General features: G+C 40.4%; 1 protein-coding gene and 1 long non-coding RNA gene across 17 annotated transcripts; one reads left to right on the top strand and one right to left on the bottom strand.

Moving 5' to 3' along the window:
- Positions 1 to 2,915: 2,915 nt before the first annotated feature.
- LOC310888829 lies at positions 2,916 to 10,164 on the bottom strand. Its single transcript, XR_014576195.1, has 4 exons — positions 10,132 to 10,164; positions 7,754 to 7,825; positions 4,640 to 7,670; positions 2,916 to 3,615 (listed from the first exon to the last, which is right to left on the bottom strand). It is a non-coding gene; the product is annotated as an uncharacterized lncRNA (long non-coding RNA).
- A 6,863-nt stretch (positions 10,165 to 17,027) lies between these two features.
- Positions 17,028 to 97,958, top strand: VWA3B (von Willebrand factor A domain containing 3B). 16 transcript variants are annotated; one of them, XM_083815854.1, is made up of 29 exons: positions 17,342 to 17,469; positions 19,424 to 19,510; positions 21,166 to 21,390; positions 23,480 to 23,574; positions 25,962 to 26,212; positions 27,960 to 28,116; positions 32,099 to 32,268; positions 34,172 to 34,293; positions 40,502 to 40,618; positions 44,161 to 44,348; positions 45,015 to 45,169; positions 47,083 to 47,221; positions 48,624 to 48,755; positions 51,869 to 51,967; positions 53,671 to 53,853; positions 55,168 to 55,295; positions 56,775 to 56,962; positions 57,950 to 58,087; positions 59,183 to 59,222; positions 59,337 to 59,493; positions 64,051 to 64,166; positions 68,627 to 68,677; positions 72,033 to 72,252; positions 78,160 to 78,280; positions 79,419 to 79,543; positions 80,388 to 80,525; positions 81,044 to 81,141; positions 85,673 to 85,914; positions 90,044 to 97,955. In XM_083815854.1, the coding sequence occupies exons 2-29, from the start codon at positions 19,471 to 19,473 to the stop codon at positions 90,277 to 90,279; spliced, it is 4,071 nt and encodes a 1,356-aa protein (XP_083671980.1). In that variant the 5' UTR covers positions 17,342 to 17,469; positions 19,424 to 19,470; the 3' UTR covers positions 90,280 to 97,955. The 16 variants fall into 16 exon arrangements, 14 of the variants coding, with proteins under 14 accessions (XP_083671977.1, XP_083671980.1, XP_083671979.1 ...); XM_083815855.1 differs by having other exon boundaries at positions 17,370 to 17,469; positions 18,054 to 19,510; XM_083815861.1 differs by lacking the exon at positions 90,044 to 97,955 and adding an exon at positions 86,732 to 89,950 and having other exon boundaries at positions 17,345 to 19,510.
- The last annotated feature ends 16,744 nt before the right edge of the window (positions 97,959 to 114,702 follow it).

Raw genomic sequence — 114,702 nt, 5'->3', positions numbered from 1 at the left:
CTGCTGGCTTTCCAGGAGGATGATTAACCTTCCCTTCCATTTACTGGTGCAGTCCTGAATCATTACACGGTGGAACAGCAGGGCTAAACACCCTGCCTCAGGAGCATAGGTATGAGTGGAGAAAGTGCCACTCATCTCCCCAGCATCATGGTCTCGCCTCGGAGAAGGCAGGGAGAGCCCTCATCTGCAGTCAGGGGCCTGGTACACGGAAACAGCATGAAAAGGAACTGGAGTTCACTGTCGGCTTTGAACCTAGCAGAGAAATTATCTATAGAAAAGAGTGTCCCAGGCTGCAGTACATCTTCTGCTTCATTCTCCATGCTGGAGAGGCTGCAGGAAGGTTTTATGGCCACACAGTTGTACCAGAGACATGGTTCTCTGCTGCTTGGAAATTGACCTGGGACAACTACAAAACACACCATTTGCTGTATGGCAACAAACCACCAGCTAGGGATCAAACCTTAACCTGTAATTGCATCATATTATTTTTTTTTTCTTTTGGTTAAATAGTTGGTAGTCAGTTATTACTCTGAAAGATCAGTAATACTCATATGATGACAGTTGCCTAATGACACAGAAATGCCAAGTTTCTTACTAGCTGCTCTGTTGCACTAACAAAAAATGTACCTCAACATATAAAAGTCCAAAGTGGGAAATGATGTAAACATCACTAACTCGTGCTCTGGACTTGCTTCAATCACTGCCAGCGCTCACAGGTTCTTTATGAGTTACAAGTTTTTGCTTGAATCCCAGCTTGAATCATGCGATTTTTGAGATTTTTCACTCTTGCCGTTCTCCTCTCAGAGGACTAGGTTGGCAGCCATCATGGAAGTATTTGGAGCTGTAGTCTTGCTGAGGTCTGAAAAAAAAGAGAAAGCAAACAAACCCACCTTATGTGTGTATATACATACACTTGCATACACCCATGGGTATGTGTGTACATGGTATGTATGGGTGCGTCCACGTCTATCTGTCTGAACGGAGGGAGGGAAAGAAGGAGAGAGGGAAGGAGAAGGAGAAAGAGAGGCGTAAATGTAATTTCTAATAACATAATTTCTAACCCCATGATCTTTGGGAAGGCAGGGATTTCACTTTCTGGAAGGCAGTCACTGGCAATGCCAGCCCTCTAAAAACAGAACATAATGAAAGCCTGGAGGTGCATGGCCGGTTTGGAGAAGTCTCGGCACGCTGCCCCAGGAGGTCCTTTCTCAGATGGTGCGCGTAGGGCCGGATCTCGCAGGCGCTTGCTGCCCTTGGGCAGCTTTTCATCTGGAGGTGGAGGTTATAGGAAATCGCAAGCTACCGGCACAAGAAGAGCACAGGAGCTCCATCTCTTCCAGCGAGGGATCCCAACACCCTGGTATGGTGAAGGTTTTGCCTGCACTCAGTTTTCTCACTCGTGGAAGCCAAGTTTGCATCATGCTATGTGAGGTCAGAAGCTAAGGATCCAAAAATTATATTCTTCCTCATGAGTAAGCTCTAGCATGATCTAGGATGACTCATCAAGTTACAGAGTTGTAAGGCCAAGCCATTTATGAAAACATGCTTTTAAATACTGGCTGAGTTTTCCGAGGAGGAAATTTTGTACTGAAAAGCATGAAAAATTGCATCCAGTAAGTGTTGAGTGTTTAAATATATTGTTGGTCAAGATTTGTAACTCCACATGCTATAGACTTCCTTCCTTATTTATTTTTTCTATATGCCAAAATAAATTTTAAAGAACAAAAGAAAGCCAGCAAATATTCTTACCACCCAGTATATTCAGACTTTTTAAATTAACTTGTCAGGCTTGGTTTTTACCTTGCTCCTTCTGTGGCTATGACAAATTATATCTTCCAGATCTGATTATTCATTAAATGTCTGCTGTGAATTTCATGCTCCCTAATGCCTAAAATGCAGTGCATGTTTAATGGAACTAAGAATTAAAGCATGTTTCTTAATTTTATTTAATTTATGTCTTAAAAACACAGAATTTAAATGCCAAGGACGCTACAGAACACATCAATTAACAGTACTGAGCTAATTAACTTTTATAATAATTTTTTTTGATTGCAGTACATAAATTTTCAGACCTGAAAGAAATGAATGGACAGTTTATTAATGATATTAGCTTAGGTTTGTTTTGATTTCAGTGATGGGAACATTTCTATTCCACTTTTGAAATAAATAATGAGTGACTGTACACATTGCATTCACCAGAAATTTCCAATGATGACATTAAACATTATTTTGGAGTATTGTTTCCCACTGCTTCTTCAACGGCATAACATGGTCTTTGGAAGCTCATTGCAGGACTCTGAAGACATGAACATCTCACTGCTGTGCTATGGGGATTTTGCTCTCCTGCCTTAGGGGAGCAGGATCAGAGTTTGGGTTCTTGGTAGCTGATGCTCAGAAACCCAAGCCCAACACATGCATGTCTATGGGAAGATTCCCCAGATACCTATGGATTCTGCAGTACAGCTGTGTTGCACAAATTGCTGTCTGTACATTATTTTCAGGTGCCTGTTTTGCCACAGAAAGCTATTTTATCCTTTCTGTTGCAAAGATGACATATTGCACTTCTTTTTTTTTTTTTTTGGTTTTAAATGAACTATTGTCTCTGAATGGATGACTTTATTTTCTCTGTTCAAGGCTATAAGAGAACCTAAAGCACAACCTTGTGCAAAATTTGCATGAGAAATTATTTGTAACATGCAGACAGCCAGCGCTCAACCATACTTATCAGAAATCCCCTCCCCTTTCAACACAGCAAAAATGTAAAAATAGGTCTCAGTGTTCAGAGCCTGATGTTATCACTGCTGTCTTCATCAGCTGCAGTCTTGTCATTTATGACAGCTGAGCAGTTTGCACAGCACAAGTCTTTACAGGCTGAGAATACATTGAGAGAAATGCAATATTTGTGAAAACGCCATTAGACTAATAAGCAAGAAGGAAGACATGGTGTGAAAAACAAGTTTAATGACCAATGCAAGCATCCCAGACTCATCCCGATAAATCATTTCTACTGTCTTAACTGGGATGGTAAATAAGCCCTGGATGGACAATTTGCCAAAGGTTGCATCTACTTCACAAGTAACCTCAAAATCCAAATGAAGCATTTTTCCGAAAGATATTTTCTGCTTCTGCTACAGCTACCACAGGCTGTGTTAAGAAGACCTTGCTGACTCTTTCTGAAATGAAAATCAATAAATCTTTCTAGGCAGACACTTGTCAGGAAGATTAAGATTTAATTTCAGTAGGCTACATTTCTTGCAGCCCTTTCATCAATGATTTCTGTGATGATACTTTTTCTCCCCTTTCCCCCCCTTACAGCTCTGTAGCACTTTTCTCCGTGGCATCCTTTTCTGCATGGAAGAAGCCTCCTGAAGTAATCTCATCCTCCCGTAAAGCATTTTCCAGTTCCTCTTTTGCGCTGGTGCTTGCCAGAGAAGAGCTGCTCCTTCACAGCTCAAGGAAGGCACTTGTAAAACAGGAGTTACATTAAAAGGGTAAGAAACTGTAATTGTTTTCTGCATGTTTGACAGTCCTCCCCTCTCCAAAGCCACTGTCGTGCTTGTTTTCAGATTCTAATCTACGAAGGGTACTTCAGGTAGGACATGGAGCACTAACAACCTGCGGGAGCCACCGTAATGTAAGCGTTAATTAAACATGTAACTGTACCAATGCGCACGCCCAGGTTACATAACCCTCCCATCTCCTGCAGCCTTGCTGCTGCTTGGCTTTCTTCTGCACTTGGCAAAAAATAGCCGGGAAATTCCTTGTCCTGCTCTGCGAAGCTAGCCCATGCAGCTGCCAGTAGTCACATGAATAAAATATTGGATAGCTGGATTCCAATTTTACAGTCTGAGATGGAAAGCCCGGTTGTAGCTCTAGCAGGCAACAAACCCTGTCTGGCAATAAAATAATCCTTAAATGCTAGATCTCCATCAGCATCGGATTGAAGGGGCTCCGGCTAAAGCACTGGCTGGCATTCACCACCTCCAGTGTGAATTTTGCCACTGAATTTATGAGGAAAGGAACTGCAGGTAGAGGTGGTTTCAATTGAGAGAAATCAGGTAAAAAATCAGCAGTTTCTGCGACTCCTGGTGTGGCCACACAAGCCCCTCACATCTATGCATTTTCCTGTGCTCGTGGGAAAGGCAATGGGCAATGCCCTAATTCGATGCAAATTAAAGGGATTTCCTAGCAAAGGATGGTAATTTGCACAGCACTGCAGGTATGTGAAAGTGCTGAGTGGTAACCTGGGAGCAGCGAGAGAGGAAGACCTCCGCTGAGGCAGAGCTATAATCACCTCGCGCTTTCAGTAATTGCGAAGAGCCGGCTCTCTTAAGTAACGTATGATTTTTTATAAAATCTATTAAATTCCTACCTCGTGGCCATTTTCTCCAGCCATTTATACCAGCCCTTGTTATCTCCTGCCATCATGAGCAAGCCTCAGAAACGAATGCAGTTCCTACAGCCCTGCTTTCATGAAACTGATTGTGGTATAGAGAAACCCTCTATAATGTATAAAAAAGAGTGAACTGCTCGTAACAATGTAATGAAATGGGCTGTGGACCCAGCTTTCCCTCCAAAATCTAAACCAAGAATCATCTTACACACACAATACCTTGCCTCAGAGCAGACTCTCACGTACCTTATAGTTGATATTCCATGCCATCAGGTGCTCACAGCTATCCCCGTTTCCTTTTTCCAATGTTTTTCAGCAGACTGATCAACTAGGCAAGTTCTCAGGAATAGAAATATGCCTTTATTTATTTGTAATAATTATTTAGCTTCTTCACTCTCAAACATTAAACTCTTATAAAGCTTCCTTTTGTCACTACTGTGGGTGTAATAGAGCATGCATCAAAAATATACACATATATCAACAGTGGAAGCATCAAATAGTGCACAAGAAAATTGTAGTTAGCTTAAAATTACATTAACATCTTAATGACATCTGGAAAGTTCCTCAGAAATATGCTAAATGAACCCATCACCGCGCTTCATAAAGTTTTGCCTGCAAAGTGTTTTTATGGAGGCTTAGTATCAGCATTAATTCCCAGGGCTGGTCACTTTTATGTTAGTTTTACCGAGTACATGGAGATGAGCGAGAACGATGACATAAGAAAACCATTAACATTCTCAATGGGAAAGGAAATAATAAAAAATCAGGTCTGCTGTTTTCACTCTCCTTCAGAAATGCTACAAACAAAAGAGAACATGCAGGTCTATACCCCCGTAATTAAAAAGCATTTAATTATAAATGCATAATTTGATGAATAGTTTTCAAAAAATCTGCCACTGATTTGGGAATGAATAAATAAAAACAAGAATACTCTCTGGTGCCCTTGTCTAGCACATTCCATCTTACTGTGCTTTGCAGATATTAACTGGAGAGTAAATCTGACATCAGCCTGAGATGAATGTAAGCGTGTTTCATTCCCATTAGCGAGAGGGAAGCAAAAACAAAGAGGGGTTGGGTGATCTGCATAGAAATGTCCCGATACACATTCCTTTCCTTCCTATGTGAAGTCAAAAACAATGAGCTGAAAAATAATGTCTGAATTGCACCTGCACGTACATCACGTGTTTGTCAGCACACTATTTTTTTCTGAACGTTAGCACCAGCCAAGCCATACAACAGGCCATGCATATAATGTTATTTTTATATATGCAAAAGTGCAAAGTAATAACCTCTTTTTTTTGATATTACATTTTAAACTACAATGTGCTTATATATTTACCAAACATATCTGTGAGAAAGGAAAACATGCAATGAAAAAGATCAAAGTTACCCAATTTGATCTGAGTAATCAAATCAAATAAAAATTACAATCAAAATCAAGTCAAACCAAAATTGTTTAAATGCTATAATACCTATGGCTGTCACAACAAAGGATATTTTCATCTTACAGAGCAAAATATTCTTTAGTTTTAGGAAAAGTAAAGCAGGTGTTCATATAGAAGAAAAACTGCTGGATGTCATTTTGCATGTTTTCAAAAATCTGAAAGCTATTTCTCTCAGGGAAGAAACAGCCTATGGCTGAGTTAATCTTCAACCAGAAAAATAACACTCTCCTTCAGTGAAAGTTTGGATCCTTTTTGCATACCTGGAATGAATGCTCACAGTTAGCAGTTGACCCCCAAAAGGTAAAGCAGGAAAAATGAAAGGCTCAACTTTCATCTTTTATTACCGACTGCATTACAAAGTTGATTGTTTGTCACCAGTATATATGAACCAGTTAGACATTTACACTTCTGTAGCATAGACAGGATACCAGTATTTAACTCTAAAAGGAACAGGGTGTGAAAAATAGAGTGGAGAATGCCTGAGTTCCTTTCTCAGGTAGGGAAATCTGTATTGTCACTGCAGACTGCTTTTTCAGACTTGCTATATTTCACTTATGGAATTACAATGATGTTTTTTGTTATTACAAGAATGTTTTACTGAACAGCAAGTAAAAACAGGGAGGAAGAAAAAAAGTGTGTGTTTTTCTGCATCAGAATGGTGAAGTACCTGAAGATGCTAATAGGCTATGCTGACTTCTTTGTTTTTCTGTCAAAAACATTAGCCATCCCCTGCCAGTTGCCTAAATCTCTTTCCCAGAAAATTCATATGATGTATTTATGTATTCCAAGCATGAATTTCTTCTGAATGATGGAAATTACAGGACAAGGTAATGTCCCTGCCCTGTAAATGCAGCATCAAAGCAAGTGCAGCATCAAAATAAGCTAAAAAGAAGACTGTTGGAGCAGTGCAAAAATAATTCCTTTTTGCTTGCTACACATACAGATCCTTTGAAGAATGATGGCTGCAGCAGGGGTGGAACATGTGTGTGTCTTGCTCTGAACTCTTGGGCTCTGTGTTCAGCTCATCAGTAGTAATCACTCGGTTCAGTGTGTTAAACTGAGGCTAGAGACTGGGGCATCCTGGCTCCTGGTTTCCAGGATGCTGATAACATCTTTCAAAACTAGATACTTTCTGGCAAAATTCTGGTGCTGCTCATTTACGCTTTGTGTCCAGAAGCGGAGTGGGGGTTGTTAGGGCAGTGAGATTTGTTCTATTTCATTGAACCCACCCTGGGAAGACCCAAAAGGGGAAGACTGACAAAGTCTCTGATAAGACTCTTGACAAAGGAGTCAATTAGAGAGGGCAGTTTTCTGCAGCAACTCCCTCAAAGAGCTCCTTGTTTGCTCTTGGAGGCAATAGCATTTTCTATGTTTACTATTGTCGTAGGATGACAATATCAGAAACATGAAGCTACTCAAAAGTTGTCGTGTATCTGTCACCCTGTGCTGCTTTAAATACTTGTAAACAATTTAGCTAAAAGAATAAGATCTGTGAGCGTCAACACCATTTTGATAGTTGGCTACATTTCAAACTGCTTTTGGTACTAATTTTTATGACTAAACTAAAAACTTCTTTGATGTCGAGACCTCTCATTTTATTGTCACAGGCCACTAACCACAGACATGGTGTGCAATCACAGCTTTATTTAAATATTCCTTTGCAATACCACTACAAGACAGAATTTAACTGCATCTGAAGCCCTGGTAGATGGCTGCAGGAAATGGAGCCTGATGGGATTCCTGTTTGCAGATGTGTTGTACGGGGTACACCAGGCATCGCTTGATGGCACAGGTTTTCTCATTGAAGTGGATCTTTGTTACAGGATTCACAGCTTTTAGGTGCAAAAGGGTGGATGGCCTTGTTACAGTGTTTCCTTAAGCAAAGCAGAATAAAAAAAAACACAAAATATATTACCTCTGTTGAAAAACGAGCATCTTGGTTTTCAGCACGGTCTTTCAGATAGGTTCTCTCCTCCTTATTTCTTTCCTGAAAGAAAAAAGTGCTTTGGATAATATTTGAGTAATGATAAACCAATACTAAACTTCTATGAATTAAGAAACAAGACATGAAGTTATTAATTTTATGGATGAGTAACAGCTGAATCACAGCTGACTTGAATTGGCAGACTTTTAGAATTTCCATTCCAAGTGAAATTCCAAAATAAAAAGTCATTTCAAAATGAAAAGGAAAAACTTCAAGATTTCCCATGGAAGGAGATTTTTGGCCTTTTTTCCAGGACAACATTCAGGATGACATATTTGTTTGTTACTTGCAAATTTTTCCTTAAGGTCTTTAAACAGCCTAGAGCTTTGGCTCTTTACCATGCTGTGACGTGGGAAGTGTATGAGCAAGGAAATAAAAAAAATCTGATTTCCTCAGATTTTTGGATTGCTGAGAAGCCCAGATCTTGGAAGCCCTGGAAAAAACTTAACGTGAGCATCTCCTTTAGAACCTGGCGCTGGGTTACTGTGGGATAATTCGTGGGACGACACAGACTAATCACGAGGGCCTTGTCATTTAAGCACTCCAATTACTTTTTTTCTGCAACAGCTTCTGCTCCTGTCCACATCCCACGGCACATTCCAGGACTACCACATTAATTGGAAGTCTATTCCTGTGCATGAAGTGGACTTTAATTAGCACCTAAGGGGCACATGCTGCTGTCTTGACTCAGGTGGCACGGAGACACACCTCTGAGTGTCTCCATCACAGCCTGTGGGGCTGCTCATGAGAAAGAGGTGTCCTAGCCTGGGTGAAGGCTGGCTGGGATGCTCCAAGCCACCTGGATGGGACAAGAGGCTCCCCTGACTCGCCAACATTCAATGCTGTGGCCTGGGGCCCTGTAAAACAGCAGTTGCACCGACCCTTCCAATTATTTTGATCAAGTAGTGAGTAATATGAGTGGCTCCAAATTTTAAGTCTGTGAGCAATGTAGGAACACTGTAGAAATTGGGATTGTAGGCAGTCTTGTAACAAATTAATAACTTTGACTATTATGTGACTCATCCGTAAAATAGGCCCCGAGTTATGAAGACACACACCAACCGTGGGGGTATTATGGAAAATTGAGACTAATGTGACATAATACTACTTCAATTACAATAGAAGGACTGCAGCTGGAAAGATGGGAGAAATGGGAGGGACCATAGCTCCACTGATTCGCCTAATTACACCCCCACACCCTGTTTCCAAAAGCAGGGTGCAAATCGGTCTCAGCAAGGTACCAGCACCTCCTGCCAGCCTTCACAGCCTGTACAAGGTGGCGTAAAACATCCCCTCCACCATTGGCCCTCTACTTCTTCCTCCTCATCATCTGTGTGTGCTGAGAACCCTCACCTGCAGGACAGCAGGCACGGGTGTCCCTCAGTATGGTCACCTTAGTGGTCAATGTGCGTCACTGTCCTTGTCACGACAGGTCAAACCCTACGTGATGATCCAAGAAGGAGGGACCTGGCCCAAGTTATACATCACCCGGGCAGCGTCCCAGCTGTGCTGGCTGTCTCTAAGAGACACATCCTGCCCACGGAGACAACTTCAGATTAAAATGTCGGCATGTACTTCATGAAAGTTGTTATCTATGAACTACTTCATGACTTTAATACATACTAGTGTGTGTGGTAAAATACGTCGTGAAGAGTAGTTGAGAATTATCTTAATTGTGCTCAGATGGGAAAAATAATTACAGTGTACTGAGGCCACTGATCTCTCCTGAAGGGGCTCAGTGGTAGTAACATTTCTTAAAGGGCTTTAAAGTGAGGAGAGAGCTGATATTATTTAGACACAAAGTCCTGCCTAAAAATATCCCAAGCAACATGTCCATCACAAACATAGCACAGATATTTATGAAAAGTAAAAGGTGAAAATCATGTGTCTCTGTTGTTTAACACATTTCCTTTCCTGTATTATCAAAATGGTGTGCCGGATTTTATCAACACCAAATCTATGTTATATTGTTAAAAGACAGTATAATGTTTTAAAATATAACATCAATAGTTTTAATGTCTCCTGTAGAATCTGGTAAAACTCATACAACATGAGGGGACTGCATGTCCGCCTGTTGTGGTTTAACCCGGCCGGCAGCTAAACACCACACAGCCGTTCGCTCACCCTCCCCCCTCCCTCTCTGGGATGGGGGAGAGAAACGGGAAAGTGAAGCCGGTGAGTTGAGATAAAGACAGTTTATTAAGACAGGAATATAATAATAACAATAATAATAATAATAGTGATAATGATAATAGTATTAACAATAATAATTTGTAAGAAAACAAGTGATGCACAATGCAATTGCTCACCACCCGCTGACCGATGCCCAGCCTATCCCCGAGCAGCCGGCCCCCCACCCCGGCCAGCCACCCCTATATATTGTTTAGCATGACGTCAGATGGTATGGAATACCCCTTTGGCCAGTTTGGGTCAGCTGTCCTGGGTCTGTCCCCTCCCAGCTCCTGCTGCACCCCCAGCCTGCTCGCTGGCAGGACAGAGCGAGAAGCCGAAAAGTCCTTGGCCTGGTGTAAGCACTGCTCTGCAACAATTAAAACATCAGCATGTTATCAGCGCTCTTCTCATCCTAATCCAAAACATAGCACCCTACCAGCTACTAGGAGGGAAAATTAACTCTGTCCTAACTGGAACCAGGACACTGCCGATGAAAAGAAAACCAATCCTTAAATATTTTCCTACACATTACACATTATTTCATACAGAAAAAGTATCTAGTATATAAGTGTCCCAACATTATTTCATACAGAAAAAGTATCTAGTATATAAGTGTCCCATGTACATCCTACTGGGCAAAGATGTCATCTGTGATATATGCCTTTAGGCCAAATAACCCCTAGCCTGAACTAATGTAGAGAAATTCACCCACTGCTCAAAGCACAGGCTTGGTCAGAAAGAAGCTCAGTGTAAACGTTTTCAGGAGCAGTATTTATCATCTCTTGGTGACTGTTACACTGCACTGACAAATGGAAACAAATCGTTTTTTCCCCTTTAATTGCCAGTCCCACTATCTTAGCTTAAGATGTAGGAGTCAAGTCTGAGGTCAAGGACCACAGGGAGAACGCAGAGCACCGTACAGGAAAGCAGGCTCCGATCCTACCGAAGCGCATGAAGGCACCTCTGCCCCAGCTAGTACACAGGTCCAAGCCCACTCATACAGGCAGACTTGCCAGTCACTCACAACCTTTCCAAAACTGCAAACATCCCCTACCTGGCAGGGGTGTACACCTAGCTGGGGCAGACAAGGCATGCTTGGGGATGCAGCTGCCTTGCTCTGCTGACTTCTCAGCAGGTCAGGTGATGAGCTGTGATTAGTCACCTATTTCATCCATGACTGGAGTCACCTGAGGCAAATCCCCGTCCTGTGGGGCTAAATGACCAGCAGCATGCCACCTGCAGGCCTCACTTCAAAAAGTGAGGCTCCAAAGGTAGTCTTTTTGATACCACCATGATATTATACTCCGTGTAAGCAAATAACTCCATTTAGCTTAAATAATTTTTCAAGTCGATACGTTCCCCTTTGCTGTATGTTTAGTGGTTGAGGACCAGACAAGTCCAGATCAACTTTATCTAAACTGGAAAAAGCTGCTTTCACTGCTCTCCGAAAGAAGGTGATCTTGGTAAAACTTCCAGCCTGGCCGACACAAGAGCAGCTCGCTGAAGTTTCATTTGTACACGTGCAGTGTTGAATTTGTTGTTCTTTAATACCGCCCACCTTGCAGAAGGGTGCTTGCTTTCCTCCGCAGCTGCCTCCTGCTCAGCCTCGCACCTCCTCCACCTGCAGCAGTCACCGCTCCGGGGGCTCGGGCCTCAGCACACCCCTGCTACAGTTTTGGCAGTGGTACAATAACATTGCAATATCTCTTGTCTAGGCTTGATTAGAAATCTTAACATGCCCGCTTTGCTGTTGCAGTAAAGTTCCTCTGTTAAGTGCTATGCAAGGTGGGCAACCTTTAAATAAAATATTTGTTTTTAACATTTAGTGGTCCCTTTCTTTCTGGCACTCGCTGCTGTCGCAGGCTTAATCACTGTAAAAGGGATTTTTAGTGAATGCACATTACTCTACAGAAGGCAGATAACGTGACATAAATATATGTAACACACTGGCAAGCACTAAAGAAAAAAAAAGCGGTAACAGAATTTCTTGTGCATGCATTGATGGTTTAATTTGAGCATGAATGGCAGGGTCACAGCACAGCTAGATTACTGTGGATGCAGTGTGGCTCCAGGTATTTACTAGTAAAACAGCCTGGCTTTCATAAAGGCTGTTTTCATTATGAATGAATGTCCTTTAAGTTGGATTCAGCCTCTAGATACTACCAAAAAATTGCCTCCAACCTGGCTGGAATCCAAGGGACTCTGATGCATCTTGATGGCTTTGTCATACATGACCTCTCTCTAACCTTTCACACCAGATGCTGCCAGTAAAATTTCAGTGTTTTTTTTTTCTTTTTTTTTGATGACACACACAGCATTTGCACAGTTCTCACTTATTATTGCCCTGCACTGAATCAGATGGTTTCCGTAAACCACCTTATGACTATCGCTTTTGCTCCCTAGTGCTTATGAACAGCCAAACCTTCCCTTACTGGAAGAAACAGTTCATTCTCTATCTTCCCATCGCATAATGAACTTTTAACTTTGGCTTCTCCTAGTATACTCAGTTTGCTAAATTATTTGCTAGCTTTTGAACATTTCTATAGAATGTTAAATTTTTGACCTCTCCTGGCACCCAAATAATCCAAGCCACTTCATTATAAACTTCTGTCACTATGTGTATATGAGCTGTGCCCCAAATGTCTCTCTACATTCAGTATTGTAAAATGAGTGTAAACTGGTGTAAAATGAGTGTTTGAATCCAAAGTAAATTTTAATAAATGTCTTCTTTGCTCTTATTCCAACTCCTCCATTGAAAGTTTTCCTTCCAATGTAAATTAATCTACTTCCTCATTCCTTCTCTCGCTCCTCTCTCTTTACCCCTCTCCATCATCTTTTAGTTTATATCTTGCATTTATCATTGTTGCATGTCTGTTCCTAAGCACAGATGACTGAGCAGGACCTCCTCAGTCACTTTGGTCCTAAATGTTTCGCTTTTGTATCAACCACCATCTTAAAAGAGGACAGTGTCCCACTGATACTCCAGCTTTAAGTCTGTTCCAGGTCCTCACTATTGCCACATTTGGGAACTTTGTTCTGTTTTCTAAACTAGATTTATCAATGTCTACCTTAGCCTCATCCATTAGTATGTTGTACCAGAACTGGGAAAAACAAACAAACAAACAAAACAACTTATTTCTCACTTCTGCCCTCTGTGCTTCCCAGCATCTTTATTTGCTCTGACTTTCCACATTTCTTACTAAACTGTTTCTAGACTACTGGTGCCTATGATGTTCAAAGCACTTTCCAGATCTTCCAGAGTAGACATGCTTCCAGAGTAGACATGCTTTGTCCTAGGCGTCCATAACGCAAAAGTTACTAGCAGGCAGATGTTAGTTGAAGCAGGTGGGGACTTTCTATCCATGTCAACTGGAATCATCCTGTGAGGGAAAGATGGAGATGGGAAGACAAAGGAGAGACAGACAATGGCAAACATGATGAGGCATGCTTTTCTTATTCCTTGCTGGAATAAGAAATCCGTTCCCTTTCTTCCACTCACCTTTAAAAGAATGCCTTGGTTTGCAGACAAGGAATAAACAAGACTTCAGAAAGGGGAAGAAGCACATAACTGACCAGGGACTTGGGGACGAACTGTGACAGCCTCTCCTTTATTTGACAAGGCAGACAAGAAGCACTTCCATGCAGCTCACACCTCATATTCTTCCTTTCAGCACAGCCCTTCCAGTATGGGCACTGCGCCTGCTAGGTTGCTTTTGTGCTTGTGCAAGCAGGCTGCCTGGGAAGAAATGTATGTGATACAACTAAGGCAAGATTGCCCTAGGGCGGTGAGGAACCAGCAGCGTTTGTATCTTTCATCCTTCATTCCAGAAGATGCAAACACTGTGGGTGCCAGAAAGTGGCAAACCTAGATGTGCAGCACCTTTCTTAAACACAAAGGTTGTGGAGCACTGCTATCTTATGTCATTGTTTTTGTTTGTTTGCTTGCTTTTTAATTCTCATTTATTTGTTCTGCACTGTCCCAGGTGCCTTTGCCTCCTCGGTGACAAACTCAGCACCATTAGCACCCGGCCATGCTGCTGGTGGGAACTGGAAGACAGATATCTGCAAGAAAGGAAAAGCTTTTGTTTCCTGTCCATTTGGAAACACTTCTATTTAGGTATAGATCTAAAGAAAATTAAAAAGCAGAAAAAAATAAAAGCCACAAAATGTCACACACATCTTCAGCAACCACCCTCCTTGCAGTACCACTCAGGTGCTCCTACAGCATGGGACACAGTTCATCCAGTGCACCCCAATTTGTTATGCAGATTGTGCATACGTCTTTACATATCACTATGCCAGCCCATCCCTTCCCCATTTCCCTATTACGTGTAGCCAAGTCTTTAACACAGATCTCAATTTTACAGCCTGAAGTCTTCCTTCTCCCTGACATCGCACATCAGTCACAGGCCGCTGAGCCCCCTCCTGTCCCTAGCTTTGTCCCCTGAAGTTTTAGTTTATCCCCACTTGCCCTTTCCCATGCCTTCTTTCATCCTCCACTCTCTCACTAGACAGTCTCATTTTTTATCTTCATACCACCTCCGTACCATGTCTTCATCCACTTTTTTTAAGGAGGTGCTTAAAGGGTGAGAAAAAGTTACAGCTGAAAGGAGTATTTAAAATACTGCACACCTCTGGCTTGCTTTTTACATTCTGCCTGTGCCTGATAAACTGTATTTTCAGTGTATGCATTTTACATAGCCAGCACTGTAAACAATGTATAGACAGCATTAACTCAGCTTCAGTCCAACTTGCTTTTATTTTTTTCCTTGCCCCTTGTAACTGATTCCTGCCTCTCTTTGAGAGGGAGTCAACAGGAAGTATGACACTGCAGGTCAGGATGTGTGACAGCCTTAAACTTCCTGGTGAGGACCCATTCCTCACAGTATCATAGCCGTATGCATCAGTGCCATGAGCATCCTTACTAACCCATCCTGAGAGACTCCATCTCTTTATTCATACAATAGCAGTTATGCTGGGTGAACCACTAAAGAACACTAGTATTTATATGTTTTAATTTAAAAAAAAAAAAAAAGGAAAATGCTAAAGAGGGCTTTTTTGTTTATTTGTTTTTAAGTATGATGAGACTGGAAGACAGAAAGAGACTGGATTATCTTTTGATTTTGTTTGAATAAAGTCGTCATAAACACCATGCAAACAGTTCCATGTTGTAAGCACTAACATAAAGGAAATGCTGACAATGCTGATTTTCAGCCACGAGAAAAAAAAAAAAAAGATAGAATACTTTTATTGGTAGGCAAAACGTCCTAAAGTAAGGACAAAGTTATGCTCCCTAATGCAATCCCAGTACGTGTTACATTGCAGTCGCTAACGAATGACATAACGACACGCATTCCACCCATCTGTATCACTGCGTCATTCAGCCTAAAGGTCAGATGACAGAATGGCTCAGTGGTTATTTTTATCACCCCTGTGCAAGGAGTGAGTTCCCACTTCACAGTTACTTGGATCCCTGCCTCCTCTATTATCCAGTCTTGCCTCATCCAGCCGGCAGCATCTGGAGAACTCATTCCTCCTCCTCCTCAGCGTCAGCTGAATGGTGAGCAGCAGCCAGGGCAGGGCTTCCATGCAAACAAGGAGATACGCTTATCTGATGTGCAGAGAACATCTTATTTTCCGGCCTAGGAAGAACATTACCTACAAACCACAGCAAGTGGATCAGGAAACCTGCCGGAGCTACGAGTCACTTTGCATTTGCCAGCCTTTGTCCCTGGGCCGTGTCAGGCTCTTGTACAAGCTAAGGAATGTTTTCTTGCAACCTGTAGTGTTTAGGGTAGCCAAGCCCAGAGTGAAGGTTTTTGGCAGATTTCTTGCACAGACAGTTACAGCACATATAATCACTTCATTTTAACCCATAATTAATACATTTACAGACATTTAGACATGAAGATAGACTTGCTCATTTTGTATAATGTAGAAGAACCTACCCAAGCAAGTCATTTTTGGTGTTTGATAAAAAACTTCCATTGCTGGAAGCAGCAAAACAAACCAAGAGATTGATTTGATTGATTTTAGGGCGCCTACTTGTAAACCCATTGCACTTGCACTTTCAAGAGAAATTTTAAAAGCACCCTCCCAAAGCTCTGGGTCTGTAAAGCAGCTTGTGCTACAGCAGTTGCAGTGTCTGAGCTGATCCTGAGAACGTTCATTACACTGTTTTTAATGATCTAATGGGAAGCTGTTTCATGGCTGAGAAATAAATGCCTTTTCTATACCTCAGGGGAATAGTTGTGCAATCAAGAACGACTCGTCGTGTCCTGGCTCGTCTTTAAACCCTTGCTTCCAACTGTATGAGAAACTGAAGCTCTGCTTCCAACCAGAAAGTAGCGTCGGCAGCCGAGCTGCGTGCCTTATAAGGCACTTTTCTTTCCTATCTCTGTTTACGACGCCATCTCACAAAGCTGAAGCCAATGCTTCGGTGTGCACAGAGTAGCCCTGGCAGTGCGCTTGGGTGTGGATTTCCATCTGAACACGGGTACAGAGATAAGGCCGATCAGTTGATCCTCCAAAGTAACCTATCTTTTACTGCTTTGTGATTGCATGGCAAACAAAGGCAGAAGAGAGAAAGTGTGCACTTCTGTGCTGTTTGTTGCTTTCACGGAAACTGTGCTCACAAACATTTGCAACCCAAACGCGGTGTATATGACACGTGTGTTTCTGGCTTTCTGGCACGAGCTGGAACTTTTTAATAATGAGCTCAGGTTTATGATACACATTTTTTTGTACATTTTACTACACTAGAATATTTTTTAGGCTACTCCAGAAGCATGCTAATTCTGCTGCAGCATGTGTACAGTTATGCTGGTTTGAACAAAGGACATGTGGGTGCTTTTAGTATAGATATCGCCAATTGCTCAGTCTAAATTAAGAATTAACAAGAACACATGACTCTGACCCACTAAACATAGATTTCTGCGACTCTCCCAGTTCGTGTATGTACTTTTGGTCCCTACAACACCGAACGCGCTTTGTTGTTGTGGCATCTGTCAGCAATTAATTTACTCAGCATTTTCCTCTCTGGCCATAGGTCGCAGCCGCTCCGTGCACCCGCTGCGGCTGAAAGCTTTTCTTTGTGCTCAGTCTCTGCCTGTTTGACGTACTGTAGCAACCCCAGCCCACCCTTCCTCCTGTTTTGGGACACCTCGGCACGGCGGCTCAATAAATAAACACACACACCCCACGGACGCAAGTTTTGGAGCCTGAGGGCCCACAGCAGCGTTTATTGCTCGGTGACCCGCGTTCGGCGCCTGGGTGCCGGGGAGCAGGAGTCGCTCCCCGGCCTCTCCCCGCTGCCTGGGCGGCCGCATGGCTCCGACACCGGGTGCAGCAGCGCCCGCCGCCCGTCGGGAGGGCCCCGCGGCGCGGGGAGGCCCGGCCGTAGCAACCGGGCGGTCTCCAGCCCAACGGCGGGGCGGCGGCGCCGCCGCTTCCAAGCGGGTGGCTGCCGGAGGCAGGTGAGGGCCGCGGGGAGAAGGGCGGGTGGCAGCGCGGCCTCGCTGCTCCCACTGCAGGCTTAGCCCTGAGCGGCCGACCCCAAGGCCTGGGCCCCACGGGCAGTGGGTTCCCTGCCCCACGCAGTGTGCCTCGGGGCACGTTTGGCGTGGCAGTGCTGGCCACTGACATGGCTGCCGGCAGCTCTGGGTGGCACAGGCTTCACCCCATGCCCTCAGCTCTTCCTCTGGCCCCAGGGTGGTTTTGCGACGGCACACGCTGCTCTGTTTCCACAGAAATCCCAGCCTGGCGCTGGGTGGGCTGGCAGTGGTTCAGAAAGCACCCAGGGGCTCACCCTGAAGCTCCCACCTGTGTGGGAGAGGTCGCGGGCTCAGCAAACACCGTGCACCTGTGACAGGCGGGGTGCACCTTACAGAAGGTTGGCTGCGCTGGCCAGGGTGGGGAGGTGGTGGTGATTGGACAAACTGGTGCTCGCCTTTTGAAAATAGTGTGTTTTGGTTCAGGCATTGGGCTGACCGCTTTCCTGGCTGCCATCAGCTTGCTTGCCTTTCCCACACTTGAGGTAAATTTGCTATTTCCGTTGAAGCCGCTCCATCTCCTTTCCAACGTGCCTTTTCGTACGGTGCCAGCACTTCCCATACAGACGCTGTTCAAGCGGCTGGGAGCGGCACTGGGCAGCGAAAGCACAGGAAAATCTGCTGCCACACCTCTGGGCATCTGGAGAATGAGATGGCATCTGGGATTAGTTCTCCACCTGAAGCGTGTGTCAGCGGTTACCACGAGGGCACAGCGGTACTGCTTCTGCGCAGAGTTAGAAACTGCACGAGTCTCATTGCTCGCTACCGGCGGGCGCTGTCTGCCTCAGCTCCTCTGTAGTAAACGTGCCTTTTTATTACATTAACACCAAGTCCCTGCCACAGGGGTGTTCATCTGCTAGCAGGCATCTTCTGCTGAATGCTTGGGTGTTAGGATGCAGAACGCACTCCTGTTTTTTTAATGTCCTCCCTGCCTTTCATACCATTAATATCTTCCTGTATGAGGAGGACAAAGAACAGAATGGTTTATGTATTTCTGTATGGGTATTTAAACTCATGTAAGAGGAATAAATATATCTGCAAGAGGAATAAATAGCGTGTTCAGTTCTGCAAAGAAGAAAGAGGGAGGAGGCCGTCTGTTCTGGTGCAGTCCTGTTATTATTTTATCCCATTTTTGCTTTTCCCATAGGAAAAACTGCTTGATGACAATAGCTAGCAGCTGGGCTGTTGGTGATTCATAAGTATCCCTCATTCATTTGTCTTATTCATTAAAAAAAGAACCAAATGAATGGCAAAATGTGATGTCTTAAAGCGATACACGCAGCCAACATATGCTACCTTGCTTCCTCTGGCATTTTGTTTTCTATTCATATGTTTTGTTTTAGTCACAGTTGGGCCTTATACCACATACATATACATATATACAAGCATAATGCTTTTCCTTTGTGAATCATCTTGTAGTCTTATAGGCAAAGTTATGAATCTCTTCACAAAATTGTGTCTCAGATACTCCCAGGTTTAGTCATAAATTGGATTATAGCAATGGTAAGGTATAATGCAAAGCAATAATAAAATATAATACAACTGTCTGACAGTAGGCCAAAACACCACACTCATTTTTGTGTGGAAACTTCCACGTTGGCTCTTTTTTAATGGTAACTTACAGGGATAGAAAGGAAATCATATTACCAATATCCCCATTTCTGAGTATGAGGGGGTCCCTGTCAAATCTGATTTCACCCTTTCTTGACAGGGGAGGTAGCTACCCTTTTTAATTTATACTATTATTTTCCTTGAGAAAAATCTTGACCTCAATCTTCTGCCGTTTATTATTGCCTGGGCTTGCACATCTGGTCTCCAGTTCATATTGACCTGTTCAGGGGAGTATTTTAGATTATTTTTTTGAATAATAATTTCTCAGGTTTTTAAGAAGAAAGCAAAGAGGAGTTGTCAATCAAGAGATTCATCATGACTGGCAATCCATTTAAGAGACTTGCCTGGAGTGACTGTGAGTATTTCAGGGCTGCTTTTACGTACATTCCATGTTATCCTGGATAACGTGCAGTTTAATTTGCTGAATCGTGGTGTGCATACTGCTAGCTGTGTACGAGCTCTTCTGAAGCTGTGCCAGTCTCTTGTGCTGTGTATGGGGTGCTGTGCTGGCTTTTTTATCTGAGGAGGAAACTGGGAATGATTGTTCAAGTGACTATAAACAGTGCCTGACTATATATGAAGCCCGAGCAGCTGCAAACCTTCACCTGTGTCTCTCTAGAGTTAACATCTGTCATTGCTGCTTCTGCACTAAGAGGAGGAGGAAGGCTGGTAAAATGCCAGCCCCTACAGGCATGCCAGCCCAGCACCCTGCTTGTAGGACTGCTGACTAGGGAAGAGCTGGTGCCAGCCTGCCCCGTGCAGAAGGCTACTGTCACTGAAAGATGATTTCTGAGGATACATTCTCATTTCCTTTATGTATGATTAACCGAGGAACAAATCTGTCTAATAAACATGTGTAGCCAGGTCGGTTGTTGTAGTATTTGATCTCAGAGACAGCAGAGCTCTGATCATATTCCATACCAGACTGAAAGCTATTTTTAGTCATTACAGAACAGAACCTTTCTTTATATTTTGGACCAATTTCATCCACTCAGTATATTTACATTTCAGCTGCTTACAGTATATGGGGAAGTGAAGGGCTGGAATACTGTAAATAATGTTGATTCTGGGGAAAATGGGCAGAAACATCAAACGTCCACAGAAAATAAACTTAGATACAGCAAGGATATTTAATTGACTAGCACCAGCTTAGCTCATGAAGAGTATTTTGGGAATGAACAGGAAATACCAAAGTTCTCCTAAAACCTCTATGCTGAGGAACAGAAGCATTACTGTTGTCATCACTTCCATTTCTGCCCCAACCACTCTAGGCTCTGGTCTGCCTCTGCTCCCTGTTTCAAGTGGAGCTAGCCCAGCCAACTGTAAATCTGTGCAGGCTTGCATTCTTCTGTAGAACTTAATATAAAAATGGACCTTCATGGCCAAGATTTGCTGTGCATGCACATCATCCATCACAGCCTGGAGCAGATGCTGCCAGTACCATTGTTTGCAGTTACGGACACTGATGTGGGGTGAAGGAGTTTCACCAGCCTTGCAATAAAATCAGGGTCTGTTGCTGGCACTGCCATTGCTCATGATAGAAGTTGAACGTATAATTGCTAAGAGATCCTCATTTATTGAATAATGCTTCTAATGTGTCTGTAGTGGTTGTCTGACAATCTTCAGATGCCTCTTAGGAGCTCTGATTCCCAAAGTGTAGGTGAGATGTCTTAGGAGCTGGAAGAAATGTCATTTGGCAAACTGGATTTAGCTTTGTCTGGGCTTGGATCTCAGCATACAAGAGATATTTTCTTCAATAAATTGAAGGTGAATACATATGGATGAAAAAAAAAAAAGGAGGTGTAACTGCAAGCAGATATGTAGAACTGAGAGCAGATTTCCAGACTAAGAACATTACTCAGTAGAATAAAAGAAAACAAGAAGCAAGCTATATGTATACAGAGTACTGTGGTGTACTGGTAAAGAAAGGAAAGAATTCAAGTAAGTCTTTTTTTTTTCCTTTTTTTTTAAGTGTAAATGTTGTTATCCGCTCATTTCTCTCTACAACAGATGCCTTTGATTCAAAGCACAGAAAAGATCATACAAACTCAAATTTTCACGAGGACCACAAGAAGAAATCAAAAGAGAAGGAAAAGAGTCTGACAGTCAGTCAGTGGGACATGGATGTACAGCCCCTCGTTTCATCTTCTGAATGGCTTCAGTTTCATGGGCTCAAGAGAAAGAAATTGACCCTGTCCCAGATTTTGTCCCAGATTGGATTTCAGCACAGGAAAGGTATTAGAGAAATCAATAATCAAATAATAATAATAGGAAAAGATGTAGAATAGTCTGTAGTGCTCATTTTGCACCTCGGTGTCCTCAGAGGAAATATTCACATTGTCTGTTATCTTATGACAATGGCAGAAAGGGAAGCTGTATCCCCAGTTTCTGGCATTGCCAGTTCAGAGAACTGTGAAACTCCACCTCCTTTTGATCTGAGGACTCGGGATCTGAGAAGGGCTTTTCTTACTGTGTTGTACTGTTGTGTCTTTACCTGAGGCTCCAGTTCAAGTCCTCCACAATTTAACTACAGCTGGGAAATAACTTGCAGTGCTGAGGCTGCTAGTCTTTTGCCTGCAAATAACACACCATGAGACCTCTGCCCATTTTTAGATCGCAGATATGTGTACACTGTGCCATAATCTGAAATCTGCTAGTTAATCATCTGGGCCTGTTAATCAACCTGTTCAGGAATAGTTTATTATTTCCAGGGAGCCAGCTTTGAGGAAGAAGTTAGATTTGATTAGAATTCAGGCTGCTTTTTGTGCAAAGTCAGGCTATAGAAAAATGTTCTTTTGCAGTTATCTGACAGCTGGAGGGGAAGAGTTTGCTAATAATTATTAATCACTGCCGTAGTAGTGCTTTGCAGAGCATGGTAAGATACTCTTTTCTTTGAAGAGTTTACTGCCTGAGAAGTCGGAATTGTAATGTATTGCAATTGTTCTAGGTTGTATAATTTAAGATTTCAGCTGGCTTGTGTCCATGGGACATTCAAGGATCAACAGTGCAGATCCTGGAATCCTGTATGCTGTAGATGAAGAAGAAGAAGCTATTAGGCAAGGTTAATGTTGTTACGGTGTAATTGTAGGAGCAGAACGTACTAGCTTAGCAGGGCAGCATGCTGTACAGAGTAGCTGCTTTGTGACGTTGAATATTCCCACCCCTAATGTTTTCCTATCAGTGGAACTGCCGGAGAAGATTTCTAGCTACTGAAAGAGCAGAGTGCAACCTTTTCCTTAGTTGCACCCACTTCTGCACCCATTTAGTTGTGTAAGAGAACAGCATTATCTGTTCCAGATTTTGTATTTTGTTTGATGGACAAATATTTGCAAGTCCTACTGTGAGGTAAATGAATAATACGGAAGTTTAATTGCCTAAACCTTTCCTTTATTAAAGTCCCATGGAGCTTTTTTGCCTATAAATAATTAAATGCATTCCCCCCCCCCCCATTTCTGATTAAACTGGTAGGGAGCAGCAAGAGCAGGGCTGCTCCAGGAGGGGAAAGTGAGCTGGGAGGCAAAGGGGACCACAGCCCAGGCAGTGCCCTGCCTGACCAGGATGCAATCCCGCAGCATCTGAGCACAGCAGGCAGAGCAGGGTGCTGGCAGCAGCGTCCGCTGACAATCCCAGGCAAGGTGAGGTGATGAACCAGGTCTAGGGTCCAGCCAGGAAGTGCAGCCAGGAACAGCTGGAGATGAAGCCAGAGACAAGCCTGGAGACAAGGCCATAACGTAGGGCTGAAAGGTCTGACCAGGAGAGAGGTTTACCAGCAGGACTTGAAGCGGGCACACCTGCAGCATAGCTCAAGCAAAGACTGGGGGCCCAGGCCTGAGCACCCTGCGTGTGGAAACCACGGGTGAGAGTGATAGGGGCCACCAAGGCCAGCTGTTGCCCTCAGGGTCTTAACATAAACAGAGCCAGAAAAAAATCATAATTTGATATCATTAGAATTTCCCTCAAATTTCTTAATGTCCGGAGATAAGTACAGATGCATGAGCCTCACACATGGGTAGTGTAGTGTACACGTCAATCTGAAAACTATCTGTTTGAAGGACACATGCACTCTGCAATGCTTACTACTAAGGGAGAAGCTCCGACTCATTCAAAGCTGATACATCCAAAGAATCCTCCTCATTCCTCTAAAAATATTTTACTGAATTTTGATTTTACATTTCTGTAAAATAGATTTTGACATACTGAAGGCAAAGTATGTGATAAGAACAAGATTTAATCTCCTTTGAGTTGCATGTATTTTTGAAAAACAGAACATCATGAAAGTAATCCTTATGATTAACAACTTGGCCTTTTGTAACCTTTACTGTAGATTATGTGACCACTTTGGGAAAACTTGTGGCTTCTCGGTATGCAGACGGTCTGTTTCCTCAGTACATGAGAGCACAAGATGGCAGCGTGTATAATGTAAGCGACTGAATTGTGGTAACCTCCCCATGCACTTAAAAGTTGTTACCGCTGTAGCAGAATGATATGACTAAAATGTCTCCCTATGACAAGAAATACATACATTTGTTGTATAAGAACTTTATCTTTTGATCATTTTTTTTCCTGTTCTGTCAAACTATTACTGATGACAATCAGCAGTAGGGAAGCTATATATATATATATATTTTTTTTTTCCTTGTAAAGTCTTACACTCTTGCCTTGGTGCAGCATTGCAGTAAATCTTTCCAGAGAAGGCTGCAGTTTCTAAGCAACATTTACCCTGTCACGAAGGAGGGAGCACTTAAAAAGAAGATGCTCAGCTGAGTTTAAAAAAAAAAAATAGTTGTAGTCGATAAAACAAATAGGGATGCTGAAATAAGTCGACATAATATGCTGTCATTGCTGATGCAAAGCACTGCTTTGCTCAGTGCCAGTGGGTCACAAAAGGCTCAGCCCGTCTATAGAGACGGCTGGCTGGATCTCTGCCCAGGCTCATGTTCTAAGGAATGTCTTGGTAACAGCTGCTGGCTGTCCCATTGTTGAGAGGATGGATCCTGACTGAAGAGATACGCATTTGAGCTAGGAGGGGAGAGAGTCAATTCGTAAGGGATTTTACAAAAACACATGGCTTGTCATTTTTTTCTGATAACTAGAATCACTTCTGAGGCACAAGGCATAAAAATAGGAAAAGAACCATTTCAGGGAGACTTATTCCCTCTTTTTTTTTTCCCCATGTGATTCTGTGTGAAGTATCTACATAATGTCATTTAATCTAGGATTTGTTTGGAGCATGTGAAAAGACACTTGTGGTAGCCTTAAGGTAGCAACGCCACTATACAAGATCTGGTGAGACCTCCCTTAGAATATGGTGTACGATATTGTATACAGTTACCATAGTGTAAGAGGAAGCAATTCATACTAGAGCAACTGCTGGGAAGAGCTAGCAGGATGAATGGCAATGGTGCTGATTTTGTAAGAGAGCTTGGCTGATGTTGATGTATTTAGGTAAGACCAAGAGATTCTGAAAAATGATAGTCTTACTGCCCTTAAATGCCTAGAGAAAGGCAAGTTGCAGGCATAGAGAGGAGCTATATTTTTCTATGCTAAAAGGCATGAGGTCCAAGAATAAACTTGTGTGAACTGCCATGAATAAAATGAGGGTGAACAGTCAGTTTTCCAGGCCTCAGAGAAATGGGAATCTGGACTGGCCAAGTAGAAGTGAAGGGGTGGGGCAAGAAAAATGCTTTATTTTAAGATGGAGTTTGATCAGTGTAGTGCAATAAGCTATTTGTATGAGTCTGGCTGTGATAGGAGGAAACTGGATTTTCTAAGTGCTTCTTCCCAGGCTGCCGTTCCTTTGGCAGACAGCCTGATACTGTGTGTCTGGGAGGCACTTTACAGGGCCCTAGCTGACATTAAAGAACAGAGGAAAACACATACGAGAGGAAGAAATGTGCAGGCTGACTCTGAAAATTTCTTCTCACTGAGAAATGTTCTTGTTTAAAAACGTTTGACTCTCCAAGGTTTTTTACTAGTCCTGGAAAGGTAGCTGGATGTAGAAGGTGGCAGGTAAATTAGCTTGTGTGGATCAGAGATATTGGGGGTATGTAAACCTGCAGAGAGTTTTTAAACCCACAGATCATTTTACACAGTGAATCTGCGTAAATATATATATAATGGAGATGGTCTCCCGCTTTTCATTTTAATACCGAATCTATGTTTTTCTTAATTTACTGTTAGGGCATGAGACATTTTAGTTGCTGATTGCATTTGCCTGAACTAAATTTGCCTAAGTCCCTACCCATAAATAGTTAAGCTGTAATGTTGGGCATTGTTAACGAAATAATAGCACAAATAGGAAGCCTTTTACATTTCCTTTCAAATGCTAAAGACAAGGTGGAGATTGAAGTGCCCCAGAACCAAACCGTTCACTCCCTTGTATCGCTGTTTAAAATTTTAAGAGCTAGTCAAAATTCTAGTCTAAGAAGGTACAAAGTGCCTGTGTTCCTGTTTGTTCATCCATCTGTTCTGCGGCCCTTTCTCCATCCTTGCCCCTGTTCAGCTCACTCTAATTGCTCCAGTCTTGAGACAGACAAGGCAGACAACCCACTGGCACTGTCCCATGCTTGTACAAAAAGATTATGAAAGGCAATTAGGACAAAATGCAGTGTCTTTTCTGTTATAGCTCAGATGCGTTTGTCGAGTATTTGCTCCTGCAATAGTGGAAGAAAAATGGGTTGTTTTCACTGCTACCTTGGCTGACATATCTGGCACTTGCAAACCAGCTATTGCAGCTGTGCTAAGCTTGGGGCTTCGTTTGTGTTGTTTTGATGTTCAGTTTCTTTCTCTCCCTTATTTAAATAAAGCTGACAGCCAAAAAAGAACTGATTCTTCATTTTGTGGATTGTCTAATGGGAGCTATTGAGCTCTATCGGCAGCGAATGGAATGGTTAACCAGTGAAAGCCGGCTGATATTTGGAGTGATTCAAGAACAGTGCATTGTCGTTGTTTTGGATTTTGGCACTGCAGCCCCAACTGAATTCGATGTATGCCGTGATGCACTTTCCATGGTTCTTGTGGAACAGGTGACCCAAATTGCCAAATTTAACCTCATTCGGTAAGCAGAAAGAGCACCATGAGAACAAAAAGGAGTCTCGTGTCATACAGACGTGTGTTTGGATGATGTGTTTTCTGTAGTGCAAATTGTTATGATTTGTTTCACGGTAATACCTACAATACCTATCATGGTAATACCTATACTTCCACCAAGTCTCACCCACAGCAATGCTGAGCTTGCAACTTCCATTTAACAGAAAACCGTTGTGTTACCCTGAGGAACGGATAAAGGCTAACAGAAACCAAATGTTGATATATGCCTTCTGCAAATGTAGGAAATGTAGAAAGATCAGGGACACTTTGCAACAGCAGTAATGCTCTTCGGTAATGCATCTAAGTATTACAGAGTAAAACAGTGAGGTCACGTCTGACCGCCTAGGCGTTCTTGTGTCTTTAGGCACTACAGGTTTCTGCCTTACAGCTGAATGTACGCTCCCCCACGTACCATAGACAGAAGCATAGTCATTTGTATTTCTATAGATTTCCATGGTCACAGAAATCAGTAGTAGGACTAGCAAACAATACTAGATTTACATAACAAAAGACAAGAGCTTGTTCCCTAACATGAGTAAATGAATCTGGGTTTAGTTGCAAGTAAAAAAAAAAAAATAGAAGCAGCTATTCAAATTGAAGTATCTTTGAACAAATTCTCACTTATGAATAACTGAAGGCATAATCTTGGGTTTGGATAGATGAATGGAATTTTGTGACTATGAAAAAAATGATGTGCAAATTAGGCCATACAATTTTTGAATAGGTTCCATAAAGATTACTTGCAACTACACTATGATTCTTAATGTTGTTTTACCCAAGCTTCATCCGCCAGCTTTGATTCTGCTGCCCTATCTCAATTCTCTACCTTGTGATACACCTGAGATTTGAAAAGAAAAAAAAAGAGATACTTTCCATACCTTTTGAGAAGCACATAAAACATTTTCTTTAAAGATGATCTGCAAAGCTAAGTCAAAATTGAGGCACAATAAATGTGTTCATTGATTTTTCTGTTTGCTTCAGCAGGGAGACAAAGGACAACATAGCTTACAAGTTATTGCTTTAACAGAATCTAAGAAAGCATGCTTGCCTTTTAGATTTGCAAGTAACTCTTCAGAGTGGTGCTTGATGGTATATCATAGATGCTGGAACCAGTTATTTTTTTAAGTTGTCTTCTGTCTTTTATGTGCAAATGGACAGGCATGCATGCTCATATGCTTTGTGCCCCTCTTATGCCATTAAGAGCCCTTTAATCAATTAAAATATCGAAAAGCTTTGCATCACAAATCTCGTTTTGATGGGCAGATAAAGATCAGCACTCTTACAAAAAGCGGAGGTTGGTTAAAATGATCTGGCACAAAGGCCAACCAGCAAGGATGCCATACAGCATACAGTGGAAAGAGAAGCCAGATACATATTTCATATACATATTTTAAAAACCTGATTGTGCTTTTATTGTAAATATAGGGTAAATACGTGAAATGGTAAATAGGAATTAGGAACTGTTTGTAAAGTACTGTAGCCCTCTTGGGTGTACTTTGAACAGCTGTCTGAAAAAATTGTTTTAAAAATTACAGTATTTTTCTTAGGGTTTTATTTTGCCCCTACTTTTATTGCAAGTCTAGATTTAATATGTATGGTTTATTGTTATTATTACTTAAGAATCTAAAAGCATAGTAACAATAGCAGAGTTCCACCTTTTTGCTTTGCCAGCATTATTCTCAATTCTTCTGATTTATAGTTAATGTCACTTTCAGGGCTGCTCAGGAACTTATGAAGTGGCAACAGAAATGTGCTCCTGTGTCTGAACATACTGTAAAGTCTGCTGTTAAGTGGCTCTGGAAACTGGACCATATGACAGCTGCCAGCCATAGCAGCTCTGCTGAAGCCCTGCTGGAAGCCATGAGTGAGACGGTAAGCTCACACATCTTTTTGGAAGCCTCAAGTAAATCCAAGAATATTCAGTGCCAGACTGGTTACTGTCATTTGCCCTGATGAATTTTGCAAAAATAAATATTAATGGGAGGGTTCAGAAGTTTTTTTCCTGTTTTTCCAAGTGTATCTGCATACTATGTTTACTGATGACCTGCTTATGTAAATTTATTGTATTTTGAAAGCAGAAACTTTTCTGTTCTGGAGTACAGAGAATAAATAACATATTCAGTCATTAAGGGAAAGAGTAAATACGTTGCTTTCCACTTTCTTTGCCATATATGTTTTTCAGGGCTTCAAGTTTATGAAAATAGAAACTTAGAATCATTTAGGTTGGAAAAGACCTCCAAGGTCATCAAGTCCAAACATGTCCCTTAGTACACACAGAACTTCCTTGGACAGGAATTTAACCAACTCTGCTGCAGTGCTCCAAGTTAAAAATAAAACAAAATGAAATAATGACAAACACACGCTGTTAGAAAAGCATCCTCAAGCTCTTCACTTCTGAGGCAGTAACATCCAGTAAAATATTCCTTATATCACTACTATTGAAGTCAGGGAAAAAAAAATTACTTTGTATCCAAAATGCTTGGTAAAAAAATATACTTAAAATCCAGAATACAAAGTACAGAGATTTCTTTACGCATTTGTTGACAGTAGGTGTCTACAAATCCTTTTTCTTCAGCCAGCTATAATTTCTTCCACAGCAAGAAGACAAAGCATACACAGGTATTGTTGTAATTAAATTCTGTCTATTTCTCAAAGTGCCATATTACATTATTCATTATAATAGAGTCAAAAGATATAAAAGATATATGCCATCATTTGAGCTAGTCACTTAAAACCCGTATTGTTAAAGAGATATTTTATGAAATTCGCTTACAATATAAATTGAATTCCTGGCACTTGAATTAAATGGAAAATTGTGTGGACTAGAATCATTAGTTTTTGCTGCCATTAAGATCCAACCCTGTGCACAGATCCAACCCTAACTCCTTTGTAAATCTCATATTGAGACATTGTTTGAAAGAGAAGGTGAATTTGGCTCGAGTTTCCCTCTGGTTCCCTGTGCAGATGGATTCTCAACCAGATGAACCTTGATGTTTGGAAAATGATATTAAAAAGGAACTGGGTGAGGAACAAATTGTGCAACAGTGACATTTTTTATGACTGCTTTTTAAAATGCCTCCATAAATTATGCTAACATTTTCAATTTGCAGTATATTACTAATTTTCTGGTGGGAAAAAAAAAGGATCATATTTAGATTTCAGTATTGTCTGGATGAAGAAAAGGCTTGTTGGACCTGGTAGGTCTGCATACAAATAAACAGAAATTAAAATTCATCCAACAGTGAGACATATTATTTTTTCTGGATATTGGTGGGCTAATGGGTAATCTGGGGGAGTCAGTTTTGGCGGGTGATCAACATAAGACAGACTTTAATTACTCCTAAATACAGTTATTATCATTCATAACTGACAGTTCAGTTTGAGTACAAGCTTCACTGTACTGAAGGCTGGGGCAGACCCCATTCAGTCCTAGGCAAAAGCTGCATAGTCACTGAACAGTCATAAATGACTCATTCCTCAGAACTGGCTTTGTCAACAGAAGTTACTCAAAAACAATAGCTCCTTTTTGCCTAGACTTGGGTTTTCCAGTCGTTCCTTTAGTTGAGCTTTTCTCCCATGTGTGGCAAGTCCCTAGATTTCCTTTCCTCATTACCTGTCAGTCCCAGGGTCAAGATCCCTCTGCTCCAAGGTTGCAGTCCTTTGGGCTCCACCTGCCACAGATACATCCACGGTATCTAACTCACAGTTCTGTGCAGGTGCTGCTCTGCAAAGTGTGGGCCACCCATCCCAAATGTACCTCCCCTCCCAGGTAAAGGCTGCGAGGAACTCTTTGTCACGTTCTCCTCTCCGTTCCCGTATGGAGTTTGTTTGCTTGTTTGGATGGCTGCAGAAATTATAATTTGCAAAATATGGAGGCCTAAATGGTTTGAACCTTTTCCTACTATTCTGTAAGGAACATTTCCTTCATGGTATGTTACTGCTGGGTTTGTAGTTAAGTAGAATGAATTGTCTGTGGTTAGCAATTTTGTTTTCTTGAGGAGCTGGTTCTGCATCAGCTATGCCCAAGAACTTTCAGCATTTTAAAAGTTGCAGAGGCAGGAATTAGATCATTTCAAGGAAGTCTGAAAGCTAATACCCTTATTAAATAGCAAGCTTCTGAGTTATTGGAAGTCTCAGAAGGGAGTGGGAGAAGATGTGAATTTGAAGGAAGACAAGGAAAAGTGGTTGTGCAATCTGCATATGTTCCCCCAGGCCAGGAGTCTCTTCAGCAAATTTCCAGGACAAGGGTGTTGCCCGAGGACTGGGTCTCAGCTGGGTGAGCTGCATGGATGCTCTGACAGCTGTTTTAGCTGGGTGCAACAGAGAGGGAACCTTCTAGAACTGAACCAAAGCACAGATGGGCACAAGTGTTGATTTATTTTGCTTCTAAAGCTAATAGGTATTGTGTTAACCTTGCACGTTAATGAAACATGCTCATTCTTTCTTATAGTATTTGTCTAGCAGCCAGGATACCTGGCTGGCCACAGACCCTCTTACTCCATACAAGTGTGCTCCGTAAGTATGGTCCCTGACTCCCACATGTAGTGCCAAACCCCAAGGTGCTGCTTTGTTAATTCTCCTTGTCTAGCCCAGGATTGGGCTGCTGCTTGGGGTAGATGTCTTCCAGTGCTCACCTTTAGTCAGGGTATTTGTGGCAAAAGGTAGAGAGGGGAGAGAGGCTGAAGCCCAGAAGCCTGTGTCAGTTTGTATCACCATCCTCATGATGCAGGGCAGTATGGGCATCCTGCAGCCCAGAAGGTTTTGGGTACAAACTGGACAAAAGATGTCCATGTGTCAGCCTGTTGGCTCAGGAAGCTGAAATAAAAATCAGTGTCAAAGGCAGTACTGGAAATGGAAGAACATGCTTAGAGATGATACTGAATTTGCTTTCCTGTTGTATGAAATGATGTGGGTGCAGAAACACTTCCTCAGTGCTGTCCCAAACTCAAACAGTTGTCATCTTTTCTCTTTTATGGTGCATGTTTGGGATTCCTTACCATACGTGAATGTCATTTTTCAGTTGAACAGCTATTTATCTGTATTTATCAGTTGGTATGTGCCATGCCATAGGACTGATAGGCCATGCTTGCTGTCTTGAACATCATCGCGGGATAGGTGTTGTTACATTTTTTAATGCTGGTGAAAATTCAAGAAGCATATTTACTAGCTACCATTTAGCATGGATATGTGCAGGCAGCATTGGATCTGTCACAGTGTAATACACAAGCAATAACTACAGGACATTTCTTCATCTTCGCTGTCTTCTTGCAGTAATGTTTTCATAACATAAGTGTATGTGTTCATAACAAACTTGCCAAGTTCCCTCTGCCTTGGGAAGCATAAAAAATATGAATTATCTGTAAATACCTACAGTAGCATTCAAAGAATGATGCATCTCTCCTAGCCCTCAAAATACGTGCTGCTAATAAAAGTATGTCTGGTATAAAAGTTCCTACTGCTTTTCAGCCCTGGCAAGGCCCCAGCATAGTTCCTCTCTTCCCAAAAGAGGAATGCGGCACAGAGCCCCGTCCTGACTAATAGCACAGCTGTCCTCTCTTGCACTTCTTTTTGGTTTCGGTTAACTTCTGTGGAAAGGGGCTTGTACTGAGCTGTACCCAGGGGCTGTGGGTCTGGTTCCCTTCTCACTTCGGGAAATTTTGTGTGAAATTCATTTGAATTACTAGCAAAAATGAGAGGGAGAACTGAAGATCTGCAAACCTTATAGCCCAAATAATGCAGTGCTGCTACCAGACTTTCATACCAGTGCTCAGCACAGGACCGGGCTTGAATAAATACCAAACATCTGTGTAAAACAGTCCTCCCAATTCCTTTTTTTTTTTCTGTTTTATGACAGGTTGAAGCTGTTTATTACTTTGCTGTGGGTGATGTTCCAGCTGAAACAAAGCAGCTGCTCCTTGAGAAGGTTTCTGATGGCTCCTGTCCAGTCAACACCGTATCTTTTAATGCCAGGGAAGATGAAACTATTATTTTTCTGAAGGAGTTGAGCCACTTGGCCTCTGGCAGGTATGAAAAAGAAGCACAGTAATGATTTCAGTATTTGTAAAGTGCTTTGCTGCTAGGAACGCTATCTGGAGATATCTGAATGTTATCCCATTTTACTCATGAGGAAAATGAGACAAACCAGATCAGTAAGTGGTTTGGGGAAACAGAGGAAATAGTCTAAGAGCTGTAACTAAACTACAGGGCCTACTTGAACAGCTTCTCTCCATGTGTGCTCACTGGCTTGTGGAAAGGCCATTCCTTACCTATATCGTGAATTGTCTGTCATCTGTTTCTCTTTCAAGTATGAAAATTTTTCAAGGGAGAGTCACAACATAAACAAGTTTTTACTACATTTCTTTTTACTTCAGTAATATCCACAGGCACCAGCAAAGGATTGATCTAGAGTTTTTTTCGGATCAAATGTCGCACAGACATGTAGTTGAAAGGTAATGCCTGTCCTAAATAGGCAGTGCCTGGAACAACAGGAAATTCGGGTAGTGTTAGGCCTGGCTGTGTGAAGCTGCAGTTCTCTACCATGCTCTCCAGCATCTGTTTAGTGTAGTTGGTGGGAACCGATATATTCCATATGGGCTGCTGGCTACTTTGTCCTGGGAACCAGCTGTGTGACAAGAGAAAGCCTTCAATGCGAAAGGATAATACAGCATTAATCTTGATTCTAATATAAAAATAAGGAAAACGAATGAAGAAACAAACAAACAAAAAAAAAACACTATACCAAACACACTCAACAGCAGGAGGGCAATAGCAGCTGATAGATGTTTGTCTGCTTTACAGAAGCCACCACACAGTTACAGAGCTGTGAAATGCCTGCTATAGCTTTCTGTTTCACTATTGTTTGTGCAAGAGTGGGAAGGGCTCCAACAGTAGAAATCCCCAAATGACAGCAGAGCAATTGGTAAGATGGCAGCTGCTTAGCTCTTTTATAGCCATCTGTGTTTAGGAGTAGCTTTTAAGAGACAGAGTGCCTGCCAAAAAAACAAGACTGAGGGAAAGTGTTATGTTTGTTCTATTCGGATGTGTGTCTAAACGACTGTGGTCGTTTAGGACTGTAGTACCTCCATGATACCAGGTACTTTGCCAGTCACTGTACTTCATTTTCTTTTGGCAAAGTTTTTCCCTCCTTTGTAAGAAGAACATGAATGTTTCTTGCATGGTAGAGAAAGAGGCGAGAAGGGTTGTGGCAGGGAGCTGAGAGGAATCATTTTGCCTAATATGATTCTCACTATCTTTTAGTAATTTTTCATGTGTCTAGCTTTGTTGCAGAGACTTATCAGGCCAACATATATCTTGCTGGTGGGTATTTTCCCAATAACTGTCTATAAGATTAAGTCAGTTTTCACGTAGGATTTGCTAAATTCATGGGTTTTTCACGATTTAAGTCTGATTCTGGTGTAGTTCTGTTTTAGAAAGGCATCTTTTTCCTGCTCTGGGAGCTTGTCTGTTTTGACAACAAGGGTAAATGAAGTCTGCTTGACTTCCTGATTTGTATATCGATAGTGAAATAAATGTTCCTGTTGGGCTTTGAACTAGGAGGGTAATCTAATTAAAAGGTGTTAGTGTCCTCTTAGATATCTCAAATGACATGCTTGCTCAGCATGTTAAAAGCATTAATTAAAAACAGATTTCCAGATGATTGAAAAGGAAGGTACCTTAGAATAAGTGATACCAAAATGAAAGGATGTGTGATTCTTCATGAAAAGACTTCAGAAAATACATATACGTATATAAAGGTTTGATAATATCCATAATACTGTTGTAGCTGAACATTTGGTTATCTTGATAGGTAAGGAAATAATTCCAAAGTTGTACACTGCTCTGACTTTGCATGTGTGACATGCATATTAAAACTAGGAAAGTATTTACGTAGTTTGCATACTGGTGAAAACTCATTTTTTTATTACAGATTCCATGCTTTTGCTCAGAAGAATTACTGTCGAGATGCTACTGGACCTGCACTGAAATGCGAAGATGACAAAGATCTAATTGCCCCGAATTCCAGAAAGGTGAAAGGGCGAACGCCACTAGGTAGACAATTTTAAAACCAGAATTATATTGATTTTCTAGGTGAGGTTTCAGAGTAGCTATCTAATACAGGAACTTGCTTAGTGCTAGATCAAAAGAAGCTTTCTGTAGGCATAGGCGGGGATGGGACTGGTCAAATGGAAAATCTGTGGGTGGGAAGGAGAGGGAAAGGAAAAGAGAGAAGTGAAGAGAATAGAGGATGTGCATGTGAGAATGAAAGAGAAGTGAAAAAAGGAGAAGAAGCAAGAACATGTATTTCAGGAGATAAAGATTAGTACTGGTGTGCTTATACCAGTGACCTGGTGGTAATGGAGAGTAATGGCAGAAAGGGAGATGAAAGAGATAAGAGTGGTGTAGAGCATCTGTTACAACAGCCACATCAATACAGACCATGTTCATGGCTAATATAAGGGAATTAAGCCTGCTTATGGTTGACTTGGTTTTCTCAGGATCTGAATTTATCATAAAGACAGGCAAAGAGCACAGTAAAAATAACTAGATAGAAGGTGCAAAGAGAGAGGGAGAAATATGAAAAACATACAGGAGGAAACAGCAGAAAAAAGCAGAGGAGAAGCGAAGTCTCCATTTTGCTGGGGGTGGAGCTGGGCAGAAAGCTCTCAGCATGGTTCTTTTTAGTCACAGTGCTACTTCCTCTAGGAGAGGTCAGCCTTACTGTTCAGTGGGACTGGACTGAGGCTTCAGCCGGATTTGGAGGAGATCAGCTTGTGGTGTGAAGCATGGCTGTGTTATGTCATGTCCGATATCTTTATCAGCAGGCAATTCAGTTAAAAAAAAAGGTTTATTTTTATTATCAGGAGGCATAAAACCTCTTTTCTCTCATGGCTCACATCCCCATTATGCTGTTGGGCATTAGCGTTGCCCCAAAGGTAGAACCCTGTCATCCTCTTCTTACTGCTAGGAAACCTATGGCATAAGGGGGATTTAGTGACTCACCTAAAGTCATATATCAGTCTTGGACTAAGTGTCCCATATTTTCTGGGTTGTGGTCTGGATCCTTGCGTACAAACCTTTCAGAATGGCCATGGTTATACAATATGGGAGAACCATAGTTTGGGGGGGGGGCAGAAGTAAGAGAACAAGGTGTCATCATCCCCTCCCCCTTTTTTTTTCTTTATGAAAGGTCATCAGGGCTTTCCCCCCTCACACCCCCACAGGGTTTAGAAACCAAGAGCAGAGCATGCTTCAAAGCCCTGCCTTTCATTTCATACTGATTCACAGTGCTGTAATGATTGCCTTCGGTCTGCTCCAAGTGCTTCCTTGCCAGACCCTAGTTGGGTGTGTGCATGGGGAGGGCTGGCTTCCTCTTCCCCCAGGCACCAGCCTGTTTCAATAGATGGCCCTAGAGCTCCTGTATGACTGAAATTACTTCCTCACCACTGTTTCTAAAGCTGAAAGCTGAATAGCTTTAATCGCTCAAAAGGGCAGTAATCTCCTTGAAGTGCATTGTCTGTTGTGTCTTATTGCTATTATGGAGTAGAATTTACACATTAAAAAGGAACACAATTAGCTTTCTGCATTTACTTGGCATTATAACCACAGTTGTGACATCACTGACAGCCAATCAGAGCCTTTTGGTCGTATACAGAACCTAAAATCCTTTCAGAAAAGAAAATACGTAGGAGACATTAATTCTGGCCTGTGTCTGATGTCTCTTGTTTCAGAGACTCCTTCAAGGGTGTAGAAGGCAATAATAATAAAAGTGGAGATTACTCACTAATGTATTCTGAAACCGGTTCTTGAATGTCTGGCATAAACTATATAAGGAAATAAATAGAAAACGAATCAGAGATCTAATCTTCCAAATGTGATGTTTCCTGGAAAATAAGGGGAGGTGCAGGAATATTTTGATTCTGTTTCTTTTTGCACCACAAATGCAACAGCTGGAAACTAACGCTCATTGTTATGTTTTATGGGCTGGAAAAAACATTTTAAGGAAATCTGATAGTTTTCTGGGTATCCACTGAATACCATTTTGCAAATACAGGATATCTTCATGCTCACTCTTTTTCATCTACTTAAACAAACAAGTCGGAAGTGAACTACTTAAAACTCCAGATAAGAGCTGAATTCTCCCCTGTTTTGCATCTTGAGCAGTCATTTAGAAAGCAAGCGTGAGAAACTGCCAAATTTGAATTTTTTTTTATACTCATTGAGTGGGTGCTTGAGATTAAAACAGGTGTAAACCAGTAAAGAATTAAGGTCCTTATGTTGGCAGACTCAGACCTGAGGCAGAAGAAATACTCTCACATAAAGCATAATTTGGACCAATGTGGTGATGTCTCCTCATCCAGCACTGATTTTTCTATTATCACTTCTGCCTACATTCTTTGTGTAGCTTCTGCATCTGCAAAAAGCTGTGGAATTAAGCAATTCTGTTGTATAGTTAAAATCGTAAGTGGAAGGGAGGTGAAATTTAAGTTGGAACATGAAGACTTAGAGGGCAAGAGGCGGTGAAAGCTGTGGAGAAGAAGGTTCTTCCTGAGAGGGGCCATAGTTGTGTTATCTGCTTGGAGTGAGAGGGAGGTAAGTGCTAAACAGGGCTTGAAAAGTAGTGGCATTTTGAGCTAGATCCTGAAATGAACAGTGGTTCCTCGCTAGCTGAAGAGCAAACAGCAGTAGATCTCTGGGCAGTGTTTTTCTGTGTGGTGGAACAGATGAGGTGGTACGTGTAAAGAAGATGCCACTGGACCCTGAATCAGGATTTGAGTAACGTGACAAATCCAAAGAGGGATATATTTCAGCATGGCCAGTCTTTTGGAATAATGTACTATTCCAGGCTGTGAAGACTGATGTGCTTAACCACTTTTTGAGCTGTGTAAAGCTGTATTCTTAAGTGTGCTTGATTTTCCATGTTTACCTGATGGTCAGAGGGAAAATCGTAGGGTGCTGTGTGTAACATAGGGAGCGTAAGAGCACCAGCCTCCTGCGTAGCATTGAAGTAAATGAGCTCTGCTCTGTTTATGCACACAGACATGGGAGAGACCAAACCCTCCCTTCGGGAAGCCAGAATAATGACTACAGAGTGGCTGCTTTGCCTATGAGCTATAGCAAAGAGCTTTGCCTCTGTGTTTTCCTCCTATGTGCTTTGTCCAGTCTTAGCAGCCTAACCTTGGCCTGGCAAATCTCTTTGCTAATGTGTAGAGAGTGATGCAGACAGCCGCTCTGCAATACCATGCAGGATACAAAGTTCATTTGCTTTGTGCATTTGCCCAGGGGAAAAGGGGCAGGATCGGGCCAGGGTGAGTTTCCCTGCTGCCTGACCCAGCGGGTGTGCAGGCAGCTGCCCTCCTGTTCTCCTCCATACCTCCATTCTTTCCCCTCCAAGGGTGAATTTTGCAAATCAGCACTTCGGGGAATGCTGCTATCTTCTGCTGCCACACAGAGGCTGAGGAAGGGACCAGCAGTGAAAAAATTAAATTGCCCATCTTGCCTTGCAGGCAAACCTAACTTAAAAAGTGTCTTACTCCATTACATTTGGATTTTGCTTCCACAGCCTAAGTCAGATAATCAGGGAAGAAATACTTCTGTTTTCCACTATTTGCTTTTGTGTTGGTATTTTCTTGGTGTTTTAAAGATGTAGTTGATTTTGCAGGCTTCTTTTCGCATGGATTTTTTTCAAAGCAGGATTTGTATCTTGAATATGGAATCAAATGGGTTACTGTGACTTGACAAACTGGATGAGTTTGTCTGCTGGGAGGTAGGTGTGGAAAAGCTTCTAAGATTGCCTGACAGTATTAAATAACTGGGAAATGGAAATGAGGCTGGTTACACATTTCCGTGTACATGTGCCTGTGCGTTTTTGCGTAGGCGCACTATCTTGCTTCAGCTCACGGGTGTCACCAAGATGCTTCTGGCCCTCACCCTCAGCCTTCCCAGCGCCTGTCCCCATCCTCTTCCTCGTTTCTAGGGCCTCTGTTTTCCAGGCCGAGGCCTCGTTGGGCACAGCTGGCCATGCACGATGTAGCGAGCCAGCCCCACGTGCTGGTGCTCTGTGTGAGCCAGGGAAGGCAGAGGAGCGTCAAGGCCATCTCCCCGCCGGCCGCCCTGTTGCCGTCACCATGTCATGGCTTTTGAAACAGAACTGGGGGTCTGGCCTGGACAGTTAAACTGCCAACCAGCACGGCTGGGGGTGTTTCATGGCGGGGGGCTCTTCCCCTCTGGGGATAACACGATTTTTAAAGAGGTCTTTCATGTGACGCGGGCGCCTGAGTTGTGCCAAGAGGCCTGGAGCGGCTGGGGGCTGCCCCCTCCGAGGAGGTGGCTTTTGGCCATAGGTGGCTTTTCAGTTGGCGGCCCCCAGAATAGCACAGCAATGAGGTGTGAGCCCAGGGAACTTAGACCGAAGGGAGGTTTGTGCTTTCTTAGTCGTTTTTCACCAATGTGCTTTGAGGGATGGGCTGTGGGCTGAAAACTGCTGCTGGAGGCTGTGATGTGTGTGTGTGTGTGGGTGTGTGTGGGTGTGTGTGTGTTTGGGGGTTTGGGGAAAGGCACAGCTTTTCCCTCCCACTTCTCCTCAGCTGCAGGGGAAAAGAAAAAGAGGTGCAGGTGGAGGTGGAAGCAGAGAGAGAGGTAGAGGTGAGCCTCCTGAGTAGAGAAAGTAATTTTGGCTGCCACTGGATGTGCTCTTCCAGCTGAATCCAGGAAAAAATGTTGCTGTATAAAAGGTTTTCAAGGCAACTTGGTATTTGCAACATGCAGTTGTTGGTGCCCGTATTTGTCCCATACAATATACACCATCAAACCACAGCACTGATAAGGAAAAAATACTTTCTGTGCAAGACCAATTTAATACACTGTCACTGCATTGCGCTGTGGAGCAATCATTTGTTAAATAAAAAAAAAGGAAAGTTGACATTTCTAAAGCATTTGAACAGAATATTTTGGTTGAAAATAAAAGTTAATGATAACAGACTTCAAAAATTTTTATCTGCCTTTTATGTTCTATACTGTGGAATTATCTGCTTTGCCTAAGGTTTTTGGTTTGTGATTTAGGAAATGATCTTTGCAGTAATGGCTGAAACAATTTTTTTTTGAAATACAGGAAGGTCCCAGGAGATGGCAGTGTACAATAACACATTTCAAAATATTTATTGGAAATGAAAAGCATTTCACAATTAAAGCTGAGTTCTTATTTTGTAGAATGTCCCTATTATTATTTCAGGGAAGTTTATCAAAGAACAAAATGATCAGGTTTGTTTGTTTAGTGGTGGCCTACTTTAGCACACAAGTTTGCATATCTTATCTTTTATAAAGGGAATTACCACTGTATATTAACTGAACCACTAGATGCTAAGATACAGTTTGCTTTGTTCAGCATCTTCGTGTGCAATTCAGTAATAGGTTGTAGTCTGCATTTGTGGTTACAATAGCTCATGATTAATTTCTTTTTATATTTTTTACTGTAATACTACACACAGTTTTTCTATATAGTCCTATATTGCAATTTAAACTCTGAGACTCATGTAATTTAACACACTTTTAGTAGTGTCTATTCTACATAGATATACCTGGTGACTCCATTTTGATAATTGAACTCTACTAAATAAATACACATTTTAATCTTTTAATAAAGAGAATCAAATCTATTGAGATTAAGAAAATCTTATGTCAACACCAGCTTTGTATTTTTCCATTTTTTGAGAATATAACCTGATAGGAATATATTTTTTAAAGCGTTTAATTGTGGCTGTTGAGATTTGTTAAGATTAAAGTCTTACCAGAAATACCGAAATTACATCACATGCTCTTCTGGGAAAGAAGATTTAATTTTAAAGAAAGGTGTTTAGGTACTCTAGAAGACTGAAGGAGCTGATAATGTCTTCTCTTCAAAGTTTCAGAGTTGGATCTCATATTTGGAGATTGTTTTTGCAGTGAAGTCCAGAGGACAACATGAATTTCTTTGTGGAATTTTCTTATTGTTATCTGAGAGTTTGAAAAAGGATTTCCTCCCACTGTGGGAACAGTCTGGGGCCAACTCTGTAGTTACTTCTACCAGACTAATTACCTCGCAAGTTCTGGTGCCATTTTTGAACTCCGTCAAAGAACTGCACTTGTCACTGCAATGGGACCTTGTGAACAAGGTCATACAGTAACACCTGGATGAACCCAAAGACTTCATGGTAGTAAAGGAGTTATAAAAAGCAGAAATTGTTATGAAATGTCAAGTTCTATTTATTATTCCTTTTTGCAGTAGCTGGTGTTCGTGAAGATGTCTTTTTGATCTGGAAGGAGTTGGAGGAAGCCAGGAGTACACTGAGACAAGTTCAGAAAATTTTATCGGAATCTGACCAGCCTGCTTTTGGAGATGGTATCATTTATGTTTCCTTCGAGAGAGTTACCATTATATTCATGACCAATATCTTGAACAGTGAACAGTTTTGATTGCACATTGATCTGGGGACACTTTTCTCTGAAATGGCTATGTACAGATAGGATCTATACTTGGCAGCTAAACTTTGTGTGTCTTGAAAATTTCCATTGCAAATCTTTGTTTACTGCTGCTTAAAACTTACTAAACTCTAACAACTAAGGCTGAAACATGCCATTTTTATTTCACTAGTTACTAGGTTTAGAAATTATCTACATTTCAGGATGTTGAAACTCCTTTTTTTGTTTGCTCTCTCCTTCTCTGCCTGGGCTGGTAAGTTTCTGATTTTGTTCTACACAGAGTTGGGGAAATCCCCCAACATGATCTCTCAATAGTCTCCAACTTGATAAGTAGTTCAGTTTCCCTGAAAGGGAAGAAGTGTGGGTTTGAATTCCCTTAGTAGAAGGTAGAGAGGACTGAAGCTAATTCTGTATGAGTGCTCTGATAACTCTTGCATTAAGAAACATGAAGAAATACCAACATCTATTTGTTAAACTAATCGTTTCCACCATTATGTTTGACTTAGATCATGATCCATTTGGACTGAGACTTACTGGGGACAGAAACATAGCTACTTTCTGAATCCCTGGAAGGCTTAAACAGGGGCTGGTAAGACGCTACTCAGCTCTGACAGATAGAGGTGCTCTGAGCATGTTCTGGAGCAGAACGGTAACATTGGCAAGTTTTAGTACTGAAAACTTGGGAATCTGTAGAGTCTAGGAAGCTTCAGGGTTGAATTGTAACTAAGCAACTGGATTTTCACGATCAGACTTGTGATTGCCAGTGATTGGCATATTCTGCATTACTCCCTGGCTTTAAAATAGTTACATGGAGTCTGGTGGTATTTTTTTTGTGTAAGTTGATAAAAGGTTCAGGGCTGAATTAGAATGACTCATCAGAGATTTTTTGTAGCTCTAGTATAGTTTTTTGCACTGCAATTGCTTTCGCTTTGGTAAGGTGGAGGCTGGGGCCAGATGCCCTTTTCTGGATCACCTACTGAGGAACAGTTTGTACAGCTGCTTGATCAGTCACCTGAACTCTCTGCAGTGTGTTGAGGTGTGTGATTAAGGTGGTGATGGTGAAGATTTGAGCCTGAGAGCTTTCTCTGCCTGCACTGGATTTGAACATCTGACAGTAATATAACTCTGCAGGAGTTAGCCTGAGTCAATTCTTCTGTGAAGGCATAATACACTTCTTTGTACTGATAATAGCATCTTCTCAACTAGCAGGACTTCCCATATGAAGTTAAACAGTTCTACCATAATGCATATGAACAAGAAGACCACAATAAAGCTCCAAGGGCAGCGCTAATTTCAGTGTTTATTTATGACTGCTTGACTATGCAGCTTTAATATTCTTTTAGTGTATATCTTCATACATAGTCACTTCGTAAATGAATTAAAAAAAAAATTTACGGTGTGGTTTATTTTGTCACTTCTTCAGCATTATTTGACTGTTGCCCATTGATCTGAATAACTGCAGTCTTTCTTTTTGTCTGCATTTCTTCCTGTTTTTGTCTTGATCTCTTTAAAATGCTCGTCTGCAAAACAGTTTGTTCTTAAGATTGCAGAGTTCTGCAGGGGATGAAAAAGAGACAAATTTTCTGCTGACTTTCCAGATAATGCACTAGTTACCTGAACTGAAGCATGTGAAAAAAAGAAAATAAGTTTTCTTTTTAAAATTGTCTGAGTGTGTTTGTGACACTTGCCACACTTGTTGTCCTAAGGACCACAAACAGTCAGAAGGGAAATGTTTCCACAGGAACAGGCTCTGCTCCTGCACCTGCACTGTCACTCTCTGATCTCTCTGTTTGTTAAGGCAGTAGATGGCTACATAGGTTTGTCTACAGGCTCAGGATCTCCACACTTGTCACTGTAGCTGCATCTAAACAAAGCAGAAGTTTATACCACCTAGATACCTGAAATTAAAGTGTGAGAAAATAAATTCACCCTGCTATAAGACCCTAGTGAGCTAGTGATGAGTGACTGCAGAGCCCTTTATCCAATTATCTTTATACAGAGGTGTGCAGTGCCCAACCTTAAGATTGCCCTTAGAAAATTTCTGAAACAATACAACATGAAAAGGGTAAGCATGAGAACAGTCCTAAGAGGTCAGACAAAAATATCCTATTTCTTGCAGTATCCGTAAAAAATGGTAGAAGGAGTGTGTAAACTAGAGAATATATGAAGATGGTACACCAGTGATTTGTGGCTTAGGATAGATGATGCAATATTCAGCCTCTGAAAAGGCAATAATGTGGAGAAACACAGCCAAATCACTTCCAGAGATACTGTAGTTTGCCTTTTACTCTAAATAGTCTTCACTGAAAAAGAACAATGGCAATGTTAGTCTATGTTCTTAACTGTATTTTCATTTATATCTTCCATTGTTTCATTTTCTCAAACGATTCTCCTCAAAGTTGGACATCTTATACTGAATCTTTTATGGCATTTTGTACTTCAACAGTTAAGTCAATCTTTGTATGATTCAGAATATTCCTTCTATGTGTTGATTCTGTAGCTATGTATATTTAAGTTCTCTGTCTTCTGATGGGTTTGTGCCAGTTACAAAGGAATTCGTTGCAAAGAATTGCCCAATATAGAAAAACAAAACAAAACAAAACAAAACCACCGCCACCACCACAACAACAAAAATCACAACAAAGTAGATATTAAAAATGGGTCAGAAATAACAACCCACTCCAGAGCTGTCAGTAGAAGTGTAACAAGTTCAGAGCAATGTGTGAACTTCAGCAGCTCTCTGTCGATCATATGAGTTTTAATCTTGACAAAACTTAGATGATAAGGTTGGCACAGGAGCACGGTTCTGCTACAGGTGACTCTCTGCAAAGTTAAAATATCTGCTCCAGACCTTGAAGGTGTGAAAGCTTCTTAACAGGCCAAATATGACAAAAGGTATTTTCCTTCATCTTTTGATAACTGTTCTTACTCCATTTTTCTCCTCCTTCCAGCTGCCCTTGGGCAAATCTATAACAGAAAAGTCTAGTGCAGTCAGATAAAGTGTTGGAGGAAAAAAAAGGAAATTGATAATTAGAGGCAGTAATATGCTAGGCAGTCTTAGTGACATTTGTATCTTCTTATGCAGTGTATAATGCTGTATATTAAGTTTGAAGAATATCTGGGCATTTATTATTATTTAATTCTGATGGCCTAATCACTTTTTATTGATTTCAAAACTATGTGTTGATGGTCACATGTAACACCAAAAACGTTTAGGTGCAATTCTAAGCAAGGATTTACGATTTAGAATTTAGTCAGACTTCAGCCATAAATATGAAAATTTTGACCCCAGTATCGTAGCCTGTTGAAAATAGCATTTCAAAAATGAACCATATTATGCATGAGTTTTTTGTTTTGTTTTTATTTTTATTTTTTATTTATAGTCTGTTATATTTTTATCTATACCATGTTTTATTTTTATTAATATTTTGTTTTATTTTTATTTTTTATTTATAACCAAAGATGATCATCCAATACAAAAGCATAAATCTGATGAATATTTGACTTCTGAGGAGTGGTTGCAGAGGTATGGCTTGAAAGCTCAGAAGCTCACACTGTATGATGCACTTGCTGATTGTACTTTTCGCCATGTGGATGGGATTGTTGACATCAGAACTAAACCAGAGGATGAATCTTCACAAACTGATGCTGTGAGTAGTGTTAGTTTTCCCTCATAGCCTGTGAATTGCTTTTTTTTCTTTTTTCTTTTTGGTTATTGTTTTAAAACTTGAAATATTGATTGAGAGCTGAATTTATGACAGAGGGCATGATCTGTTGGTATGTGTTTTTTGGTTTTTTTTTTTTTTTTTCCTAAAGTCAGTTTATTAGTGGAAGGAGACAAACATGGTCAAAAACCGTTCCAAAGGGCTATTTGAAAATGATTTCTTCCTGGTCCACATATACTCTGCAGGGAAGAATCAGGCCTGGCTTAAGCAATGCCTTGTTTTCCTCTTTTTTATGTGGGGTAGGGCAAAGGTTGCTTATCATTTTCATTTTCCTTAGAAGTGTTGGTCTCAGCTGCTCCAGTGCTTGCAGGCCTTTAAGCAAATTTGAATTAATTTTTCTTAACTATTTGTTTTTCTCAAGCTCTACCATTGCACTGTTCAGTAAGCTTCTGTTCTTGCAAGCTACAAGAATAAAATCGGTTTCCATTGACTTGTGCTAGAAGCAAATTCCATGACCACCCTATTCTGTGTCCATTTCTGCACCTGTTCATTTGCAACAAGGCGGTACCTTTGAAGTTTGTTTACTAAATATTGTAGGGCACAGCAAAACGAAAATATCTTGTAACTGAAACCTGTTTTTCTTGCCTGTAGGAGACAAAGAGGAAAGTAATTCATGCAAAATACTGTGACAAGTTTGTACATACCTTCTGGAAAGATGGATCTGTAGTTCATGTATATGTTACTACAGAAAAGTATAAGCGGTATGAAGAGAAAATGAGGACTGCTCTCAGACAAGTGGAAGGAAGGTTAGCGTTCTGTCACATAAAAACATTTTGTGTTATTTCACATTAGTGTTAAAATGTTTGACATTTCCTGTCATAATAAGCTGAAGTAGTTGGTACGTTGCCACTAGCAGTATCAAGCCAGAAATCCATTCGTGTGTAAGATTTCTTAGTAGCCACGTAAGAAAACCGATGAGCAGTATCTTTTATTCTCCTTCTGTAACACAAAGACAAAAGTCAGTCAGCATAGTGTAGAAATACTGTTGGAAGTGGCAAAAAGCATTGGAACTTAGGGTACGTTGGAACAAGGTGGAGAACTTCCAGAGTCGTTCATCCTGCCCAGCTAGGAATCCCTTGTGATACCTCTGGCACCAAGTAGCATCTATTGGCTTGTGCCCATACTGATAATGGTTATCTGCCTTTTCTCCAACTTTGTGTTGAAGAGAACAAGTTTGATCAAGGTTAAGGCATGAGCTAACTATTAAGTAACACCTATGATCAGAAGTTCGGTGCTCAAGCTAGTTTTGCTTTTCTTTAGCCATATAGATACACTCTGAGATTCTGTAGGATGGCTGCAAAAAATAGGCAATTAGAGGGTCTGATTCATCTGTCCTAAAGATGCCCTAAAGTAAATCAGATTGAATTGTGACACGTCTGTGCTGTCTGGAAAGAAAGTTTTGGCTAATTTCATTGTGGATATCTTCGTTATAGATTACATAATTCCTAGCTTTTGTTTCTACATTAGGAAGAGAAGGAAACATTCAAAAAAGAGATTGTAGATTCAAAAGGAAGAATAAATATTGCCCTGTGTTTTGTGTATTAGGACAATGAGATGTCTCTCTGAAAAAAGCAGGATGTGAACTTTTGTTTTACTGCAGCTTCTCTATCAGAATATAATAGCCTGAATATATTTAGCAGGGTCAAACAGAGTTTTGTTGTTCATTTTAATTTATCTTCATCTTGCTGTATTTAGGATAACATTAACATGATTAACATGCAGTGAAAGGAAAATTTGAGGTAAAGGGCTTTGGTGTGTTTATAAAATCCAAGCCAAGGTCATGGATTTGATGTTTAAAAAGGTTCATCTCATTGTTAAAAAGTCTTGGTAGACTTCATCAAACACTTTGGGGGAAATAACTAATGGTAAAATAGCTGTCAGTAGTGAATGTAATAGGATCTTTTTACTTTCTGTGATATAGCTTTTTAAACCTCTGTGGGAGATGAGTAATATTTTTCCCAGGGCCATTATATTCTGTCTGCTAAAATGCCTGTGTTTCAGAGTAGCCAAGTAGTTTATGAATCTCAAGGGAAATTAGATTTGGACCTGTTGCAGCCGTTACTAAGGAAATGTTGTTGTACACAACTGTATGTATGCACGTATTTAACTGGCAGGCATGAGTAAATCCTGTTTAAAATGTAAAACTCAGTCTGTGTTTAAGGTCAACAGGTCAACAAGGCATTGAAGCATCTGTGTTACATTAAGACTCTTTAAAGTGCTCAAGTTCCTTGCAGAATAGGTTCTCAAGTGGTTTCCTAAATAGGGAGGTGTATTAGCATATGCTTAAATGATTTCTTGAGTTCAGGCTGGAGAACAGTTACAGAGGCAATAGTTATAGGTACTTTCTCATGGGATTTGCTAGCTCAAACTACTGTATAATTGACATTATACATATTGACATTATACATATATTTTTTTGTGTGCATGTTTTGTTCGTCTCCAGATCCCTATTGAAATTAGAAAATAAAAATGTCTTGCATTGTTATGCAGTGATAGATGATATACAAGGCCAATATACCGCTCATGACAGGGACTAGTAACAGCACTTAAGCAACAGGAATAGAAAATACAGCAGTGATAAAAGATCCTTCCTGTTAGATGCTGATACACAGTGCTCCCAAGATCTTACATAATGTTTTTTTTTTTTTTCCTTGCCCAGAATTAAGTGGCTTCAACAAGGAAGCAGAGGGCTCTTTGGGAATGTGTTTGAAGATGATGTCTATATTCTTATTGATACATCCCAGTCTATGAAGGACAAGCTGCCACTGGTGAAGGAGAAAATATTTCAGCTCATACAGGTTTGATGAAGTGATGATTCTGAAAACTGTTGAGAACTGTAGAATAGGCTGACCTTTTCTGGATGGTTGTTACCCTATCTATCTATCTATCTATCTGTCTTTTTTTTGAAATTTATTTATTTTGAAATGGTTTTCCAAAATTATCAGCTTTATAAAATTATTTTGATTTTTCTTGGTGTGCCACTTTTTTAGTTGACATTTTCTATTTTTGTTTTATTTATTTTTTTTCTTTTGTGTCTGTTCAAATGTTTGAAAGAAACCTGGAGAAAATGTTAAAAATTAAAATGGCTTAAGTATTTTTTCTTTCCCTCAAGCCAACTGACTCCTAAAAAAAAATAATAAAAAAATTCATTTTCATTTATTTTAAGCAGTGTCATCCAGTTCCACTGTAATGTTGTGATTTGTAATATGTATTTCATACTGTGACATTAGAGGGTGTAGAGCATTTTGAGGTTGCTTGCATCTTACAGAGTTACTCAGAACTTTCCTAAGTGACTTGCAAAGTGCAGAAGTAGCTTAGAAGCAGTGAGTACTTGAAGACACACCTGAAATGGATTTATCCCACCTAGTTTTAGAAATCTACAATGATATCACCTGAGCTTACATTAATATTTGAGAGAAATAGGTACTGTTAAAACATGGTTCATCTTGATTTTTTCAGATTTGAAAGAAATAACCGACAAACACGCTATCAGTCTGACACTGATAGCAGTCATTAGTAGGGCTAAAAATATTAAAACTTTAATAGAGAGATTTTTGAGCTGTGTGTAAGTGATAGGATGTAGTATGATGTGGTCCATATCTGTGGTAGCAGATCAGCCTAGAAAATGATTACTGTGCCAGAAGTTTTCACAGGAGCTGAAATGGTGGAGTGAAAGAGACCAGGCTCTGAAAGTTTGTACTAGCTTGCACAAAACTTTCACTCCTTGTAACTTCAGTCCAAAAGCAACTTCAGCAAATTCTCAGTTCTCTCTTGCTGTCGTAGTTCCCCTTGCCAGTGTTCTGCATTTGATTCTTGTTCTTCTCCTCTAAATAATGTCTTATTTTGATTCTGATTTCGGATTCCTTTGTTAAGCAGTCAAAATATTTTCCTTACACCAATGTTAATACCTAGTTTCCTAGCTTTCTTTCTTCCTCTCCTAGACATTTGCTGTTCAAGTAGTTTGAGAAATATGAGTAAATGTAGATTAGCATGTGGAAGTTAAATTATCTTAATAATTGCAGGCAGTAATTGTCTGTCTCTTTGTGTCTCTCTATATGCCACAATTGAATATTACTGTAATTTATTGTAATGATATAATCAACTGTATATGAGTTAAAACAAGTCTTACTGGTCAGTATTTCAGGATACAAGTATCCTTTCTTTCAACACTGAGTGAAAATCAGGTTTTGTCTCTTGCAGGAACAATTGAGACACAAAAAGAGATTTAATTTTGTGAAATTTAGTGCCCAAGCAGTGGCGTGGCAAGAGAAACTTGCCGAAGTTAATGAGGAGAATTTGCAGGATGCCTGGCTTTGGATAAAAGGACTAGAGGTAACATGGAAGCTAATTATCATGCAGCATGTTAGCACAAAGTTATATTTGTGTTTTCTCTTTCTGTATGGTTGTGGTATTTCTGGATTTGACTTGAGCAAGCTGAAAATATAGAGGATATATAGACTTTAGTAGATCCAAGTACAACATATTATCTGTCAGTTATAATCTTTTAACTGTGGACCAGTTTGTAAGATCATATTAATCCAGTTTACAGCATGCTACATTTAACAGCCACAGTGCAGGCATTGGCCAGTTTGATTTCTTTAGGAACCGTGACAGTGTTCTCAGACTCTGGATCTAAACTTGTCACTCTTGTTGCAGAGGTGCTGCCTTGGTGAGGGCTGTAGCTGGTAGACTCACAGCTCAGAGGTGGTACAGGAAACTGTTTGGCTGCCAGCTGGTGCTCGTGAGCTGGAGGAGCATTTCTACTCCCTTTTGGTGCCTAGATAGACAGCTGACTTTAAATTTCACAGGAACGTGAGAGCAAGCATACTCAGACCAAACATCTGTCTGCCTGACCAATATTCTTTTTCTGACAGTGGCCAAAAGCCAAGGGTTTTCCCTGCAACAGAATAGAAATGCTTCTAGTCAGACCCAGTCAGGCACCAGATTGACTGTTGTTGTCAGCTGCTCTAGGACCAATTATTGTGTCAAATGTGGACAGCAATATCACCAGCGCTGGACAAAAAGTCAGTCATGTAAAAGTACAAATATATCCAAAGTTTCTAACACAAACACACACACAAAAATATGTTTATATAATAAAACCCATCGACATTATGACAGCTCTTCATGAGACTTAATAATGAAATTCCCAAAGGTGAGGGAATTGGGGAAGCTAATTATTATTAGCTTTTCCCAATTATTTTATTGGGGAAACTCTGAAACAGCAAAGCAAGATAAATAAGTTTGTATTCTCAGAAAATGCTAACAGACAAATGAATGAAGAAAAGAAAGTGTTGGTGTGGCCTCACTGAATAGTTGGTGAATACTTATAGCTGAGGTTAGTAAACTTAATTTTACTGCCTTCCTTCAGACTTAAAAAATTGGATCTGTTTAAGCCATATGACATGGTACAGCATCATGCATGTTTCCTAATACTTTGAACTAGTATAATTTGATGCCATCTTGTATATGCATTCTGGAACGGGCTTTTTCATCACTATTAACTGAATTTTTGAATTGTTGATAATAAATTTCCTTTTAAGTGTTCAGGTCTAGATATCTGAAAATATCTAGGGTGTCTGACATCTGCTGCTGACCTTTTAGTCTATATAAAGCAGCACAGGCTTTAAAGAGATCAGAAAGCTGGCTTGACAGTGAAGCTGAATTGAACAGAAGATCACCATGGAATATTAATCAGAGTAGATCCTTTGATCTTGTTTTATACACTTTGGTCCCAGGATGCTGAATTAGGGAACAGAGCTATAAACACGAACTAACTGTTCCTTAAAAAACCTTTTGAGGTAATCATATTTAAAATTTGAAGGGTGATTATGCCACGTAAATGAAGCGTGTCAACTTTTTTAAAACAATGATAAAGACTGCTTTTATAACAGTAGCTATTAAGAAATCTAACAGTTTTTATCATAAGGTAGTCTTTTCTCTCACATCATCAGCATCCACAGTATTTTCCCATGGCACAGCAGAAGCTGTTTTTTTCAAATCAGATCAAAGCCATGGAACTTTATTGAAAAGAGCCAAGATGAGCAATTTACACATAATTACAGGTGATGCGTGACTTGAATTTTATAATGCTTACTAAAATATTGGGAATAATAGATACATTTGACACAAAGCAACTGGCTCAGACTGATTATTTTGCATAAGTAGGTACTGTTAAGAGATTTTTGTGGATTAGTAAATAGGATTATGAAGCATCTGAACTGTTGTGTAGCCTGGCGTATACCGTGTTACATAGCCATACAGTGTCACTCCCAGAGTGTACCTCCTATTCCATTTCACCTGCTTTACCTTCTCTACCCATTCTAGTGAAACTTTCGTGGAGGGATAGACTGGGAATAGTTTTAACACAATTAATGGGACTGAAGGAATAATGTTATATCTTAATGTATTTTTGCATGTATGAGTTGATGTTAGTGATTTATATTTATCTTATGTAATGTATTAAACATGTGGATCCTGAGTCTCTTCTTAAACCACTACAATCCCTGCTGCCATCAAGAGAGGTAGTTAGGCATTATGCTAAAATGGAGTTGTATATTTTCAGGGGTATTACTTGGACCCCATTAAAAGAATGACTTGATGAAACAGTTTTGCACACTGGTAAAACCTTACTTTTCCCTTAAATATTGAAGTTTTTGTAGCTTTCTTGAAATGTTTGAAAAGTGGAAACCTGAAGATGTAAATTGTAGGCTTTTTTTTTTGTGGTTCCTGTAAGATGTGAAATGCATTTTAGTCATTTTAGTCAATTTAGAGTTGCATTTAGTCTAAAAAGAAAAAAAGATTATGAACACTACATAAGTGAATGGCACAAGTTACTCAAATATGTTTTTTTAGGGGCCACAGTATTGTTTTATTATGTATTTTTTGTTGTTATAGCCAACTTTTCTGCTAAAAAACAAATGATACTTAGATTGATGGGCTGAGAGAGTAACTGGGAAATAGTCTGGGAAAAAATTGTTCAGAAAACCAGGAAGTACTTTACCTATTTTTGAGAAACTCATTTGTGGAGCTTTTGAATCATTTGATTAAGTAAAATATGTATTTCAAGGGAGTGCAATGAGTTGATATTCAGGAGCAGTAGCAGGAAAATGTAATAGAATTTATCTTTTATCTTACTTCTTTCTCTCTCTTTACAGTTTTTTAGTGATTGCAGTCCCTTCTACAGCTCATATTTCTGTTGCTCAGCATTTTGTTTATGTGCGTTTGCATAAGTACTGAATACCAATTTGGTACCAATTCACACTACTTTGACACTTGCTTTGATTTTTCTAGCCATTTGACATAAGTATTTTCAACATATCATTACTCATTTTGGTTCTGTAATACCCCTTGAATCAGTACACTCTCATTATGAATTTAAGAACACAGACAAAGAACTAGTAGTATTTATAACTGTTTCTTTGTCTATTTTTTTGGTATCTTAGGTTGGAAGTTCCACAAATACACTCAGAGCTCTCCAGATTGCTCTTGCTGATGCTGACACACAGGCTATTTATCTCTTGACTGACGGGAGACCTGACCAGGTATTTCTGAAATAAGAAAACAGAAACTTCAGCAGTGTCAGTCAGAAGGCTGAAGCAAATTGTATGAGATATCATATCTTCAGAGCAGAGTTTCTTGGAGGTTGTCGTAAAATTTAAAAAATTGTATTTGAGATATGTGCTGTTTGAGAAAGGCTTTGATTAGAACTCTTCTTCCACAGTCCAGTCTTTGATGCATGAAAACACATGACATTTCTAACTAGTTGTTTTAAGAATCTGTTAATTGATGAAACATGAAAGATGTATCTTGATATCTAAGCTTAGGATTTGTATTAAAACTTGTTCCTAATGTAGTACAAATCTCTCTCATGAAATAAACAAAAAAAACGATGATCCCTGAATATGGTTGGATTTAAATATTAAAACTACCTGGCATGCAGTGAGTGTCATTTTAAAAATATTTTTTTTACTCTTGAAAATTTAACTTTGTTTAAATGGCAGATATGAGGCAAAATCCTGACTTTACTTAGGTAAACAGCTGGGCTGCAAGGCACATAAAATTAATTACTGAGCAGCACATTGCAGAAATAATACCATGATAAAGAAGAAAAATGTTAAAAGCTCACTTTGCTTTTTGTTTTGCTTTTCTTGATGATAGGAGTGTGGCCTAGGAGGAAGAAGAGTGGATTTATATGCTTCAAAGTGATTTGAATATCAAAATATAAACTTGATTTAAATTAGCATATGATACTTTGACTTACATATTTTAATTTTGTTTTTATTTTTAGTTTTAATCTTTGATCTTTTCTAAAGGCAAGTTGATTGTTATTATTATTATTAAAATTTATCAGTTTACAACTGCATAAAATCTTTGTATTGTTGGGCACTTTTGCAAGCTAGCAGCATACATTCATGTTTTATTAAAGATTACTTTGGCTTAATGTACACTTAGATTCCTCATTTAAATATTTTTATTGTCAGCAATTAATGAATATGTTTTTTTTAACCTATTTAATAATGGCTTTTATGACATACACTTTTTTTTAGAGGGAAAGTGCAAAATGATCGAGATTTCATTCATTTTTAAAGTTCAACAAATAGATATATTGAAAATAGCAGGAAAAGGCTAAGTTTTTCGAGATATATGACAGCTTTTTGAACAACTAGAGTATTACCAGAATTTAGAGAACTGAGTCAATAATTTCGTGTTTGAAAGATCACCAGATCCAGAACATTTATAGACATGGCAGATATACTTTCTCATCTGAGTTTTATATCTTTATTGGAAGAGGAGTGCTACGTTTCCTCTTTTCTCAGCCTTTTTTTTTGTTTTCTGGTATTGAAACAACTTGTGGTTGAACTAAGTTGGCTTAATAAAAATATCAACAGATTTTATCCAGTTATATACATTCAGTGATACTAAACACCAATTAATTAGTTTCATTTCATTTACTTGAATAATTTACTTTAGAACTTCAGAAACAGGTTGTACTGATTATAATTTAAATTTTATTTTATGAAAGTGTCCTGTGCTTTAATGCATTACTTGTGTTTCAAATGCAGTTTTAAATGAGCTTATTTTGTATAATTATGAAATAATCTATATAAAATGCATGCTTCTAACTGATCTATATCTATCTGTCTCTAAGCAACAGAATGGCTAATTGCATTATTACAAATTCTCCTTATTTTGATATGTATATTTTTAGATTCCACAAGATTCATATAACTTTTTTGTTTTTCAGCCCCCTCAAATAATTTTGACTCAAGTACAGCTTCATTGTAAAATTCCCATTCATACTGTATCCTTCAACTGTGATGATATAGAAGCTAATAAATTTTTGAATGAACTATCTACTGAGACAGGGGGACGTTTTCATTATTACAATATTTATTCAGCTGACCCTGATGCTGCAAAGTCTATTATTGTGAGTATTTTAAAATACATAGGTTCGATTCTTCCTGCTATTGAAGGTACCATGGGACTGACATTATTACAATTTCAGAGTACAATAGATATTTAGAAAAGAGGGTTAATCCTGGTAAGATTTGAACTGATGTGAAAGTAATGAGTGTGCCATTTTTGTTTATGAAATTTTGTTAGATCACAACAACAAAACCCCCCACAAATATAATGCAGATTACATTTGTAATGCTGCTGTTGCTAAAACAAAACAAAAATGCCAAAGACCAAAAACAAAAAACAAAACAACAACAACAAACAAACAAACAAAAAATATGTAGACAAAATTCATCTCTGGAAGAAGCACATGATCTCTGTTGTCACAAAAACAAATTACTGTTGAAAATGAAACTGTGTTTTGTATCCTCCTAATGAATAAGAAAAATGCAGGGCTGAATTTTGCTGAAAGTTTGCTCTACAACAGCCACTGGGGAGAGACCTATAATGAGTAAAATTACTAAGATAGCAGTGACCTATCAAGTGTAACTAATGAGCTCAATCTAACAATTCCCACTAGGAAATTTCTGAATGGACTAACAGAAATACCGAATTAAAGCATATTCTTTTTATAACTAAAGTTAACACTCAGTTAATTAGTTCCACAAATTTTAGAAATGGTGGTAGTGGAACCATGAGAACAAACCAAGAACAAGACAGTAGCAGGCACTTTAGAACTTTGCAGAAGAAGGAAGAAGGAAGATGTGAAAATACTCCAACTCTTGGAAGATATTGGAGAGTGTACTGGCCAATTTAGGTGATGCTGCTGATATGGAGTATTCACATACTCTTCACAAGTTGGAAAGATGAGGGTCTAGAGTCCGTGTTGTCCACGTCCAGCCTTTTGACCCTGTGAGAGTTGTACGGGGATCACCTTTGGAATTTCTTCCTGTTTCCTCCTGCAGTCCAAATTATTCCTGGTCAGTTCACTTCCAACGTTTACTTGAAGACTACGGTTCTTCACATTTTTCAGGGTCAGGATGTGATACAGCTGTGATCTGTAGAGTGACAGAATGACACTTTTTGTAATATACATATCTTTCATTTTTATCCTTTTTTTTTTTTTTTCTATAAATTCATTTATACGTACAGAAAGTGGGCAAAACAAACCTTGGTTTAGGAAATGGGAAGACTACCTGAAAAAATATACAAAGTTATGCAGCTGTCCTACCTGAGTCATTATTCAAAATTATTATCAGAGCTTGCATAGTTTCAGTTCAGTTCAGAAATGAAACATGCTTAGGAGTAATTGTATTAAAGCATCTGATTTTCTCTTTGATAGAGTGAAGACATACATCTTTTAAAACGAGAGATTGAACAGGGAGAAAAAGACCTAGAGAAAGTGAAGACCTTTCATGCTGAATGTCTGATGATGGATTGTTATAAAGAAGAAAATGATTCAGAGAATTGGTATGTCTTCATACTGCTATTAGGCCAATAACAGATAGGAGCTATCTGTTATGTTTCTTCTTTTTCATTGTCTTGCATTTTTGTTCTCTGACATTCTCCTCTTTTAAAAAGAAAGATTGATTTTTTTAAGAAACAGTTACATTAATGGAAAAGAAAAGCCCAGAAAAATATACTAATAACTGTGATGCCTGAAACTGGAACAAAATGATAGGTAGCTTCAAATTATTTGGAATAATTAAAGCAAAGAGGTGAAAATATTTTACTCTCTCTAGCACATGGCAAAGTTGTTCCCTCTGTCCTAGGAAATTCAATAAAAATTATTGTCCTATTGGTAGAGTTGGCTTAGTACTACATGACTAGATTACCACTCATTGGAATATGCTGACTGAAACATAAATTGCTTAGGAATGTGTTTGTTTAAAAGACGGTTTGGTTGGCAAACACCTTGGATGAAAGTCAGCTTATTCTGTCCACATTTTTGATCTTACATTGCATGTCTGTATGTTCATGCCATATTTATCTCTGTTTTTTATCAAGAGACAAGTAATCTCATTAAAAGTAGTTCCATGTTCAGCATCAGTTGAAAAGCTCGTTGAAAGTGTCACAGTGCCAAGCACGACAGTTCAAACAGAGGTTCTTCCACAGCATAGTGGAGGCAGACACCTGGGCCATTGTGGAAAAGTTTGCAGCATGGCTGATTATGCTGAGTTTCTGCCTGAGGAGCAAAGACAGACCTGGATTCAAACATTAAGTTAGTTGTATAGGAGCACAGCGTTAGTAAAAAGGAGGGAATAGCTTGCCTGGTGCCTCATTTATCTGTGCAGTAATAGTACAAAGACAAAAAGTACCTTGAAAGTATTCAGCTTTTTAAGACAGGAATCTCTTAAAAACAGTAAGTTAAAATAAATGTGGTTAAGTAAATCAAAAGTGGAGTGTCCTGTGGAATGATTTAGTATGTATAGAAGATGAGGTAGTCTGTTCCATATAAAAATGTAGATGTTTATTTCAGAATTTATGTACTTTATTTTTCACTACTGTATTGAAAAATATTTATATATTTATTTTTCACTACTGTAGTGAAAAATAAAGTACATAAATAAATAAATAAATAAATATGTCAGCTACTTTCATTTCTGTTAGTAGGTCTGTTCTTTCCCCACAGAATTCAAAGTGGCTATTAGAGATCATTCTGATGTCTGACTAAAAATATATGTGAGGGTGTTGCCTTAGGAGTAATAAACATTTTTTAAAATACACTAAAGAATTACTTTTAAATTGTTCAAAAAACTAACAATAGTTTAACCTCCTTTGAGCTCCCCTTTGAAATGCAGACTAGGACAACAGAGAAAATATTTTGCACTGTTGGAAACATGTGAAATGTCTATTTTTTTTGTAGACTTCAACTTAGAATTTTTTAAAACAGTGATATCATATGCTTGAAGGTATTTACTGTTGTTTCTTCTCGTTGTCACTTACAAGCAGTAATCAAAAGCAGACACATACTGTGTCTTCTGTAAATGAACACGTTGAAGAGTTCAACACCACCCTTAGCAGTAGGCCATGTTGTGCTTCACAAGAGCCAGCACTGAGTCCACTTCGATATACGGTAAATGCCTGGCAAACCACTGGTGACAGTCCAGCCCGAAGGAAGAAAGCATTATTTGCAGGTATGACTAAAATGAACTGTAGTTTTTATTAGAATTTATTCACTAACTTGAAAACATTCTGTTAACAATAGAAGAAAGCATCCCTTGTAGGAAAAAATGGAGCCTTTGATGAAGCTTTAAATAACAATCTTTCTGAAATTCTAATTGTTGTCATTTTCACTTTTTACCCACCTTACTCACTTGACTCAAATGAACAGACAAATGTCTGCTCATTTATGTTTCATCACATTCCCTGCAATGAAAGATTAAACCATTTTGACAAAACATTATAAAACCTCTGTAAGCAGTTTTTTAACAGTAGATATTAAACCCTTATTTCTTTTTATTCTAAATAAGTACATTGTTGGTGAGACTGAAGAGCTGATCTATGTTTCACTAGTTAACAACATTACTTACGGTAATTTCTCTTTACTACACTTACAGTACTATTCCTCTTTGAAATATTCTTTCTATGCAGTCTGAAACTAAGATTTCCTGGTTGATGTGAAAAAGTCTTCATCCTTGGGAAAGCACAAAGTACAAACTAGTGCTGAAGTAATTTTGTATTTGTGGTCTTGTGTAGGCAGTTCTTTAAAAATTGGGACTGGATAGCAATGAGGAACTCAAAAATCCCAGGCATTAATCTATCCATCTTTCTTTCTTTCTTTCTCTTTCTTTCTTTCTTTCTTTCTTTCTTTCTTTCTTTCTTTCTTTCTTTCTTTCTTTCTTTCTTTCTTTCTTTCTTTCTCTCTCTCTCTTTCTCTCTCTCTCTCTCTCTCTCTCTCTCTTTCTCTCTCTTTCTCTCTTTCTCTCTTTCTCTCTTTCTCTCTCTCTTTCTCTCTCTCTTTCTCTTTCTCTCTCTCTCTTTCTTTCTTTCTTTCTTCTTTCTTTTTCTTTCTTCTTTCTTTTTCTTCCTTCCTTCCTTCCTTCCTTCCTTCCTTCCTTCCTTCCTTCCTTCCTTCCTTCCTTCCTTCCTTCCTTCCTTCCTTTCCATTTCAACACCTACAGAGCAAACAAAAACAAGTCTGCTGCGAATCCTGAGCCATAGTGTGAAATCAAGGGAAGAAAGCCCAGAGGAAAGAATATCTCCTGAAAAGAAGAGTTTTTCTCTCAGAAAGAGTGTGAAATGCACAGCTGTTTTCAAAGGCAAGTTAACACAACAGGAAGCCCTGGGTGGGGTAGCTGATAACATTTCTCTTTATATGTTTGGAACTAATAGTTCAAAATAGGCAAAACCATGTAGACTCACAGTTGAAAGGTCCAGAGCTCAGCAGAGATGCATAGAGCTGGACAAGCAAGAGGGTGTTGAAACAAGGTATTCAAAATTTACAACTGCTACCAGACTTCTAAACTAGCTTACAGCAGCTTAGTTATGTCCACAGTATGTGTAAGCTGTGATGCCGATATATGTCAGACTGCTGAAAGGAAGTTACTTTTTATCAGTGGGGTAAATACTTTTCGAGAGTCTCTTGTCATGATGCAGTAATATATTGTCGTTTTGATGTAGTAACTCTTAATTATGTGCAATGTTGAGGCTAAAGCTGACAGCGGTGACAGTGTGGTACCAATATGAAAGGAGGTTGCACTTTATTTATATGCTCTGGGAAGGATGATTGTGTATAGGCAAAAGTATTTCCAGTAGGGCTTGTATATATGTCCAGATAGTTTTCATTTCTCACAGTGATTCAGGCAGCTCTATATGATAGGTCCTGTAAGTTCTTCTAAAACCTCACCATTAATACTTCAAGATGTTGGACTTTTTAGATTTCAGTGTCTTATTTTTAGTTCTTCAGATACATTTTATATAGATTTTCATGGCAGTATACCTTAAATTATCTACTGCTGATCATTTCTTTATTGATAGTACTTGGTACTGCATCTTGAATTGGGGAATAAACTGGTTAATCTTTATTTTGGGTTATAGGAATAAATAAGCACAAAATTCAAAGTATTTTTTAAAATAAATTATTCACCATCTACTTTATAAATTTGCTAATTAGTTAATTAGGACTCATGAGACATACAGTAATACTGTTACCATTGATCAAGCACCAACAAACACAGGAAACATTATTCTTGTTGATTGATTTAGCAAATGAAATGAATGCTATTTTGTAGTCCTTGTGACACTGCTAGTAGGCACAAATAAGAAAATTATGCTATTCCTATGTCAGTGTATGTATGTATGCTTTTGTATGCACAAAAACTATAACGTAATGAAATGCAAATGTTTTGTCTCAGATCTGAAAATGCAGAAAACTGTGGAAAGGACATCTACAAGGTATGTGAGTGCATCTAAAGGCACATCACACAAAATTTAGTTTATATTTTTCTTTAGTCTTTTGAAACTTCTCAAATGCATTTCTACCTTCATCTTACAGTCTCTTGTTTCTAGTTCTCTAGATACCTCTTCAGCTTTTTGGTTAAAGACTCATGGCCTCGTTGCTAGGCGACTCACCATCATGGATGCCTTAGCTCCTACAGCTGTCCCTCATGGTACTAAATACATCCCAGTTCTGGACAAGCATGTAGTTTCTAAAGTATTTGATGAGGTAAAGCTTTTATGCTGTTTCAAAGGACCTTTGTACTGTTTCCAAAAGGATTTTTTTACTCATTTCCTTAAATTTAATAACTGTATTGTCTAGTGTTCATGGTAGATGGCTGATGTGCACTAAATGTATAGTGTGTATCTAATAATGTTCATTCATCCATCAGTAAGAAGATAAAACTGATAGTTAATAGTATTTCTTGCAGACATAAGTTTTACAGCTGTATATTTTTCTTTCACAGTTACCAGTTGATGGCAGTGTGCAGCCATCAGGTGTTCAGCAATTTCTTGAGGGTCATAGTCACTTCTCATTCATATTAATTCACTGGACTACTGTGTTTTAAGTCCATAAAGTCATTTGGAAAAATGTGCAGGTGCACAGTTTGTAGGTTGATGCATTCTCAGGTTTTACAAGTGTACTCTAAAGACTTTTTTAAAAGGATTGGTATTCAGTAGTTAAAATCTAATTTTCATAGGTGTAAAGGATTGTGAGATTCTGGAGGTGCAAAATTTATGATGAATCATGTGTCTTAAAATTGCAATTGCCATTCCCTTTAAAATTTCATTTTTTGACAAGTTTCTCTAAATTAATTCCTCTTATGAATCCTATGGAAGTCCTATAAATATGTTGCACCTTATTTTAAGTAATAAAAGCTGCTTCTTTAAACAATGCACAAATAAAAAGCTAAACAGCATCTATTTAAATAACAATGAGTAAGAAAGGTGTTTTGGAATAGCCTGTGATATACAATCAAATAAAATATTTATAACATACACATACGTATACTTTAAAATTTTCACGTTTATATTTTGAATTCAGGAATGTGTTTTGTAACAACATGCAGATTGTGGAAGCAAACCCATATCCTCTATTTTAGTAAAACTAAGTCAAAACCAAGTTCTTTGGGTATTTTTTCTTTAAGTAAGAGGGTTTTTTTTGGTGTTTTTTTTTTTTTTTGTATACAATTAAAAAGATTGATTTTGTATCAGAAACTCAAAAATACACATTTTCATATTTCAGACATAGATTTTTTCCGAAAAAATACTGGATATTCAGTAACTAAAAAACTGTACAAAACAATCTACTGTAAGTGAAATGCCAAACAAAAAGACAATGTGGCTTTCAGATATCTCTTATGACCTATTTCTGAGGAGTCACATCTTTTTCCATCTTCTTCTGAATACAGCTGCTAAGTAGAGCTCTTTCTTCCACCTTTTTGAATGAATACTCCTTTGAATCATTTCCAAGATAATCCTGAGCTGCATTTGAACTGCTTTTTGCAAAAACACTAGTCTGTGTAACCTAATGGTCTTTAAAAATATTTCAAAGCTGTGATTCAGCAAATAGAATAATAGAATGGAAGGTTGGAAGGGACCCTAAAGACCACCTAATTCTAACCCGCCTGCCATGGGCAGAGACACCTTCCGCTATATCAGGTTGCTTGAAGCCCCATCTAACCTGGCCTAAACACTTCCAGGGATGGGGCATCCAAAACTACTCTGGACAGCTACACTAGGGTACTACACTACTACCCTAGTAGTACAAGCAGAGGTATTTTTTAAATGGCAGTTCATGGGAGCTTGTGCTAGCCTCGTTCAGGGTTGAATTAAGTTCAGTGTTACTGTACAGAATCTGGACAGTTAAGTATGGGCTTTCTTTAGATTCAAGCATAGAAATACAAAAAATAGATCATTTTTACCACTTTTGTACCTGATAATCCCCATTAATTGCATAGAAATACTCAATTTCTTGGATGGTGGAGGATTATTGTTCTGTGTGTAGAGGTATGGATTTTTCTGGATCTGAAGCGGTACACAGGAGAAAAAGAAGGTTTGGGGTTGCCAACAAGGTGGAACCAGTACAGCTCATGAGATATGGAAAAGCAAAAAATAGGTTCTGAGATTAGCTAAAGAGCTTAAACAGGAGACATTAACAGATTGATGAAGAATCACAGAATCACAAAATGGTTTAGGAAGGGACCTCTGGAAGGGATCTGGTCTGGACCACGAATTATCTTGAGTATGCTGGTACTTTTCGAAAACTTCACTGAGGGTAATAAACTTACAGACATTTTTGCATTCTTTCTTATCTAATTTGTCTTGGTGTGGAATGCAGACATCCTTGACTGCTTTTCTGGGGATGGTATAAGTTTTAATTTCAGCCTTTGCTAGCAGTGATGATGGGACTAAGTGTGAGCAGTTTTCTCACCTTGGAGATGAAGCAAGCAAAAGGTTTCTATGACAACAGTTCACTAACAAGAGGCTGACCTCCTTTCCTAATTTTATGTGACCTTTCCGTTTCACCTGAATTATTTCACAGAAATTAATTCATTAAAATATCCATCAGATTCATATCCAGGAAAAAATCTATCTGGGAGCTTATCTGAATTATATTATGGTAGTTCTGGAGCAAACCTTCCCTATAGAACCATCGGTGTATCTATTGCAAAATGAGGCATCGTCATACAGCTTTACAAATCATGTTTTGTTGACTCAATTCTTTACTCATGAGAGTCAAGTTCAGATTCAGCCAGACCAAGATAACTTGTTCAGTTGAAAGTAAGAAATGTTTTTGTAGGGTTATCATGCTTTAGTTTTGCCTCTAAAATGTTGAAATTTTGGTTTTGAAATGAAAGCCATTTTGAAACAAGTGATTTCTTTTGATATGAAAGTTTAAGTATTTAATTTAGAAAATGACAAAACATTTTGGCACTAAAAAACCTTCCTTGTCATTTCTTTCAGCTGAATCTGTGAAATTTTAGTTGACTTCGTGAGCAGTTTCCATTGCTCTGAAAGTACGCATAATATTTCAAGTTTACTACTTGCTAAGAACACATTCTGTTCTGGTTTTATTCTGCAGTACTGTAATAATGTGTTTATGCTTGTCTGTCCTTCACAATCTATTTAGAGTGTTTTCCAAACTGTATTAAATATTCATTTTTCATGTGATGCTGTTTGTACTTGAATTTGCTCTGGGAATTTGTAAGGGATATGAGAGAAGGCTTCCGCATGGTGACCCCCTACTGAACTTTTATAAACTTGTTTGGAGTAACACAGCAGACAACAACCATGGCAGCATAGGGCTGGATGAGGGGTGGTCTTAGTTTCCTGCCTTCCAGCTTTCAAACTCCACCTAGAAATGACAGCCAGATTGTATGGCTCACGGTTGTGAGCAGCGATTTGCTTCATCCGTCTCTGGTAAGGTACTTCACTGACATGTTCCCATTAACCTTAGCTTCTAAATGATCTTAAAATTAGTCCAGTATGAAGAGCTTTGATGTGGTCTGGCACTGAAGTAACAGAGATTTGTAAATCAGAGAGAAGATGTCTTCAGGAAGAGAGGTTTGCCACTTGACAGCCAGCTGCAGATAGGGAATACAAAGTCACATCATTGCTCCTGAAAAAATGATCCTACAGCAGTAATTTGGAATCTAGCTAGGTTGTGATGATTCAAACACACATATAGGTATACAAAATCACTGAAAAGTGTTCTCAAATATAGAAGTCTTGTTATTGCTTTATTTTCTGATTGCTTGCATTATCCCCCCCAACAGTGATTTTATTTTTGTTTAACTTGAACCTCATCCTTCCTTTTGTCATTACATCCTGATCTCAGGCAGGAACGTGGAGAAGCTTCTGATTCAACCATATGTGTTAAAAACAGTTCTGGGGAGAGTATCATTCTCTGATTTCTCCATTTTTTCCTTGTATTTTTTCTCTTTATAATCATCATCATGGCATTGATAAATAAATAGCTTTTCTTATAGGAACCGCTGAGTAATTTAAAAGGCTGAAGGATGGTGGGACTTTGGACTGAGAGATGGGAAGGCATCTTTCCTCCTTTCTGTCATCCTTTTCCACACTTTTCTCTGCTTTTTTAAGATGTACTACTAAGTGTGTGAGTTGCTATTTTGTAATGAGTTTGGCTTACAAGGATGCCAAGTTGTGAGCTTTGAAAGGTATAGAGGTTTCTGATTATGACCTCCCTGGTCAGATTCCTAATCCTTATTGTGGTCAATTAAGACTAGTTGCAGTGACCGATATCCACCTTGTTCACTCTTTGGTGATCAGTGTGGTAGCCAAAAATCTCTCTTGCTTTGGTCCTCTAATTCCTTAGAAAATACGGTCCTCCAGAATAAGAGTATTAAATACACTTAAATAAGTAACTGCCATATCTGTCTGCTGAATTATATGACGAGGGTTGTTTTAAAGCAGTACAATCTGGAATATGCTTTTGTCCCTTCTTTCATTATTAGAGTGAGTTTTTTTGAGAGTACTGGTTCAGTTAAAATTAACTGGTAGTTAATAACCTTGATTTGCCTTGTCTTACAATAATTGATTTGCAACTTTCTGTGTAAAGCGATTATATCATTTCACAAGATGTCTGTCATTAACTGCTGTTCAGTGGCCATTTCTCTGAGGTGCTCACAGCTTTGTTTCTGCAGCCTTTCCATGTTCCGTCTGTTCTGATCCTTGTACATAGACTCATTGACATTCTTTTATTCTGACAGAGGAAAAGTCGTATGATAAATAACATCTTTGTTTTTTTATTGTGTCATAGATTTTACCATTGGCCCATTTTAGCAACAAGAAGGGGATCACACTAATTAATCCTCAGGCAGTGAATCTTGATGCCTATAAAGAGAAGCTGGAAAAAGCAATTAAATCCTATGAAAGGCAAGTCTACTCATCAGAATTGTATCATATTTACAGTCTAATTTCAGATTTTTCTTATGTAGTGGATACTTGCATGCATATTCTTTGGTTGATGCTGGAAATTCCATACATTGGCAAACTTTAATCAACCATTAACCTATAGGAGAAATATTTATTTACTTCACACAAAAGGCATAACAATAATAACAATAACAATAATAATAATATAGTCAAGGAGATAATAAATAATAAGTTGTTCGTATTTTATTTGGTCAATGACTTTTTTTTTACTTCCGGGAGTAAACCTGAAAGCAATTTTTGCAGGTGAGGGAACACCTAAACATATAGTGGTGGCAAGACCTTAACCTACAATTAAGCTTATAAATCCAGAGACTGGCATTTATAAGTAGTGGCCTTCTTTCTGCTGCCAGCTGCCTAGCACCTAACTGTGGTTGCAAGAGTATAACTGAGGCTTGTATAAGATCATAGCATCATGGAATGGTTTGGGTTGAAAGGCACCTTAAAGATCATCCTGTTGCAATCCCTTGCCAGAGGCACCTTCCCCAAGACAAGGTTGCTCAAAGCCCCATCCATCCCGGCCTTGAACACTTCCAGGGATGGGGCATCCACAGCTTCTCTGGGCAACCTGTTCCAGGGCCTCACCATGCTCATAGTACATAATTTCTTTCTAATATTTAATTTAATTCTACCCTCTTTTAGTTTAAAACTGTTACTCCTTGTCATAGCATCATAGAATGGCTTGGGTTGGAAGGGACCTCAAAGGTCATCTAGTTCCAACCACCTTGCCATAGGCAGGGATGCTACCCAGTTGTCCTATCGCTACACTCAGAGGCCTTCTCCTGCTTTCCTGTAGGCCCCATTTAAGTACTGAAAAACCGCTATAAGGTCTCCCTGGAACCTTCCCTTCTCCAAGCTGAAGAACCCCAACTTTCTCAGCCTCTCTTTGTAGGAGAGGTACTCCAGCCTTCTGATGATACTCATGACCCTCCTATGGACCCACTCCAACAAGTCCATGTCCTTCTTGTGCTGGGGGCTCACAGAACTGAACTCAGTGTTCCAGGTGGGGTCTCACAAGAGCAGAATAGAAGGGGAGAATCACTTCCCTGGACCTGCTGGCCACGCTTCTTTTGATGCAGCCCAGGACATGGTTGGTTTTATGGGCTGCAGGCACACATTGCCAGCTTATGTTGAGTTTTCATCCACCAGTACCCCCAGGTCCTCCTCAGGGCTGGTCTCAATGCGTTCTCCACCCAGCCCGTATTTGTGCTTGGGATTGCCCTGGCCCAGGTGCAGGACCTTGCACTTGGCCCTGGTGAACTTCATGAAGTTTGCGTGGGCTCACCTCTCAAGATACTGACCATTTAATTTTTTTTTTTATTTGAAAAGGAAATATGTGTTGTGCTTATTAATTAAATGTTGCTAAGAGCACATCAGAAGTAAAAAGGGCAAGGACATTAGATCTCTAAGTTATATCTTAACCTTCATTTGACTTCGTGCAGTTTTTTTGATGTAATGAAGTTATTTGGCTACTGACATCATTATGTAACTTTATAGGAGCTTTGACTAGAGCTATTTTAATAAATGAGATATCTTTTCAGGCTGTATTTTAATAACATTTGCAGATGTAATTATTTTATATGACAAAAAAACCCACTTGATGACAAGTGTTTAGTCTTTGTTATTTGATGAAATCTATTGAGGTCCTTTAAGTTTTTCTTTTCTCTGCAGCAATATGATAATGTCAGTTCTTTTGTAAGCATGTAATAGCTCTCTTTTTCATTCCCATTTCCTATTGCTAAATATATATGTCTTTTGTGATAAAAATCAAGAATTATGATTTGAAAATGCTGCTTGCTATGTCTAATATCAGTGGAATTCAGTGAAGAAAAATCTGTTATTATTTTGTTATTGAGACAATGCTCTTATCATCAGGCTGATGAAGAACTTAGAGAAATCTGGATTTCACACTCATTTTGACAGGAAGACGGGCAAGGGGTATATTTTTGACAGACTTCTGAAGAATTTTCAAGGTTTTCATTGCTGTGCTGTACTATTGAATATTTAATATTTATTGACTATAGGATCTGGATAGGCTGGAGCGATGGGCTGAGGTCAACTGTATGAAGTTCAACAAGGCCAAGTGCCGGGTCCTGCACCTGGGGCACAACAACCCCAAGCAGAGCTACAGGCTGGGAGATGAGTGGCTGGAAAGCTGCCTGGCCGAGAAGGACCTGGGAGTATTGGTTGATAGGCAGCTGAATATGAGCCAGCAGTGTGCTCAGGTGGCCAAGAAGGCCAACAGCATCCTGGCCTGTATAAGAAGCAGTGTGGCCAGCAGGTCTAGGGAAGTGATTGTGCCCCTGTACTCGGCTCTGGTGAGGCCGCACCTTGAGTACTGTGTTCAGTTTTGGGCCCCTCGCTACAGGAAGGACATGGAGGTGCTCGAGCGAGTCCAGAGAAGGGCGACCAAGCTGGTGAGGGGTCTGGAGAACAAGTCTTACAAGGAGCGGCTGAGGGAGCTGGGGTTGTTCAGCCTGGAGAAGAGGAGGCTCAGGGGCGACCTTATCGCTCTCTACAGGTACCTTAAAGGAGGCTGTAGAGAGGTGGGGGTTGGTCTGTTCTCCTACGTGCCTGGTGACAGGACGAGGGGGAATGGGCTAAAGTTGCGACAGGGGAGTTTTAGGTTGGATGTTAGGAAGTACTTCTTTACCGAAAGGGTTATTAAACATTGGAATGGGCTGCCCAGGGAGGTGGTGGAGTCACCGTCCCTGGAGGTCTTTAAAAGACGTTTAGATGTAGAGCTTAGGGATATGGTTTAGTGGAGTACTTAGTGTTAGGTCGGAGGTTGGACTCGATGATCTTGAGGTCTCTTCCAACCTAGAAATCTGTGATACTGTGACTTCAATTTTGAGGGAAAGAAAAGATATTTTCTGGTTAAACTTCGATGATCTTTTCCAGAGAAGCATTTTCACAGTGCTGTCCCATGTCTCCTTAACACTTTGGTGACTGATAATACAGTTATCTTTACCACCATATGAATGGGTAATGAATCAGGTATATTTACAACAGAAGATAATTAACAATGTAAAAAGGACTTCTCATTGCTTGTACTCTACATGTGAAACAACAAGCCAGTCAAGTTTGTTTTGCTATAAATGCAACACTACTTTTCCAGTAATTGATTCTGCAAAGGCTGCAATTCAGCTTTGTGAATAGTGACTAGTCAGAAATTTATTCTGACATCTGTAGATGAGACAGTATGTCAGAGCATTCAGTTTCAAGAGTGGAAGCAAGCATGACAATATCTTCCCCATATATAGTTTGACCTTAGCATCAAATTAAGAGGTGAAAAAGTGGTGAGGGCAGAAATTTCATACTCTGACAAAGAGAATAATGAAGGTGAAAAAGGCTGAGAGCTTCAAACTGTATACGATCTTGTATAGCCAGAGGCATTTACGAATGAGTTGGTTATGAATGTGCACATTTAGAAGTATGAAATAGTCAGTGGAGCATGCTGAGACTGCAAATTGTGAATGAACTAAGTAATTTACATTCCAAAAGTGCTTGGTTTTGGTTTCTAGTAGATAAAACTAATCAACAAGAAATTGATATTGAAAATCTGGTGTTAATGGCCTTTTTTAATACTCAACAGTAAAACTAGCATGGTTTTAAAAGTCTAATGGTTGCGATCTGAATTTTTACTAACAATGAATCTGTTCTTGCATTTCCAAAGGGAGTGCATTTTTCTATAATTACAGCAATTGGGATCATTGGTAGAGGTTTATTTCTGTAGTGTGAAATGAAGCAATTGAGTGATGGCTTAATTGTTTTAGAAGCTAATAGAGAAAACTGTGAGCTAGATGACCTAATATGAGTTTATGATTTATGTCTAAAAGCAAAAGCAGAAGGTTTAGTGGTGCTTTTAAAAGATTTCAGTGCTATATTGCTTTGGGAGTATCACTTCTGTTTTCCTGTCAGTAGTTTTTCTGTAGCCAGAGTTTAATTAATCAGAAACCATGATGGCACAATGGAGGGGTTATCTTAGCAGAAAAAAATAATTATCATTGCTGTCCATGTGTCATTAGGCTACAGTTTTCTGAAACTGTTTAATTGGAGGAACTTAACTGGCATTTAATCACTTCTGTTATTTGATTTATCATGCTGGTGCTGAATAGAACCATCCATACAAAATCTTGTCAGGAAACAGCAGTGATTGCCACTAATCCTTCGATGACCCTGAAATAGTCATGTTGCTACTTGATGGAAGATGCTGTTTTCCCATCTTCTCTTGCAGTTGATAATTTCATAGCTGAATGATAAGTACACAGTTTAACAATACAGTGCTCTTGGAATACAAATCAGTGCAGATATCGTAAGAAACTGTGTTTATTTGCTGTTTGGAGATCATCAGATACAAAAGGAATTCCATTCCCTCAAAACTGCTTTGCTTTCTTTAATAGGCGCCTAAATCTAGTTGTCTGGAGAGCACTGTCTCAAGAGGAAAGAGACAAGTAAGCTATCACCGTTTTGTTTTCTAACTTACCTCTGAAAGACTGCTCATAAATGTGTGACATTTCTTTTTATCACTATTTCTTTAAACAACTTGTTTTGTTTTCAGATATTTCATGCCTGTACCTTGGCTTCAAAAATGTTTGTGTGATATGTAGTGATACTAAATTCTGGACCACCTTCTTGCAGTGTTGATTATTTTTAAAGGAAGGGACTTGCATTCCATTTGAACAGCAGTAGTCTATTCTTGATCAGTGTTGAGTGACAGTGTCTTGGGAGGGCAGCATGTCATTGCCTTTGGCAACATGTTAGATCTTCTCTCATCCAGTAAAGAGCACCTCAGTGGCTGGTTTTTAAATTATAATAAGCACCTTTACGGCTTGTGCTGTAACTATGTATCACAGTGAAAATTCACACTACTTTAACTGGGTTCTTTCTATATATTGATTTGGAAAACTAGAGACTAAATAAACAAGACTGGCATCAGTGAAGTTAGCATCTGTTTACTTCAAAGAATAATGTGAAAATCAAATAATCAAAACTGAATGGGTGGGAAATATTCTAAGCAGAAAAATAGGAATGAAAAAGAGAATGCTTCAGACTTCAGCTAATGAGCCAAATTACAGTGTTCTGTCATCAAAAAGGAGAACAGTTTTGGGCAAAAACCCATTCTGATGCAGAAAGGAAGTGAAGCCTATTAAACAAAAGAACAGTTTATAATTAAAAAGAGGGAATAGATGTTTGCTAATTCAGACAGTGAGGTATAAAGTGTAAAAAGTTGACAATGTGATGTCCAAAATATTTTATTGTGGGTGAGGTATGGCCAATCACATATATAAGGAAAAAAAGAAATCTAGCAATTGTACAGTCTGTTGCTAGAGGGGGCGTAGTAAGATTGTTAATGTTGGTGCGTAGAAGTTGAAATATTTGATCTGTTTCTCTTCTAAATCTGTAATTTGAACGATCATGTTCATGTATAACAAAAGGATGATGGCGTACTCTAAAAATCATTGGGAATCTGTAGGGAGAGGATAATGAAGTCTACTAATTTCGTCACACAACCCCTTAAAGAAGTGATTGAGAAGCTCTCTGATTCACTAGTGTTTACTAGAAGGTTATCTTAGATTACCAGGAAAATTCATATTTACTGGAGAAGTAATAATATTATGGTTGTGTTCAGAATAGTTGAGATATCCAGTTCAGGAGATAAGTTAGCTTAACATTGATTCTAGATGAACAAAGGATTCAGTTAATAGATAACAAAATCTAGGTACGTAACTATACCAGTCAGTATAATTTCATTACAAAACAGTTCCTAGAGGTGTAGAGAGATGAAGTGACAAAGAGTAGGACAACGCAGTAAGCATCACTGTGGTTGTATGTGTTGGTAAGACAGACACTTAAATACTCTCTCCATGTCTAGGTTTCACATTTTTATATGTTGGCAAAGCTGTAGAGAAGGGGTACAGGAATGACTTGAATATGAAAAAGAAGTACCTTACTTCCAATTAGAGATTTAAAGAATTCTACCTGTGCTAGGTTTTGGGGGTTTAGTTTGTTAGTTTTTTATCAAAATGACTGTATGTTACTCAGCTTTCCATGTATAGGTACTTTCAGAGTGCAGGTTCAACATGGCTCTTCAGTGTAGTGGACACTGACATAATCCAAACCCTGGGCGGAAGCAAACTCCTGATCATTGAGTGAAAACTGAACAGAGCAGGACTGAGAGGAATAAGCAGCAGCAGATTCTCTCTCTTTTGATGTAATCATGACATCCACATGACATCCTGGTCTCCAAATTGGAGAGAGATGGATTTGATGGGTGGACTATTCAGTAGATAAGGAATTAGCTTGAAGGTCACACACAGAGAGTGGTGATCGATGGATCTATGTCCAAGTGGAGGCTGGTGACAAGTGGTGTACCTCAGGGGTCTGTCCTTGGACTAATCCTGTTTAATATCTTTATCAATGACATAGACAGTGTGATTGAGTGCACCCTCTGCAAATTTGCAGAGGACACCAAGCTGAGTGCTGCACTTGATATGATAGAAGGAAGGGATGCCATCCAAAGGGACCTGGACAGGCTTGAGAAGTGGGCCCATGTGAACCTCATGAGGTTCAACAAATGTAAATGCAGGGTGCTGCACCTGGGCTGGGGCAATCCTGGACATGAATACAAACTGGGAGAAGAACTCATTGAGAGCAGCCCTGCGGAAAAGGACTTGGGGGTTCTGGTGGACGAAAAGCTCAACGTGAGCTGGCAGTGCGTGCTTGCAGCCCAGAAGGCCAACTGCATCCTGGGCAGCATCAACAGAGGAGTGGCCAGCAGGGCAAGGGAGGGGATTGTCCCCCTCTGCTCTGCCCTCGTGAAGGCCCACTTGGAGTCCTGCATCCAGGTGTGGGGCCCCCAGCACATGAAGGATGTGGGGCTGTTAGAACAGGTCCAGAGGAGGGCCACAAAGATGATCGAGGGGCTGGAACACCTCTCCTATGAAGATAGGCTGAGAGAGCTGGGGCTGTTCAGCCTGGAGAAGAGAAGGCTCCGGGGTGATCTCAATCACAGCCTTTGAATACTTAAAGAGGTCTTACAAAAAGGGTGGAGAACTCTTTACTTGAGATAATGATGGGACAAGGGGGAATGGTTTTAAACTAAAAGAGGTGTGATTTAGATTACACGTTAGAAGGAAAATCTTCACTCAGAGAGTGGTGAGGCACTGGAACAGGTTGCCCAGAGAGGTTGTGGATGCCCCATCCCTGGAGGTGTTCAAGGCCAGGTTAGATGAGACCCTGAGCAACCTGGTCTAGTGAGTGCTGTCCCTGCCCATGGCAGGGGGGTTGGAACTAGGTGATCCTTGAGGTCCCTTCCAACCCAGGCCATTCTATGATTCTATGATTCATACGATTCTATGATCAATCAAGACTGATGCATCAAGTCAGGACTTAATTAGGCATTTAGTGCCATTTTAGATTGTCTAGATGCTTGCCACTTTGCGCTAGCTGCTGCTCCAGAAGGACCAGAAATTTCCGTGATTTCTGGATCATGTCAGTAAATTCTTTATTGATGTCTCAGGTATTCTGGGACATCTAAAATATCACCAAATGCTTATGCTCAGCCACTTAAATTGCTCTGAAGATGTCTTTCCTTGAGATGCAGTTTGGCCAGATGCAGTTGTTTGACTAAGCATAATGGTAGCTAGATGAAATACAATAGCCTATGTCACACAGAAGATAGATTGCATTTATTTGATGTTTTATTCTGCATTTAAATTTTGAATGTTGTGATTCTATTTGTAAAGTACTGTCAAAATTAAAATTTCTCCTACATGCAATTACAAATCTATTTATTTATTTTTAAAGATTTAAAGAGGATGGGCCAGTTCAATATATGGAGCATAAGGAAGCTTTGTTGGAGGCCTTAGAGAATTTGGGATGGCCAATTTCCTATGAAGATGTAATATTGTTAGAAGATGAGATACTGGCAGCATTAACATATATTCAGCAGGCCTCTGATCTCCAGGAAGCTGTCAAAAAGGAAATTGAGAAGAACTCAGAATTACACATCAGCAAAAATAAAAAGGTACAGATTGGAAGGGCTTTTTTTTTTTTTTCTTTTTTCCCAGATATTCATCTTCAGTATGTGCTTCTGCAGTAATTTTGTTCTGTGGTGATAACCTATAAACTAGGCATTTAATGTGATGGTATACAAATAGGGAGAGGAAAACAGTTAAAAAGAGAGCAAGGTGTCATGACTCTTTGGAAGTACTGGTGAAGCAGAACTTCTGCAGCTGAGAGCACTGCAGAAATCAAGCCTCTTTGAAACAAATCTGAGCAAAATATCATTATCTCCTCTGCAAGCACAAGAGAGATACATGAAAGGAGAGATTGAAGAGATATATGAAAGACAATTACGATACAAGGCTTGTGTTTGGGTTAATATCAGATAAACAGGGATAAAAGATCTTATAATGTCAAAGTGGTTCATTGTAATCTTCTATGGTTATCTTTCTTCTAAAAGATGGAGAGAGGGGGTGAGATTCAGTTCTGTATTTAGACACTGAAATTTAGCTGTCTGTAAAATATAGGCATCAATATATGAACAGGTAGCTTACAAATTATGCCAAGTATCAGTATACACTAACAGGTCATGTGTAGAAATGTAGCGCCAGTATTAAAAAAGTCAATCTTTTCTTTTATCTGACATTTCTTGAGGTATACCCCTCTTTTCATTGATATCAATAGTTTTCTTTAAAAGCTCTGGCCTTTTACATATGCTGACATAAGTTATAAAAAATATTCGTATTAAATTGACAATAATATGGTAAGATAACACAGTCCATATATGAAAATAAATGATTATGGGAAGGAACACATTCAGTTTTCTGTAATTTTGGAGAATTTATTCCACTAAGAATGTGCATCTGAAAACATTTTAATGTCTTCAAAAAACAGAAGATGATCTTAATTCGTTTTACATTAGTCTGAAAATATTACATCACCAATAAAGTTATTTTGATTATTGATTTATCTCTGCCAGATAATGTCCCAGTATAAGAGTAGCAGAAACCTGTTCATGTTTCATTTGTTCATTCTGTAATTTTGCTGTTGCCTTGAAACACCAATGTGTACTTTCAGACATGATGTGATTAACATTGTGCAATCAGTTATCCTGAGTCAACCTGCTTTAGGAGCCTAATCAGAGCACCATCTTCAGTAATTGCTAATCTGCAACTGAAAAGCTTTAAGAGTGAGAGGCAGAAATGCAGATGTAATTAGAATTCTGTTTATGTGGCGGAAAAAAAAGAATAAAACATAAGCAAAAAACTCTGGAGCCTTTTTAAAATGCTGCCGAAGGCTTTTCCAAGTGTGATTTCTATCTACAAAATGGGTATAAAAAAGTAAAGTGCCAGCTGAAATACATTACATTACTGTGAGGAAATAGCAGATATGACACTGAATGAAAATTACCACTGTAAGATAGTAGAAAAATCCCAATTATTCTGGAAGTCTACTTGAAAAAGCAGACTTCTAAATTGCCTGCTATTTTTTTTTTTTTTTTTACTAAACTCAACCCCCTTAGTTTTTAGCTTTTAAGGGTTCTTAATTACCTTCACAGCTTCTTAAAAGAATTAGTAATCCTTTTTGGATGTCCTTGCTATGGGAGCTTTCTGTTTAAGCCTACAACCGAATTAATGGTCTGGTTACCCTCCCTCTGTGCTCTGACCTTCTTTGGGAGTTGTGTTCAGGCTGCTGTGTTTACTTATGTTTGAGAAACGTAGGCTATGTCAGTGCCTTATTGAAAGAGGGTAAAGTAGACATCTGTCTGCACAGGGACATGAGATGACAGAAGACCTCTAGTGATGCAAGAAGTAAATGCTTTGGGAAATGAATAAACACATTTAATTATTATCAAGCAAAATATAAAACACTGAAAATTAAAGATTACCTAATTGAAGGGCTAATTGTAGACTGTATCTTATTTTACTCATTTTTTTTAACTGTACAGATTAAAGCATGTGTTGACAAAAATCTTTCCTCTTCAAGCTGGCACCTTTTTTTTTTTTTTTCAGTTTTTAAAAAATGAGGATTCTATAATTTTATTTGTTCTAATAAGTAACTGCTTTGACTTAAAATATTTGTATTTTGAACTTGCCAGGCATAACAATCAGCCATCATTTTTTATGATTTTTCTCACTGAATTATAAAAGTTGTTTACAACATGTTATTTTCACCTAATAAAAGGATGTATTCAGGGTCCTTTATCCACTTCTCATTAGACCACGTAAGGTCTACTGGGGTCCTGGCATTACTATTCTTCAGACACAACCGCTTCCAGGACAGCTTTTTGCATTCTGTTAATGGCCATCATTTTTTCATGTAAAATACTTCTTTCCCTAAGTGTCATAAGCTTGCCTTTGGGCGTGATGAGGAACATTTCTCCTCATACTAAATATTTCTGTTTCTACACATCAGTGGCCATCCAATTCTGCAGACAAAGAAAGCTGCATCTGTTACTAAGGATCCACTCTAATTAAGAATATGTTTTTAAAAGTACTGTGCTTCCCTTAGGATAACCTGAAATGTGCAAGACTTACGCTTGTTTGTGACTCTGTTGAATGGTCACCATGTAATAAAAAGAATTTGAAGTGGCTAATAAGCATAATGTGTTCCATAAAGCTTGTTTATTTGGGTGGAAAGGGACCTCTAGTGGTTCACTAAGTCCGTTCTTTCTGAAAAATGTTTCATATCTGATTGATTTAATTATTCCTAATGAAATATTTATAGCTGAGAAATTATTCTTTACAAGAACGGAAATTCTGTATCTCCCTTGGCAGTTTCTTCTATTTCCTGGTGTCCTAATTCTTACACTCCTTATTCTTCCACACCATTTAAGGATCACTAATCACTGTCTGTTGATACCTCTTTTATACTTCATGTGCTTCCTAAGCAGCTTGGCATCTCCTGTCTTTGTTCTTGTGCCTCTTTGGGGAGACAAGGCAAAACAAGCATCCCAAAAAAGCATAACAACAAGAAAGTTATAAGTAATTTTAATAATTACCTAGAAATGTTTTGTCAAATTTTCCATTGTCATCAATAGAGTAATATGTTGGACAAAGTGTGTAGCTACAACAAGGTAGGCTCTTTGATAAAAATGGATTGTAGTCTATACAGAACAGGCTCGTTGCCACCAGCAGCATGGAAAGAGCAGAGGTTGTTTGGCTCTAAAGTGTCAGGTTTGTGTAATTCCAAAGTTAGAGCCAGAGTCTGCTGATAGTCAGTCTTCCTGTCCATTCTCAAGTACAGTAGGAAGGTGCAAAAACTGATGTATTTGAAAAAGAATTTTAAAATAGAGCAGATATCGGCTGTGGGAAACAAAGTTACATACACCTCATGTGATCTCGTGTATTGCCTTCAGCAGAAGCAGAGCTAAACAGGGTGGGATCCTTGTGATTTGGATGGGGCTCTTTTGTAACTAAAATACTGGACAGCGTTATTCCAGAAATGGGCACTCTGAGAGTGCCTGGGTCAATCGCACCGACTACCTAAAGGCTGTGTGGTAGTTAGGAGAGATGGATTTCACTTCACAAGGTCTTTCTGCACCACCTGAATTTTGCACTGCTCGGAGCCCTCCCTGGGGATGCTCGCACAGCCTTTAGTAGCTGGGTTAATGTGGACTGCTGGAAGTTGCCCAAGTTATTAGTCAAGCATTACAAATTAGTTTAAAATAAATATTCAGCACCAGCTGTCCCTCTAGAGCCTGAGGAACTAAGTAAATGGTTTACCCAAATATCTTTTTGTGTCTGTGGAGTTGGAAGTCTTTGCACTCAAGCCAGACTATATTAGGTTTTACTTTAAGCAGGCAGATAAGCGCTGTGAAGGGCCTTTGTTTTAGACTCAGTTTGAAAAATAGAGGTGTTGATATAGGTTATATTCTATAGGGGTAAAGAGTAAACTAGAGAAACAAAACAAAACAAAACAAAAAAACCCAACAGATATCTCCCATTTAAAATATCTCCTTGCCTTTTTGTTCTGCTTTGCTTTGCTTATTTTGGAGATTTTCATTTTATTTTATTTTTATTATTATTATTATTTTTAGGATCCTGTATGATTTTCTATGTGGGAGATTGGGAAAAAAAGTTTGTAATAGTCACAGTGAAACTGAGAGCAAACAGTTTAGTAATTGATTTCCTATCTTTTGCATCATAATTGCTTGTTAGGGCAAACCAAGTATCAAAGCAAATATACCTTTTTTGTGAAGAAAATCTCACCAGACAAGGAAGCAGATCATACTCACCTAGTATGCAGGGTTTTTTAGGACCATATGGACTGTGGTTATTTTTCAGAAATACAGTTGATAAATGGTGCATAGATATGTGGAAAAGTTTGAGATTTCAAAATGCATGTTTTTGTTACTCAGTGGAATTATAGTAGAGATGGATGCTTGCAAATTGTTTATGAGGTGAGCTAATAAGTAAGTGCTTTAGAAATTAACAGGCAAAAAGTGATTTACTTCATGTTACACTTGCTTATAATTTACATTTAGAAGCATTATCATAAGCAGTATGGAGAAAACAATAGACATTCAAGAATTAATGTGCTGTTGTTGTAGAAAATGCAAATGACATTGTTATTCTAGAGGATTGTATGTATAAAATATACTTTCAAAATACTGGGATTACAGACTTGTAAATGTTAGAAAGAAAAGGATTTTATATAATAGTTTCTCTCAGGTTTTTCAAGAAACCAAAATGTAAAGTATTCTTTCACATTCTGGCATATACACACAATACCCTGATCCTCTCGAAACTTGCAGTGAGAGGTGTCCTGAATGGAAAGAAATTTTTTCTTCTAGAGAAAAAAGGAAAATGATTCAGGAGTATGACTTATTTTAAAGGCAAGTAACAGTAAGACCCTGTGAAATGTGAATGTGAGCTATAAAAGGCTTTAGGGTAAAAGAACATAGCTATAAAGTACTCAAAATCTGGGAAAGCTGAACAGTATATTTCTATGTAAAGCCACTTGTGGTTTGTGGTAGTCTAGCTATTTTTCATATCCTTTGATTTCCACAATGCCATGCCTCAGTAACTGCATGAGATCCATTGTGCTCTTTGCATTCTTTATTCGGTTACTGCTAATTGCAGTCCCTGCCTTCAACTAGGACTTGAACCGGTGTACATACAGCCACCCCTTGGTATTTCTATCCTCACCATCCAGTGCATGGTCCCCCAAACGTCATTTAGGAGCGATCTGACAGTGTGATCTGGTCTTCTGTAGTCTGGGGGGTTGCCCTCCAGAGAGAAGAATACAAACTAAAAGGAAAGAATGATGGACAGTGGCAGCTCTGGAAAATGTGATTTAAAATTTTGCTAAGCTGAAACATTTTAAACTTTTTGAAAAATTTAGTTTTGAATTTATAGCTTGTAAATAAACAGTTTCCAGACACTTCATTTTTTAAAAAAAATTTATTTTACATTTTTGATTCCCTATTTGATATTTTTAATCAGTCATGTCATACAATGCTACCTTTTATAAAAATTAGATTACTGTGAAGACCCACCTATCTGGACAAAATGGATGTGTGAAATGTTCACTTTTACTGCAAAATCAGTGGATTTTTCTTTAGCTCATTCTTGAATGTGAATTGTCTGACTTTTTAAATTATTTCCTAGGAAAACAGCAGCCAGAGCCACAATCATCAAGGTAAATTTCTGCCTGAATATTTAAAAGTCCAAGTATCATTATGACCATATTAAACAGGATTTAATAGTGAAAACTCTTAGGTAGTCTTATCCATGAGAGCTTCCTGTAATGAATTTGTTCTGTTTATAAGTATTCTGAATATTTAAAACAATCCAATTCACTGTGAATCATCAACAGAGTTTATTACATTAAATTGCCTAAATTGAAGTCGGTTCCAAAGAATAGGTTCGGGCTGACTGGTTGGTTGTTGTGAAAAAAAATAATATATAATTGTGTCAAATTACAGAGACTTGAAGAAGAAACTGTGAAGACAAAGTCTAAAAAAACACAAAAAGACAAAGTATTTGTGACTCTCAAAAGCCAAAAGGTGATTGCAAGATCAGACGTCACAGGATTTTATTATCCAGGTATGTATTTTTGTCCACATTTCAAATACTTTTTAGAGTTTCCTAGTACTGATAAAATATTACTTTAGGTTGTGTTTGGCTACTTCTGTTGTAGTCACGTTTAATATTGATTATATTACGTGTGCATATTCATGAAAAGTGAATATATATCTTGTGTGCAAATATTATAGAAAGACATACATTTTGTGTGATTAGAAAACAATGTTTCATTGCTACAGTTTTATTTCTGTTCTTCAAACAGTTTCATTTCTATAAGAAGAGTGTGGAAGAAAATAATTTTAAATAACAGTAGCAGAGAGTATTATAGAATCACAGATTGGTTTGGTTTGGAAGGGACTTTAAAGACCACCCAGTTCCGACCCTCCACTATGGGCAGGGACACCTCTCACTAGACCAGGTTGAACGTATCAGCCTATTCCTCTCTGATGCCTCCCTCAATTGTTTCTGTTGAGCATTTGTCAAAGGTTGAGATTTTGTGTGCATTCAAAGAATGCACCAAATGCTTCTGCCTTTCTGTTGAGCTTTAAGCCAGAATGGTTATTAGGTAAAATGTGTTCTGTTTTTTCTTAATAAATAAATCGTACTTATAAGCAGGCTTTGCTATGGGAAAAAGAAAGTACCGTGGCCAATTCTTCTCTTCTCATGTTCTTTTGTATCTCGGATAGCCGTATTTTTGTGCTTGCTCTGCTCTCTCCATTTAGAAAGAGGGATCTGAGGCATAGCAACTACATATGTAGGGGTGTATGCACGTGTAGTCAGGAAATCCATTATTTTTGTGTTACTTTCACTTGTGTGGTTTTTTTTTTTTGAATTTGTGTATTTTATCTGTGATAATAGATTTATTGTGAACAATCAGCCACCTTATCGTCTTACAAATGTCATGCCTGCACTAGAAAATTATTCTTTGTTTTAGTTTTATGGTGTTATTTAGAATGCTTAGTAAGACTATTTTTTTCAGGTACAAATTTCTCTTCTGTCCTGATACAATTTATCCTGGCTAAATGAAAATGAGGAATGTATAGTATAGATATGTTTGCCCTCAGTGTTGTGTGGCAGTCTACAGAATTATTTTTTTAATATTTTTTCACAAGGGATAAAAGAAAAATCATGCTAACATTTTATTATGTTGTTCTTTCAGGAACTGTGACAAAGAATATCAGTTCTACCTGCACACTTGTTGACTTAAGCCATGGGGAGACGTGGATCGTACCTCTGAAGTTTATTATACCTGTGGGAGGTGCTATGCCATACACATATCTACAGGTGAAAGATTTTATATTTTTTATGATAGCTAATACGCATTTTGAATTTTGTCCCTTTGGTTACATACAGAATAAATTATATATATATTTAATATATATTCTAAATGCACTATTTCTTTTAAAGAAGAGCCTATAGTGAGAGTAATATCTCCATTTCCATGTTATTTTCAACATACTATTTTTTATTTGTTTGGAATGATATTGAAAATGACAGTTGTATTGATTGTAATTTTATTCCTTTGTTTCTGAGAAGTCTGTATTATTTTCTTTATAGAACATGAGTATTTGACCACCTGAAGAAGAAATGGAAGATATTTACAACCAAAATGTGTTGTTCCCTAGTTCACAGATTAAGAACTGGGGAGAACCCTTTATACACAATGCAGTGTACAGCAGGTTCTAACTATATAATTTGATTTAAAGAAAATTGCAACTTCCACATTCGTTTTAAAAATGATTTTGTATAAATCAGTTACATATGCAATCCTCTAAAATTCCTGAGGTTAGTTTAAAAGCTTACTAAAAATGTGTAAATTTGAGCAGGGCTAAAGGGGATGAAGAACTGGAAGAATTTTCTCATTCTGTTCAACTTGCTAGTTGAGCCCTGGTGCATTTACTAGGGCTTTGTCCTTTATTTTTGCTTTGTGTTCTCCCCCGATTCAGTGGAAATTATGAGTACATGCAAGGACCAAATTCCTCTCCTTTCCTTTTAAAGATCCATATTAAATCATGGGAACATATTAGAATGATGATTCATGTATAAATATCTTAGTATTTGCCTTTTAGGTCTTGAAAAACTCACAAGCTACATGGTTGTTGTTAATCAAAGCTTTCCTGGTGTGCAGGTCGGAGACTATGTATTTGCCAGAACTGGGACACAGACAGGAAACTGTTATTATGTGCCTGCCATTGTCATAGCAACACCAGAGAGCGTGAATGTGGGTGCTAAACTCTACACAGTTCTGATGTTCGACAACAGGAAAGTAAGTTTCCAAGAGGAAACCAATTTGGCAATGCTATTACCAGCATTCTGGTTTTTATGAGGCAAGTACAATTTTCCAGGCTAATGAGGCCACTGTCCCATTCCCTGTCTCCAGCTAACCAAAGTAAATGAGATTTCAGGGCTTAATGAAGAGCCCATGCAATAAACATTAAGTGAAATTCTGTAGGATAACTTATTCTTAAACCAAGTGCTGTTCTTTCCTCTATAATCCATTTGGTAGCTTTCACAAGCTCCATGCTGCTAAAATGAGAAATACAGAGCTTTTAATCACAGTCAGTACAATCTTCAGTTCATTTCATTAGGTTTGTTTGTAAGCCATTATGATAATTTCACTGTATTTTTCATAGTGCAACATTAAGAAAATGTATTTTGTACTTAAAATTTTCATCTTTAGAGGCTGATTACAGTTGCATTAAAACAGTTGGCTTTTTATACATATATTTCTTCATTGTTTCTGAGCTTTAGATGTAAATTAGATGAATGTTGATGGTATTGCAGGAACACTGTATAAGAAGTGGGCTTATTAAAATCAGCCAAACGAAGTATGCCTTTTCCTGTCGGTACATAAGAATGGTGCAGAAGATGGATTATACAATGTGAGTATGCTTGAACCTAAAAATAAAATAGTTATTTTACATGAATCTTGAATATTGCACTTTTGGTCCAACTATGCTGTCAGGTTTCCATATATAATACTCAAATTACTGTTGTCATGAACTGGTTTGCTCTAAACATGTAACCAAGTGATTTGACCCACATGCATGTGCAGGAGAAGAGCCTTAACTATCTGTTCCACCATTTTATTATCTGGCAATTTGTTGTCCTGTTTTTACTTGGGGAAAAAAATGAAGGTGTGTGATGGCTTGAAGCTTAGCACCAGGAATTTGTTAGAGGGTTGCTGAAAGGAGAGATGAAGTTTTGATGTGTCAAAGACTGAGTCTTTCTTTTAAGATATTTACTGTGATATATAGCTATGCATGAAATCAAGAGTTGTCTCTAAGATATGGAATCTTCTACTGGGCGTAAATCTGAGGAAAGATGGAAGAGAGTGTGTAGGATGAATATGAGCCCCTACTTCAGTTCTGCAGAACTAAGTACAGCAGGGAGAATATTTTTCTGGTGTGAAGTGTGTGGTGAATGTGCAGTGGTTCCAAGTGATTGTGGATTACTCTTTCATCTTTTATAAAGTTCTAGGTTAATCCATTTGAAATAGCATGGAATTGTGATAAACTTCACAGCACCAACAGTATGACAGACAGCAACAACAGATCTCACGAAGTAGTATAAGGTCAGAAGAATTATCTGTGGATATTTCCCCAGAATATAATCCTAGTTTCCTGCAATTTGTGATTTAAAGATTTTTCTAAGTCAGAATTGGAGTCTCTGGATTAAACAGACCTTGATGGATTTTTCTTCCATGACTTTGTGCAGGAGTTACAGTTTGTGTGAGGGAAACAGGCTTTTGTTTTGAATCTTCCATCAGCCTTGATGTCCCATAGGGGCTCCAGGCTGAGTCCATGAATATCAGCTCATCATTGGCACTGCTGCCATGGAACCTCATCAAAGGAGATTTCTTCTGTAGAGTTTTCATGAACAGGACAAATCCCACCTTTAAAGGCAATTTTTAAAAAGTTCTTCATCTTTACGGAAATGTTCTAATATGATGGCCAATGTTAAATATATACATATATAAATGGTGAGTGGCCAAGTGCAAGGTCCTGCACCTGAGCTGGGGCAATACTAAGCACAAATACAGGCTGGGTGGAGAATGGTTTGAGAGCAGCTCTGAGGAGAAGGACCTGGGGGTACTGGTGGATGAAAACTCAACATGAGCCAGCAATGTGCATTTGCAGCCCAGAAAGCCAACTGCATCCTGGTCTGCATCAGAAGAAGCGTGGCCAGCAGGTCCAGGGAGGTGATTGTCCCTTTCTTACTTCACTCTCATGATACCCCACCCAGAGTACTGCATTCGGCTCTGGCACTCCAGCACAAGAAGGACATGGAAGTGTTAGAACACATCCAGAGGAGGGCCATGAGGACGATCAGAGGGCTGGAGCACCTCTCCTACAAAGAGAGGCTGAGGGAGTTGGGGTTGTTCAGCCTGGAGACGAGAAGGCTCCAGGGAGACCTTACAGCGGCCTGCCAGTACCTAAAGGGGGCCTACGGGAAAGCTGGTGAAGGACTCTTTGTCAGGGTGTGTAGTGACAGGACAAGGGTTGATGGCTTTAAACTAGAAGAGGATGAGATTAGAGCAGTTATTTGGAAGAAATTTTTCACTCAGAAGGTGGTGAGGCACTGGAATGGGTTGCCCAGAGAAGCTGTGGGTGCCCCATCCCTGGAGGTGTTCAAGGCCAGGCTGGATGGGGCTTCGAGTGACCTGGTCTGGTGGGAGGTGCCCCTGCCAAGGCAGAGGGGTTAAAATCAGATGATCTTTAAGGTCCCTTCCAATCCAAACCATTCTGTGATTCTGTGAGTGTACCAGCAGTGGGCTGATCTGTGGATTCCATGAAAATGACAGGAAAAAAAAAACACAACACTAATTCAAGCCTTAAGTCAGTGGTTCTCACACAACTTCTAGTAATGATTCCACTGCTGTTTGAAAATCCCTCATTACATCTAGGTTTACTTTTGAGTGAAAAGAGGCTTGGCTACCATCATGTAAACCTAAATGCAATGATTTCCTATGTAATACATACAAGCAGTTGAAAAGAGGCAGAAATAACTGAGCTGAGAAATATAATTGAGTCTTTCTCTTCCATTGAGAGTAGTATTATATTCCAAATGAGATACTTGTTGTGGTTTAACCCGGCCTGAAACCAGGACAATACTGTATTCTGAAAAGATATGACTAAATGCAGCAATAAGAATGGCTTCTATTCTATATGGTTTTTTTTTTCATGATTAATTTCTTTAACATGAAATTTAATATTCATTCTCCAAACAGACTTTATTGGCAAGCTGACTTGCTATTGTTATGTACAACTGATAAGAAAATTGAGTTATTCACTGGTAAACAGAGGGATTCTGGAAAACTGACTGAACTGTATGCACTACATTTTTTTGCAAATTAAAAATAAATGTATTCGTTGAACCTAAATTTTAGATGAAGTGATATCAAACCTGGCATATGTCTCAGTAAAATAGTATGTAAAGCTGCATATTCAATTCATATTAGTTGTGAATTTATATATTGTGTTTCCAGCTTGTAAACACTTGTTTGGTTGTATAAACACCAAATATATTTATGACACAAAGCTGAGTGGGAGTGTTGATCTGCTCAGGGGTAGGAGGGCTCTGCAGAGGGCTCTGGATAGACTGGACCAATGGGGCTGGGTCCTGCACTTGAGGCACAACAACCCGTTGAAGCACTACAGGCTGGGGGAAGAGTGCTGGGAAGAACTGTGCTCACTGGGCCTCATCCCCTGGTTGTCTTGCATGTGCTGTGAATATATTTATCTTGTTTTTTCCCCATTATATATAATTTCTATTTCTGCTGAATTTTTAGTTTCAAGAATTAACAATAGAAGCCTAGTACTCTAGAAGTTTTATAGGTAAGAGCCTTTTAAATTTCCCATGAAGAATTGTAAATTTCCCAGCTTGGAGCTGTAATGCTCTACTGTAAATTGCTTTGTGAGCTATAGACAGACAGTTTCTGACAATGCATTTACTAATTCAGAATATTCTCCTTCTGCTTGTAACATTTTCAGCTAGGTTTTGAGTTTTCTGTAGAGCCGCATATTTGTGAAGTGAAATCCCATTCTTCTTTTGCTTAGTATGTTACTGTAGTATTATATAGACATACATAATGTTCTCTTCTGGACATTGGCTACATTAACTCAGTGGCTGCATGATAAAAAGCCAGCACTGGCTATGATTTTACTTTGTATTTGTTTCTTTCTGTAACCAGCATGCTGTGTTGAATTCAAAGCCATTAGACAACCGTTTCATTAGTCGCACATTATCTAGTTACTAATGTTAGCAATGCTATGGCAGTGATCCAGCCCAGATTGAGTTGGCGTTTCCATTAGAGCCCCCACTTTTCAGGGAGCATGGAAATGCGCTTCCAGCTGAAATGTACTATTTATTATTTCTATTACATTCTATTATTTCTATTATTTTCTTTTTTCTATTTCTATTATTCAATTATTTCTCAAAGCAAGATGATTCTTTTGTGCTAATTCCTACCTGCAGAAGTAAGGAACCAAAAAGTAAAATGGATAGCCCAGGCTACCCTGTTGACAGGGAGTGCACATGGGACTTGTATTCCAATAGCTGGTCTAAATCTTCAGCTCTGGGTTTTTTGGGATTTTCTTTTTGATGGTTGTTTATGTGGTGTGTATTTGGGGTCAGTTTTATTTGTTAATCTTTAGAGGTACTAATATAGATCTCATTTTAATGAGGTGCTAGCATCTGCTTGAGGTGTTTTCCTGTTGTCACAGTAGAAAAAAACAATTACAGCAGAAGGACTCTGCAAATGTAACTATCAAATTCCATACAGCTCTGGGCCCTAATCATAAAAGACAGTTGTTGCCTAAATCCTGTGTAGAGTCACAAGGTAGACAGAACTAGGGACCAGACAGAAAGGTATTTAGAACCCTTTCTTGTATGACGTCAGTAAAGCTGGGTGCCTAAGTACTTGTTTCAGTTTTACTTAATATCTGATAATCTGGGGTTTAGTGCGATCAAGGAGACATCTGTTACTGTATTTTGCATTATAACTATTCTGGAAACTTTAGAAAGCTCAAGAGCGGAGTGGGAATGGACTATATGAAAGATATGAAGCGTATCAATTCTTGCTGAACTGTATTAGAATGGAGGTTAACAGGAACACTGTACAGATTTTTTAAAGATAAATAATTGTATGCAATAGTTTAGCAAAGTATATATTATCCTCAGAAATAAAACACAAACTGTGCATGCTATGTTTTAGGTTATTCTTTCCTTATTTTATAGCTAAAAGGGAAATGGAATTGTAGGACGCTTGAGCCCTGTCAAGTGCTCAAGAGTGTAAGTCCTCTTGTCAGCACTGTGAAATGTGGGAGAGGGCAAAATCTATACCATGTTAAAAAGGATTTAAAGTAGTATATGATAGGTGAGCTTAGTGCATTTCCTTCTTTAACTTTCTAGCCCAGATAAAGAGACCCCAAAACCATATCCACGCTCATCTTTGGAAGATGAAGCAGGAGACGAAGCAAGCAGAAGTGTTGTGAAAGAAGATAGAGGAAAACAGAAAAAGAAGAGGAGAGCAGAGGACAAAAGACATGCCAGGGGGAGGATGTTGGACTCAGATGATCTTTTGATTTTTTCCAGGAGGGAAGTAAAACAAAGAGAAAGAAATTCACTGCCTAGCAATGAAGAAGAATTTAAAGGTAACTTAATAGACTCTGGAAAATCATGAATATTGGGGACTAAACAGATCTCATAGGTCTTTAGTTTATCCCCACAAAAGGAACAAGGGTTCTGCATTAACTTTCCTGGGTATTGGACCATCCTGCTTTCCCTCGTCCTACGTGATGGGGTTCTTCCACCTCCTTTGAACACTATTCTTAATGCTGATCATTTTCTGCATATTTCCACAGCAAAGGGAAGAACTAAATAAAGCATGTTCTGGCATATGCTTCCTTAATTTCCCTAACATTTGTAGCGTCAGTGAAGATGCAGTAATATCAGCCTTAGTACCTGTTAGTAAGCAGAGTATAAATTGAGATCCTTCTGTTACTTGTTAGATTAAAGGTACATCTGTACTGCTGACATTAAATTAGCACATAGTTTAGAGAATAAATTGCTTTTAGTGTCTGAGCTCATTAATTAATCCAAATTAATTAATTATTTACTCACAGAAGTTGTGGCTTATAGAGTCGCTCAATTACCATGTTGTCAATGTACTTGATTTAGGTCCTCTGGACTTTTCTTCTATGTTCACAGTCATCTTTTAGTAGTTGTCTTCAAATTGCATATATTGAGCATTATGGTACAACTGTGTTATAGGAGTTATATGAGAGGAGAGGTGTTGGGCTTGCCCTGTAGCTGTGTGAGAGTCCACAGCTTCCAAAGATAGGCCTGCTTTACTAGAAATGCTCAGTTATCTCAGACTCTTCCCTCTTGGACATCTTGAGATGCAGATGCTGAGTAAATGTGAAATAATGCTGACGTGATCAGCAAAATGCTGTTATTGATTCCATGCAGGTTGAAGGAAAGACGAAACAAAAGCAGCGTCTATCTATCACTTTAATCCTTCCCAGCCTTAACAAGTAGTCTCATGGTGTTCTGTCAAGACTCTGTCAAGACTTCAAGGTGGAATGCAGGTTGAACATGCTGTTTTCTTCTGATGGCACCAAGGACATTGTTGGCTTTCTTTGCTTGAATTTGTTACTATTTGCTTATCCTTCTGTGTCTTATTAGAAAGAGGAAAGTCAAAGAGCTGGTAAAGATATTAAGTAAGACTATATGGTCATCATCACAGGGTTTCATCAGGTACCTCCTTATATAATCTCCATATGTGATTGTGTATTTATCCTCTTTGGGAGTAGATATTTTTTCCATTTTCAAACTATGCTAATGATTTCATAGCATTTTGTATATATAACTTTGTAAACTAGACCAAATAAGCAATTGAATCCCAGATACACACATTTGTTTTAACTATGTGTGTGTTTTAATTATCTTTGGATTGTATTTTGTAACTCCTCCATGAGTAAATCAGCATGTCTTCCTACTTCTTACAAATGGTTCTGCTGACTTTATGTGTACATTTCTTTACTGTTCCATGAGGAATTAAGTTCTCCTGAACGTTAATGAGCATTGCCCAGTATAGAGATGGATTTTTGTGCTCACCAAGATAATGTGGATTCAGCAACACGGTTGTCATATAGGTGGTTGATGAAGCCTTTTATTTCCATGAAGCCTTATATTTCCACAGGGATTTGGATACTGAGTGATTAATGGAGTGTTTTGGAGTGTTTGTGATTCGGTTCGTGCTGTGCTAAAATATTTCTCATTGTTAGGAGGAATCAACAACCCTCTCCTATTGTTCCCACTCAGGGAAACAACATTAACAGAAGTGAATAAAGCTTAAGTAGTTGTATTAGTTATTTAGTGTATATTGGCTTCATTATTGTGTGGATGTGTAATTTTGTCGTACTTATTCCAGAACTATTATATTTAACGCAATATAATTTTTATATGCATGCCTACTTCTCCTATTGTGTTAGCTACTTCTGCATGTTTATAGGAGAGTGAATGAAGTCCTGGCAAATTCCTGCTAATTTTTAGTGAGCCAAGGAATCTTTGTCTTGGTAGATCTAATGAAACTATCTGATTGAACAAGATCACAAATCTTTATTTTCTCATTGGTTATTGTAATGATTGTTTTTATAGACACTTTAAGAACATGCATTTGTTTCCATTGAAAAATTATTTTCTTTGCCTTTCTACTCTTCTCTCTGTTCTATAATGCCTACAATAAATGTTCTTTTCATATGTTTCTGGGTTGATTTTTCCAAAGCGGTTATCTAGTAAAAAAAATTAAAAAAAATAAGATCAGAAAACAGTTGTAAGTGAAGTACAGGTGGGATACACAGTAGTAGACTGCAGTGCCTGATGTTGTAGTAAATTATAGCTAACGGAGCCCAAACTTCCTTTTTAATTTATAAAGAGGTGTGACTTGGAGCAGTTACACTGATTATTATGATAACTGCCAATATGGGGTAGGTGGGAGACCTTTGGAAATGATAATTTGCTATCCTTTTCTGCAGCAAATCGTAGTTCCGTTGAATTGGGTTCGAGTGTGTAACAGCTGTGGCACCTGGCAGTCTAGGGGATTGGCTGGATTTCCCACAGCAGGATTTCACATTTTTAGCACCCACTTGTTTCCCAGTCTCATTTTCCAGATAGTTCATTCAACATTTGGAGAAGGCTGTCATTATAAGGCAGTGTTCCCATCTGTTGGTCATGGCTTGTTTAATAAGCAGTTGATGTCAATTCAACCATGCTTGCATCTGTTCCTTAGAGCAGCTGTGTGTTGTCGAGGGCTCCCCAACAGCCTCCAGATTTAGCTCTTGCTTTTCTATTGATAGCACGTTACAGCTTGTCCCAAATGACTCTCTCCTTGTCAGGGTTGTCTGTTCATCTAAAGAGGAAAGTGTGTTAAAGTGGGAGTCATCTGTGCTGCCATAAAGAATGAAACATAATGGAAACAGATGTGCAAGGGAAGAAGGTGTAGTCCAACTGGTGTAGGCATGTGTTAGGGTAGTTGAGGGGGAAGAGAAAAAACATTTTTTTCCAGATTCTGGTAGCAAGACCAGAATGGCTTATTTTAACATCCTTATAAGGTACATAGGGAGAATGTGCATTGGGTAAGGAAAATAAATGGTTTGTGAATTGTATGTGATGGAGAACACTCATTTAACAGCATATCTTTCGTTTTATTCAAGGTAGCAGTATGGCTGCAGTAGCTTTCAGTATTTTAGTCCAACAATGTTTTTCTACTGCAGAGTGCAGACAGACACCTTCAGCTTTTAGGGTACAATCCAGAAATTTCCTGAACCTCACACAGGTGAACTTCAAGTTGCCCAAGGAGAATCAAAACGCGCCTTTCATGTATCTAAATGCTGATGTTGTGCATGCATAAGACAATTTTCAAAGGCACACTTCTGATTTTTAAGCCTTCAGCTTCAGATTTTTCAGTAGTTTCCAGGGGTGATTGACATTTCTAGAACCAATCATACTCATACCTCATACTCCCCATCTACTCCGTCTGTGTTGGTTCTTCCCACCCTCTATACCACGTCTTTGTTCTTCAGCTACCTCCTACAGTTTTGTTTTCCACTATATAGATGTTTCTTACATGATCATTTAAAACCAAATAATGCCCTCCCCCAAAACCCAAACAGACCATAAAGAACTATGTGAAGCAAAACAGAGTATACAACTTTGTTTACTTTTTTTTTCTTTTTTCCTGTTTGTTGTTGTTGGTTTTTCTCTCTTTCATTTTTCCTCCTGGTTCTGGTCTTTTGCCATTCATTCATTATGGTTATAATTTTTTGTGCCGTAAGAGTGCTTAGTGGTCAGTGGTCACATTCAATATGATTGTAACAAGTGGCTTTTCAGCCATGTGGTATTGTTAATAGCAAACCAGAGAAGCTGATAGTGGTCATACCGGGTCCCTGTAGCCCAAAGTCCTGTCCCCAGCAGTGGCCAGGAGATGATTCCTGAGGGAGAGACCAGAGGCTGGCATGTGAATACCTCAGCTACAGGCTTAGAGAATGATAATACTTAGAAAGCAGACTGGTTTGAACTTGGGAGGATGAAAGAAAAGAGCAAAGCAGTGTAAGGCCTACTTACATGAAACTACTGTGCTGTGACCATGGTCATGGAGTCATTTGTTGCACGATAAATTCCAGTGTGTGTGTGGGTGGGTGGGCAGGGGCTGAACTGTTATATCTGAGCTCATGGAGGGTCACTATTCTCTCTCACTAAAGAGTACCTTTTCTCCCTTAGCTTCTTCCTCCATTTCGTCATCCTGGTGTTCATCAAGGTGTCAAGCTCCGCTGTCGCCAAGTGCTTCAACTCCCAGCTCACCGGAGCATCCCTGTTGCTTGCACTGTCCTGCTGTAGAAAAGTCTCCAGAGCCTGGTAAAAGCAGAACCATCAGAATTATTGCTGCCGACCCAGAGCAGCAAGGATTGGCGGGACAGCCTCAGCACCACTGCGCAGAGCAAAGGAAGCTACGATAAGAGTACATGATGAAGCTGGTGAGGAGTGGATGAAGACGCAGATAGGAAAGATTTTTAGCACCTACAACTGTGAAATGTTATTCCTTCAATCTGAAATAAACTGACTAGTCAATGCTAAAATATTTATGATTTTGCAGGCTTGCTTTGGAGGTATGAGAGAGAAACAGTGTCAGAGGTGCAGCTGTGCTGCTGAATAGTATCAAAATTAGAAGATTCTCTGTCTAACAAATGTAACGTGGTGTTCACTTTGGCAGACATGACATTTGAAGTGGCACAAGGCAGGGGGGACATAGTGTGTTTAGGGTGAAGGTGCAGAGCTTACCAAGAAGGTGTCCCTATCTTGGTGGAGAAGGAGCACAGCTCATCAACCGCCTTTTCTAGATTTCCTATTTCTTCTTTTTTTCCCACCAGCTCTTCTTTTTTCCTCACTTTTTTTTTTTTTTTACTTTTTTTTTTTTTTTCCCCTAACACAAACTTCTTCTTTTTTCTTTCTACTAACTCCTAACACTCTTTTATGTCCTATTATTATCTATTCCCTCCCTGGGAAGAGCAGAGCAGAGCACTGCAGAGCACTAACTATTTCACTTAATGCAGCAGAATTATGGTAACATGGTGAGAACCTTGATTTTTTGGCCCTGAAATCTAAAAGAGACAGGAAAATGAATAGGACAAAAACAGCAACACTGTCAAATGCTCAGCTCCCATCAAAGGTTTTTCTGTATTGGTAGTACCTTGCTGTGGTGAGGTAAATTCCTACTACAACATAGTGGGTGAAACCCTGTTTTGACGTTACAGATGCAGGAAGGTGACATTTGATTTATAGAGATGGTGGTAGAGACTCCCTTAGGGACAGTGTGGAGGGAGTATCTGGAGCTGCTCGTGGTGCTTATTGCTGAATGTCAAGGAGCCACTTGAAGGACAAGGTGCCACATTACTTTCAGATGAATGTGTGTCTCCTGCTGCAGGGGAATTAAAAGTACTCTGCTTAATACTCTATTTCTCTTGGGTTCGACTACTGGCTGTGCTTCTATGGGCAAACACGTCTCAGATCTGAAAATCTCAAGCCCCATGCTGTCTATGCTTCACATTATTAACACTAGTTAATATGAAATGAGACTAGCCTGATACCATAATTTAGTAGAGACTGTAAGCAAGATTTACGGTTCTGTAGTCAATAAAGCTAGAATCTTTGAGGATATATTTAAGACATCTCCTCTCAAGTGCTTCTTTAGGCATATCACAAGTGCCTAGTCCAGACAGGTAGTTCAGGTGTACTCTCGGCCAGGCGAATCCTATCCAGTGTCTGTGCAGGTAAGTGTTTCCCAGGGGAACATGGAGCTATCAGTTTTGGGAAAATTTTGATACCTGTTTCTGTCTCAGTGTGGAGCAAAAAAAAAAAAGGCTGGCCTACAGATATTTCTATAGAGTAATGGGAAATTTCAGAGTTTGTGTAACCAGAATGACCTTGCAACCAAAATGTTTCAGTGGGAGATGGGAGGGAGTGTTGACATTTCTGTCTAGCCTGATTTAGGGAAGACTCAAACCTGGGAGAAAACCCTGCAATTCTGAAATGGTCTATCTGGGAAATTGTAATTTAGATAGTTCATGTTACTTTCTGTTCTGTGGGTCAAACTCCTTACATACGCCAGGATGTCCTGGAGTTTTCTCTTAGAGAATGGAGCTGGCATACCCATGGAGTCATAGGGAGCCACTGGACATCTGGCCTACCTGGAGGAAAAGTTGGAAGTGAGATCACTATACGACAGCATCCATGAAATTTTAGGACAGGATAGCCGTGAAGAAATATTTCTGTTTGGGATTTAAATATGTCATTATCAATAAAAGGAAAAGCCACATAAATTTCAGCAGAAAAGATGTCTCAGTTGAAAGTGTTGAACAGAAAATTGACTTTTCCCCAAAAACTGCTTTTAATCACATGGACTTTGGAATTTAACAACTCATATTTTTAGCAGAAGAAGATGTGCCTCAATGAGTAACTCTGCTTCGGACATGGGATCATTTCACCTACATCTCTTGTGATTACTGTGTATTTGAGGTTGAATATGTGCAGCTCCAAAGACATGAACAAAATGGAGCACGGGCCAGTCTTCCTTGTGCATCCTGCTCAAGTATGTGCAGACGGATTGCATGCCACGCCACAGTGATGAAGACTGGGATCTCCTTGAAAAAATGGCTGAAGAAAACTTACGTTAGAGTTCCGCTGGGTGCAATACAAACTTGTCAGAAATATAGATAGGGGTGTTAACTAAGCGCCTGATCAAAACCAGCAGCACAGGAAGTCTGAATGGCAAATTCTTCTGCATAAAGGGGGCTCATAAATCACTGCTGGTTCATTAGACAACCCATGTACAAAAATTGATTTATTATAGAAATATGGAAAGTAATAGATGAGTTCCCTTTTCACTTGTTATTAAGGATCCATTTCACCATTTCTTTCTGGGTGTGCAGTCTGACCTCAAGAAGCACCTGTCATGGGATAACATTTATTAATTTTCCCTACTGGGGCCCGCAAGGCCTTTTTCCTGCCTACGTTTGGTTAAGTGTTTTGTTGAGTTGTTTTGTACTAAACCTGGGAATTGTCAGGATGATTTATTCTTTTCATTTGAACGCTCTGGTTAGTCTGTTTGCACAACCTGAGCTCTGACTTGAGCTCCACGCCAATCTGCAGATGTACAGGAGGTTATATTGTCATATGCTTGCTTCTTTCTGCAGGTCAGTTTTAAAGAGGTAAGTGTTATTATGATGGGCTGTCAACATGATGGATTTTCCAATTAGTTTTGCCAGATGGCTGAGCTTGACCAGGACAGCCTAATTTCGGGTTCTGTCACTAGAGCATAACCAGATCACTGACAGTCCAGGTTTCTAGTGCCTCACGCTGCCTCACAAAAAGTTGGCAGTGGTGGGGTTTGGGTTGCCCTCCCGGTTTGGCACTGCCAAGGTTACTCTCAGACCTTTTCTTTGTGAATCTTTTCCAGCTACTAAGGTCGTACTTGCCCTGTTCACCTCCCCGTGCCCCCAGCACCCAGAGGCAGGCCAACAGCACCTATCAAACGCTGTCCCTACCCGAGTCTCGAGATGAGGTTTGCTTACGAGGCCGCGCTGCTTCTGGAGAGGCACACCTCAGGCTGCTCTGTAGTGCCCAGGCTCCAATTTAACAGAGAACATGCTGAAGGGTGGAACTGCTTGAGGGATGATTTCAGCACATCATAAGCTCAGTCTTCTAATTACAGGGCTGTAAGGAAAGGTTAGAAAGAAATGAACACCAACACATCTGTGACCCAAACTGAACATCAGCTCTTTTTGCCCAGTTCTTCCACTCCAACCAGCTGCAGTGGCTGGGGGCTCAGAGCTGGCAGTGCAGCCTCTTCCCCCAAAAGCCGCTCCACATCTCAGCCATTAGCTTGCCTAGGAAGGTGCAGTCTTCCCTCTCCATCTCCCTGCTCCAGGCAGTGTCCTCCCCAAGGAACTTGAAGCTGAGCATTGCGGCATCTGAGCAGCTACCCCCCTGCCTCCCTGTTTTCCACATCTCCCCTCATTGCCCGTGGAAAGGATGTTGGAAAACTCAGGGCGTGTAGTCACAGCCACCTGATCTTGAGCCCATTTTTGTGACTGTAAGGTGATTTTTCTCTGTGTCAGAGATGGGGAGGCTGGAGATCCCTGCACACCTTGTCTTTATTTTGTGTTTTATGTTCCTCTCCAGCAGTGATGAAAGAAGGTCAAAGAGGGATGGAGACTTAGGATGGGAGAGATCACAGTTTCCAAGTAAGTTGCTGAGTCAGGGATATTTTAGAACTTTTCCTCAGGCTGCTCTTGAGTTTTTCCTTTGGAAATAGCCTTTCGTCTGGAGAGAAAGGGTTATGAACAGGTATACAAAGTTTTCCAGGCAGTCGTTTTATGGTGCAGTGCAAAAAGAAATGTGGTGATGTATTTTCAGGGCCTCATTTACCAAGCTGGTCTTTTATTCTTCCTAGAGCTTGCCTTTGATCTGATTTATAAATTTATTCCCCAGCATCTGAGTGGTTGGTTCTTCTGGTGCATTATGTTGGGACTATTGCCTTTAGTTTCAGTATTTAAAAAAATAATAAAATACTGTCATTGAATTTCATAGGAGGAATTATGACAATATTTGATGGAAGGCTTTTAATTTTAGGACTGTGGCTAATTCCAACATCCTTAGTTCCCCTGGGGTAAGCTGTGCATTTTAGGCTCAGCTGAGCTCTAAAACCCAAGGCCTGAACAGTCTGGCAGGTCTTCCCTGGTTTTGCTGTAAAGATACAGAGCACTTACTCAGAACTTATTCAAACCTGCACAAAGCTTTGTTCCCATGAACTCCCAAGCTCCAGCAAAGCTTTCCCAAACCCTTGGATGTGTTTTGAGACCACAGCATGGTTTATCTGAGCTCACACACGTAGATTTGTATACCTTTCCTGCTCATCCCTTCTAATGTTTCCAGGCAGATTTCTTCTGCAAACGGCTTTGTCAGTGCCTTAAGTCAACCAGAAACCACATGAAGGTGGCTATTGCACCACTTAGCCTGCATTGATCAGCACTGGTGATAAGCAGACCACACAGGTTTGGGATCCACCCAGCGCTGCTGGAGCTACACAATTTCTACTAGGCTCAGAGCTGAAGCAGAGCTTGGTTGCTTGTGCTTGAAGCCAAATGTGGGTCAGCAGCAAGCAATAAATACTTGTGGATGATGACTTTTCACAGTCAGCATTCTCCTCAGATTAAATCATCGACACGATGTCCTCCTTGGATGGTCCTGTTGGGATCGACGTGAGGCTGCAGCTGGTGCCACGTGTGGTGTGATAGTGCCACCACAGCACCCGGGCCCCAGGTACTGCACAGGCAGCATGGGGCCTCAGGTTTTGGGATGCTGTGGACTGAGGAGCCAGTTTCCTGCTTGCTGAGATAAAGCAGGGTTGTACAAGTTTGCCAGGAACATCAGGAGGGACTTCTGTGGGTGGAGGATCTCCTTACATACCGGCCGTTCATGGAGCTGCTATCTCCCCATGCTCCTTCTGATACAACTCCCGTGAGTCTGCTCACTTTTCATGGCTAAAATGGAAAACCAAACCTTTTACTAAAGCAAATGAGTGTGGAGAGTGAATTCAGGCAATATGGTGAATATAGACGGGGAATATAGCTGAAAATGTTTGTTTTTGTCTGTACTATTCCTCACATTTTTCATCTTCTCTGCTTGTCTGCAGAGCCTGGCTTTGTTCTGAAAGTCTTTTCACACATACTGCATTCATTTACCACCCACAGATGCTGCCTTTTTTTCTTTCCTGTTGTTTTCATTGATCTAACATGAAAGTCACCTTGAATTGAAAGAGCTTTGCCCTTGCTATGCATACAAAATACCAAAAAATATAAATATAAAAATAATCACACAAAATACAAGGGCTAGGCAAGTTTTTGTGGGGATTGCTGCTGTAGGAGGTCACGGACAGTGGATATGAGGTATACATAAAAAGGCAAGATGCTGTTGGATTGAGTAGATTAAGTCCTCGTGTGCCTGCAGATGAGAAAACAAGGTGTCATGTATTATACCTTTCAGTATTTATTTTGGTATCTGTTTTTTGGTGTCTTGGTATTGGTATCCTGGTATTTTATTTTGGTATTTGCTGATGCAGATCTGGGTACCTACTGGCCTGTTTTTCATTCATATCAAGAAGGCTGACATGGGATCAGCCTGTAATCTGCCTGTGCATGTGTTATATGAAGCTTATCACTGGAGAAAACATCTTTTGTGAGAAGTTCCTGCCAAGGTTTAGCAGCACCCCTTCTGTCATGCAGCTGCCTTACAGCACGAAGGAAACTCAGACCTTTCCTAACCAAACAAGAGGTAGCACTTCAATGTGGCTGCTTGGTATTGGGTGCTTGAGTATTTTTTTGGCACATGGATTTAAAAATACATTGCCAGGCAATTACATTGTGAATAGGCCTGCAGCGCCGGCGGCTGAGTGCTGGCCTGTTTGTTCTCTTCATGAAACATGTGGCTCGGTGCATTTAGCCAGCCGTGGTAGCGTTGGCTGGGGCAAGCGGTGCTGAGCCCGCTGGTTCCACGCAGCCCTGCCAGCCCTCGTGGCCAAAGAGCAGCGACACGCTGTCATTGTGGGCTTTCATCCCCAGCACTGAAGCTACACGTAGGCTTCCCTCATGTCTTCATAGGCAAAGTTAATTTTCTTTGCCTCTCTTCTGTTTGTAACGCGAACCTTCTGCTTAATGCTGGCTGGAAGAGCAGCAAGGAGACTGCATATTTTACTGCCACAGAGAAATAGGTTACACTCAAGGGAGAAGCTTAAGAAGAGGTCTTTTTTAGATGAACCCTGTCATTCTCCACGTTGGTGGGCATGGTGGGCACCCTTCCTCCTATAAATGTGTGACACTTTGAACAGGCTGGAATCCGGCCCACTGACAGGAACCGTCTCGGTGACAAGCAGGCGGATGACTGGTAACTGGTTGTCCTTTTTTCTCCCTTTCCCAAGCCTACCCACCCTGTATTACTTAAAGAGAGATCAATGCATTCAGGCAATGGTCTGACTAGTTTTAACCATGACCTGAAAACTTTGAAGTCCGTAGCATGCCAAAGCAATGAACACATTGTGCCTCATCTCTCACCATCGGCTGTGTCTCACACCGAAACTTTTGTTCCTGTAAATATTAGGATTTGTGTATATGTGGTTTATATGTGCTGTGGCAAACTCTTTTTGACTTTAAAGAGGTCAGGAAAAAGAGGAGAGGTCGGGTCCGCTCACTCCTTCACAAAAACTGGCAAAGACAGACCTGAGAAGAGGTGTGCAGTAGCTAAGGTAGAGTAGGCTATTAAAAAGAAAGTTATATTTTATTATACTTTTTATTTTGTCTTTTATTATAACTTCATGTTATATCCCATACATGTGCAAATGCCCATCTACTGCTGCCTTTTTTTTTTTTTTTCTGTTGAATTAGTTTATGAGTACTTCTGCAAGGGCTTGGGTCTTCTTGCAAGCTATATAATACTGATCTCGATGGCACTGCAGTTTTGCACTTTCCAGCAGTGGCTCCAAATAACTTTAAGGGGTTGTTCTTACAGGCATTGCAGACACAAATAAACATGACAATTAATTCCCATAATATTCACCTGGTGCTTATGACTATATAATAATTTCAAAATGCGTCTCATTTGTGACCTAAGAGGGTTTTTATGAACTAAAATACGCAAAAGAAAGTTAGCCAAGTTAGTGGTGAGAGCCACACTTGAGAATTTTCTTCTGAGAGCTGGTATCTAAATGTATGGACTTGGTGAGCAGTAGGTGTGCATCCAGGATCCAGGTTTGGCATCTAACTGAATTGAGCTGAAGGAAAATACAGTGATTCAGGATGTAGATATGATGATCATGAATACTGTAGCCAAAAGTGGGCTTCCAGAGGAAGCCAAAATAAATTAAGGAACTTCTAAAATGTCTATGTTGGTTATTTCTATAGGCAATGAAGTCCATTTACCTAGATGCATCTGTCCAGTCCTGAGATACCTAAGGTCTCCAAGACATGTGGTTCAGAGAGGTATACATGACCTATGACTTACGGAAGACTTGGACTCTTGGTCTGGCTGGTAGATGCTGTGTGAGATAACCCACAGCACCCAAAATAGCACTGAGCTCTGTCAGTGGAATCATTCCCTCTGGTGAATACTGCAGGAGTATCTCGTGTTTGGCTGCTTATATCCATTATACCCAGAGAGACTCTGCTTGATTATTTGAAGCAGAGTGAAAGAAATAATTTTGTCCCTAGAAAGCTTTAGAAAACAAAGGCATACCTACAGATGCCAAGGCAGGCCATGAAGAATGCCACTAAAAATTTCTCTGAGCTGCTGCCCAGAAAGTCACCAAGGGAACATTTATCCATTCTGCAAGGTACATTGAAAAATCATTCAAGTCTAAAAAATAGTCATTAAATGAATGAAAACTTTAACATAACTACTATTTTGACACTTTTTAATGGCAAAACCAGGTCTTTAAGCTGGATAATAGAGAGAATGGCTTCCTGGTTGAGGAAGCAGCACCTGTTTTAATCAGCAAGCCGTGGATGGGTCCAGCTGTGTGTGGAGCTCAGGCCCTTTAAGGTCTGTTCTCCTTTACTGGCCTGCTTTTGTACCCGACACAGTTGCTCTTCGTGGTTGTTCAAGCAGTACTGCACCAGTAGAAGGAAGAAGCCCCCATGGATCTTTTCTCCCATCACCTCGGCAAAGCTGATGAAGAAGGAGGAAGGAAGCTACTCTCTCACAGAAGAGCACTGGGCTGCTTGCTTGGCGCTCAGTCCTGCCAGGAGCAATTCCATGCCCTAGGTGCCTAAAGGGACAGGCACTTATGGAGACATTCGAAACTACCCACCCGCTCATTCCTTGCTGACTTAAGTGGCCGATGAGCCTGAAAGTCCCATAAAGCATGGGACTAAAGCTCTGGTCCAGGTGGGTATGGTGTTTGAGGGTGCTGATGTTGTGGGCGCAGTGCCCCGACATGCCTGGCTGTGCAGAGCCCTCCCCAGGGCCCTGCGGCACCGCCATGGTTGATAAAAGATCCATGCATGGGGTGGGGGAACCCAACCATCCCGTCTGGGCTCTCTTTGGGCACAAAGAATTAGTGGAGCAAGATTTGAGGTTAGGACGAGGGGGTTGTTGGCAATTCTTTTATTCCCTAATCTTGGTCTTGAAGAATTGGTGCTGGACAGGTTCCCCGGTGCCCTTTACACTGAGCCACAGCTTCACAGGGACTGATTTTTGCTGCGATTTATAGCAAACAGGATATATCCTATACAGTGAACTCAAGTTTTCCTTTAGGCTGACACCCTCTGCTGTTCACTCCTGCACATTATGTGTAAGCAAAACGTAGCCACAGTTAAAGTGACTGCAGACTTCCTGGAAAGTGACTACAGTGATTTCCTGCGTACTGTCCTAGTTTTTGGTTATTCTTTGAAAACAGCACAGCAGAGATTTAGTCACCTGACCTACCCTATATGTTTTTTAGGAAAAATAATATGCAGTGATGCCACTTTTCAAAAGTTTGGATGTAGGATACAGCTTTGAGATTTATTTTTGAAAATATCTGCGATTCCTGCAGTATCAAGAATGGCCTGATCACACTGCTGCTGAGTGCTGGGACCTGAGTTTAATTATCAGAAGCTTGTGAAGTTGATTTCCTTATTTTTATACTATGTTGTTATTTGACATAGCTGTGAAATGTGAATGGAGTTTCATTGGAGATGGTGACTGCTCACATTTGAGAGGTTTTGATTTTGGAGAAGACACTCATCCTCTTTTCTGTGTTGAAAGGATCCATGTGAATGAGCCATCAGAATTGGAATCACCGTACAAAAGAGACATCTGGGCTTGCATACCTCTGAACTGCAGGAGCACACAATTCACCCTCTGGTAGGTAGTAGTGTAGTCAGACTGATCAGTCCATGCTTTGAGGATAATGTCAAGCCAAGTGAAACATCCCAAGAGTAACATATTATTTATCACTGGAAAAAGAGTGCTAAAGCCCAAAAGACTTACAGGTTTCTCTCTTTGAGACAGCTGCATGGCAATGCAAGGGGCAGGAGAAACCACTGAGCTCTTCTTGGTCTCTCAGTAGCTCTCAATAGCATGACACAAGTATCTGAAGCCCATACTCAGTCTCCTTACTTCAGCAGGAAAACCTCTAGCAGTTAGTGCTTTCTAGGAATTCTTGTCTCTCTTAGCGAGGAAAGGATTTAAGGACAACCTTGCTTCGGGAATATTATTTCCTCAGGGCATGAAACTTGTCCTTCAGTGCTATGTAAGACAATAAATGGGGAGATAACCTTTATGAATGTAATCGGCCAAAATGTTCCTTTCCTTCCCGTCGTTTCCAGCATCAACTCATCCAGTTTCTGTTATTCTGTGTGTAGGCAGGTGCAAGCAGGGTTAATGCTTATCGGCTGCGCAGGATTTCAGCAGGATTAATCTCACGAGTTCTTGTGTTTCACTGCCAGCCTCTGAAGCTATTTCCAGAAACTCCCTGGATCCATCTCGAGCTGTCAGTCTTGCTGACCACCAAAAGTTTTCCCTGAGTTTCCTCTGTGTAGAAAAAAGGCACTGTCCTGGGAAATGCCTTTTCCCAGTGGCAGCTGGGCTGCCATTTCTCATTTGCCTTTCCAAGAGACATCAGAAGATCAGTAGCAGTCTCTTTGAAGGCTGCTAATCCAGAGAGATGCATTAGGGTGCCTTGCTGTCCTTGTGAGTATGAAGTAGACAATAAATACAGCAGGTTTTCCCCATATGAAAAACTGGATTGAAAGAAAGAGAAAATTAGAAGAGCTAACAGTGGGTTTTTAAAGGTCAGCCCGTGTAAGTTCCCCTCAAAAGCTGGTTCCTCCTGCACCGCAATACTCTGATGGCACACCAAAGACCCTCTTTGTTGTGTGTCTGCGTACAGCCCAGCGGGAAGCTGGGCCAGAGAGGTGTTCATAGCTGAGATCAACAGAGCAGTATTGAAACCCCCACCTCGAGCACCCCTGAAGCGGTCTATACCACTCCCAGAGCAAGTCCATGTGCCTACTCAGGCCAACGGGGGCAGAGGCTGAGGCGCAGCCTTCCTCATTCCTCACGTACAGCAGCATCAGCTTCCAAACGTGTTTTGCTGGCAGCTGCTGCTGTGGAGGCTCTGTGGCCATCGTACAGGACCAACCAACCACCTGTGTGCAAATTAAAGGGAGCTTGGGCACGGGTAGCACAGCACTCACACTGCAAAGGTGGCAGCCCCTCAACGGACAGGCAGAGATGAGCCATCTAGCAAGATCCTGTCTCTGCTGCCAAGAGAAGAGCGAGAGCCAGTAACCTGCTCAGTAAATCAGGGAGAGGGTGCAGTGACCACTGCTGGGGGCTATCAGGAAACTGGTTTATGCCAAGCTTGCCCGCAGTATGCTCACGTTGGCAAAGATTGCTGTTGTCTCTGCCATTACTGGCTGTGGTCCCATTGGTATCACCACACAACAGCTCCCACTGGCCCCAACCAATGATATGCACTTTTCAAAAGCATTTTTACTTTCTTCAGCATTTCAGCTTTGCCTCATCTGATTTGTGTGAGCTGGGGCTGGCCACATCTGCCTGCGGTACCGCAGTGCTGGGGGCCACCTGATGCCTCTCGGCGTGGGACCGAGTCAGACTGTCGCGGCCTGCTTTATCCACCAGTAAAAGGAGATGGAAATAGATGGTGTTGGCTAAAATAACTCCAGAAGTGGAATAAAGAGGATATGATTTTTTTTCTTCTCCTTTGTGCTCCGTGGTTGTCATTGGTCACTGCTTTCTGCTGAAGGCAAAGCCAGCACACGGACACTTGGAGCTGCCAACCCCTTGTACTTTCCCCACATGCTTTCTTTAGTTCCTCTGTTGCTTCAGATCTTTACTTTCCAGGCTCACAGCTTGGCAAAGCACCCACGGAAAGCAGTGAGATACTGACCACTCAGCGTGTCTCAGGTATTTCAGGGCACAGTCCAACTCCTCGTCTGTGCAGGCTGTTGTTTGATCCAAGTACAGACACTGATGAGCTGTGAAAGTGAAATCTTCAATCCGTGGTTACCAGCATTTGACTGCAGGCCCTCAGCATCCTCAGGCTCACTAGCGAGGCCCAGCAATGACTTCCAAAAGCATGACGAGAAAAGCTTTTAAGCCCTGCTTTACATTTCACATCAGTGTCCCCCTTTCCCCGTGCTTGCTGCTGATGAACCTCCATTATGTGACTGAAAATGCACATTTATTCTGGCTGGAGAAGCTGGGCTGCATCCCTACCAGTGCCTCCGGCCTGAAAAACATTTCACTAAAAATCTCCCCTGGAGGGAGCAGGATCGTTTCATTTTTCCTAAGAGAGGCTTGCCCTGAGAAGCGATGTGAAAAATAAGTGTACTTGAGTACGCTGTTTATCCCAAGCGAGTCACCTGGGAGACACTAAGAAGGATGCATTTGCAGTCGTGTTTGGTTAAACACTGCGGCATGAAAATTCACAGCAACACCTCTACAGCTCCCTGAGCATCTGTCGTGCTTCTGCACGGCTCGCTGAGCCCGTGTCTGCAGGCGGTTTGCCTCGCACCACATCGTAGGCGACTTCACAGGTAGGCTTGCAGGCAGCGGGAGCTTCCACACCTCTCTCGGGCCGTGAGCTGTGTCCCTGCAGACCATGACCGCGTGTTCCCCATCCCTCCGAGCTCTCTGCTGACAGAGAGGGGCACGAGCTGGCTTTTCTGAGTGCTCACCAAGGCACCAGACAGGGAGGTTCCTCATCTGTCTGTGCCTTGGCCTCCTCTTATGCAAATACCTCCGCTTGCCTCGGCAGTAACACCGAATTGTATTATTTTGAAAGTTTAGCCTGTAATGGCTTGTCGTGTGATTTTGCCTGTAAAAAATGACCTGTTTTAGGTGGCTGCCAAGGCTTTCATTTATATATCAAGGATCCAAACGTGCTGTACAAAAATGTATAGGGTGCTCCCCATTGATTTCAGTTGGATGCAGTGCCTGCTGCTGTGGATTCTGCATTTATTTTTATGCAAGCCAAGGAAAAGCTCACTTACTTAGGGTTAAAAAGTATTGCACACAGCTCTGTCCTTCCCCCTTACTACACCTCACTTCACACGTACCATTTGAAGGTTTCTATTCCTTGTTTCTGGTTCTGCTGTCTTTTGAATCCTTTTGTTTTATATTTGCACGTGTGATCTGCATGGTTTTCTTCAAGTGAGCTACCGCTCTGTAACTGGGCTCGAAATCATAACCCAAGCTGTTTAAATGCAAGTGGCTTTTTGAAGCAGATCTAATCAGTGTTTCTCTTGGGAATGAAACCAAATGAGCTCTCCTCAGGTTTGCAATTCCGTCCAATTATTGCACAGATCTTCGTTCATTTAACTCCTCTGAAGCAGAACAATCAGAAGAAATGGGTCAGAACTACAGCGCAAACAGGAAATGATGATTTCTAAACTTAGAGAAAATGAGATTTTAAAAAGCTTTGTTCGTCTGTCAGGCATCCTGGTGGTGCTTTACTGCAGACCACAGCAGTCTTGAGAGAAATATTAGCGTAATGACAATGGCCCTCATGGCAGAACCCCATAGCCAAAGCCTCAGATAAGGTAAATAAGCTCAGCTCTGCTGGTTTCCCTGGACCTGCACCAGTTTAGAGCAGCTGAGTACTTGCAGTTCAGTGAGTAGGTTACAAGGCTGTCATAAAAGGATGAGGATTCGCTTCCTGGATAGCATCATTACGTCTGATATCATTAATAGCCCAACAGGTTCAGAAGGAGGCTTCTAGCAGCACTAATTGCCACTAATCACTTGTTTTTGACAACAAAGGGTGGTTGTTTCGGTTTTGGATATTGACAACTGGCCTCCAGGTGTGGAAGGACAGCTCTGTCGCACTGCCTGCTTCCAGCTCGGGGCCTGGTGCAGCTCAGTGAAGTCCCTGGAAGTTCCTGGGCGTGATGGTGTTTTACAGTGCTGAGCTTAGCTAACGTAGGATGGGGGCTTGATGGTGGTGGATTTGTACAAGTGAGTTCAGGAATTACCTTTTACTGATAACATTTCACAGTGCAAAGACAGAGCAACGTGCTCTCAGCAGTCAGGTGCAACCATGCAATTCGTTCATACAGCACAGCCCTCCTTGTACCCCAGAGGAGCACTGGGTGCCAACCTGCAGCTTGTGCCCTTGGCAGTTTTGTCTGTTCCCCTTAAAAAGACAAGAGCCGTCAGTAATTCTATGCATATTTTCTATCGCAAAAAGGATTTCTGTACATTCTTTCCATACAAAGCCAATGTCATTCACTTCTTGCACTAAATTACCTTACTTTGTGTTATCTTTAGATAGAGTTCAAGATTTTAAAATTTCATCTGGCAGGGAACCGCAAAGCATGTAAACCAGTACATGCAGGACTGTGGTACAAACAGTTCTGGAAAATTAGCTTTCATTAGCAGCTGTCAGGGTATTGCAGTTCATTACCATAATTTTTTATGAAGTTGCACTTCTTCCTGCCAGCAGCTCCTGTATGGGGCTGATAAAAATGCCTCTCTTTGCATATGGACTGCACATGATGTTAAGGAGCACAAGTGTGAGCGTCTCACAATACAGATGTTAAAATGTCCACATATGTTGTTACTTCTTCCCGTTCCCCATCCCTGGAAAATGGCAGTGTGCTCGTATGAAATGCTGATATAGATAGTTTCCCAATTTTAAGACTTTTTTTTTTTTTTTTCCCCCACAGAAATGTAGACGAATGTGACCAGGATGTGTATACACTGTGAATTAATCACGAGTTGAAGCGTGCTCATGAACTGAAGCTCCTCATGGCTTGGTGCCATGCACTTGGTGCGAACTTGTCCCAAGCTCTGCAGCTCCCCAGAGGGAAGCCAGCGGACAGGTGCTCATGGCACAGCAAACCCCATCGCCTCTTCATGAAGATGTGAGCAGGGCAAAGCTCTGTTATTACCCAGCCTGAACACTGCATAGATGCTCTGAGCCTGAGCTCGCAGAGCAGGGCATCTGTAAAGAACTGAAGCCACAGTCTCAGCTGGCTCAGTCCTCTTGTCAGACCTACCCTTTGCCTCACAGGTCAGACATCCCTCAAAACGCTGCCCTGCTGCTGGATGCAGGACACTGCAGCATCTGCTAGCAACTGGTGAGTCCCGAATGCTTCCAGTCCACAATGGGCTCAGGATTTAATTTTACCACAAACTAAGTCAAGGCACTGAAAACTATTGCAATGAACTCCTATCTTTCTGGTGCATTTGGGGAAAGTTGTTGCTGCTTTTTTCTTCTTTATTTCTCAGAGGCTACTGATGATTAACCCCAAAACTCTCAAGCCAGCTTGTCCTGGAATTAAAGGGAACTTCATCTCAATAGACTAACTCTGGAGAGATGGAAAGCAGCTGGGGAAGATATATCCGTGTGAAATTCTTTCTTTCTCAAAGACTGTCAAAGTATATGTAAAAAAATATCCAATTTACTGCACTCAACAACTGTGATTTTCTTTCCAGTTCTGTCTGTTTTTTCCATTTAAAAGAAAATAGCTCAAGATAATGTTTAATTTTTATGGTTGTTTAGCCATTGTGTTGTTGGCAGTGTTCCTTTAACTCACAGGGGTGTAATGAAAGCAATAAAATGGATTTAGTTAAAGAACACAGCATGATACAAAAGGCACTTTCAGTACATGTAAGTAAAGGCAAATAACTGCTCTGGACAGACAGTGTCACAAAACACAGAGAAATTGAAAGGCTGCTTTCCCAGTGCTGCTTTCAGACAAGGAAATTCCCTCTCCTGAAAATAGAGCATGGCCCATGCATTATAACCAACTCACTGAAGACAAAGATTTCTTAAAACTTTTTCTTTGAGAAAAAAAATAAGTGTCATAACACCTCAGCTCACCAGCTATAAGATTTCTAGTGCATATTTCTGAGAGCGACAGGATTTTTAAAGCACCAATATTCACTCTGGTGAGATTATACTTTGTGTATTATGCTCCGGAGGATGAAAGGGATGTTGCAAAACTAGAACGGGAGAGCTCTAAGAAGCAATTCATTTCAGGAAAGAGCAAAAGGGGAGTGCACCCTTCATCATATCCTTTGGGCTGGTGCGGCATGTTCCTACTTTGCCTGCTTTGCTGATTGGCAAGCGGATAAACATTGCACCTTGTCAAGGTCTTTTGACCAGGGGTTGCTAGTGAGGAGATGCCCTGTCTTCTGGACACATGGGCAGATACTGTAGTTATTTGTAGAAATGTATGTGCACTGACAAGAAAATTTTCATGGTTCTCCAACCCAACAGCCAACTGGTCTGAAAAGTGTGTGGAATAATTAAGAAGTTACTGGATTTCACTGCCGATATATTCCTCAGGGACACAGGATACCCACCACTTGATGGAGCCATTGCTAGGCCTGCGCTCCTTAAGACTGCTAGGTGAGACTCAGAGATGATTTTCTCGGTGTGCAAGGTTTTGAGGTGGACCACTCAAAACTCTTGAAAAAACTCTCGGATTCCAGTCAGGTTTGGTAGGAAGCAGGTGTCTGACGCTGTCTTCATGGTGACAGCTGGATGCCTGATCCTTTCTTCTTGATCTGCTACATCTGGAAGGATGTATTTGGGAGGATTTGTATGTCTTGTATTTGTATGTCTTGGAGGAGCTGGAAGCCATCGTGCAGCAGGCAGGCTACGACTTGGTTGCCATCACGGAGACGTGGTGGGACCGCTCCCACGACTGGAGTGCTGCAATGCCTGGCTATCGGCTCTTCAGGAGGGACAGACAGCACAGAGGGGGTGGTGGCATGGCTCTCTACATTAGAAAATCTTTTGATGTTGATGTTGTGGAACTCCAGGCTGGGAATGATAAGGTTGAATCCCTGTGGGTTAGGATCCGCGGGAAGGCCGGCAAGGCTAGCTTCCTGGTCGGGGTCTGTTATAGGCCACCGAACCAGGATGAGGAGACGGATGAGGAGTTTTATAGGCAACTGACAGAAGTTGCAAAATCGTCGGCGCTTGTCCTCGTGGGGGACTTCAACTTCCCGGACATATCCTGGAAACACAACACGGCACAGAGAAAGCAGTCTAGGAGGTTTCTGGAGAGCGTGGGAGATAGCTTCCTGACGCAGCTGGTCAGCGAACCTACCAGGGGTGGTGCCCCGCTAGACCTTCTCTTCACAAACAGGGAAGGACTGGTGGGAGATGTGGTGGTCGGAAACTGTCTTGGGCAGAGTGACCACAAAATGGTAGAGTTCTCTATTCTTGGCGAGGCCAGGAAGGGGACCAGTAAAACTGCTGTATTGGACTTCCGGAGGGCTGACTTTGAGCTGCTCAGGACGCTGGTTGGCCGAGTCCCTTGGGAGGCAGTTCTGAAGGGCAGAGGAGTCCAGGAAGGCTGGGTGCTCCTCAAGAAGGAAATCGTGATGGCACAGGAGCGGTCCGTCCCCACGTGTCCAAAGACGAGCCGGCGTGGAAGAAGACCGGCCTGGCTCAACAGAGAGTTGCGGCTTGTGCTTAGCAGAAAAAAGAGGGTTTATAATCTTTGGAAAAAAGGGCGGGCCACTGAGGAGGAACTACAAGGGTGTAGCGAGGCTGTGCAGGAAGAAAATTAGAAAGGCCAAAGCTCATCTGGAGCTCAACCTGGCTACTGCCGTTAAAGACAACAAAAAATCCTTTTACAAATATATCAACGCGAAACGGAGGACTAAGGAGAATCTCCATCCTTTACTAGATGCGAGGGGAAACCTAGTTACTAAGGATGAGGAAAAGGCTGAGGTGCTTAATGCCGCCTTTGCCTCAGTCTTTAGCGGCAATACCGGTTGTTCTCTGGATACCCAGTGCCTTGAGCTGGTGGAAGGGGATGGGGAGCAGGATGTGGCCTTCGCTATCCATGAGGAAATGGTTGGCGACCTGCTACGGAGCTTGGATGTGCGCAAGTCGATGGGGCTGGATGGGATGCACCCGAGGGTACTGAAAGAACTGGCGGAGGAGCTGGCCGAGCCGCTTACCATCATTTATCGGCAGTCCTGGCTATCGGGGGAGGTCCCAGTTGACTGGCGGCTAGCCAATGTGATGCCCATCTATAAGAAGGGCCGCAGGGCAGACCCGGGGAACTATAGGCCTGTCAGTTTGACCTCAGTGCCAGGAAAGCTCATGGAGCAGATTATCTTGAGGGTCATCACGCGGCACTTGCAGGGCAAGCAGGCGATCAGGCCCAGTCAGCATGGGTTTATGAAAGGCAGGTCCTGCTTGACGAACCTGATCTCCTTCTATGACCAAGTGACGCGCTTGGTGGATGAGGGAAAGGCTGTGGATGTGGTTTACCTTGACCTCAGTAAGGCTTTTGACACAGATCCCCACAACATTCTCCTCAAGAAACTGGCTGCTCGGGGCTTGGACTGGCGTACGCTTCGCTGGGTTAGAAACTGGCTGGATAGCCGGGCCCAGAGAGTTGTGGTGAATGGAGTCAAATCTGGTTGGAGGCCGGTCACTAGTGGTGTCCCCCAGGGCTCGGTACTGGGGCCGGTCCTCTTTAATATCTTTATCGATGATCTGGATGAGGGCGTCCAGTGCACCCTCAGTAAGTTTGCAGATGACACCAAGCTAAGTGCGTGTGTCGATCTGCTCGAGGGCAGGAAGGCTCTGCAGGAGGATCTGGATAGGCTGGAGCGATGGGCTGAGGTCAACTGTATGAAGTTCAACAAGGCCAAGTGCCGGGTCCTGCACCTGGGGCGCAACAAGCCCAAGCAGAGCTACAGGCTGGGAGATGAGTGGCTGGAAAGCTGCCTGGCAGAGAAGGACCTGGGAGTATTGGTTGATAGTCGGCTGAATATGAGCCAGCAGTGTGCCCAGGTGGCCAAGAAGGCCAACAGCATCCTGGCCTGCATAAGAAGCAGTGTGGCCAGCAGGTCTAGGGAAGTGATTGTGCCCCTGTACTCGGCTCTGGTGAGGCCGCACCTCGAGTACTGTGTTCAGTTTTGGGCCCCTCGCTACAGGAAGGACATGGACGTGCTCGAGCGAGTCCAGAGAAGGGCGACCAAGCTGGTGAGGGGTCTGGAGAACAAGTCTTACGAGGAGCGGCTGAGGGAGCTGGGCTTGTTCAGTCTGGAGAAGAGGAGGCTCAGGGGCGACCTTATCGCTCTCTACAGGTACCTTAAAGGAGGCTGTAAAGAGGTGGGGGTTGGTCTGTTCTCCTACGTGCCTGGTGACAGGACGAGGGGGAATGGGCTAAAGTTGCGACAGGGGAGTTTTAGGTTGGATGTTAGGAAGTACTTCTTTACCGAAAGGGTTATTAAGCATTGGAATGGGCTGCCCAGGGAGGTGGTGGAGTCACCATCCCTGGAGGTCTTTAAAAGACGTTTAGATGTAGAGCTTAGCGTTATGGTTTAGTGGAGGACTTAGTGTTAGGTCGGAGGTTGGACTCGATGATCTTGAGGTCTCTTCCAACCTAGAAATCTGTGATACTGTGATACTGTGATCTGTGTTCAATAATTTGTGGATCCCTGTGGAAATTAATCTTATTACTGGTGATATGCATGAATGCATCTCAACTCCTTAACTATTTTTCTTTATTTTACTAACCTGGCCATTTAACTCTCAGATATTTTCTGTTTTATTTATTTATTTATTTATTTATTTTTCTGGTGCAGCAAGATCATTACCTCACCTATTCATTACCTCAGCTGTTTTTTTTTTTTTTTCCCCACAACAATCCATGTCCTATATTTTCTCTGCCTCTTATTTCTTCTGCTGGCAGATATGCTACCATTTAATTGAACTCCTAGACTCTAATTATAGATGTGGATCTTTCCCATCCTGTATGCTCACCGTACCAGTGCAGGCCGGTAGGGGGATGCTTTACAACGTTCATGCCTAGCCCGATTCTGCTCATTTCTTCTTCTGCCCAGCTACATTTATAAGGTCAATCTCAGAAGTCCTGTGGCTGGAGGCTCTAACTGCGAATGGAGCGGAGACTTGAAATGAAGGGAAGGGAAGGAGGCACAACTTGGCAGTGTGGTAGAAATTAGTCGCTTCTAGGAAGGAATGTTCTTTTTAGCTGATGCCTTTCATAGCTGTAACAGTGTAGGAAAAGAAGTTGGAGCAGGCAATGCACTGCTGAATGGGACTGAAGGAGAAGCATGTGTGTGAGTCAAAAATTTACAAAAGACTTCATATTTGCTCAGTTATTTAAACAGTGTCTGTTAAAGTATACCTCTCACATTTTATAGATTGACAAAAAAGGTGTAATAGGATATCTGAAGTTTAGCACCACAGAGATTTGATTTCCTCAGGAGTTTAATGCCCATGTACTTGATTGAGGAAGCAGAACGCAGAGATTTGCTTCAGGTCCCAAGAGTTTTCTCACAGAGGATAAAACTAAAGCCATTTTTCTAGGGAGCAAAGTGTGCACCTAACCACTGGGCTATCTTGCTGCCTATGCTCAGTAGGTGAAGTATTACACCTAACAACTAATAGACATTACTAGAGCTATTCTGGTAATATTTGTTAGCCAGAAAATGACTCTCACTTGAAAAATGGCAACTGATGCACAGAAAGATTTGTTAAAAAGCTGAGAGCCGAAGTCCAGATCTTCTGTAGTCTTGTTGGCACCTTACTAAGAAGTCTTTTTTTCCTCCAAGGTACCGAGGAAGCAAATCCTGCATGGTGGCAGGCATCAGCAGCAGAGGATTAGTAATATAATGCAACAGCTTCTCTTGATCTGCAGGCAAAGCGTCACCAGCAGGTCAACAGAGGTGATCCTACACCTCTGCTCAGCATTGGTGAGGAGCACTGTGGAGCACTGTGTCCAGCTCTGGGACCCCCAGTACAAGAGAGACATGGACATACTGGAAGGAGTCCAGCAGAGAGCCACGAAGATGAGCGAGGGACTGGAGCCCCTCTCCTATGAGCAGGCTGAGAGAGCTGGGGCTGTTCAGCACGGAGGCGAGGAGACTCACGGGGATCTCATCCATGTCTGTAAATACCTGAAGGGAGGGTGCAGAGAGGACGGAGACAGGCTCTTTCCAGTTGTGCCCAGTGCCAGGACAAGAAGCTAGGTTGTCCAAAGAGGCTGTGGGGTCTTTAAAAGCCTCCTGGAGATGGGCCTGGGCAGCCTGCGCTGGGTGGCCCTGCTGGGGCAGGGCTTGGGCCTGGTGGCCTCCAGAGGGCCCTGACAGCCTCAGCCCCTCTGTGGTGCTGTGATTCTGTGAACTTTCTAGACAGAAAGGCAGTTATTAAATACGACTTCAATATTAGCATTTTTCTAGACTACAAAATAAGCTATGAAAGCCTTTATGCGGGTATTGGCAGCTATGTTCTAGTTTTATTAAAAGGAAAATTAAACTAAACACACAGTGAAGCCAGAATAAAAATCTACAAAATGAAATTCTTGGCACAACAGCAAAGCAAGAAAACATGAAAGAGAGAAGTAGATGGACGCAGTTAAACAGGGCCTTGAGGGTAAGTGTGAGAAGTTCATGACGTGAAAGATGAAAGAAAACAAGAGGAAGAATTCAGAGTGGACTGACAGTTGGGGAATTTCACTTGCAAGCTCTAAAAAGGCTGGAGAAGAATAAAATGAGAAAGAAAGGTATGACAGAGAAGACTGTGTTTAATAACCAGGTAGCCAAAGATGAAGGCATGGAAGATTGGAACACAAGGGGTTGATTTTTCTTTTTTCTTTTTTTTTCTTTTCTTTTATTTTGAAGAGCCAGAACCCAGAGATGTTCCCTTCCCTATTGATTACAATTTCCAGCTGCAAGCTATCACTGATGCTTTGCTTAATTGTGGACGATGTGGATCCTTAATTTGCATATAGAATTGCAAGATACTTTGTTGAAATCAGACATGGTAATTCATGGTTACGTTTTCCACCGTCAGAGACCAATAATTTTAGGTCAGCGAGTTACATCAGCTGCATCACCGTGCTGAACAAATCTGTTTCGATGCGTGATGCCTTGCAGCTGTCAGCAGGTCGAACCTGCTTGTTGATAGCTCTCAGAGGGCTGCTTTAATGAATACAAATGAAGCATAGGCCAGACATGTAAAGAAAATATCATGGAAATCAGGAGAATGCTGGAAAGAAGGAATACTTATTTCCTGTACTGGCACATTTTCTCTTATATCTAACAACTCAGGAAATTGAAAAGTGAAAAGGTTTATTTTTTACTTTTATTTTTTAGTTTTTTATTTTTTCTGTCATCATCAGCACCTAAACAACTGGCCAAACTCTGACACTAGCAGGTTGAAACCTACTAGTAAATAGGTTTGAATACAAACACAATTGTCACATAGGGATAAATATCAGAACTGAAGAATGTTGCCAAATTTAATACCACTCAGGATGTTTTTCTGCCTGCTAGTGCCTGCTACTTTGACAATGACTGATGAAAATAAACTGCAATTGAGCCTTTTTGTCAGTTTTCTGTGTGTGCTCCATGCGACCTGCCAAGTATGTTTAGAGCACTAGTGGCTCCATACCAACGCTTCTCTGTGTTTTGTCTGTGCAGCTCTACATTTTCAATATGCTTGTTCAATCTCCTCTGGAGATTGTTTAGCAGAATTATATTTGTGAGCTTTGCAACTAGTTACATTTAATTTTGGACATGGTTTCAGATATAATTACCAGCCACAGACACTGAGGCTGCCTTTGGAGAGGGATAGCCCCAATATCAATGTCTGGAATATGCACCAATATTTAGAAAAGCAGCATATTTAGCTAACCAGATTTTCATTTGGATAAACGTGTTAAAAAGAGCCTGTCCCAGCATTTTTAGGTAACTAGCAGAACACTGTGGTGGTGCAATGCCCTCAGCAGTCCCTGTATCTCATAAGCAAATGGTGCAAGAGGACCAGAAGGAGGTACAGGTGGATCAGCAGCTCCCTACCATCAGCCTCCCCCTCACCTTGTGTATATCTCGAGCACATACTTTGTATCTGTCGTGCAAAGTAGCTCTTTTTTTTTTTTTTTGGTGTGTGCATGACTTATTGTGAGCATATATACAAACCTTCATAAACTTGCAGCAAGTTTAAGCCTTCTGTTGCCCTTTTCTTGGGCTTTTCAATCCCTGATTCCCGCATCCTTTATAACAGTGGTTCTATTTCTTGGTGTAAGGAGCTCTGCTACCACTTTGTCTTCTCTTCATCACCTTTCAACTAATCCCACTTTTTCCTGATTTTCTTCCCTTTCTATTCCTCTCTCTTTCTTACTGTCTCCAAAACCTTGGTCCTCCCTTTGCTCCGTGTTCACTGTTACTGTTGCGCTGCTTTAGTGATGCATGCCTTGCTATTTGGACAACAGATGGTTTAATCACATATTTTTCTGCAGTGGCAGGGATCATCCCCCCTGCCTGGTGGGTGGCGTGGAGCACCTTGTCCCAGGTATCCTGTGCTAGCAACAGTCATTGCTCTGAATGGCTTCTCATCCCAGATTGCTACTTCTGTGCGAGAGTGGCTGCACTCTCCTAGCTTGGTTTTGATTTGGCACCAGTAAAATCTCTGTTGTTCCAGGACGGGCCCTGTTTCAAGGGAAAAACATGTAGTGTCTCGAATGCAACAGGAAAGCTGCAAATAAGGTGGCACACTTAATGGAGAATGCTTAATATTGCTTGTAACTTTGGTGTTTATTTTAACAACCTACATAAAGAATATTGTAGTTGGAATTTTAGGCTTTAATTAAGGCTTTGACCCCTCTAGAGAACTGTAAATGTAGGACTGGCATTTCTACAGTGAACGATGACTTCTCTCTTAAACTATACAGACTATTCCAGGAAGAACCCAAGAGAGCGAAAGGAAAACAATCAGTGCATGCTGTAACTTTTATACATTTCTAGTATGCTCCATTTTCATTTTGAGAAATCAATTACCTATTCTAAAACTTATGTAATTCAGCTTCAACTAAAAATTGAAAAATAATCTTATATATATATTTTTAAAAAGTAGTTATATTGGCAATGCATTAATTCCTAGAAATGAAAATAGCATTTTTAAGCAAACACACATGTTATGGTAAGTGCTTGGAAATTTTCATAAAACATTTTTTTTTCCTCTATGAAACATTTTTTTCTCTCAGAGATTTAATTCTATAATATAAAAGATGGATTTTTTGGTTAAAATTTTTAAGGGACTTGTGACTTGGGGACGGGTTTCAGTTGCATAAATACAGATGTTATGCTGTTTGAGATGCACTGAAGTAAGGGGGGCAGCTGAGTGGAATTTGTATACATGACACAGGATCTATGGGAGACTTTTGCCCTCTTGGAAATGCAACTAGAAGCTAAGCAGAGTGCACTGGGGTATATAAAATGGAACCGGACATTTATGTTAAGGCAAAACTGAATTATCTACTGAGTTTTTCTATTTTGGGTCAATTATTGTGTGTTCATGGGGAGAGAGTATTTGCTCAGATATCTGAAATATCATCCCTTTTGTGTTGTTCTCTGAGAAGACATTTCATTGATTTCCATTGGTCAAAAACATCCACACATTTTTTCCCTTGAGGCTCTTCCAAATAGTTAACCACTTTTCAGAACTCTCCTTATTTTATTTGCAAAATTGTGTTTGAACCTAAAGTCAAGGTCTGCAGTGGCAGATGGCTAGTATGACTGACTGCCCCTGAATATTTTTTTCTGGAGAAAAACTTCGTCTGATAGATGAAATGCTTGAACAGACGTAGAGTATTAGGAAACACATCCAGTTTAACAAAAAGAAGACCATTTATACTATGCTCTGTTATGTGTTTGTATTTTTTCTTCTTTAACCTCATTTTATTGTGTTCAGCTCTGGGGCCTTCCAACCCAAACTATTCCATGATTCTATATTTAACTAATGATGGGAGAAGACAAGCAGAGCAGAGATTTCCTCAGTTTCTGTTCTTCATTTGACGATACTCAAATATGAATCTTATGTT

This window comes from Anser anser (genome assembly GCF_964211835.1).
Source record: "Anser anser genome assembly, chromosome: 1".
In the NCBI taxonomy this organism is placed as follows: Eukaryota; Metazoa; Chordata; class Aves; order Anseriformes; family Anatidae; genus Anser; species Anser anser.
This window is presented reverse-complemented; position numbering and strand designations above follow the sequence as displayed.

Excerpts from the sequence above, each read along its gene's own strand:
- VWA3B (XM_083815854.1), top strand. The coding sequence starts at position 19,471 with ATGACTGGCAATCCATTTAAGAGACTTGCCTGGAGTGACT. Across the intron at positions 79,544-80,387 it reads TGCCATACACATATCTACAG|GTCGGAGACTATGTATTTGC; the intron begins GTGAAAGATTTT and ends CCTGGTGTGCAG. Across the intron at positions 80,526-81,043 it reads TGATGTTCGACAACAGGAAA|GAACACTGTATAAGAAGTGG; the intron begins GTAAGTTTCCAA and ends ATGGTATTGCAG.